Source organism: Ammospiza caudacuta, chromosome 21 (assembly GCF_027887145.1).
Source record: "Ammospiza caudacuta isolate bAmmCau1 chromosome 21, bAmmCau1.pri, whole genome shotgun sequence".
Lineage (NCBI taxonomy): Eukaryota > Metazoa > Chordata > Aves > Passeriformes > Passerellidae > Ammospiza > Ammospiza caudacuta.
In genome coordinates, this window is record NC_080613.1 from 2,097,659 (window position 1) to 2,219,554 (window position 121,896).

The window sequence follows — 121,896 nt, forward strand, 5'->3', positions numbered from 1 at the left end:
TGAATATCTATTTATAGATAAATGTGAATGAGCACTTCACATGTTGCTTTATAACTTTGTACTTGCAGGAGCATCAGACTTTATGTGAATATGCTCTGATCCCCTGTCACACTGGCTGTGGGCACGTGGTGATGAGGAGGAAGCTGGCAGATCACTTGGAAAATGGATGTGTCAATAATGTGACAGTGTGTCAGCAGTGCCACTGCAGCCTGGCCAGCTCTGAGTGCCAGGTAAGAACATTTCTCTCTCAAATAAAGGCTTTTTATTGATGCTTTCAATGATCTCTGGTGCCATTTTCCCATCCTGATTTCGTTGCACTCGGGGAATATTTAATTTTCCTGAGTTTGATCATTTTCCCACAGGAGTGTTGGGGGAAAATGGATGTGATAATGTGCTGGTGATGTGACAAAGGGCCCTGGTGCTCCCCTGGTTTCAGCTCCTGCCTCAAAATTAGTCCTGGTGTGAGGCAAGAGAAAACCAGAAAAGCACAGACAGCAGCAGGAGGGGATCTTGAAAGTGGCTGAAGTTTGTTCAGACCAAAACTACCCACAGATGTGTCGGGCAGGATTCTGTCAGATATTATTTCTATTAGATCTGACCAGGTACAAATCTCCAAATTATCAACAGTGTCCACAGACCAGGAAGACTTCACCCTGAATCTGCCACAAATATCTCAGTGCCCATTCAAACATATTTGCTTTATATTTTTTTATGTTATTTGCTCAAAACAATGAATATTGTTCCCTCCAAATGATCCCAAGAGGATAATTGCCAGCCTTGCAGGTGGACACGGTGATTAAAGACCCACAGGAGAGGAGGGCTGTGAATATTTCAGAGATGTAAATAGTTCTGTGTGTCCAAAGTGTCACAAATTGGTGCCTTTCAAATACTGAGCTGAGAGATTTATAAGGAATATGAGTGCTCCTGGGGTAGGAATGGGCTGCTCTGCTAAAATCTGCTTCTTGGGCAGTCCTGGCTGCTGAGAATTTTATACTTTCTGTGCTGAAGGGCACAGACCCCCAAGAAAATTCTGTATTTGACCTGAGGCCATGGAGAAGGCTTCCAAAATGGGTTGATAGCGCTGGGATTCCAGGTGTGGAGCTGGATTAACGTGTGGGATATCTCAGGGTAGAAAACAAGTCCAACAGAGGAACAAGTGCCTTCAATCCCAACATCAACAAGGTAGAAAAAAGAAACCCAAACGTGCATTGCTCATCCCTCAGTGACGTGCAGAGAGAGGAGAACCCAGAGCAGGCTCATCCTGCCTGTGCTGAACCCAGATGTGAGAGCACCAGGAGGTGGCACCAGGAATTGCTGCCAGCCTTGCTGGGGCTGCAGGGCAGCCTGAGCCCGGCTCCTCCTCTGCCCAGAGCTCCTTTCCTCCCACTCAGCCGCCACCTCTTTGATATTTGGGTTGGGAAACCTTGGTAACCGAGCAGGGGGTTGGCCTTGAGGTGGGGCTTTTTCTCGGCCTCCTTTAGTACGTGTAGAATCCATTATCTGCTCTAATGAATTTGCACCGAGTTCACAATTGTGATTGTTTATGGGTATTCCACGTGTCCACAGCCCTCTGCGAGAAAATAGTAAATTCTGGGTGCTGCTCTTGCTCTCTTCGTTTTATTCACTCAGTTTAAGGTCTGGTGATTTTTTTGTATTGCTCTATTTTTAAATAAAATTCTCTCCTCTGAAGGAGAGTCCCACTCCCCCTCAAGAAATTGGTGAGCTGGAGGAGTAAAAGAGCAGAAATGAATACGATCGCTGACAAGATAAAAAGAGTTCAAAAATGAGTGAGAAAACCCCGTGGCTGCATTTCTGAGAACTGAAAGGGAAACCTCAGAACTGCTGTGCAGAGGAGCCTGTGAGGATGAAAACCACCCCTGTGCAGAGTGAGAGGGGAGAGCTGGCAGTTGTGTTAAATACAGATATTACAGAGCCAGGGGCAGGGATCATTTCACCCTTCCTGCAGGCAGAAAAGGCAGGAAGCTCCTGGGAGTGTGGTGCATTTTCTGCAGCACATCATGAGGGAGAATTTGGATTCCAGCCTCCAAAGTGTTCATGGCAGGATGCAAGAAGGGTCTGCACATTGAGCAAAGTGCATGGAGTCAATGCAGGAAGAGTTTATATTTTAATTTGAATTTATATTGGAGTTTCCTGTGCTGTAACCTGTTTATCTTCATATATATTTATATATATATATATATATCTGTATATATTTGAATTTCCTGTTCTGCTGGTCATTGTTGCTTCCTGCTCTGTAACCTCCTGCTTGTCACTGCATGTATGTGAGGGCACATTTTTGTGTGTGTGCACATGACTTGAACCTGGCAACACCTGCACATTGCCAATCTTGTACCCAATATCCCAGGGTGACCTTTATTTCAATAATTAAATAAGGTACTGAATTTTTTCCTTGTTTTAATGACAGGAGCATTCATGTGAAGGCAGTTTATGCAAGGAACAAAAACCTGTGCAAACAGAAACAGCATCAAGGGAAAAGGTGGGTGAAAGATGAGGGAGTGCAATGCAGCTTTATTTCAGTTAATAAAATTATCACTTGTTCATTCAGATTAAATAAACACCTGAGAGCATCTTCAGATCCAGCAGTTGTTTCTGGCTGCTCTTTACATCCCAGCAAACCCTGCTCACTGCTTCCCCTCCCCTGCTCCCACAATTACCTTCAATAATTATCCTCCCAATTAACCTTGTAAAATGGGCAAATATTTGTCTCCTCTCATAGCTTCAGTGAGAGCCACCTGACCAGGAGGTGCTGTAGAGCATTTCCAGCATCTTTGTGAGCAATTGGGTGATCCCTGTGCTCATTAAATTGTGTTTTGTCATTCTGGGGTGAGATGGACACCTCCCTGCCAGGCTGTGTGCAGGACACTTGCTCTCACCACACTCTGAATTGTTTTACCATCCATTTCCAAAGCTGATTGGGCACTGGAAGCTGTGGAATTACCTTGATTTGAATTAATCTGATTTATAGCTGCTGGATTTGTGGTTTAGGTGTTTGTAGGGAAATAAAATAATTCCCTTCAATTGGTTTTGATTATTTCCTCTGCTTCTTTTCTCAACAGAGCCACTCTACATCCTCAGCCAGCAAGGATGGCTGCTGTTTTTCTGAAGTTGGCTGTGCATTTAGGGTGAGTGAAACAGGTCCCTTCAGGATGTTCCACACCCTGGTTTGGACATTCCCTTCAGGGAAACGTCTCCCAAAACAGAACCAGCATTTCTGCTGCCAGGTGATGGAGCTGCAGCTGCACCCTGCAGCTTTCCATCTCCCAGGGGCTGAAGGGTGGCTGGGATGGCATGGAGGGGGCAGTGACAGCTTTGTCTCTTCCAGGGAAGCAAAGAGAAGATCCAGGAGCACGAAAAATCCGCAGTGGGAGCGCACATGCTGCTCCTGCTGCAGCACATGAGGCACCTGCAGGGATCCCTGTGCCCCAAGGGCTTCTCCCCACAGCCAGAGCTGAGCCTGAGGAGTGCAGGGAAAAGCATCTGTGAGCTGCAGATGCCAGCAGAGCCAGAGCTGGACTGTTTCCCTGCTTCTTCTGTCCCCGGGGATGAGTCTGTCCTGCAGCAGCTCATGAGGGAGAAGGTGATTTCTGAGCTGGAAAATAAGCTGCAGGTGTTTGAGAACATTGTGGCAGTGCTCAATAAGGAGGTGGAGAGCTCCCATCTGGAAATCCTGGCCTTCAGGAGGCAGAGTGAGCTGGACCAGAACATAATACGGGGCCTTGAGCTGAAGGTAAAGATGACAGCAGGGATTGTCTGGGTGCTTGTTCTGTACACAGTAAATGCTGACACACATCAGGGGTAGGGACCAGAACAGGAGTCTGAGCTGTGGAGGGCTCAGTTGTGGACACATATTCAGGATCTTTTTGTTGTTTGATACATTTTCAAACGTGGATCTCTAATATTTGTTCTCTAAATCCACGTTTAGGTAGTGAGATACTCCTGAGAGCTCTGGGTGTTAGTTTGCCATGATCAGACTGTGAGCAGGCAGCAGAGCTGTTTAATTGCCTGATCCTCTCACAGCAACATTTTGCCTGGAGGCCCAAACAACATCTCTGGGTATGTTTTGACATATTGCTGTCACTTAGGAAGGAATCAAAGCAGAGCTCCCAGAACATGAGGGCTCCAGAAGGATGCAGCCACCCCTACAGCAAAGCCTGCAGCAGGGACAGGCTGAGGACTGTTTTTTTCCTCTCAGATTGCAGAGCTGCACCAGTGCCTGATGCAGAAGGATGCAGGGCTGAGCAGCCTGCACAAGAGCCTGCTGTTCTCTGAGCAAGCCTCCTACGATGGCATCTTCCTCTGGAAAATCACTGAGGTGGGCAGGAAGCTGCAGGACTCTGTGACTGGCAGGACAGTCAGTTTGTACTCCCCAGGTAAAGCACAGGATGGAGATGTGTGTTCACAAACCCCAGCCCTTCAGAATCCCTCCATTTCTCCAGAACTCTGCTCCTTTCTGCAGCAGGAGCATCTTTGAGCAGCTCCTTAAGCCGGGCTGCTGTTTGTGCAGAGATCTGTAATGCAGGGCATGGATGTGCATTTCCAGAGGGCTGTGCTCTGGTTTGGGCTCTCACCCTGCCCTTGGCCCCCAGCACAGCTCCTGCAGTGGATCCATCCCTGCCAGCCCTCAGCTGGTGCCTGCAGCTCCTTCCCAGGGGGGCAGTAACTGGATTAGGTAAATTACCCTTGTGTAATTTATAATTTATAATAACAGGTCATTTTCACCAAGGTTTGAGGCACTAAAAGGATTCCAACCACTAGGTTTTCATTGCTTGTAATCTCCAGGGGGTGTTGATTTGTCTGCTCTCCTTTCTGTGAGAGCAAACCACGTCACACATTGCCTTTTCCCATATGCCAGAACACACATTATGCCTTATTTCCCCCCAAAAAACCATCCTTACTAATGAAGAGTTCTGATTTTCAGCTTTCTACACTGCAAAGTATGGCTACAAGGTGTGTCTGAGGGTGTACCTGAACGGGGATGGGACAGGGAAGGGAACCCACATGTCCCTGTTCTTCGTTGTCATGAAGGGAGATTACGACGCTTTGCTCCCGTGGCCCTTCAGGCACAAGGTAAGAAGGGAAACCTTTCCCATCTGATCCCAGCCAAAAGCCAGCACAAGGTGACTCTTTGCCTGGAGTTTTGTGGGAGCTGAGTGCTTTTCCACATCCCTTTCCAAAGGTGAGGAGCTGCCCTGCAGCCCTGGGTAGTGATTTGTGTCCTACTGGAGTCCCTTGCAGGGAAAGCTGCTCCTGCTGACATTCCAGATTTGCCAGGCAGGGTTTTCACCACCAGAACGTGGTGTTTGGAATATTCCAACCTGTGTCCACCTGGGCTAAAGCCAGACACATGCCTTGCTAAACACAGGTAATATCAGTTTAGGAGGGAATTATGGCTTGGTGCCTGAAGGCATCACAAGGGTGAGGTGAGAGATCCACTTACAGAGGTGCCACAGATGTCTGAGGTGATCCTGGGCTGGTTTTTCCCCAAAGTGAAATCTGATAATGGCAACAATGGTTAGGAAGGCAGTGAAACCATGGCAGGGCCTGACCTGTGCTCTGGCACTTGCCTTTGTGAGGTAATAATTCTGTAAACCTTTCCTATAAATAGTTTTACTGCCAGTTAACAGCCAAAAAATAGAAATCAAAGTTCCCAATACTCACTGTATTAAAAGATTGTTACAGATCTTTCGTATTTCAAGGTATAGAACAGTGAGTAAATAAAAGGAGTAACGAGGTGGGGATATATAAGTTTTGTCTTTTACATATTTGTGCATGGGCAGTTGAGCTGTTTCTTCTGATTCCAAAGCACAAAAACAGAATAAATGCAATCACTGTAACCAAACCCAGGGGCTTTTTAAGTTGTCAGGAGAGACTTTGGACTGTGCAGTTCTCTACCAAGGAATAATTCCTTACTTGATTTAATTTAATTTCACTTTATGGGTAGCAAAGTTTTAAAAACTTCATCTGGGAGTTCACATGAGCAGACCTTGCAGGCTGGAAACCTTTGTTACAGCTTGTATTTAATTATCAATGGAGCACCAGCTGCTTTTGCAGCACTTCTGCCCCTGCTTGGTTTGTTTTGCACCCCAGTAACTCCCCACTGCCACGTTCTGTTTTCCAGGTGACGTTCATGTTGCTTGACCAAAACAACAGGGAGCACATCATCGATGCCTTTCGCCCAGACCTGACTTCTGCCTCCTTCCAGAGGCCCGTGAATGAGATGAACGTGGCCAGTGGCTGCCCCCTGTTCCTGCCCCTGGCCAAGCTGCAGTCCCCCAAACACGCCTACGTCAGGGAGGACACGCTTTTCCTCAAGTGCATCATAGAGACAAATTAGCAGCTCCTCAAGTGTGGCTGGCCTGTAAAATAATCAGTTGTGATAAAGCATCACATTTCAAAAACACCCACCCCGTAAACAAATATTTATCAAAGTTTGTTTGGGAAGGAACTGGATATTCTGTGTGTTTTCCTCTGTTCCACCTTTCAAATGTTCTTCCAGGGACAGAGTACTGGAGTAATTTACCTAAACAGATCATGCTTCTCCTCTCTGTATCACTTTGACAAGTGCTGTATTTATTACAATCATTCATATTTTCTTATGATTTTATTTATTTCCTAAATAAAACTCACTAACTTAAGAAAGGCTTGGTGGTTTTTTCACTGTCAGATAGGGAATTGAGCAGCTTGGAGAGGTTACAGAAACAGCTGAGCTGTGCTACACTTTCCTTCCTTTTTGTTTCCTTTCCTTCTTTCTGGGGAAAGGAAGATCCTGTTGGAAATGCCCAGAACATCTCTGTGTATTGTGTATTTCCCTGAAAGCTGCCTGGCTGGGAGAGCACTTCCAGGCTCTTCAACAGAGCCCATGGAGAGAGCTCAGTTAGAAAAAGGGTGGATATGGATCAAATCCATGCTAAATAAACAAACAGACATGAAACCCGATGCCCAGGGCTCCTCCTTTCAAAGGCACAGCTGGCAGAGAGCAGCCGGATCCCAGCCTGATCCCAGCCAGATCTCAGCCAGATCCCAGCCAGATCTCAGCCAGATCTCAGCCAGATCTCAGCCTGATCCCAGCCTGATCTCAGCCTGATCTCAGCCAGATCTCAGCCAGATCCCAGCCAGATCTCAGCCAGATCCCAGCCAGATCTCAGCCTGATCTCAGCCAGATCTCAGCCAGATCCCAGCCAGATCTCAGCCTGATCTCAGCCAGATCTCAGCCTGATCTCAGCCTGATCTCAGCCAGATCCCAGCCAGATCCCAGCCAGATCTCAGCCTGATCTCAGCCAGATCTCAGCCTGATCTCAGCCTGATCTCAGCCAGATCTCAGCCAGATCCCAGCCAGATCCCAGCCTGATCCCAGCCTGATCACAGCCAGATCCCAGCCAGATCTCAGCCAGATCCCAGCCAGATCCCAGCCAGATCTCAGCCAGATCTCAGCCTGATCCCAGCCAGATCCCAGCCAGATCCCAGCCAGATCTCAGCCAGATCTCAGCCTTATCTGCTGTGACTGAGGGTGCAGGCAGCCGTCGGACCCAGCCCCTCTCCCGAGGGCATTTCCATCCCTGGAGGGGCTCCAGGAGCCCTGCGAGGCTCGTTCGGAGCCGGAGCAATCCCCGGATCCCCTTTCCAGCCTCGGGGCTCCGCTCCCAGCCCGGCCCTTCCCCATTTTCCTCTCCCACCCTCAGCACCAAAGCGCCTCGCTGAGGAAGTGGCCGGCACTGAAAGGAGCTGGAATCGGGGGATTATCACGAGTTCTCTGCTCCAGTAAATCATTCCTGTGTGATTCTGTCTGGATCAAACCAAACGAGGCAGAAAAATCACGGAGACTTTGAGGGAGTCAAATCAGCAGCGTTTGCTCCGTGTTTAATGGCCAGGTTGGCAAAGAGTCAAAATGCTCCTGCAGCTAAGACGGTCTGAAATGGTCAAGGACAAGGTTTGGAGGGAACTTTTTTTTTTTTTTTAATGGACTAATAAAGATGAAAAAAGTTAAAAAAAAAAAAACAGGCAAATTTTTGGTTTATAAGCCCTTGCTCAGGATAGGTAAAGGACTTTAACCTTGCACATGATGGCTTGAACTGGTTGTGTTGGTCACTCAGGTGGCTCCAGTGGGGTTGGGACCCTGGGAGCAGAGAGAAGAGAGGGAATGACCAACTTATGGGAGCTCCTCCTGTTGTAAGGATGTGTCCCATGGAACGGGCTGTTCCTCCAGCTGGAATGGCCCCTGGGAGCGGCTCTGGGCCGCCCATCCACGGCAGCCCCCGGGGCCAGCGAGAGCTGCAGCAGCTCCGATCCCCGCGCCAGGCCTGCAGCTCCCGGCAGCTCCGTGTTTGGGTTTCCATTCAATATTCCTCGGCTTCGGTCTCCAAGGCTACACGCCAACATCCAACCCCTCCTCCCACTCCTGTTTTCAAAGAAAGAAAAACACTGTGAAAAGAGGCTGCAGCGATTTCTGGGCAGTTTTCAAAGCAGAGGCAGCGCTGGGAGCTGCTCTGCCCGCGGGCTCTGCTCCGACATTCCCGGGTGCTCCATCCCCGTGCAAGGGGGAAGGCACCTCCCCACGGCAAGCGAGGGGTGTAGGGGAGCAGTTTAAAGGTTTTAAGGAAAAAATGGGAGTTTGGAGTAGTTATCTACACAGGGCTTCGTTCAAATCCTTCTGCAAAAGCTGAGCTTTTTGGGAATTCCATGGCCGGGAGCCCTGCCCTAGAGCTGTGCTGGCCCCACTCCCTGGCCGAGGAGGGTGTGGGGCTGCTCCCCTCGGCTTTGGCCGCTTTTGGGGTTCATTTCTATTCCCGTGCTCACAGAACAATCTGCTTTTGACAGCCGGGTACCCCTGCCCTGCCCCAGCACGGACAGTGGGACAGCCTTGGGTGCCGAACCAGTGTCCAGAATCCGCCGGGGACCGCCATCCCACAGAAAGGGGACATCAGGGGACAGCCAGGTGGGTGTGCAGAGGAGGAAGAGGAGGATGAAGAGAAGGAAAGAGAGGAGAAAGGAAGATGAGGAGGAGGATGAGGAGAAGAGCAGCACCCAGTAGCTCACTGCGGTGCGATCTGATACCAGGCTTGCTGGATGCTGTGACAGAAGCACCTGCAGAGAAACCAGAGTTAAATCTGCTTTATGTTGCTGTAATTATGTTACTAGAAAATACAGGACACATCTCAAATTCTGTTTTTTTGGTTTTTTTTTTTGTTTTTTTGTTTTTTTTTTTTTTTTTTTTGTTTGTTTTTTTTTTCACTTTTGTTGGAGACTTTTGTCCCAAGGCGATGTTCCCGTGCTCTCTGTCCGTGCGGAAGGGTTTCAGTCAGGTTCTCCCTGCGTACAGCCCCGGTGAACTCGCTCCAGCTCTGATTTCCGTGTCGCTCCATCCGCATTCCTGCGGCATCAGCGCGGGGCCGGGAGGGGGAGCGGCTCCCGGTGCCCCCGGGACAGGCCGGGACAGGAGCGCTGTCCCGGAGCGCAGCAATCCCGGGTATTTCGGGCACAGCAGCAGCCCCGGGGCACGGAGCGGGGCTGCTCCAGGGTTCTGGGTTATTTTAGTGCCGAGGTGACTCACGCTGATCCCGGTATGACTCAGGGGGAGCTGCCCAGGGGCTCGGCACGGCTCGGCTCGGCTCGGCGTGGCACACTTGGCTCACACGGGGTTTTGCTCACGCAGCCCCGCACAGGGAGAGGCGGGGCGGCCGTGCCGGACCCGCGGCTCCGGGAATCGCCTTTCCGACCCCTCCGCAGGTGCAGCACTCTGACACCACTTTAATGGGAAAGTTTGATTAAATTATTGGTTCCCGAGTGCCGGGTGCTGAAAGGGAGGCTCAGCCCGGGCCGTGCCGCTCTGCCCTGGCGCTGCTCGAGGTTTGTGACACGTCTGAGCCCCAGCTCCCGGGGCCTCATCCATCACGGGCAGGAAAGCGAACGGACTCTGCTTGGCCCAGACCCCGCACTGGGAATCAGCTCTACTATGGCCCAAGCAGCCTGGAAAACATTGCTTTTCCAGCACCGCTTTCCAACAAACACCAAATCCTACAGATTTCTTCTTGGCAGCGATCGAAGCATTTTTACAGCGACTGATTTTTCTCTGTGAGATTCAGAGAAAGGCTGAAAGGCTGCTCCCGCTTCCAGGAATCGCGGCGAGCACAGGTCGTTCCCTCTCGGGACAGGGCTGCGCAGGCACTGCCCGCATCCCACCCCTGCCCGCCCCCGCCCCGGGGCACCGGGGGAAGCTTTTCCCCGGCTCGAGGGGACAGCGGGGACGTCCCGCGTGTGGCAGAGGGTGACGGTGCCTCTCCACGGGCGGTGGGCGCGTGGCCGACCCTGGGTGCCCCGTCCCGGCCCCGGGGATGCCGCCTGCGCTCTCCGGAGCACCGGGATGTGCCGAGCCGGGATGCGCCCTGCCGGTCCGGTCCGCTCGGTTCCTATCGATGCCAATCCACGCCGATCGGTCGCTGCCGGTCCGTGTCACGCCAGTGGGTCGGTGCCAGTCCGGTCCGGTTCGGTCCGTGCCGGTCGGTGCCGCTCTGTGCCGTGCCGGTCCGTGCCGTGCGGTGCCGGTGGGTGCCGCGGGGATGCGCTGCGCTGCGGTGGGACCGGACCCGTGGGAGGCGGCGGGGGCGGCCCCGCTAATTGCATAACCGGGACGTCAATGCCGGCGGGAGCGCGGGGGAAGCGCGGGAAGATGGCGCCCCGCGCCCGGCCCCCGCCGCGCCCCGCAGCCCCCCGGGCCCGCGCCCCGAGCGCCCCCTGAGCGCCGGGGGCTCCGCGGTAAGGGCGGCAGCGGCGCCGCCGCGGGCACCGCGCGGGACGGGCGGGACGGGCGGGACGGGCGGGCGGAGGCGCCGCGGCCGCCTTTGAATGAGCCAATGGCGGCGGGGCCGCGGCCGCCGCTCGGGGCTGCCCGCGGCCACCCCCGGCAGGTGCCACCGGGGCGCGGGGGACGCGGTCCCGCTGCTGCCCGGCCCCGAGCGGCGTGGGGCTCCCGCACGTGTCCGCGGGGCCGGGGCAGAGCGGGGAGCCCCGGGAGGGAGCGGCGGGGCGGAGGGGAGCGCGGGGCTCTGCGGGAGCCCCGGGGCGCGGAGCGGAGCCGCCGCCGCGCTCGGACGCGCTCCCACGCGGGGACCCGGCGGTGTCGCGGCTGGGGAGCGCCGGGCTCTGCCGGGAGCGGGATCGCTCTGCCCGTCCCGGGGCTCCCGGGGAGCGGGAGAGTCCTCACGGATGGCAGGGCCGGGCAGAGCGGGTTCGTGTCGCGATCCGGACACGCGTGGTGCCGTGAGGCCACACGTGTGGCCGTGACGGGAGCCCCAAGGGGAGAAAAGTCCCTTTCGAGCCGTTTCCGTGGCGTCCTTGGGGATCGCGGCTCTGCTGTGGGTGCTTTCTCTGCCTCCTGCACCCCAAACCTCGTGGCGGTGACATTTGGCCGCCTGGGTTCGCTCGCTGTGGGTGGTGCTGGCACATCGCTGCTCCTGCAGCAGTCCCGCAAAACTGCGCGGAAATCGCGATTTTCAAACCACAGCACATTTAAAGCTTTTATTCCTTATGTGCCCCTTCCCAAAAGGGAACCACGCGGACCTGTGGCGTGTCCCGCTGCTGCGGGAGCCTCTCGGGGGTTAAATCCCTCTTGTTCGCCAGCAGCAAAGATTTTGGCTGCTCCCTGGATTTCGTGGAAAGGAACCGTCCCAGCGGCTCTGCTTTGCAGCGTGCTGAGCCCCTGCTGGCGGGGCTGAGCCGCCTCCAGCCTCGGTCCTGCCGGGCAGAGCGCTCAGGGATGCTGTGCCGTGCCGTGCCGTGCCGTGCCGAGGGCGGGTGACAGCGCGTGTGTCCCCTGCAGGCGGTGCCGATGGAGGGCGCGGAGCTGAGCCCGCTGATCCGCGATGTGTACGCGGCCGCGGGCCGGGTCCCGCCGGCGGCGCGGAGGGGCAGCGGCTGCCGGGAGCTGATGGTCCGGCTGAGCGAGGGGCAGTACGTGCTGTGCCGCTGGACAGACGGGCTCTACTACCTCGGCAAGATCAAGAGGGTAACGTGGGCACCCCCGGGAACGGGAGAAGCCGAAGTGGCGCCGGTGCCAGCGGAGCCGTTCCCTGGCTCGGTCCCCGGCTCAGTGCGTCCTTGGGCGTTTCGGGTTTCCATCCTGCCCCGGGGTGTCACACCCCAAACCCGAGTGCCCGCAGCCCCGAGGGACGGGATCAGGCACCAGGGAAAGCAGGGAAGTGCTGGGAATGGGAGCTGACCCACAACCGTTCTGCTCTCGTGCGGCAGGTGAGCGGCTCCAAGCAGAGCTGCCTCGTCACCTTTGAGGACAACTCCAAGTACTGGGTGCTCTGGAAGGACATCCAGCATGGTGAGTGTTGCCCCATTCCCCCTTTCCCGCTGTGGGACGGCTCCCGGCAGCCCGGGGACGTGGCTGTGCCACCGCTGTCACCCTGCTCCCACAGCCGGTGTCCCCGGGGAGGAGCCCAAGTGCAGCATCTGCCTGGGGAAGAAGTCGGGGCCCAGGAACGAGATCCTCATCTGCGGCAAGTGCGGGCTGGGTGAGTTGGGTGTCCCCCCCGGGCCCTGCCGAGCCTGGCCCGGCCCCGCCGCTGATACCGAGCCCTCCGCAGGTTATCACCAGCAGTGCCACATCCCGGTGGCCACCGGCGCCGAGGGCCCGCTGGGGACGCCGTGGTTCTGCCGCCGCTGCATTTTCGCGCTGGCCGTGCGGGTGAGTGCGGCTGCCCCGGCTCCGTGCGCTGCCCGTGCCCGGCACTGCGGGCAGGACGGCCCCGGGCGGCCCTGCTGACCCCGGCCCTGCCTCTCCCGCAGAAAGGGGGGGCCCTGAAGAAAGGAGCCATTGCCAGGACGCTGCAAGCCGTGAAGATGGTGCTGTCCTACAACCCCGAGCTGCTGGAGTGGGACTCCCCACACCGAACCAACCAGCAGCAGTGCTACTGCTACTGCGGGGGGCCCGGAGAGTAAGGGCAGCCTGAGTGCCACCAATGGCTTGTGGGGACAGTAAGGGCAGCCTGAGTGCCACCAATGGCTTGTGGGGACAGTAAGGGCAGCCTGAGTGTCACCATTGCCTTTGTGGGGACAGTAAGGGCAGCCTAAGCATTACCAATGGCTTTGTGGGGAAAGGAAGATGGGATCAGGGTGGGGATGTTTGATCCCAGGCTTGCAGGGCACTGTCCCGGGGCCAGCAGCTTTGCCATCTGTGTCTCTGTTTGCACAGAATCACCAGTTAGGGACACACTTTTTCCCCCCACCTGGGGTCTGTGTCTGGGAGGGGACTGGGGCACTGCTGCCACACGCTGCCCTCACTGTCACCGCTCTGTCCCTGCCCAGGTGGTACCTGAAGATGCTGCAGTGCCACCGCTGCCGGCAGTGGTTCCACGAAGCCTGCACCCAGTGCCTCAGCGACCCCATGATGTTTGGGGACAGGTATGGCCCTGCTGGGCATGGCTGGGGTGGCTCCATGGGCACACCCCAGCTCTGTGTCCCTGGCCCATCTGACACTGCCATGGATCAGGTGGCCCCTGTCCCACAGAGCCCCTCTGCCCCTGGCCTTGCTGCCACCATTGTCCCTGTCCCAGCTGTCCCATGCCCAGGCCCTGCACGGGGGTGGATGTTCCTGACCCCCAGCCTGTCCCTGGTGTTTTGCAGGTTCTATGTGTTCTTCTGCTCTGTGTGCAACCAGGGACCAGAGTACATCAAGCGCCTGCCCCTGAGATGGTGAGGAATGGGCTCTGCCTCCTCTGGTGCCTCTGGGACACCGGGATGTGCCCAGGTGCCTCTGGGACACGGGGCTGGATGACCCCTGCAAGGGCTCAGCTGCAGGCAGTGTCCCACCTCTCCCCAAAGCCCAAGGGGTGCTGTCCTGGCTGTGGCATCCACTGGGATTCACCTCTGGGCTGGGCTGCTTCCCCTGTGAGGTGTGGGGAGGTTCCAGAGGTGGTTTGGGAGGCTCTGGGAGCTGTAGTGGCACTGGCAGAACGGGGCATGGGGGTGGTGGCACCATCCTGCCAGGGCTGCTGACCCTGTGCCCCTCTTTGCTGCAGGGTGGACATCGTCCACCTCGCCCTCTACAACCTGGGTGTGCAGAGCAAGAAGAAATACTTTGACTTCGAGGAGATCTTGGCCTTTGTGAACCACCACTGGGACCCTCTGCAGCTGGGGAAGGTACAAACACACCTTGGGTTGAGCAGCCATGGGAGTGAGAAATGTCACCCCAGCTTGAGCAGCACTCAGCACGGCAGCTCCTGCTCCAGAGGGGTTTAATAATAAATAAGAGTTTCCCTTCCTCTGCACTGGATTTTCCTTGGAGTGTCAGAGCTGACCCCTTTCCCAGCACTCACACCACCAAACCTGTCCCGGGGCAGGACGGGCACTCCCGAGGGTGGCACTGCCAGGCCCGGGTGCCTCTGGCCGGGCCTTGGCTCCCTCCGTCCCTCCCTCCCTCCCTCCCCGGCCCCGGGCAGGAGCCGAAATGCGGAGTTCGGGTTCCCCCGTCTGTTGGGATTGGGCATAAGCAGGGCGGGCACTGAGCCCTGTGCGCCCCTTTCCGCAGCTCACGGGCACCCCGGTGTCGGAGCGCGGCCCCCACCTCCTGAACGCCCTCAACAGCTACAAGAGCCGGTGAGAGCCGGGGGAATGGGCAGGGAGATGCGGGATGGCATTGGAGGATGCGGGATGGCACAGGGAGAATGCGGGATGGCACTGGAGGATGTAGGATGGGCACAGGGGGGACGCGGGATGGCACAGGGGAGATGCGGGATGGCATTGGAGGATGCGGGATGGCACAGGGGGGATGCGGGATGGGCAGGGATGATGCAGGATGGGCACAAGGAGGATGCGGGATGGGCACAAGGAGGATGCGGGATGGGGCTCAGGGTGGATGCGGGATGGCACAGGGTGGATGCGGGATGGGCACAAGGAGGATGCGGGATGGGGCTCAGGGTGGATGCGGGATGCTCCGTGCCAGCCCTACTGAGGGCTCTGCTCCCTGCCCTCCCCTCCGCGCCCAGGTTCCTGTGCGGGAAGGAGATCAAAAAGAAGAAATGCATCTTCCGCCTGCGGATCCGCGTCCCCCCGAACCCCCCCAGCAAGGTGCTGCCGGAGAAAGCCCCCGGCGAGGGCGAGAGCGGCTCCTGCGAGCTGAAGAAGAGGGGGAAAAGCAAATACGCCCATAAGGACAGGTGAGCGGCCCCGCTGGCCCCGCGGCAGCAGCAGCAGCAGCAGCATCCCCCTGCCCTTTCCCCGGCCCCTGCCCGAGCCCCCTCACTCACTCCTGCCCTGTTTGCAGCCCCCTGCCCCTGCCCGAGCCCCCTCACTCACTCGTGCCCTGTTTGCAGCCTCCTCCCGCGGCAGCTCCAGCAGCAGAAGCGAGCGCGGCGCAAGAGGGCCAAGTTCCTGCTGGAGGATGCCATTCCCAGCGTGAGTGCCTTGTCCTCTCCTCCCTGCCCGGCCCTGGGCTGCCCGCAGGTTTGAGAGCTCCTGTCGGTCCCGGGGTGTGGGCAGCACCCCTGCGCCAGGCAGTGAGGAGTGAGCTCTCTGTTTTTGTGACAGAGCGACTTCACCTCGGCCTGGAGCACCAACCACCACCTGGCCAGCATCTTCGACTTCACGCTGGACGAGATCCAGAGCCTGAAAAGGTCTGTGCAGCCAGGGCAGGGCTGTGGGGCACAGGGGTGCTGCTTGTGCCAGGCGGGGGCAATGCTGCATCCCAGCCTGTCCCATCCCACCCCACCCACAGTGCCAGCTCAGGACAGACGTTCCTGTCGGACGTGGACTCCACAGACGCCACCAGCACCTCAGGCTCGGCCACCACGAGCCTCTCCTACGAGTCCAGGTGAGGACTGAGCCCCTCGCCCCCTTCCGGAGGGGTCCCAGTGGCACGGCCGGGGGGGCGAGCACCTGTGTGTGCCCTCTCCATGTCCCGCCCTGGGGAGCTTTCCCTGCCTGTACCCCAAAACGGGCTGGGGGTCCCAGAGTGGCACCTGCAGGGGGTGCAGGATCGGAGACATCAGTCCTTGCTGGGCTCCCCAAATGGGATGGAACCTTCCTGGCTCCCTCCAGAAGCCACCCGGGGGGGGGCACATTTTGCGTGCCACCCTCACTCGTGCCCTGTGCCCTCCCCGCAGCCGCAGGACCGTGGGCAGCCGCAAGCGCAAGCTGGCGGTGCCCGCCTACGCCTCGGGGGCCAAGAGGCGAGGAGGGGCAGAGCCGGGCGGGCACCGCCCCGAGGGCAGCGAGAACCCGGCCGGCCCCGAGCGCCCCGACGGCGGCATCGACAGCCACACCTTCGAGAGCATCAGCGAGGACGACTCCTCGCTGTCCCACCTCAAGTCCTCCATCAGCAGCTACTTCGGGGCCGCGGGCCGGCTGGTGTGCGGGGAGAAGTACCAGGTGCTGGCACGGCGGGTGACGCTGGAGGGCAAGGTGCAGTACCTGGTGGAGTGGGAAGGCACCACCCCGTACTGACCCCGCCGCCCCCGAACCTCTCCCGGAGCCAGGGCGGAGCAGATCGGGCCGCTGGGGCAGCCCGAGGCACAGGAGAGGTGCTGGTCCCTCCCGCGGGTGGAGGCAGCGCCCAGGCGGGCAGGGCTGCCCAGCGGTGAAACCTGGAGCCCTGACGCTCTGTTTTATCAATGTTAACGATTTTTAGTTCCTTGGCTGTGTTTGTGCAGAGCGTGGCCCAGCCGTGCCCTGCTGATGGAGCCGGTGGTGCTCAGAGCACTGAGGGGGTCTGGCCCCTCCAGAAGGGTCCCCCTGGCACAGCTGGAGCAGCTGCTTGGGGGGCACCCCACACCCTCGGCCTGTGCCTGGCACAGCCTGGCTCACCCCATTGTCCCAGCCTGACCGAGCAGCCTCGAGGGGCTCCTGCTGCCCAAACACCACCCCCTCCCCATCCCTGGGCTCCCAGAGCTCATCCCTGTGCCCTCGGGAAACTGGGCTTTCCCACCTCATCCTGAACCACTCATTGAAGGAATGTGGTTTGCTTGATACAGGAGGAAATGCCCCAGACCCAGCCCAGGTGTGGCTGCTGCAGCCATGGGGCACATGGGCTCTCACCCCACAGCCTGGGCTGAGTGTGCTGCTGCACCAGCTCCATCTCCCTGCTCTGACAATCATGATCTTGGAAGAGATCGTCCAAAAAATCCTCCTTTGCCTTAAAACCACCATGGGCACTGCACAGAGTGCAGCCCAAGGCCTTTGTTCCTACAGGAATCTTCATCCCAAATGTGCCAAACCAGCAGACAAACCAAAAAAGGCTGAGGAGGACAGGGGGGCAGGGGCTGTACTGTGTCCACGCCTGTGGCCATCCCTGTGGCCTCCTAGCTGTGCCTCTCTTGTAGTGCTGATGTTTGTGAGCACTGGGCTTGATTTGTCTGCAGGAGAGAAGGAGCAGCCCCTCCTTTAGCAAAGCAATACTGCCAGCTTGGGCAGGAGCACAGCAGTTGGCTTTTTAAAAAAGATTCCAGTATCAGATAGATGTGTTAGGTTTTTATCGTTTAGAGAGACAGAGAGATATTTTTGATGTCCTCATCATCTCTCCCCATCCCACCATGGCTGTCCCAGGGGATGGAGGGAGGGCCGTGCTGGGCTCTGGGGTCCTGTCCTACCTGTGCTTGTGGGATCTCACTCATCCAGAGCAGAGTGTCCCTGTCCCTTTGGGAGAGGGGCTGCCAGGTCCCCCCATCCCTGGCAGGGAGGGTCCAGCAGCTGGAGAACTGCCTGTCCTGCCTTAGCTTTGTCCTTGAAGGATCACTTCAAACATTTCCCTTTCGGAGTGCCTATGGAGCCCTTCCAAGGGCTGTGCCAGGGCTGAGCAGGGTTGTGCCAGTGGGAGCACCCACAGGATCTGGCTCTGGCCCCTCTCTGCTCCCTCTCTGTTCCCTCTCCTCCTCTCCTGGCTTCTTGCAGAGAATTGAATGTGGAGCCTTTAAAAGTATTTTTGTTGCAGAGTATATTTTGCATTCGCTGTAATAGAAATTATAACAACTCTGTGCACCTTCTGATTTCAGGTTGCTGCTTGTAAGCACCTCTCATTATACCCGAGTTGTAATTAATATGTCTGATGTACAATTAAAAAGTGGGGTTTTTTTCAAAGTCACTGTTTTTCTGTAGTGTGAGGATTATTGGGTTGGGGTGCCCAGTGCCCAGCACGGGTTGTGCTGCTGGGCTGTGCTCTGTGCCAGGTGAGCTGTGCAAGCCCAGGACAGGCCTTTCCTCCTGCCCAGGTAAGAAACTCCTGTTTATTCCCTTCCCAGTCACATAAATACCCCAAAAATGTCCCCTAAGTTATGTCCCAGAAACCATGAACACGAGGATCCTTCTACAAAGCTCAGCTCAGGTGGGGTAGGGGCACAGTGCCAGCAGGACCACAAACTGTGCAATGGGGAAGAAGGTAAGGAAGTAGAAGTCTATTTTTAGGCTGATGGGGATTTTGAAGTTTATAATGAATTTTCATTCTCAGAAGGAGGTGAGGCTTTCTGTTCTGGGGTGGATGTAGATCGCTATGGGGATTAGGCTGATTAAGAAGGAGGTTTTGGCTGTGTTTGTAATTGTGTTGGGGGTGTTCTTGAGGTTGTTGGAAAGAAGTGCAAATAGGATGGGGGTGGAGAGGGTTGCCAGGGTTGAGAGTATGAATGTGTTTAGGACTAGTGAGGGGTCCATTACTTTCACTTGGACTTGCACCAAGGTGAGTGGCTCCCAAGACCATTGCATTACTATTATCCTTTATACCACTATCCGTGGTCCTGTTGGCACCTGGGCTCCCCGACCTGGCCCACCCAGCTCATCCCAGCTCCCTGTGACAGGGAGGGCTGAATCCTGCTGGGGTTTGCTGGGTGTTGCTGAGGTTTGCTGGGGTTTGCTGAGGTTTGCTGAGGTTTGCTGGGCTTTGCTGGGTTTTCTGGGCTTTGCTGAGGCTTGCTGGGTGTTGCTGGGCTTTGCTGGGGTTTGCCAAGCAGGGTCAGGGCTGGCTGTGGGGACACACGGCACCGCCAGGCCACGGCTCCCGGCTGGAATTCGCTGCTGACAGCCCCGAGTGTCCGGACAGGGGCATCTCTGCATCCTCATGCACAGCTCTGGGTGCAGGCAGCTCTTCCCAGCTCATCCTGCACCAGCTCCGGGCTGCCCAGCGCTCAGGGGCAGGCAGAGGAGTGGAGCTTTCCCAATCCCGAGCTCCTGTGTCACAGCAAACCCCAGAAGATAAAAGCTGCCTTATTGCTCCCCAAAAATGAGCGGTACTTTGTGCCCTTCAGTGCCGTGGGACGTTCTCCTCCATCCACCGGAGGTAGGCAGGGTTCCCCTGCTCGATGGGCAGGCTGATGATGTCGGGGATTTCAAAGGGATGGATGGATCTAAAGTGGAAACAGGCGCGGAGCAGCAGCGCAGTCAGGAAGCCGCCCCAGCCCTGCCCGGCCCTCCCGCACTTCAAAACACCCACAGCTCCTTTGTGCCACGTGGGAATTCTGCTCTCGTTTGGGTTCACCGCAGACTGCCGGGGCTGGCCCCAAGCTGAGAGAGCCTCCCTGCCCCGGGAGCAGCAGGAAATCCTGTCAGGGAATGATAACTGGCGTGGGGAGCAGAATCCCTCCTCGAACCCAGCAGTTGGTATTTCTGCCGCCTTTTCCTTTTTGCTGGTGCCATCTCTGGGTTTTTATGGCTTGTAAGATACAGCAGGATCACTTAACCCCCTCTGGGTGGGATGGGACTCAGGGAACCCCCAAAGCTGGAGCAGGAGGTGACAGCCTACCTTGGATGGGACACCCAGTGCTCCTGTGGAGCCAGAGCCTCACCTGACGTAGTTGGACAATTCTCCTATTTTGGACGTCCTTGTTTTCACCAACTGTGGAGAGTAAAAAGCCAGAACAGACCTCAAGGGGAGATGTGAAGGGACATGTGGAGGGATCCTGGTGTGCAGCTTGGCCAGGGTGTGACAGGAGCTCTCCCAAGGCTCCACTCCGGGGATGGTCCCAAACCCAGCAGGTTGGTGACACCCTCCCCAGTCCTCCCTGCAGCCCCTTTCAGATGGGGCCGTTTCCAGCAGGATTTTTGTTATGTAGGGAATGATCACTTACTAGCAGTATTTCAGTGGATTCTTCCAGCTCCCCTTTCCAGAAATACCTGGATTTAAAAGAAAAGCAGCATCAGCAAATCCAGCTCTGCTGCAGCCATGCCAACCCTCAGGATCCTTTCCCTTCTTGGTGCTTTTTGCACGTGGCCATTTCCTTACAAAGCGGCTCAAGAAGCATTGCTGGCCCCAAAACTGCTGAGCACACGGGTGAGCACCCCAGATTTATGGACAGGAGCCCCCTCCAGAGGATTTGCCCAGGGGGGCAGATTTGTCAGGGCAGACTGGCTGGGCTGGGGTGGCTCTGAGCATGGCTGGGGGACAGTGCCTGCAGGGACAGTGCCTGCAGGCTGAGCTTTCCTCCTCTCTTTCCCTGCAGGAGAGGAGCTGCACCTCTCATGAGTCAGATGTGACCTTTGAAAACATTTCCGCTGCCAGGAGCTGTCCTGATCTCATCTGCCTGCAGGGGAGGGCTCGGGCAGGGCAGGGTCCTGGAGCAGGATCCAGCTGGAGCTGCAGGAGCAGCTCTGCTCTGCCCCTCTGCGCTTGTAGGACATGAGGGATTAGAGGAAGAAGTTACTGGGTTTGTAGGAAAGGATGGATTAGGGGAAGAAGGGAGTTACTGGGTTTGTCCTCTGGGTTTGTAGGAAATGACGGATTAGAGGAAAAAGGGAGTTGTGGGGTTTGCCCTCTGGGCTTCTAGGACATGATGGATAAGGGGAAGAAGGGAGTTACTTGGTTTGCCCCTCTGGGTTTGTAGGAAAGGATGGATTAGGGGAAGAAGGGCATTGCTGGGTTTGCTCTCTGGGTTTGTAGGAAATGATGGACAAAGGGAAGCAGGGAGTTACTGGGTTTGCCCCTCTGGGTTTGTAGAACATGATGGATTAGGGGAAGAAGGGCATTGCTGGGTTTGCTCTTAGGTGGGATATGGGTTTGCACTGTGGGATCCCCTCCTGAGGGAAGCTGGAGTGGGATCTGCTCCTCACTTCTGCCAGGGGGTTTCTGTGAGGAAAAGCTGTTTTGGGGCTTTGCTGTTGAATCTCTCAGCAAGTGCAGTCCCTTTGCATGGACAGCTGAGGACCCCTGCAGAGCAGGGCTGGGCCTGTTCCAAGGTCAAACCCGCTGTTCTTCCTGCCTGAAAAAGCTGCTTCATTTTGCAAAAGCCTTTTCTGGTCCCTATTTGGCTGCTTTTTAGAGTCTCTAACAACAGGCACCACGTCCTCAGGACCATAAACCCTAAATTGCTGGATGTCTGTGTAACCAAGTACCCAATAAATGAACGGGCAGTGAGAGCATCTGCCCTCCTCAGTGAGCACAGAGAGGCTCATCCCCACCATCTGCAACAACAAACACACCCAGCAGCCTCTGGAACCCAGGCCTGTGTCCATCCCCTCCTTCCCTCCCTGCAGAGCCCAGGTTTGCTCCTCCTGGGGGAATGCCCAGCACTACTCACAGGGCCGAGCTCTTGGGCAGGATGTTCACACAGGCAGCCAGCCTCCTGTCCATGATGGCCCTGGGGACACAGGGGGACACTCAGTGCCAGCCCACAGCTCACCCCAGCCCTGGGACATTCCCTTGTCAGCTTTGGCATTGGAGACACTGAATTTTGGGTTACTTATTACCCTGAGAAAACAAAGGTGAACTTTGGCTGGGGATATTTCAGATGAGGGCTCTGGGACCCTCCCTGTGCTCAGGAGGGACTTTGGGGGTTGCTCCTGGCCTGGAGGACCCTGCTCAGTGCCAGCCCCGTGCCCCTCTGGCTGTGGGGTCACCAGGGCAGGGACTGAAATGTGGGACCACAAAAACCCAGCCTGGCTTTGTCTGCCCCTGTCCAGCTGTCCCTTCCTCCCAGAGCAGCCTGAATGTGCATCCTAAATTAAAAACATCAAGGTTTTCCAACCCAAAATATCCTAGAAAGCTGAAGCCCAGATAGATTCCTTCCCTCCATGAGTTGAGGGCTGTTTGTTATTGCAGAGCTGCTCGGGAGGAAGGGACACCTCAGAGATTACAGAGCACTGAAGCAACCTCAGGGAGGAGTTTTAGAAGAAAGGAAGAAGGATTTAGAAGAAGGATTTTTGGAAGATTTTTAGAAGAAATGCTGTGTTTGGTGAGCAGAGCAGTGTCTGGCCCCTCTCACAGAGGTGGCAGCTGTCCCTCAGGCCGGGCACCAGTGCCCCCACCTTGGTTCAGCACTGGTTTGGGGGACCATGGATGGAGAGAAGGAGGCCCCCAGGATGCTCAGGGCTGTTTGGGCTGTTTGCTCCCACCATGTGCAGGCAGCTCCAGGCACTCAGTGCTCCTGGAGCATCTTGAATTAATCTTCAGAGCAACGAAGTGCAGCAGCACGAGCAGAGCCACCCCTGCTGTGCCTGTCGTGTCACACATGGCACAAATCAGTCTGGATCTGCTGCCTGCAACTTGCAGCTCCTTCAGCACAGGAACCTTTTGGTTTCGGTGCTCTGTCCCCATAAATTGAGATCCTGAGATCCTGAACTTGGTCCCAGCAAGCTGAGCAGCAACAAGAGGCCACCAGGGGAGCAGAGGACATTGTGAGAAGCTGAATGTGATCTGTGGAAAATGCCTGCATAATACATGATAGCTTTGGGTTGGGTGCTTAACTGTGTGTTTCTTTGCCCTGAAGTGAGACAAATGAAATATTAATAAGCAGAAAAGCAAAGAAAATGATAAACACAGATCTAAGGCAGCAGTGGGGGCTGGGGGGTGCTGGGCAATTGGGTGAGGTGCAGTGGCCACACCACCCATCCAAGGGGGTCAGCTCCCCCCAGGACAGGCAAGAAGGTCTTGAGATGCTGAATTCCACCTGCAGCTCTTCTGCTTTCCCAAAGCTTGAACCCCTTTTTTGTGGGGTGGAAAATTTCCTTGCAGACTGATCCATGTGAGTGAGGGCTCCACTGAGCAGTGCAAAGGAAGAACAAACACAGGAAAAGGAGTGGGGGAAAATGAGTGCAGAAGCCCTGTGTCATCCCCTGCAATCAGGGCTCACTGCTCCCAGCTCCAGAACAAAGGAATAATTACTCCACCAGTAAAACCACAACCAAAGTACACATATCTCAGCAAGGGGAAGTGATTTATCTCCTCTCCCTTCCCTGCAAGATGAGCAACAAAGAGTGGAAAGCATTTGCAAAGCTGCTAAGATGAGGCATTTTCAGGAACTGAGGCTCTTTTCACCAGGTACAGTTGCTCCTTTTTTTATAGGAGACATGGAGCAGAGCAGACATAATTCTATTTGAATTCCTCAACACAGTTGCAGTATTTAAGGTGACACAAACTCCCTTTCAGTAGCCTGTCAGTTCCTGGGCATGTCTGGGAGCCCTTTGCTGGGATGGAGGGGTTTTGGCAGCAGGAAAACAGCACAGGAGGTGTTGCAGGAAACTCCACGGTCCATCATAAACACTTCCCCAGGCAACACGGGTTCAGTTCTTTGAACAGACCATCCATTGAGGCAGGGCTGACAGATGTGTGAAAAGAACTCTGCATGCAAAATATCACCCTAAGTGCCTCACATATTAAAACAGAAGGAGAAAATCAAGGGAAAGCCCTCATTTGCCTGGTGAGCAGAGACCTCAGAAGTGTTTGTTGTGGACCCTTTTCCCTTTATTTTCATGTGAGAGCAGTGTGCCTTGTCTCTCTCTGTAAATATCCCTCGCGACATTTTGTTGTCTGGAGAGGAATAAAGACTGTGGCAATCAGAGAACATCAGCTTGGAGACTAATCCACCTGAGAACCCAGAAATTCAGGGTTCTTGGAAAATGCAAGGCAGTGAAATGCATGGAGAATTGCTTGCTGTTTCCATGGCATTGGCTCCAGAGGCAAATGTCAGCTTTCCTTGGGACAGAGCAGCTCTGGGCAAGGGCTTGTGGTGCACTCAGTGGAAAGGAGCATGGATGGGGTAAATCCCAGAATGGTTTGGGTCGGAGGGACCCTAAATTTGATGTCACTGCCATGGCAGGGACACCTTTCTCTATCCCAATGTCCAACCTGGCCTCAAGCCCTGCCAGGGATGGGGCAGCCCCAGCTGCCCTGGGCACCCAGAATTGCCAAGGATAAACTCAGCTTTGCTGCAGCCCCTGCGGGGGTGGTGCGGCCGTACCTGGCGATGTCCCTGGCGATGTGCTCGTTGAGGCAGGTGACAAACACCACCGAGTGTGTCCCTGGCACGTAGCTGCCCGTGAGAGCCGAGTGCAGCTGCAGAGCCAGGCCCCGGAGCAGGGGGTGCAGGAGCAGCAGCAGCGCCAGCACCTCGGAGAGAACAGCAGGGGTGGTGGGAGGTGAGATATCGCACCAGATATTGCACTTGGGAAAAAACACCGGCATTGGCTGGGGCTGGAGGGACATTTCTCAGCATTGCAGGAACAGGTCAAATTGGATTAAATAATTAATTAATTGAATTAATTCAGTTTAACCAGTTCAATTGGATTAAGGTGAGGATGCTCAGGTGAGTGCATCAAGGTGAGTGCTCAGGTGAGTGAATTAAAGTGAGAACCTGCTCCTAGAGGGATTCGTTCCCCCCCTAAAGGGCCAATCTCGTGCTCAGGGCAGGACAGGGGCACTTTTGAGGCTGTATCAGCCCAGGCCCCAACGGTGGGAGGTCACCCCCAGACTAATGGGGGTCCCAGGCCCCATCCCAGCAGCCAGGACTGGCTTTGTGCAGGAGAATGAGGAGGTAAGACATGGAATGGGGAGGTAAATCTGGAGGGCTGAGGAGCAGCTGAAGGATGGTGCCACTCTGGCTGCAGTGCCTTCCCTTTGTCTTTTGTTTTGTTTCTGACATAAACAGCATCTGGCCCTGGTTCAGCTGCAGTGATTTTAAAAATACTAAGAATATATTCCTTTTCCCCCCTTATTTTCACCCTCCTTTTTCCTCTGAAAAACCTGCCATTACAGCACTAATCTAGAAATGTATCTTTTTTTTTTTCTTTCTTTTTTTTTTCTTTTTTTTTCTTTTTTTTTTTTAAATTGAATTAAAAATCTCTCTTGTCACCACAAAGGAGCTCCTTTCCATTTGGAAAATGACTGATGTGCTGTATTGCTCGTCTTCTCTTTCCCAATCCATTTGAGGAAATATTCTTTATTACCACAAGACTTCTCATCATAATTTTTAGAGCTCCTTCTGCGCTCCTTTTTTTCCCACTAAGCCATTTAAGAAATATTATACAACAAATCCCAGAAGCTCCTCGCTTGAAGCTCCTCGCTCCAAGCCAAACAGAGATGTGCTGCTGTACCTATTTTTCCAGATTAAAATGTAATCATGCTCCTTGCTCAGGGAAAAAACAAACATCCAACCTGTTCAGCCTGATGATCATTAATCTTCTTGTAAAATCTTCCTCTTCATGTGATGAGGAAATCCCCAGCATCATTTGTGATTGAATATTAGCACAAACATGAGCACTACTTTGTTTTTTTTCTGGTGTTTCCCCCCCTTTTTTTTTATGAAAAGGAAGATTTTCCACCCCTTTTTTTCCAGAATATTTGTATTTGCTAAGGGATGGTGCAAAAAAGGGAGTGAAACATCAGGATTCCTGCCTGATAAACCAATTAAACTCATGATTGCCAAAATACTGAAGTGGAAAAACTGAAAACACCCCTGTGAGGATTTAAGAACTTCACTGAACAGCACAAAATTCCAGTTTAGTGCAGAGAGACTCAGATTTCTGCAACACTTCTCCTGGCTTTGGTGAGCTATAAACAGCTTTAGGTTTAGACCTTGCCAGGATTTTTGCCTGGTTTTGATGAGATTCTGTTAAAAAACCCCAACTGAACAACCCCACCTGAGCACAACTTGTGGCAATGCTGAGTGTAAAAAAACCTGAAAATTTGCCTTTCTCCCAGCAGATAGAGGGAGTCCCCCCCTCCTGCACGATGGCTTTGGGGAGAGCTTTGCTAACAGAGGCACACACAGATATTTCCATGGTTGCTTGGCGTGGGTTGGGGTCTGTTGTGCTCCCCAGGGATTGTCCCAGGTCCTGGACCCCCATCCCATCCATGTGTCCATCCCTGTGTCCATCCCAGCCCCATGTCCGTCTGTCCTCATATCCATCCCAGCTCTGTGTCCATCCCAGCCCTGTGTCCATCCCAGCCCTGTGTGCATCCTCAACCCACCCCCGTGTCCATCCCCATGTCCACCCCATCCCTGTGTCCATCCCAGCGTCCATCCCATCCCCATGTCCATCTATCCCCATCCCATCCATGTGTCCATCTCTGCATCCACCCCATCCCTGTGTCCATCCATCCCTGTGTCCATCCATCCCTGTGTCCATCCCAGCGTCCATCCCATCCCCATGTCCATCTATCCCCATCCCATCCATGCGTCCATCTCTGCATCCACCCCATCCCTGTGTCCATCTGTCCCCATGTCCATCCCCATCCCAGCCCCATGTCCATCCAGCCCTGTGTCCATTCTCATCCCATCCCCGTGTGCGTCCATCCATCCATCCATCCATCCATCCATCCATCCATCCATCCATCCATCCCATCCCCGTGTCCATCCCATCCCCGTGTCCATCCATCTCATCCCCATGTCCATCCATCCCATCCCCATGTCCATCCATCCCCGTCCCCGTGTCCCTCCCCGTGTCCGTGTGTCCATCCCCGCACTCACCAGCAGCGCGGTGCCGCGGCCGGCCCGGGCCCAGCCCTGTGCACCGGGGGCCATCGGGCAGCGCTGCCTGGGCCCCTCCATGCCCGGCGTTCCCTCCCCCTGCCGTGCCCGAGCCGGGAGCGCCGCCGGGCACAGCGCTGGCTCCTCCTCCTCCTCCTCCTCCTCCTCCTCCTCCTCCTCCTCCTCCTGCCGGCCTTCCTCCCTGCGGGGCTGCGGGACCGGACCGGACGGCGCGGTGTCCCCTGCTGCCACCGCCGCCTGTGCCCCCGCCGGGCCGGGGGACAAATACCGGCCTGGGCAGCCCAGAGTGGGCTCCGACTCCCGAGCTGGTGCCCAAGTTTCCAGGTGGTCCCTCAGTGCCAGCCCCGGAGCCCGTCCCAGTGCTCTGAGACACGCTGACCTCATTTATCCCTTTCGCTTCCATTTCCCTGTCTATAAAATTGTAATTTCCTCAGATTTCGTCTGTTTGGGGGTCTCTGGGTAGAAATTGCCGGGCAGCGGCTGAGTCCCGGCGGTGTTGGTACCCAAAATCTTCCGGGAGGGGCGCGAGGCAGAGCCGAGCGCTGTTTGTCCCACGTTGGAACTTTATTGTCCCCCGTGTGACTTTGTTGTCCCCCGTGTGACTTTTCACTGTCCCCCTGTCTGTCCCCACGATCTCTCGCAATTCCCTCTTTGCCAGCCCGCAGGACTCGCCCGTTTGCCACAGGTTTGAGGGAATCCTGCGCGGAGCTGGAGGCACAAAGTTACAGGAGTTATCTGACAGCACGGATCTGTTCGCAAAATGAGAGAAAATGAGGGGGTGGCACGTTCTCCGCACCGGGAGCTGCCCCGGGCACACACCGGGATGGGACCGGCTGTTCCTGCGCTCTCGGGATCGGCGCTTTCCCTTCCCGAACCGGATAAACGCCGTTTATCGCAGTTTTGCCAAAAAACGGCGACACCATGCACCGACCTCCGGCCCCGCTCCGGGGATGGAGACCGGCCATGCCGACGGGACCCCGCCCCCTCCTCATTACCGGGGACCCCGCCCCCTCCTCATTACCGGGGACCCCGCCCCCTCCTCATTAGCGGGGACCCCGCCCCCTCCTCATTACCGGGGACCCCGCCCCCTCCTCATTACCGGGGACCCCGCCCCCTCCTCATTACCGGGGACCCCGCCCCCTCCTCATTACCGGGGACCCCGCCCCCTCCTCATTACCGGGGACCCCGCCCCCTCCTCATTACGGGGACCCCGCCCCCTCCTCATTACCGGGGACCCCGCCCCCTCCTCATTACCGGGACCGCACCCCCCTCATTACTGGGACCACGCCCCTTCATTAGCGGGACCACGCCCCTTCCGCGCACAGCCAATAGGAAAGAGCCAGGGGGGCGTGACGCGCGGACATTTTGTTTACATTTTGCCAGACGCCAAAGGCGCCCTTAGCAACGGCGCGGCGGTTGCTAAGGGCGACGCGAGTTCTCGCGATATCCCCGCCCGGCGGTCGCTACGGGCGACGCGAGTTCTCGCGAGACTGCCGGGAGGTGGCGGAGGCGGCGAAGATGGCGGAGGCGGCGGCGGAGCTGCTGGAGCGGGCGGCGCGGCGGGACGCGGCCCTGGAGGAGCTGCGGGCCCTGCGGGTCGCCGTGCAGGCCGTGCCGCTCGCCGCCCTCCGCTCCCGCCTCGCCGAGCATCACCTGAGGGCGCTCTTCGGCCTCCTCGCCGTCAATGACCGGTGAGCTCCGGTGGGCCTGCCCGGCCCCGCTGCCGTGCTCCCGGAGCGGGCCGGTCCCGCCGCCTCCCCGGCTCATTCCCTGCCCTCTTTCGGGCCGGGAGGTGGCACAGTGATGTTCCTCTCCTCAAGGGCTCGCTTTTCTCTCCGTCCCGCGCAGGGAACAGGTGTCCGCGTGTGTTTCCATCCTGGAGAGGCTCCTGCAGGCCCTGGACCCGCTTTACGTGATCCAGAGCCTCAGGGAGGAGCTGCACAAGGGCCTGTTCCACCCCGAGGACTCCGTGAAGATCCTCGCCATGTCCCAGGTACAGGCTTTCCTGCGTTTGTCCCCCTCTGCTCTTTCCTGCCTTTGTGATAAAAGCAGGAATTGTGCCCTACACTTGTGCCATTTGGGATAATTTCTGTGCACTGTGTATAATGCTTTGTGATATGTCAATAATAATGTCCAAAACTATGTCCTGTCAAAAGCAAGTTGTGAATAAAACTTCAGCCACGTGCCCTGGTTAAAGCTTTCCAGGCCAGCAGGTGATGGAAGAACTAAAAGCAGCAAAAATTTGATATTCAGGATAGTTTACACTATTGTGGAAACCCCAAACAGGCTGTGGGAGCTCGACACTTGCTGCATTGATTTCAAAGAAGAGGAGTGTGGGATGTTGTGGTTTGGGATGGATTTATAGAAATTCAGCTGAGAGCAGCTGCTCAGGTGTTGTCCAGCTGAGTTTTGATCCAAAAACCTCAAAAAATTGTGACTCTGGTTTCTGTTGAGCTGCTCCAGTGCTTGAGGATCCTTGCAGTGGAAAATAATTTGTTCTCATGTTATTTTCTGTGTCTCTTTGATCAGATTGGGAGGATTGTTGAGGACTCAGCTGCTGTCCCAGAGATTCTGCACAGCCCTGAGCTGTTACAGCAAATCATAAACTGCATTGGAGAGGAGAAAATAGCAGTGGCCAAAGAGGTAAAGGTGCCTTTGTTGTCCCATTCCTCTGCCAGCTGACATCGTTGGTGGCAGTAATAATGAGCTGTCATCAGTGAAAAGTGAATTAGAATTAAATTAAGTGTATAGCTGTAGTTAAGTAGTTAATAAAGAGCTAAAACCTGATAGTCTTGGATTTTCTTCTCTGGGTGATTTGTTCCTTTTTAAAAACGTGAAAAACGTCAATCACTTGTTTTTTAAAATTTTAAAAGTTTAATAGCAATAAAATGGTGATAAAAATAGTAATACAATTAGAGTAATAATCATTTGGGCAAATTAAATTAGGACAATAAAAGACAGTAGAGACAAAGAGTTACTGACAGCAGCACAAGCCTGAAAAAGAACCCACTTTAACAGAGGATTAACCCTTACAAACAATAACCTGTTGCATATTCATACACCTCAGACATGATGCATAAATTCCATTCAAACACAGGATTCTGTCTGGTCAGTGTCAGCTTCTTCCTCTGAATCCTAATGGGAAGAAGTTCATTTCTCCTGATAATGGAGCAATAAATTCTCTTGCTCTGAAAGATTCAGGTGTCCTGTGGCTGCTATCTCAGTGTGAGTCCTTTCTTTAAAAAAAAGCATCCTACATAGCATCGTTTCTATTTTAACATTTTGTTATAACCTAAAACTATATTTAACACACTACTTAAGAGAATTAACACAGCATTACTTTCTAACATAGCACGTATAACATTCGTTTTAATATTTGCCAAAAGCCAATCACAAAACATGCATTTTTCACACTAACAAGCTCCTGTTTTTGCTTGCAGGCCATCAAATCTCTGTCCAGGATAGCCCAGAGCCAGGAGGGGCTGGAGGCCCTGTTTGGGAGCAGCTTGCTGGGGGACCTGAGGAGGGTCATGGCCACCAGTGACATCGTTCGCTACCGGGTCTATGAGGTGGGCACACCTTCTCTGCTGCTCCTGCTCCCAGCCTGCCCTTTATTGCTGTTACATCATTGTTTCTCACTGATTCACCCCCTTTGCTTCATGTCTGTGTTGCACCGAAACTGGGAAGGAGTGGGAGATGACATCATGAGAGCCCCCATGCTGCAGTAACTTCTCTTTCTCATTACACTGGTGTAAAAGTGTACCTTGCTGTTAATTTTCTGACTTGTGGTGCCTAAGGCATTGGAAGTGCTACACAGAATCACTAAAGGCACCAGAAAGTGTTTGTTTCACTGAAAATAAAAGTTAGATAGTTAACTGTTGCCTTTTGACTTTTGGATGTGAAGTGCTGCTAAGAGTTTTGGAGAGATGCCAGCTGTCAGTCTAGAGATGTTTGGCAAAGGGGGAATAACACAATTTAATCATTCTAGAGCTTAATGGGGATAGCACAGGAAGAGCTGATTGTGAATAGAGATCAAATGCAAGTGCTGGAAACTTGGAACTCCTTATGAAGTTGCTTCAGGCAGACATTTGGGTTAATAATAAAAATGTTATTAAATGTGATTCCATATTTAATATATGTAAGGTTAACTAGCACAGAAGATTTATTTGGCTGTTGCAGGGAATTATTATAATGTTTTTATAAACTGTCCTTTTTGCTTTTATTTAGCTAATTGTGGAGATTTCATCAGTGTCAGCAGAGTCTCTGAATTACTGTGCCAGCAGTGGGTTAATCTCGGAGTTAATTGGGGAGCTGACTGGAGAGGATGTGCTGGTCAGGTATGTTGGTGAGTGTGCCAAGGACATTTCCACCACTGTTAAAACTCTAACAAATGTATTTGTGTGTGTTTCTTGTAAAAAGAAAAACGCTGTACCTGCCTCTCCTTAAACAGTCTTGGGTGTCAAATACTTCATACATTAACGGAGTGACAATTACCGTGTGTGGCTGCAGCAGAAACATTTTCAAGCTCTTTCCCAAATCTAAAGAGCTGAATGAGCTGAACAGTTGGGATCATTTGAGTTTCTTTGCTAGGATTGTGTCTTATGGGTGTGGTTTCTTTTTGTTAATCACTGAGTGCTTCAAGCCCCACTGAAACAAACCCAAATCTGTTTTTTTGGCGTTGCAGGGCCACGTGCATCGAGATGGTGACAGCGCTGGCCCACAGCCCGCAGGGCCGGCAGTACCTGGCCCAGCAGGGAGTGATCGACAGGATCTCCAACATCATCCTGGGGGCACAGTCTGACCCCTTCTCCAGCTTCTACCTGCCAGGTGCCCCTGAATTCCTCCTTGCCAGCCTTTGCTGCTTGCTTTGGTTAAATGCACAGCACTGCCAAGCCTCTCTGCTGAAAGCTCAGGGGAAATTTTGAATATCAGATTGTCCCTCAGCGTTTTTAAATATCCAATATTGTACATATCCAGTCTGAAGGATGCTCCTCAGTAAGATCTGGGCAGGCCGTGCTGTAGCTTTAAAGTTTGTGTTATTGTAGCCTTTTTTAGGAGTACAAACATCATGAATTAAGCAACAGTCAAAATATTTGGCTTGTTGCTTAGTTCTGTCTTTATTTTGAGCTCTTTACCAACCAACACTGTTCAGCCTTAAGAACACATGTTTAGGAACAAATCAGTCTCATGTTAATGTACATTTAATTTTGCCGTTGCTGAAGTTGCTGTTCTTCCACTCAATGCTTTTTTTGGTTTTGTTTTCTCAGGATTTGTTAAATTTTTTGGCAATCTGGCTGTTGTGGACAGTCCCCAGCAGATCTGTGAGCGCTACCCTGTCTTTATGGAAAAAGTCTTTGAAATGGCAGAAAGTCAGGACCCAACCATGATTGGGGTGGCTGTGGACACACTGGGAATCCTGGGATCAAATGTGGAAGGCAAACAGGTTTTACAGAAAACCAGTTAGTATCTTCTTTATTTAATAATACTTTATAATATAAGAGTGAATTGGTTTGGGGTGATACAGAAAGGAATGGAAAAAATATTCACTTATCTAATGAATAAATTTATAATGTAACTGGTGGGTAACTATATTCCTGTAGAGATCTGGCTGAATTAATTAAGAGCACTTTGTTTTTGTTTTGAAAGGAAGTAGATTTCAAAATCTCTTAAGCAAAATGGGGCACCAGGCCAAGAATGCCCCCACCGAGTTACGGCTCCGCTGCTTGGATGCCATTTCATCCCTGCTTTACTTGCCTGTAAGTTGGGCTTTTTGTCTTTGGTTTTTCTTTAAATCTCCAAGAATGAAATCATCACACACCTGAGTAACTGTGGGAGACATTTTGCAGCCTCTAGGTTGGGTGGCAGTGGTGCTTTCAGTGTTCTGAGTCATGGATTTACTGGTTTGAAATTCCCTGGTTGGTTTGCTAAAGGTTGGGTTTGTTTGTAGGGTGCCAGGTGTTCTGAAATGTTAATAAAAGATGAAGTCAAGACTTCATTGATGAGGGAGTTGAGAGGAAGCAGGTTCACATCCTTGTGCTCAGAGGGATGGGAGCAAACTGCTCCAGTCCCTGTGGTCTTTGGATCCAGGGCTCTGGGTTAACAGTGTAGCTCTAAAGGGGTGATTAAACCATTTGAACACATCCCAAAAACCTGAAAGCTTTTCATAATCCTAATCAAATTCTCATTTTTATGATTTATGCAGCCAGACCAGCAGACAGAAGACCTTTTAAGAATGACTGAATCCTGGTTCACATCCTTGTCCAGCCAGCCCCTGGAGCTGTTCAGGAGCATCAGCACTCAGCCATTCCCTGATCTCCACTGTGGGGCTCTACGGGTGTTTACTGTGAGTGCTTTTGCTCTGAAACATCAGGGAGGGACTTGTGGTGCCCTTCAGTCTCAGATTTAGTTATTTCTTCAAAGTGAAGGATTTCAGCTTCTAGTTGAAGTGGTCAGTAAAAGGCCTTGTTCCTCAGGCCCCACTTGGCTTCCCCATTTAAATGATGCAGCAGACACATCATGTCTGTAATGCTAATTTTCTAATAAATTGGAGAGGGGGATAAAAAAGGCAAGAGCTGTGCTCCAAGGTGCTGCTTCTCTAGCAGAGACACCGCTGTGATAATTCCCTCAAAACTCTGAGCTCTACTTGTTCTCCAGTGTTAAACCCTGCTGCTTGATTTGAGTGGTGGTTTCTTATATAATTTAATTTTTCCTGTTTCTTGTCACTGTACTAAAACCCTACTGTGTAGCTGCTTTTTTTAAAAATGTTCCCCCCACCTCTCACATCTTTTGTTTCCTGTTCAGGCCATTGCAAACCAGCCATGGGCCCAGAAGCTGATGCTGAGCAGCCCAGGGTTTGTGGAGTACGTTGTGGACAGATCTGTGGAGCCTGACAAAGCTTCAAAGGATGCAAAATACGAACTGGTGAAGGCCCTGGTGAACTCCAAAACCATTGCAGAGATCTTTGGCAATCAGTACTACCTGAGGCTCAGGGCTTACCTGCTTGAGGGCCCCTATTATGTTCAAGCAGCTTCTACTACAGCTGTGGAAGGAGCAGAATAATGTCCTTGGTGTCTGGGGTGCCCCTCTTGCAGAACACAGCCCAGGTGTTGAGGTACAAGGTGTAAAAACTCTCCACACCGGAGGTGTCTCTTTAAAGGAGTGTGAAGATATTTTGACTCTATTTGAAATGAGTCAGGAGAGCAAATTAAAGCTTGTTTGGTATTTCCCCCTAAAATGTCATGGCAGAAGTTCCCTGTGTGCTTCATGAGGCAGGTAACCCAGGTGAGCACTTAGCAGCTGCTGGCTGTTTTATTTGGCAGAATTTATCAGTGTTTGTTTCAATTGGTCTTGGGTTTGGAGTTTCTGTTTTGTTTTATCGGTAGTTACAGTTCAGTTAAGAAAAACCACCAAAACACCTCAAGGTTTGTAACCTCAGATGCTGCCATAATTTATATTCTTTTTTAATTCCTTTTTTTACCTGCCAGAGTTGGCACTTGCATGGAACACTCTGTTCTGTCAGAATCCTGTTGCTGAGTAAGTGATAGTGCCCACATGAGGGAGTATGGACTGGATTATCTTATTTTCAACCTGCTGGATGTGAGTCTTGCTGGAATAAATAATCCTAAATATTGTTTACATTTTCTGCTGAGGATTTAAAAAGAAAAAAAGGTTTTTAGCCCTTTTAAAAACAAATCATTGCACTCTGTAGGGATCAAACCCACCAGGGAGCTCTGTGTCCCTGGCTGGCTGTGCTGTGGGGTGGCAGCTCAGTTTAGTGGCTGGAGAACTACAAGGCTATTCAGAACCAAATCTTGAATTGTTTACACTATTTTTTAACAGAGATGCAATTTTTTAAAGTGTTATTTAAAGAAATGTGGTATTTTAGTTACCTGAGTTAGATCATTAAAAGGGATGAGAACATGGAGCTCTTGCGTGCAGGGAGTGAATGAAGTGGGAGTATGGAAATGTGGCATCTTAGGAAGTTGGAATCTTCTTTTGAAGATGCCAGAGCTGTGGCAGAGAATCAGGAGTGGCTGGGCACTCCATGGTGTGTGTCTTTGCCCATAAACAGACCGCAGGGTATTTCTGTCAAAGCCTTGTATTATTTTTGTTGAGGAGGAGCAGAATAAAACAAGAAATTACTGCTTTGGGGCTTTTTTAGTTAAGTGTGGCTGTGGAGAGTCCTGCCCCGTGTCCCTGTGCTGCCAGGGGAAGCAGGGGGATCTGTCCTGCAGGAACTCTGGCTTTGCCTGAGGTAGGTGGAGGTGCAGCTGGCATTGCCTGCCAAAAATTGCTGCCAGGAGAGCTCAGAGGAGCTGGGGGAGATCCCTTAATGTTTGCTAAGCTGTCTAAATGCAGATGAGGTGCCTTGTTCCCCAAGATGTCCCTGAGTTGTCATCCTGCATGCCAGTGCTGCGGCTTTTACCCTCAATGTGCCCAATAAAGATCTGCCAGTGAGAAATGCACTGCAGTGTCTCATGTCTGGAGAGAGCTCAGGAGCTCCATGGATCCTGCATCCAGCAAACACTTTAAAGCACTAAAAAGGAAATAAAAGAGTGTACAAGTCCTTAGCTTGCACTTGTTCTGGGCAGTTCAGCTCTGTTATTGTAGGTGGCTTTGTGTGCTGGTGGCTCTGTGCAGCCATATGCTGAAATGTCAGTAAAAGAAATCAATATATAAACCTGTTCTGCAATTCATGAGCCTCTTCCATGTGTGTTTTCAGCTGGTGCTTTTGAAGGCTACTCTGTGTGCTGAGTATTTAGCATCTGCTTTGCATGGTACATTTGCCAAAGACAATATTTTAGAATGTGCAGAGATGCCAAACAAGGGGATTTTTTTATGTATACACATATGCTTTATTTTGTTGAGCTTTGAGCTCAGAGTTGATTGATTAATTGATCACTTTCCCCTTATTACTCAGAGGCAGTTCCCTGCCCATGCTGTACATTGCCATATGGATTACATGCTGCTGCTGTAGCTGATATAAATGACAATTTTGAAATGTGTTGTTTTTGTCACCCCCCCCCTTAAAGTAACAGGTGGAAATAATAATGAAAACCACAAAATGGAATGCTGGAGAACTGAGGGAACATGCTGAGGTAACATTTGGTTTAAAAAACCCAAAAATCCCAAACCAAACCTTGTCATTTGATGGATGTTAACAAACAGCTTTACTTGAGGAATTTCCATGATGGCTCAGTGTCTGTTCCTGCTGGAGCTGCTCTGTTTCTCTCTGAACCAGCCTGCTCAGAAGCACCTCCTTTTGTGGATGGAAAGCTGCCCCTTTGTTCCAGAATTCTTTGGAAGGAGGTGATGCCTCACTCACATAAAAAAGTTTTGAAGACTGAAAAGTGTGAAAAGCCATGGGTATAGACAAGTCTGCTGGAATATCCTTTTTTACTTCCATGCATGCACTTGTAGGTACTTAGAGGCAGAGGACATCCAGTTCTGCTCTGTCACACTGTAACAGTGAGAATCCATTTGCTGCTGAAGGGAAAAGAGCAAACTTTGGGAGGGCATCCTTTGTACAGGATAACACAGCTGATGAAAGAAAATCCAGCCTCTTCAAGCAGGAGCTAAGCATTAATTGACAAAATGAAGGAGCTCATTTTTTATCCTGTCCAAGCTGAACTGTTTGAAGTTATCAATGTAGGTCAGAACCTTGCAGGACACCAGGCTGTAGTAGGTTTCCAGTAGGGAGCAATCCTCCCCATCGCTCGTTTCCTTCCAGTCCGTAAATAGCTCGTCCTCCCTCATGGCAGAAGAGGTGAAAATGAATTTATAGCAGCAGGGGTTGTAGCTGATGTGCTTGTCCCCAGCGAAGCGGGAGCTGTGCCTGGCACTGATGCCAGCTCTCTTGGCACAGACCCCTACAAAGGCAGCGGGGGGCAGTGCCAGGGGCACCTCCCTGGCAGCCACGAAAACCTTGCGGGCCACGTCCTGGGACAGGAGGAAAGCGCTGCCGTGGCAGAAATCCGGGTAGAACTGCTGGGGGTACAGATGGAGGGGGACAAAGCCGGGGCTCTGGGGGTCCCTGTCGGGCACTGCGTGGTGAACCACCCTGCCCAGGTAGATGTCCTCCTGCTGGGCTAAGCTCAGCAGGTAGCCAGCCAGGCTGGGAACACCCACAAACACGTCCTGGGCTGTGTGAAGGATGAACCTGGCACGGGGACAGAAAATCACCGTCCACTCCACGCTCATCAGCATCTTCTGTGTCTGTGTCTGGGGGGAGTCGATGAAACTGCCTTCAATGATGTCTCTGTGCCTTTGAGCCTCCTCCTGGATCTCCAGCTGGGTGCTTGCTGAGGCTGCCTTCCCTACAGCAAACACAGTGAGCACACTGTAAGCCCTGGAGGCCGTGGCGTTGCCCCAGGTCTGCCTGATGGCATCACGTCTTGTCCTGTTCTCCGGGCTGCTGCACACAACAATGAGCAGGAATATCTCCTGGTTGGAGCAAGTCACTGCACTGCTGCTGCTGGAAGAGAGGTTGGCCTCCAGAGGATCCAGATCCAGCTTCCTGGCCCTGTCCCTGATCTCCAGAGCCTTTGCATCAGTGTAGGAGAGAGGCAGGGACTGCAGGAAGTATTGCTCCAGTAAATCTGCCCCAAAGAGCAGCAGGTGGAAGAGCAGCACATTGCAGAGGATGAAGCACCACTGGTGTGTGCGGAGCCTGCAGAGCGTCAGCTGGAACAGCAACAGGGACACTGAGCTCTCCTGCCTCTCAACCCAAAGGTTTTCCCTCATTTTACAATATAAGCTTGCAAAGCAATCACTTCTAGACTGGTCTTTGTATTATTAGTGTGAGGTTTTTTCCTCCTAGAAACTAAGAAATCTACTTGAGGCACAGTGAGATCCCAAACTCAGAAGGGCGTTAACGTGTTGAAACTCTCTGTGCATCCATGTGTGGAAATACTGAAGTATGACTTGCTATGAATAATATGAAGAATTTTTGACTATTTTCAACCTTTTACTGAAGGCTTGAGGTGCCCCTTAATCTGTCCTTGAAGGACAACTTGTGTTATTTGGCCTGACCCTGCCCTATGAAAGCTGTCAGGGTTAGAATCCAGAGGGAAAGGCAGGGTTGGATGGGGCTTGGAGCAGCATGGGAAAGTGGAAGGTTGGAAGGGAGTGGAATGAGATGATCTTTAAGGTCCCTTCTACCCCCATCCTGTGAAAGCTGTAAGGGGCTGCAGCACTTACCTGCATGGTGCTGGGAGCTGTCCCTGCAGCAGGGGCTCTCTGGGCAGTGTCTCCTGGCTCTGGCTGGATCTGGGTCTGCAGGATCCAGTTACTGCCCAGTACCTGCAGCCTGTGCCTTCCACCTCACCTGCCTGGGCACAGGAAAGATGATCCCTGGGGCTGATCATGTTGCAGGCACATAAAACACAAAGCTAACAAAACCCTGGCCTTTCCCTTCTTTAATTTCTGGCACTTGGAGGAATAAGTGAAGCAAATGCTGGGGCTTGCTTGGTCAGAGGAACCCCTGGCACTGCCGAGTCTGTCCTTGACCTGCTGGCCCTGGGGGTTGTGTTTGTCACAGCTGTGCCATTGTGGTGTTGGTCCCCCAGTCTGGGGCAGTTGCTGGGCTCTGCATCTCCTGAGCTGGAGCTCTGGGGTGGGAGCTTGTGGGGTTGCCTCGTGTGGGGTGGGAGCTTGTGGGGTTGCCTCGTGAGGGGTGGTGGAGGCCCCCCGAGGCCGTGGGTGCTGCTGGGCCGGGCTGGCTGCAGCCCTGGGGCTCTCCTGGCCAGGCTGTGCCTCGGCTGCTCCTCAGGCTCCGTGTGTTGCTGTTGGCTCAGCCCTGGCTGTGCTGGAGCCACGGGGGCTGGGGAGCCACAGGGGCCTGGAAGTGCTTCAGGGGGAAGTGCCAAAGACACCACAAACAGGATGGAGCTGTCAGCAGGGGACAGTTGGCTTTGGCACTGGGGCTGGGGAGCACTGAGGGGAGAGGGGCTTTGGGATCCCAGCAGGGCAGGGAGGGTTGGGGGTGGCAATGCTGCTGTTTGAGGGGTGGGTTGGGGTGCTCAGCCTTGGCGGGGCTCCAACCTCCTTGGGAGAGCAGGGAGATCGTGGTTTCTGTTTAATTCTGAGATTTCTCAGAGGTCAGGGTGCGTTTCTGTTCTGCATCCTTGGGTGAAAGGAGAGCGCAGCACTGCTCTGGTTTGTCTTGGCTGGACCCTTGCAAGGCTCCCTGCAGCATCCTCAGGGCAGCCTGGATTAGCACAATGTCCCAGGGACATGGAGGAGAGCTTTGATTTCTGCCTTGAGGGCTCCAGGGTTAATCCCCAGCCCTGGCTGAGCTGCTCAGCTCTCCCAGCTGTGTTGATAAAGGGAACAGAGGAATTACAGAAGGAGCCAGGTTCCCAAAATCTGCTCACAGCTTGGAAGTGCATCTTACCCCACTGAAAAACCCCAAAACACTCACACTGTGCAAGTCCCAGTGTGGATTTCTGCTTCAGGCTCTCCAAAAAGAGGGAAAACTTCCCCAGGGCTTGTGTGTCAGCTGGGCCACAGCTTCATCCAGCCCAGCCTCACACTACGATCCTCACAGAAGTTGTGCTTTGAAGCTGGGTGAGCTGTCAGCACGGGAAGTGTCAGTTAAATGTGTGCCCTGAAATAAAAGGCTAATAAGGAAATTTTTTTCATGTACAATAATACAGCCCTGCAACTCCAGATACCCATTCTGGGGGAAAAAAATTTCCTTCTTTGAAGATATTCTGTCTCCAGCTGAATCATTTAATTAGCAAATAAATACCAGCGTTTGAAACCTCTCACATTAAAAATGGAATATCTTTAGAATAATAAAATAATAGTAATAATCAGCCCCACGTGTGTATCATCCCTGGTGCAATTAGGCCCAGCGTGGTGCTGGCAGCCCTGCTGAAGCCATTCCTTTAGCACTGCTCTGTGGTGGCAGCAGCACCTTTGATACCAAACATATAAAATTAACACTCCCCAGCCCCAGTCAGGGCACAGGCAGCTCTTCCATGTGGGGTTTTCTTTATCCACAGAACCTGGTGGAGTCCCACTGGGAGAAAGCTGAGGAGCAGCAAGGCAAGGAATGCTGGAGGGGAAAATAAGTGAGTCCCTGAGCTCCAGGAGGTTTGCCTGGGGGTGATCCCTCCATCACCTGTAGCCCCAGGATTCAGCAAACACAGCACCAGCAGCTCATTGTGACCTTATCTCCCTTTTCAGGAGGGTGAAATGAAGCTCTTTGGGGAAATCTTCACTCCCAGGGAGATCCAGGAGTTTCCTGGACAGGAGTGAGTTCAGGATCCTGGAATGGCTGCAGTCAGGTCAGTGGGGATGGGAACACTGTTCCTACAGCTGCACTGAGACCCTGCACAGTGCTGGGGGTGTAAATTAGGCAGTCAACCAGGAGAGCAGATTTTCCTGAGCCACAGGGCTGGAATTTGCTGTCTGTGAGATGTTTTCATATTTTCATTAAATTTTATGTCCATGAAAAACCTCATTGCAGGAGCAGGGATGTAACACTGTGAGCAGCTTGCGCTGTCCTAAAGCTGTGAGTGCTCAGACTGGAGGGTGTTTGGGTTTGATTTTTTGGAGAGTGTTTATTTTGTGATACCCAAAGGTCAGAGCAGAGCTGCCAGGAGGGTGGTGGGAGATGCTGTTGAGCAGGAGGAACCCAACCTGCAGCTCCTTAAAACATCTCCTAAAGGCTCCTGGCTTCCCTCCCAGTGCTGGGAACATTTGGAAGGGGGAGCAGAGCCTGGCTTCCCTCAGCTCTGCTCCACTTCACTCTGTGGAAATGCGAAGGCTTTGGATGACGCAGCGTTCTCAGGAGATGGAGCAGCAGAGGGGGATGGATGGGACTGGTGGATGGGGAAAATCCAGTGAAAATCAGGTTTCCCAATATGAATTTGTTCAAATGTGAAGGCTTGAGCTCAGCCTGCCCTAGATGTCCTTCTGGGCAGGGTGGGCACCCCTCTCTGTGCCCACCATGGTGCCCTTGATGCTCTCAGGCTCTTCCCAAAGCCAGCTTGATTCCCACAGGCAGGTTTGCAAATTTTCTCTTGCTGCCTCCTGCTCCAGGGATGGCTCAGAACCCCTCTTGGAGCCCTCCTGCCACAACATCCCTTTCGTCCAGGCATTCCCTGTGCTCTGATGGATTCACTTGTCTGATTCTCAGGCTCAGAGATGCCCCTTGTCACCCCAGCAGTCCCCAGCCAGGATGCTCTGGGAACACCAAGCACTCCCAGGTTTCCAGAGTGTTTTGGATGCTACACAAAGCATCCCTTTTATTCCAACCTGCCTTTTGCAGCTTCACCAGCACACACAGACCTGAGAGCACGAGGGGCTGCAGAGGGACCTGTCTGGTTTTTAATAACAGCATCAGTTGCAATAAATAGAGATGGCTGTTTAGTCTTAGTCACCTAATAGCAATGTTTGTGCTTGAAGACATGATTCAGCTCTTGCAGGCAGTTCTTCACCTCACATTCTCCATGGGGTTTGGGAAATGATGGAAGAAGAGGCTTTGTAAGAGTTCTACAGTGTGTTTCACTTGTTATTTGATATTTAATGTCCCTTTGGGCATTAAATAAAAGTAGGAAGCTGAAAAGCAAGCCAGCAAACCTGAGCACTGTCAGAGCAGACAAACATCTCTGTGGCTCCCAAAGTGCAGATGAAGGTGTCTTTGCTTCTGATTTAATGGCCTGGTTGATGAGACTAAACCCAAGTCTTTATAGCCAAGCTTCCTGCATTCTTCTTTTTGTTTTGCATACATCAGTCTAGGAGTTACAGAGCTCTCTCCTTTTTTATGGTAAGTTTGATTATTCCTTCTTGAGATTACTGACAGCTTTGACAATTCCCTACCTCTGCATTCCTGGGTAAGACAGCCTCAGCCCCCTGTGTGTTCTGCAAGTGCTGCATTGAGCCTCAGAGCCCCGAGTTTAACAAGAGCTGAGTGGAAAGAGCAAAACTCGTGTGAAATGCTGAGTTGTGAGGCCACAGGGCCGAGCAGGTTCCCCAAGTGCTCTCCCTGCCAAGATGTCAACTTGACACTAAAGTTGCTTATTTTGCAGCGGGCCTGAAGTTTCCTTGTTGTTGCTAATTCTCAGACTGTGCCATGTGAGTTGCTTTTCTGATGCTTTCTTGGTGCTTTTTGCCTTGTCCTTTCATTGCCTGCAGGCTGTATCTGTGCCTGGCAAATGGAGATTCACTGAAATTCATTTGACACGCACAACATCCGCAGCGCCGGAGTCTGGGCTCGGGCTCTGCTCTGATTAAATTCACTGCACACTCTGACAACGTTTCCAGCTGGGAGCAGATCTGCTGTTGCTGTTCCCGACGCCTGTGGCTGCTCTGCCCTGCGCTGGGCATTTCTCCTGGGAGAAATGGGAGAAGTTCCAGCGGGAGCATTTGTCATGGGCACCTCCGTGCCCCGGGGTGATGCACCCAAAAAGGCAAAGCTTGCCCGAGGTCGTGGGGGAAACAGGAGCTGGATGCAGCTCCTGGGGCTTAAGTGATGCCCCAGCCCACCCTCTCCAGCTGTTGGATGGATCCAGCTGTGCTCCTGCTGGTCCCCAGGGCTTGGAGGGTCTGCAGCCCCCAGGCATGGCCAAGGCTCCCGCTGGTGGGGCTGTGCCCATTGCCCCCCTGGCAGGGGGTTATTGGGGGCTGGAGCAGCACAGGGACCCCCTGACACGAACCCCTGGAGCCCTGTGGGTCGCTGGACAGGGGTGATGTGCTCTGTGCATGACGACTTTCTCTCGCTCTCGCCTCTGACTCATCCCACTGGTGCCTCCCACAGGTTTATTTATTGTTCTCCCAGACGCAGGAACAGCAGAGTTGAGTCTCCCTGCCGTGTGCCAGGCCCCTCCTCGGGCAGCTGGGCTGGGATGTGTCAGAGCAGCCTTCAGCAGGGCCTGTCCCTGCTCCCAGCCCTGGGGGTTCTCAGACAGAGGGTTTGCCTTGCCTGGGAGCCCCCTGTGCTGCCCCCCGAGCCTGGAGAGCAGAGAGCTCTGTGTTCACACACAGCACCCGGCTGTGGAAACAGCACTTGGGGTGTGCTGCTCATCCCCTGCCCGGGCAGGGAGCAGCTCCTTGCTGAGAGTGTGCTGTCCTGTCCAGAATTTGGTAGGAATGTTGGGGTGCAGCCCCTTGCAGTGTGTGCTGTCCTGTCCAGAATCCAGCAGGAATGTCGGGGTGCAGCCCCTTGCTGAGAGTGTGTGCTCTCCTGCTCAGGGAATGTTGGGGTGCTGAGGGGCTCCCCAGCTGAGCTGTCACGACTGAGGGAATCAGGAGAACAGCCCTGTAGTAGGAGGTACATGAAATCTTTATTAATTGTGTTTTGTGACAATGTCTGCTGGGAAATGAGCACTTGTAGCACCGATAGCATTTCGGGGAGTGCTGCAGCTGGAGGCAGGAAGAACTATCTCATCCCCCAAAATTCTGAATGACACCTTTGCTGAGGGCACTGCCCTGCCTTTCCCTCATGGTTTCAGGGATGCAGGGAATTGCCCTGTGCCGGAGTTGGGAGCAAAGCCAGGCCCAGAGCTCTTTCCTCAGGCAGGATGCCACCAGATTGCTCTGCTTGTCCCAGTGGTGGCCTGAGCTCACTGGCATGGCACCAGTGTCAGGCAGAACCATCCCCACTCTGCCATTCACACTCTAGCATTTGGATGGGGATGTCCTCTTCTTCTGGCTCTTTCTCTTTCATTTTTCATTTCTCTCGGCATCTGACTGTTTTAAATAATTCCTCCCCCACGCCTGTGTTATCACCCAGCATGTCAATACGCTGCTGTGCCACCCACCCCTCTCCTCGCCGAGCTGCACGTTGACACTTCGCACCAGATAATGTGAGGCAATTAGTGAATGGAGAATAACCTTCCCTCTTCAAAGCGGGCTGGGCTGGGCAGCATCGCACGGGTGGATTGCACGGGGAGCATTAATTGCTTTTCTCTCCGGTGACTCCTGGTGTAGGAGAGTCCATATGGAGAGAGAGGAGGAGGAGGAAGAGATGCTGCGGGAGAAACAAAGTCCGCGGTGCTGGAGAGAAGCGCAGAGCGCAGCGCATCGAGCGGGGGCACTTCCCTCTGGCTCCGGGGGCCGGGGCACGGCGGGGGCTGCGGATCCGCCGGGTGCCCGTGGATCACACCCGTGCGAGGGTGGGGGGACCCGTGTCAGCGGGACTGGGAGCTCCGGAGGGAGAAACCAAAGCTCCAGGAGCAGTGGGACCGCAGCGTGGGTGGTGTCACCTGCCCTGGGTGGCACTGAAGGGCTGGGGTGACTGAGGTGGCTCTTGGCACAGAACACAAGGGGCTGTGTGGCCGCTGTGGGAGCAGTTCTTTAACGGGGTATCTGCTCACCAGCCCGGCTCCGGGATCCCAAAAATGACACCACAGCGAGCTGCCCAGCGCCCCCAAAACGGCCTAGGCTCGGAGAGAGGAGAACGGAGAAGGAAGCACAAAGGAGAGGAGTGGGGCAGAACTCCCTGCCTGTGCCGGGGGCGCTGCCTTTGCAGCCGCTCACATCTGCCAGGGGACACAATTTTGGGGCGCTTCATATTCGGCCACACCATCACTGGTGGCACCTCCTGGCACACGGGGCTGAGCTTGCAGGGGACGCACCTTGGAGCCCATCCCGTTAACCCTTTCCTGGCGGATGGCGGCTCCTTTCCAGGCTGCCCACGCTGTTCCTGGCCCGGGGCCATTCCCCAGCGGGGCCGTGTTTTTGCAGCAGGGCCCCCCCGGGAGGATGAACGCTGCCGGCCCGGCCGCGCAGCACGGCGCAGGAATTGCCGGGGCTTGGCCGCGCTGTTTGCTTTCGGCACAACCCCGAGGCGCAGCAGCGCTCAACACAAATATTTGTGTGGGTAGTGGAAAAAAAATCCAACCAAATAATAAAGAAAAAGAAATAAAAAAGAAAAGGAAAAAAATTAGAAAAGGAAAGGAAGAAAGGAAAGGAAAAAGGGAAAGAGAGGAGAAAGGAAAGGGGAAATGATAGGGAAAAGACAGGGAAAAAGGAGAGGGGAAAGGAAAATAAAGGAAGCCACCCAAAGGTCGTGCTGAGAGGGACGCGGACCGGGGGATCACGGGGTTGCTGTCCCAGCCCGGGGGTTCCGGGGGCCGGGGCGCGGCCGGCGGGGGCAGCTCCGGGGGAGGAGGCGAGCGCGGCCGCCGGTGCGCGTGGGGCGGAGCCCGGCCCCGCCCGGTGCGCCCCGCCCTTCCCCGCCCATCCCCGCTCATCCCGCACCTGTTGCCGCCCGCTCCCCGCCGCGCTCCCCGCGGAGCCGCCCGGCCCCGGCATGCGGAGCTCCCGAGCGGCCCGCGGGCTGCCGCGGCGGCGGCACCGGGGCGCGCCGTGATGGGCGGCGGGCAGCGGCCCCGGCAGCGGCCCCGGCACCGGGACGGCGGCGCTGGCTCTGCCCCTGCCCGCGGCCGGCAGCCCCCGGCCCGCGCCCCCGGCTCTGCCCCGCCTCGGCGCTCCGATGCCGTTCTCGGGCGAGGAGCGGAGCCTGCAGGGGATCTACAAACCGGCCGAGGGGCGGCCCGTGTGCTCCGAGTGCTACACCAACCGCTCCTTCGTCTACGACGATGGCAGCGCCCACAGGTACCGGGGCTGGGGAGGGTCCCCGGGGCTGCCGTGGTGGGGAGCGGCGGGGCCGCTGCAGCGCGGAGCTCCCGGGGCGGCCGGAGCGGCCCCTTCCCCTCCCGGGGCGGCCGGAGCGGCCCCTTCCCCTCCCGGGGCAGGCAGGACCCCCGTGCCCCGTCCCCGCCGCTCTCCCGGTGCCTCGAGGCTGCAGGAAAGTTTCTGCGGCGCTCGCAGGCCCGGCCGGGTCCCTGTGGGTGCAGCAGCTCGGGAAGCTGCCTGGGGATGGGGAAGGGGCGTTTGGAGCCCCCCGAGCAGTCCCATCCTTCACGGGAAGAGAGTCTGTGCTGATCCCTCTGGGGGTGTGAGGGTGAGGCAGGGCTCGGGTGAGCCCCGGAGCCGCCGCAAAGCCGAGGGGCACCCAGGAAAAGGCCGCATGCCTGTAGGGGCTGCCCAGCCCCTGCTCCGTCCCTGGGCTGGGTTTGTGCCGAAGTTGCCGTGTCCGGTGTGAGGGAGGGGCTGCTTGAGACCAGCGGGACTCAGTGCCACCATCCCCTCGTGCCAGGCAGCAGCACCTGCTCCTCACAAGTGGTCCTTGCCAAAATAGCCCAGTTTTTCCTGAAAAATGCTGTGTATTCTCATTGTTCTGGTTAAATTTACTTCTGACTGTCACACTCACCCAGTGCCAGCTGAAGTGTGCAGATGAGTCGTGTGTATCAATTCGTGCTTGGCAGATAAGGACCTTGGCTGGGTTTGTGCCCTGGGCTGCCCAGCTGGGATTTTTTTATGTCTTCATCTGCTCGCCATGATTTAGGGAAATGATCTTTTATTACAAAAAACCTAAATGAAAAAAGAAGGAACACTCTGTTCTTTAGCTCTCAGTACCTTGCCACTGAGGTGGGTAATTAATGAAATCCTTGAATGTTGTTTTTTTAGGGTTAAGACCCTCATTATTACCTTCTCTCTGTCAGGGACACAATGTCCAAGGCTCCGTGGTGCCCCAGAACCCCCATTCTGGGTGGCACTCTTTGGTTATTTTGGGCACAGCAGGGTGGCTGCAGAACACAGTGCTTTCCCCAGCCCTAAAACCGCCTCATTTTGCAGCTGTGCTTGATGTGTCTGCAGAAATGACACCCTTGAGGGGCTTCTTGTGTCTGTGAAGATCAGGGATGGGTTGGAGACAGCAGCTCCTGGCGATTTCCAACCTCAGCATTAGGGGAAGATGAGGAGTTGCTCCTCATTACTGACACTACAGCCCTGCCTGGGTGATTTATCCTCACCTAATGCCCTACAAAATCCTTGCCCAGAGATCCTCCTGCCTGTCTCTCTCAATCTGGACTGAGGAACTTTGTTTCCTAATTACTGCTCTGCAGCTCGATGTGTTCCTAACCCCTCAGGCTCCGGAGAGGTTGAAATGCCATTGCTTGTCTTGCCTGCCCTTGTGCTCAGCCCTTTGCTGCCCTTCTGGAGACATTAAACAATCTGCCTGCAGCTCTCAGGACTCTGCATTTTCCCCAGCTCGGAGCAGGCTGGTGTCTAATGCACTTTTCCAGAGCTGGTCAGCTGCAGAAGCAGAGGAGGATTGTTAGAGATAGGCTAAAGAGAGAGGGCAGAGCAGGCAATGAGCACCACCAGACCATCCCAGGGGGCTGATCTGCTCTTTGCTTTCCTCCTCTGCAGCTTGGGCTGGGGGCACAAATCCTGCCACAAATGGTCACCCACATTTAACCACCTGCTGCCTCTCAGCCCTGCCTGCCACAAGGGTTTGTCCCTCACTCCCCAAGGGTTTCCCCTCCTCTCCAGGTGGGGTTTGTGCACAGCCCCAGGGCACAGCAGGGCCCAACACCACCTCCCTGTGTTCTCCCTGTGCTTGCAGGTGTGAGGGCAGACAAGCAATGTCACCAGAGATGTGTGTGAGGGATGTGGGAGCCAGGGTGGAGCAGCAAAGATGCAGAACACACTCACTGAGCCTTGTGCTGAGTGCTCGGGGGACCTCAGCTGGGCTGACCCCGCTGAAATAAGGGGAAACTCAATTATCCCTTCACTTAGCAAATCTAGAGCTGGCTTAAAAGCTGTTAAAGAGAAATTCTGTCTGCTCGGTTTCCTGAGAGTGGAGATGTGTGTGGAAATGTCTGTGAGCTTCCTCCTGGCCCTCTCCATAAAGGGATAATGTTCCTTAAAGTCCCTCCCAGCTGGAAAGCAAAGGGTTAATTGTAAAAGCACTTGAGAGTTTGTTTGGAGAATAAATACACATTTCTGGCACCCAGAGAGGGTACAAAGAGCCTGAATTTCGCTGTCCTGCCTCGTGGGAAATGTGGGTGAGTGTTTTCGCAAGGATCCAGGCTGTCACTTCGGGGAACTCAGGATTTCCCCTGCCTGCCCATGTACAGGCACGGTGATGGATGGGCAGCCAGATGGAAGGACTCACACAAAAATATCCTGCCCGAGTCCGAGCGGGAGAGGCAGGGCTGGGTGGGAGCAGGTTCAGATTTCCGTGCTTGGCTGAGGAGGAGCGGCTGGAGGGAGCACTGGAGCTGCTGCTGGGGGCCCATGGCTCTGCCCTAGACGTACGTGCCTTTTGTCCTGTCTGCTCTTTGGGGATCTGTGTGGCTGCTGAGGTTTTAGGCTGTGGGAGCAGGATCTGGGGGCTGTGCCAGGGGTTTGGGAGCTGGGTGTGCAAGGGAGGCGAGTCCAGTGCAGAGAGGCTGAGCTTGGGGCTGGACAGCAGCAAATGCCAGCCTCGGGGTGTTCCTGTGGGATGGCAGCTCCAGGGAGCTCTGCTCAGTCCCACCTGGCTGGGACAGGGCTTTTAACCCTAAAATTCACAGCAGGATTTGGAGCAGCCAGGTTAAAAATGCCCATAGGCACCTTCTGCCACTCTGGTTGAAGTCTCTGCCTGAGTCCAAGGGCAGGAGAAAATTAAAAAACCACTGATTAAAGGGGATTCTTGCTAAGTGTGAGCACTCATCCAGGTCCAGGATGGCTCTACCATGGTTCTCCTGCTAATCTCTTGATAAACCCAAGGAACTGTCTCAGTTTAGCACAAGGATGGTCCCTGCAGCTGACAGCCTGTTGTTGTCTCTTAAGTTTTCAATTTTCTGCAAATGGATGAGGAGATGCTTCTTTGGCAGAGCTTGCACTGACCCAGGCTCTGTAGCTAATTAGTAATCAGTTCCTCCAGGAGTGATTACCAGCTTGGACATTTGTCAGCTTCCAGAAAGTCAGCCTTGTGCATTGCAACAACAACTGTTGCTTTGGCTGCCCGTGGGCATCCGGGCCTTGCTGTTCCTGGAGAAATTGCAATGGGGAGCCATAAAACACAGGGCCAAACATCCTGTGTTTTCAGGGTGTTTATGTGGCAGAGATGAGATAGAAATTCTGCTCTTGTTCTCCTCAGATGGTTAGGAAAGGGAAGTGAGGGCACCCACCAGCACACCTGGCTCAGTGGGAAGAGGTTTTGGGACCCTTCCTGGGTCAGTGAGAAGAGGATTTGGGACCCTTGCTCGCTCAGTGGGAAGAGGTTTTAGGACCCTTCCTGAGTCAGCGGGAAGAGATTTTGGGACCCTTCCCCACCATTCTGTCCATAAAAGGAGCCCCAATGTGCTCGATGTCCTCTTCAGGAGCTGCCCTTGGGCTCTGGCATGGCCGTGTCACCCTTCACTGGAGAGCAGCAAAGTAGGTCACTGCCTGTGCTCAGGGCTCTTTCTGCTCTGCAAAAATATTTACAGCATCTCTGGATCCTGCCCGTCCTGCAGCGGCCTCTCCCTGACCCCACGCAATTTGTTTTGGAGCCCTGAGCATTTCTCTTGCGTCCCTGCCAGGCTGGGCTGGGGTGGGAACATCTCATTCATCCTTCTCATGAATCAGCCAGGCCAGGAGAGCTCTGGCTCAGGTGCCCCTGTCCTGCTGTCCCTGGCACTGCCTGGTGACACAAACTGCAGGAGAGGAGTTTCAGAGGGAGCTGGAGAGGGAATTGTTCCCTGTGAGTGAGGTGCCCAGAGCAGCTGTGGGTGCCCCAAGGCTGGGCTGGATGGGGTTGGAGCAGCCTGGGACAATGGGAGGTGTCCCTGCCCTATGGAATGAGATGGGATTTAGGCTCTTTCCAACCCAAACCATCCCTGCCCTTGGGAATGAGATGGGATTTAGGCTCTTTCCAACCCAAACCATCCCTGCCCTATGGAATGAGATGGGATTTAGGCTCCTTCCAACCCAAACCATTGTGGGGTTCTGTGGCAGGGACAGAGGGCAGCAGGGAGCAGCCCTTCCCAGTGGCTGTGCCAGCCTGGTGGATTCCCTGGGCATTCCTGCTCCCTCCTGGAGCCATTGGCACTTTGTGCTTCCACAAGGGGATGGATGGGAGCCCTGTGGTGTGACAGAACATGCTGCTGCTCCTTTGAGCTGCTGCCTGTGATTTCCCTGAGCTCCCGCAGCTCCTGTGATGTTCCTGCTCCCTGGTTGTCCTCTCTGGTTTTATCTGCTTTTCATCATGTCTCTCTCCAGGCTGGAGACTCCTCCTGGTCTATTTGGCCTTGCCTTGCACAAATCACTTTAAAACCCACAGTTACCTCTGGAATTAGTTGAATAATCTATTTCTCTGTGCTGTTTCAGCTCTGAGGAGGGGAGCCAGAAGTGTGTGTGACTCCATGGTGGGCTTGTCTGGAATAAAAAACCTTCCCTGAAATTTGGGGTTTTGATCACCTCTGAGAGCTGTTGGCTCTGTGGCATGTCTGCTGTGAGTGCTGATTTGCAGAGCTCTCTGTGTGCAGAAAGATGATTGCCCTCCTCTCCCTTTGGATCAGTTGGAATTTATTGATGCTAATTTTTGTCTGACATTTTATCACGAGGTCGGTCAGTGCCCCAAGATCTTCCTGTTTGCAGTCTGGTTTTGGTTGGACTCCAGTGGATAATTTGCAGTCATCCCCATCCCCTCTGAGGCCCTGCAGGCCTGGAGAGCCTGGTGGGACCCCTCTGATGTTTGCTTCAGTGCTCCCCTTCTGTTTGTCTCCCTTCATCCCATCACATCCTGGCCCGGCAGGTGTGGTGACAAACCTGCCTCTGTGGTTCATTTCTGCGAGACTTTGTGGTTTTCAACACTGTGAGGAGACTCTTCCTCCTCCCACATCCATCTATTATTTTCTGCTTCCATAGCAGGGGCTGTTCTGCAGGAGTCTGGAGCACAAAGAAGTTTTTTGTCTCCATGCTCCAACCCTTGCTGTTTGTAGCAGCTTGGGGCTGGGCAGAGGGGAGGATTTTCCCAGCAGTTTATTAGCAGGAATTAGCACTTTCCCCATCTTGCACGCTTTAATTTATTTTCACATCAGCCTGAAAGCTGCTGGGCACTGACAAACGTGGCTGAGGATGTCATGGCTTGGGGTGAGGGGAGTGAGACAGGATTGTGTCCCTTGGGATGACTCAGGGAACAGGGGAGGGGTGGCCACTGGCTCTCAGGAACAGCTCTGGAGGCCATACCAAGAGAATTGTTCTCTTTTTAGGTGAATTATCTGTTTAGGTTTAAATCTGTGGTGGTTTGTTGGTGTGAATGGTGAGCTGGTGTTGTTCCTGAAGGCTGGGTGGTTTTCCTGGGGAATCTGGTGTGCACAGAATCCTCCAGAATTCCCACTGGGACTGGCAGGGCCTCCCTGAGGGATTGTTTCTCCAGCAGTGACTCCTGGTTCCTGCTTTTCTTGAGCACTGGGGTTGACTGAACTTTTAGAAGGGTTTGTTTTGGCTCCCAGGCCACCCTACAAGCCCAGGAGGAGAAAGGGGGGATGTCCTTGCTGGGAAGGGATGGAAATCTGCTCCCACAGCAGAGAGGGGCCTGATGCAATCCACAAATAGCCTGGAGAGGGCTGAGTCAGGAATTTCCGGCAGGGCTGGTGACCTTGGCTCTGCAGGCCGAGTGCTCCGGGTCTGCCCCTTCTCCTGATGCTGGGAATGAGCCCTGGGAGCCCAAGGACAGGGATGGGGGCAGAGCTGTGTCCTCAGGCCAGCACGCTTGGGATGTTGTGCTGCAAGTGCTCAGCTGAGCTGATTTGCGTTTTATTTGCACATTGACACTATAGAATGGGCTGGTTGCAAATCACAGAATCACAGAAGGATTTGGGCTGAGGGAACCTTACAGACCCTGCAGTTCCAACCCCCTGCCATGGAAAGGGAACCTTACACAGCCCATGTTGCTCAGATTGGTTCCACCAGGCCTTGCACTGGTCCAGGCTGGTTTTTCTTGTTAAAGAGATGAGGAGGCCCCAGGCCAGGCCTGATGATGAGAGCTGCTCCCCTCACCTGCCAGGAGCTCAGGATGTGCAGGATGAGCTTTCCCTCCCTGTTTTCCCCAGGGTTATTTGGGCTTTGCAGCCCCCAGGGACACCAGCATGGCCTGTTTGCCTTTGTGCCTGCTGGAACCAGCTCTGCCAGCCCTTCCATACCCCATGACACAGGGAATGCCTGGGGCTCATTCCCACTGATTTCTGCCCCTCTGGGAGGACCAACACTGGGAAATTTCGCTGGAGCTGGGGATGCTGAACTGCCTCTGCCCCTCATGGGCTGCTATGGGACCAAAGAAGAGGGAAAAGGTTTCTCTGTGGGGCTGTGCCTCCTGTAAGCCTGTCACACAAAACATTCATGTGCTGGCCAGAAGGGATGGGGAGGTGTGGGGCTCCATTGCTGAGGCAGGGCTGTCCAATGAGCAAAGTGGCTCTGGACCTGGAAGGTACAATTTCTACTTTTATCTTCTAGAAAATAGCATTTGCCAGCGGGGGAAAGGCTGGTGGAGCTTTGTACTGACTCACTCTTCCTGTTCATTTTCCACGTGAAACACACAAAATGCTAATTTCTCCGTGAGGCCTGTGGTGCTAAATTGCCTGTGCTTGTTGGATGGATGGATTTGTCACAGGGCTCAGCTGCTCCGCACAAGTTCTGAGCAGCAGCAGCTCCTGACGTGGACAGTCCAGCTGTCTGTGGGGATGGGAGCTGGGATGCAGGAATTTAATCTGGGAGAATTCACACATTGTGAGAGTGTGTGTGGAGAGATGGGTGAGGGTGTGTTCTGTGTTCTGCAGGTCTGTACCCAAACCAGGATTGAAAAGCTGCTCAGGCTGCATGGGAGTGATGAGTGGGGTTGGGATGGGTCTGTTCATATCCTCAGAGCTCTTCAAACTCTGAATCAGAAGATCTCAAACCCACACCCATCACAGGGTGTCTCAATGAGCAGTGACTGTGACACCTCTGAGGAGGGACAGGGGATGAGGGCCTGGGGCTCCTCCTCAACAAGGCAGGACAGGGCCAGCAGTGACCTGGATGCTGCTCACTGAGAGAGGAGGTGTTGGCAGAGAAATCAGCTCTGAAATGAGCACCCAGACCCTGCCATGGGCTGTCCCTGCAGGGCTGGGAGGGAGGATGTGCTCATCCTGGCTCCAGGGACCCAATCTGTGTCCCCACACATTCCAGCCATTAGGACACCCCACAGGGATGTCACTCAGAGGGAATAAACCCCCAAACCACAAAGAGAGGGGAGAACAACTGTAACCTGGTAACCAGCAGAGCTGTGGGAGGAGAAACAAACACGAGATGATTGTATATATTTAAATAACTATAGGGAAAGAAAGGGCAGCGTTTCCTGCATGCCTTGGCTCCCTGGAGGAGCTCAGGGAGCCTGGTGGTGGTTGAGGGTGGACCAGGATGGACCAGGGTGCAGGACAGGCTCTGCAGCCGTGGCTGGGTCAGGGGGGACAGGACATGGCAGCCCTTGCTGTGCCCAAGGAGCCTCTGGGGAGGTGTCCCAGCCCTTGGGAGCCATCCAGACACTCACCCTACCATGGTCTGGGCCAGCAAAGAGCAGCTGGAGGCTCCTGCCCAGCCAGTGCCCGTTTGCTGCCCAGAGTTGGGCAGTGCCAGCAGCTTGTGTCCTGTGTCGGTGCCAGCAGCCAAAGGTCAGAGCCTGTGTGTGACTCTGCTCCCCTGTCTCAGCCAGGGATTGTCCTCTCAGAGGTGGCAGCAGGCACAGCAGCAGCTCTGGGGGCTGCAGGGACTGTCCCAAGCTGCGAGGTGGCTTTGCCTGAGGAGGGGACGCTGGGTTGGACACGGGGTGCTCGCTGTGCTGGCGGCACATCCCGACTCCCATCCTGGCCTCCTCCTTTCCTGGCCGTGCTCCTGGGGAAGGATGGGCTTGGAACAGATCCTGCCAGCAGGGCCTGTGCCTCTGGCTCCTTCTGCAGCCTGGAGTGGGAGAGGAGAGCTTCAGGCTGCAGGTTATGCAAGAACCTGCCCCAAATGTAGGTGCACCCGTTCCATTTGGACAGAAGGAGAAGATATCTCCATAAATTCTGGTGCTGACAGAGCAGAGGGGTCCCTGAGGGCTCTGGGGCTCCTGGCAGGTGTGGGCAGGTCCATCCCACAGCAGTGAGGGGTCTGTGGTGACCCTGCTGGTTTGTGGTGGGAAGCAGGAGGTGCCCTGTGGTTTTTGGGGTGTGCAGTGTGGGAGGAAGCAGAGCAGGAACTCGGGCTGTGTCCTTCCTCTTTTTGACAGACGTAGCTACAAACAATAATGGAAATCCTAACACCCATTGCAAGGAGCTCCCTGGCTGTGCATTTTGCTGTGAGGCAGAGCTGCCTGTTGGATCTGGGGAGCTCTGAGGATCTCCAGGAGCACAGGGCACTGCAGAGCCACACCGAGCTCCTCTCTGGTTCTGTGCTGGCATTCCCAGCCCATGTTGCCAATTGTAGGATGGACCATGATACGAGCAGTGCAATGGGGAAGAAGGTAAGGAAGTAGGAGTCTGGTTTTAGGCTGGTGGGGATTTTGAAGTTTATGATGAACTTTCATTCCCAGAAGGAGGTGAGGCTTTCTGTCCCGGGGTGGATGTAGATTGCTGTGGGGATTAGGCTGATTAGAAAGGTGCTGGCAGCAGTGAGGCTCCGTGGCCTGGTGGCACCAGCAAGGGCAGGGGGAGGCTGAGCCAGCCCAGGCTCAGGGAGGGATGGAGGGAACTGAGGCAGGCGTGGCTCTGGGGCTCCTGTGTGAGCTGAACCGGGCAGGGATGGCTCTATAGCAGCAGCAGAGGGGTCTGGCTGGGTCACCAGGGCTCAGCCCAGCTCCAGGAGGCTGAGCAGGGCCCTGTCCCCTCCCCAGGAGCTGCCCAGGCTGGGACAGAGACGCTGCTGTAGCTGAGAGTGAGGAGTGTGGAGGTTTCCATATGCTGATGGCAGCACGCTGCTTTAGTGGTACAGGGTTCTGGAGGAAGGAAGGAAAGGGATGATAAAAATAAAGCCGCAGATCTGTATTTAGCTATAAACCACTCCAGGATTATTTTTTTTTTTTTGGTAGTATTTGAAGACTATGCAATAAATGAGCTTGTTCATGAATTTTTTATTTTATACCACTACAGCTTTGAAGAAGTAGCCAGGTTGCTGTGGCATTTGCATAGCTCAGGATCCCTGTGTTTGGGAGGAGAGGTTGTAAATCCTCTGTGCCAGTGTCAGGGGATTTGTGTGCTGTGCAGGAGCACTTTTGTCTAAGACATCAATGTGCGATATCTCAAAGTCACTGCGCAGTTGATAAAGACATCATGACAAACAAGCAAATGCAGTATTTTGTGTAGTGAAGCTTCATCCAGAATAAACAAGTGTGCCAAAATTTTAAAATTCTGAATGATTTTGTATGCAAGAGTAAGAGGAAAATGCATTCAAAGTGTAGCTGCTACTGCCAATGGGAGATGAAGCTCAGATGCAAATAGCAGAAATTGTGTTTCCAGAGCTATTGATATAATTGGATTTTACTACACATTCTAAGTGCTGTTAAAGGACAGTGGTGAATATTTGCTTTGTTTCATGATCTGACACACGATCTGAGGCCAGGAGAGATGGATTAATTTAGTTGGAAATTATATTGTGGAAATAAAAAAGCCAAACAGCACCCAAACCCCAAAAGGTGTGTTTGATACCCAGGAGAAGGGCTGGGAATAGCTGTGAGCATCCACAGCTCCCAGAGTGGGCTGGCTGGGGATGGTCCTGCCTGTCCTGCCTGCCCAGGAGCTGTGGGGTGTCAGTTATGGGTAAAGATGCCCTGTGCACATGGCAGGCAGTGTGTCCAGGGCTCTGCAGCCCAGCACTCCTTTAAACAAGGTGCTCCTTTGAACAGGCATGGATAAACCCTGGAGAGCTCTGGGTGTGACATTCTCCTTCAAGCACAATCACAGCCACCCCCATTTGGAGCCAGGCACCTGGCTCCCTGCTTTAAACCATGGCTATCATAAGAGGGTGGATAATTTTTAAAAATTGCATTTTCTCACGCTGAAATTTGCGTTTCAGGGTGCTGTCCTGATGGCCTAGAAACAGCCTGCTTTTGGCCTCATTTATCATAGTTAAGCTCCAAGCAGAAAGACTTAATTGTGGCTTTCTTTTTCTTTTTTTTTTTTGTGCTTAATGTTAGATCCTCCTTTGCAACACGAGCTGGAGGTGGTCAGCAAACCTCAGTGTTTCTATCAGTGGGTCCAGAGGGAGTGCTTGAGTTGACAGGAGCTTGGTTTGATTTATCCTGAAGACCAAGTTTTGGATCAATGAGTAGCACAGAATAACCTCCCCAGTGCCCAAGGCCCTGCACAGATGCATCAGTCAGAGCAGAGCCCTGGCTGCTCTGTGCACGTGGCAGCTGAGAGGAGCTGAGCAGCTCTGGGGGGGACAGGATTGAGTGGCAAATAACAGCAGTGAGATGCATCTGAAGCGCTGAGGGCGGGCTGGGCCGTCTGCTGGGGCTGTGCTCAGCAGAAATTCTGAAATCCTGCATGCTGACTGCTCTTCTGGAAACTCAGGAGCAGCAGCTGAGCAGGGCTTTGGGATCTGCTCGGCTGGGAGATGATTTGCAGGGCTGTGAGGTGGTGGAGAGAGAAGAGGATCTGAGGAGCCTCAGCTCCCATCCCTGCAGCAAATCCCTGATCTGTGCTCCGTGCTGGTTCAGCTGCTGGAGGCTCTTCTGCCTTTGCTTGTGCAGGGTGTTCTGGAGGCAAAGCTGTGGGAAGATGCTGGGAATGGGTTGGAGAGGCTTTGGAGGAGACTCTTGGAAGAGCATCAGGCAGGAGCTGGAGCCTTTCAGCTCTTTGCTGCCTCACACTCCAGTTCCATGTGAGGGACCAAGAATCAGCTCAGAGGCACCACGTGTCCTCTTCCAAGCCCTGTCCTCCTCTCTTCCCACCAACAGTCTGTGAAATTGGTGCTCCTGTCATGGCAGGGATGAACTTCACTGATGGAGCCCAACCGGACAGGATCAGGGTGCTGCCTTTGGGGTCTCTGCAATGAATGGCTTTGCTGCTTTGTGTGGTTTCAGTTCAGCCCCAATCTGCTGTGGTGGGCAGCGGGGGTGTACCCACATTCTGGTTGGTGAATGTGCTTTGAGAAAAGAGACCAGAGACAGCCTTTAACTTTCTGAAAGAGCTTTCTGAGGACTGGCTGGGTTTCATCTGCTCCCTGTGTGTGGTGGCCACACGCAGCTGTCTGTGAGCCACCACCTTGGGTGTCTGCCAGGCACTGCCCATCCCTGATGGAGCCATGGGCATGCCAAGGGATGGGTGATGTGTCCTCCTGTCCAGGGGCATGCCAAGGGATGGGCAGTATGGGTGATGTATCCTCCTGGCCACAGGCATGCCAGGGTTGGGTGATGTGTCCTCCTGGCCATGGCCATGCCAAGGGTTGGGTGATGTGTCCTCCTGGCCACAGGCATGCCAAGGGTTGGGTGATGTGTCCTCCTGGCCATGGGCATGCCAAGGGGTGGGTGATGTATCCTCCTGGCCATGGCCATGCCAAGGGTTGGGTGATGTGTCCTCCTGGCCATGGCCATGCCAAGGGGTGGGTGATGTATCCTCCTGGCCATGGCCATGCCAAGGGGTGGGTGATGTATCCTCCTGGCCACGGCACTTGGCAGCTGGACAGGCGACTGACTCATCGGCCTCGGCGGTTTCCCATTTAATCCCGGGGCTGTTGGGATGATTTAAGTGCCAGCAGCCCGGAGAGGAGGTTGTGCTTGTGCTTCCAGCACGGCAGTGGAGCCATCGCCTCGCTGCCTCCCATCCCTACTTTTGGCGGCGGGGGGAGCCTGCGGGTGGATCTGGGCTCGGCTCTCGCTTATCTTGCGGGCAGTTTGGTTTCCTCCCGGCGCTCGGGCTCTTCCATTGGCTCCTCTTGCTCTCCGTCGCTCCGCCGCTCGCAGCCCATGTCCTGAGCCCGGCGCCGCTGTGCGGGGCGCTCCGGGGGACCCTGCCGGGCCCGGTGCCGAGCGGCGGAGCCCCGAGCCACCCATGCCCCCGGGAGGAGCGCTCTGCCGGGGGGGCGCCGCCTGCCCCGCAATGTAACCGGGGGTGCGGGGGGGCGCGGAGGAGGCGCCGGGGCGGGCGGGGGCGGGCAGGGCAGGGCAGGGCCCCCGCGCCCCCCCATTGTCGCCGTCCCCTCTGTGTGTCTCTCCCGCAGGCTCTCGTCGCCCGGCGGCTGCGGCGGCGGGGACGGCGGCGGGAGCCGCAAGAGCGGGGTCATCCTGGACATCGCCTCCCTGAAGATGACGGAGCTGGAGTCCGAGGTGCTGCCGCTGCCGCCCCGGTACCGCTTCCGCGATCTGCTGCTGGGGGACCAGTCCTTCCAGAGCGACGACAGGTTCGGGGCACGGCGCGGGGACAGCGAGCCGCCGGCGGGGACACACGGAGCTGGGGCTCTGCTGGGGAGGGGGGGCACACACGGGGTGGGGGACGCACACCTGGGATGGGGGGACACACCGGGGACAGCCGCGGGACACCGGAGGGGACGCACCGAGGACGCGGGCGCGGAGCTGTCCGCGGTGCTGCTCCCGCCCGCTGCGGAGCTCTCCGCGGTGCTGAGGGCAGCAGAGGCCGGGGATGGCCGGGGCTGCTCGGAGCTGCGGGCTCTGGGGTGTGCTGGAGCATCCAGCGGTGTGTGACACCGCCGGGTGTGCGGCTGGAGGCCGAGGCTCCGCGGGAACATCGGGGTGCCCCGGGGCTGGATGTGCTGGGAGCGCTGTGGGTGCACCGGGGGTGCTGTGGATGCCCTGGGAGTGTTGGAGATGCCCTGTAAGTTGTTGTGGATGCGATGGGCCAGCAGAGCTCTGTGGGCACCTTGCTCCATCCTGGAGCCCCACCAGGGGCTGGCAAGCAGGAGAAGGGACCGGTGTCTGGGGGAGGTGTGGGATAGTGAGGGGCTGCTGGAACTCCCTGTGGATTTATGTGGAATTTGGGCTGACGAGCATTTACTGAGGAGGGACGGCTCCTCCAGGCTGCCCTCGGAGGCTGTTTTGGCAGCAGGGTGACTCTGGAGAGCTGCTGGGGTTGTGGTGCTGCTCTCCCTTCCCTGGGATGACCACAGGAATGGCTTTTTGTGCTGAGCTCCTGCCTGGCTGGGATTGATCCCCAGGCTGAGTGAGCAACAGAGGGAATGCCGTGAGTGGCACGAGGATTCCACGGGCAGAGCAGTTCAATCGAGAGGAACAGGCACCTTCCCTTCAACTCTGCTCATACCATAAATACCGGTGCTAATGGGGAGCCAGAGTTTTATCTTTCCCCACCAATTAATTGCATGATGCAAACAAAGAGAGATGTAATTCTTGTTGGAGAAAACCTTTCAATTACTGGTTAGTCCTTGACTAGCTGCTGTGTGCCTGGTACACCTGCATCAAGGTTTTTTGTGCATTTCTCTTAAGAGATAATTTCTTTTTTTTATATGTACAAGTATCATAAAAAAAAGGAGTGAATTTGGCTTTGAGACTGTGAATGTGGGTTTTACAAATGTTCTCTATATGTGTTCCTAACTTTTATCGCTGCATAAAATTGGTCTGGCTCGAAAAGGAATCTGTGATCCTGGAGGTTTTAAAGCCCAGACTTCCTTAACAGACACTTAAACATTAATATAGTTTTATGACACGGAGTGAGAAGTTAACAGGAAATTCCTGCTGCAGAAAATGTCTGGCTTTCAGAATGGCTGTGATATGGCTCATTTGATCAAGTCTGAAGATTTAATAGTTTTCATATTTAAGTATTTGGAAGCATCTGAAGTATGAAGATGGCAATAGCAGATTGTGTTCTTTATGTATTTTTCTGGTTACACCCCTTAACCTTCATTTTCCTCTAAATTTGAGTCTTTCTGATTCAGCATCTCTCTTTAATTTTAATGTGGAGATGCTCTGGGTTGCTTTGTTAATTCATTAGCCCCATTTCTCCAGAATTCATTAGCATTGTTTCTCAAGATATCTGTTTCACTGGCTCTGTGCTGTTTCCTTGAGTTATTTGATTTCCCCTTCATCTGGAAAACACTGATAATTTCATTGTGTGGGGGCACGCAGATCTCTGAGCCCACATTTGCTGTTCACTGGAGTCCACTTGGCTTCCCTGGGAGCTGAGATGAGCTGTGGGCTTTGGGAAATGTTGCTGTCAGGCCTAAATTCCAGTCCAAGTCATTAATAACAGTGGGACCTTGCGGCTGAACCGAGCTTGCTGGAGTAATTATGACTAGTTCATTAGCCTGCTCCAAACCCACTGAATCAGGAGCTGATTTAGGAAGAAATAAAACGAGAAGCAGAAAGACTTTTTGGCTTTGATGTGCTGGTGGATGATAAGCACTCAGAGCTGTGCTTTGAAGGATTTTGTTGCAGCCCTGGCAGGGATGTGCTGAGGAAAATCCCCCCACAAACTCTGCAGGGGTAAAACAGAGCTCGTTGGGCTTGGAGATGTAACACTGAAGGAAAGCACCCATAATGCTGAATATCTCATTTATTTGTCAAAGGAGTGCTTAAAAATCAATGTCTGAAATATCTGATTGTGAACGTTACCCTGGGATGAGTGTGCTCCTGGAAGTGAGGAGGTTTCTGGGGTCAGCAAAGACTTGAAAGGATGAGAGGCCAAAGGGGAGCCTGGGTTTTGCTGCTTCTGGAGAGTTAAAACTGCTCCTGCAGGAGATGAATTAGTGCATCCTCATCACAGGGGATGCTGAAGAGACACCAGCCCTGGAATGAGGTAATGCTGGAGCTTGAGGAGATGAGAGCTCGTTGGAACAAGGAGATAATTAGAGAGCTGTGGTACAGCAGGGGGAGAGAGTGGGTCCAGATAACCTCTGAAACAGAAGGAACTAATCAGTGAGTTGATGTGGAATAGGTAAATTAGGCTGCTCCTAATTTACTTTTGTTTTTGGGATGTGAAAGCTGATCACAGTCGATCTGAGCAGGGCTTGCTCTTTGGCAGGTGGACTGATTGACAGGAGAATGAAATAACACTCTGAACAACCTGTGGTGGTGCAATAAATTGGCCAGGAAGCAAATAGGAAACGGCTGGCTGGGAAGGGAATGTGGGAGGAAAATGGATTTGTGAGGCAGAGAGAGAAGAGCCTAATGACAAGCAAATCTAGAGTTGTCAAGTCCAAGTGCTCCTTCCAGGATCATCTTACTATCTTCAGAGCTCACTGCCACGAAGGGTGGAAGGCTCTGGGCTCGGCTGTGTTTGAATTCTGGCCTTGACATTTCTGCCAGGCAGGGTTAGGTGTCATTCAGCATTCAGCTCTGAGTTCCCAGAGGCTACAAACAGCTCCCAGGGCAGGAATCCGACTGCTGGGGCCTGGGGGTGATTTCTGCCTTGGGCAGGGAAGGTTCTCTTTGGAGCCTTGCAGTTGCCTCTGTTGTCTGGCATTAGTCCTGCCCAGCTCACAATTCCCTTCCCGTTTGGAAGGTGCTGTCAATGCCAGCACTGGGAGAAAAATGGATTTGTTCTGCTGGCTCCTGGCAGTGCTGCCTTTCTTACCTCACTGATGTTTCGTGGCCACGAAAGCACCCGGAGCCTCTGCAAAGGCAGAGTTTGAGATGCTGAGCCTGTGACAAAGGGAAGGTGAGGAACTGGGGGCACAGAGGCCTGGCTGCCTTTTCACCTTCCTGGAGTGGGAATCCTCTGGGCATGGGAATGCTCTGTGCCAGGGAGATGTGAGAGCAAGGCCAGGGATGCTGGGGAAGGGAGCAGGAGCTGAGCACAACATCCCAGAGCCTGGGAGCTGTGGAAGAAGGGCCAGGGATGCTGGGGAAGGGAGCAGGAGCTGAGCACAACATCCCAGAGCCAGGCAGAGATGCTGAGGAGGGGATCAGGAGCCCAGCCCAGCATCCCCAGGGCCAGGGAGGTGTGAGAATAGGACCAGGGATGCTGGGGAATGGAGCAGGAACCCAGCCCAGCATCCCCAGGGCTGGGGCTGCCCAGGCTCCTGTTCTGAAGGGATGCTGCAAGTGCTGATTAAAGGCAGCTGAGAAAGCACATCTGCTGGGTGGGTAAATATTGTTTCACACCCCAAGCTGTGGCATCCCTTTGATGTTCGCTGTCCTGGCTGTGGCAGTTTTTGATCCTCCTGCTTTTCTCTTTTCTTGGACAGTGCTGACAGCTGGGTTGGGGCATGTGTAAAAAAAGCCCGTAAGTAAAATTAAACTGTGTCTCAGAAAAGTGTTCATTAGGAGCTTATTTGTTGCCTAATTTGAATAGTCTGAACACTTTCCAGAAAATCATCGTCAGAAGCCACAGTCCTATTTACAGGAGCGAGAAGTAATGGATGTCACTTTGATTAAGTGCATTTTTCTGAGGCTAATTATCAGCAAAAAAATCATTTTGATGGAGGAGAATGTTTGGAAAAGCTGCTTGTGCAGAAGAATTCAGCAACTTCTCTATAAAATTTTAACATCTCCTATTTCAAATCAAAGATATTTTGGATGTTGCATAACCAAGAAAAGAGGATTTTGACAATTCTTTTAAGTTTCTGCTTTCAGTTTTTTTTTTTAGAGCCTTACAACTTCTTTGTCTGTGATCTGACATCTGGTCTTTGTCTCTAATTTGTCACTAAGTGGTGGCTCTGACTCTTAGGTCAGATGATGCTTGCCATGAGCAAAGTGAAGTGCTGCAGTATCAGCCCTGGAGGATCTCATCCCTGCAGTTTTCATGCTAACATGCCCCAAGTGAGTTCCTCATCCAAATGCATCATTACATTAATGGAGCTGGGGAGTTTTGTGTTCCCCAGGCAGGTTCTGTGGCTGAGTCCTCACTTCATTGCTATTTGATTTAATGGGCAATTTTCCCCATTTTATTTGGAAGATGCAGATGCCAATTTGAAAATTCCAATTTGTATCCAGAAATTAGAGACATTTATTTCTCTGCTGGTGAGGTAATGGCCAATATTTTAAATCAGTGCACAGTCTGCTCAGGCTGTAGCCTCTGTGCCAGGGAAGGTTTGTACCTGGCATTAGGAAATTCAGCTCTGGTGCCTGTGTGCCCCAAAATTCCCCTGGGGGAGGCTCTTCATCCCCAGCAGTGTCACCCCTTGCTGGTAAAGCAGGATGGATATCACTGCTAATATCCCTTCCCTCAAAAATGGTGTTTAGAGCTATTCCCACATCCCTGGGTGCAGAATCTCTCAAGGGACAGCTCAGTGATGATGAGGTGCTGGGATCCCAGCTGTGAGTCCAGCAGAATTAAATTGCTTCTCCTTTGCTCCTTCCACCTGGCAAAGCAAATCCAAAGCAGTTACTAATTCGATTAGGCTGTTTAATTAATTAATTAATTAGATTAGCCTGTTTTCCTGAGTCAAGGCTTTGTCAGGGAAGTTTCTGTGTGACAGCACAAGCAGGAATTTCCCCCTGCCAGCCCTGCATGGTGTGGGCACCTCCTCACTTTTAAAAGGGGCAAAACCAACAGATGCTGCCAGTGGATCCCTGAGCCCAGCCCTAGGTGGGACACACCAGGATGAGGAGCACTGGAAGCCTGAGGCAGATTTATAAAATTGATTTGGGTTTTTATAAAATTGATTTGGGTTTTCTCGTGTTTGCAGATTTGTTTTTAATGGTAGCATTCTTAATTGAGGTTTGTTTCTCCAGTTGTTCTGAAAGGCTGCAGGGATGATTCCCAATGCTGTGTCTTAATTGCAGTGCTGCTTGGAGTTTTTAAATTGATGTTTCCTTGCAGCTATTGGTGTGCTCTTGTCTCTTCATCTTGAGGCAGGTACCTCTGGACATTGGCAGGAGTATTAGGAAAATTATGAAAGTAATCGAGCAAAGAAGAAACGCAGTTCTCTTGTAATTGTAACTATTATTTGATTTTATTTTAAGTAATGGCCATTGCTTTTTTTCCAGGGATATTGTTTTCACTGTCAGCAGTGGGCCCTGGCTTGCAATAAAAGCAAGTGCACGTAGCAGGCTGGTGGAATGAGCAGAGGTGTCCCTGGAGTGCTGCTGTGTATGGCTGTGCCCTGAGGAAAAGGAAGAACAACATTGATTTTCAGTTATTTAGTGCAATTTAACACTGTGGGCTCAAATTTCCGTCCCTCCCTGGGGTGGTTTTCTCTTCCCACTTATTTACTTTCCCTTTGGTTTCTTTTCTGTTTGTTGGGGGGATGGGTTTGAAAGAGAAAACAGCATTTCAAGGTACCTGAGTGAAGGGAGGAGCACGGGCAAGGGCTTGGTGGGGTGGGCATGTTCCTGGTGCTGAGCTCACTCATTTGGGCAAAATGAATTGTTTCACTCCCCTCAAGCAATTGTACAGACACACTGAAAGTCCTAACTGAGAGATTTCCTGGCAGGCAGAGTGCAGAGGGTGTGAGAGATGCTGGAGTCCTGGCTCCTGCTGTGGTAAATGGAGCAAAGCTCCTTCCATGGGGTATTGCCATGGCTCTGGAGCCTGATGGGGCATCTCTGGGGGCTGCTGGGGTGGCTTTGGGACATCTCCATGCCAGGGGAGCTCCTGTGCCCCCTCAGCCTGCAGGGAAAGTGAAAGTGTGACCGTGCTCACAGGGGTTTTCGGATTGGGGAAGAGACGAGGGTCTGACTCCATGTTTCAGAAGACTTGATTTATTATTTTATGATATATATTACATTTAAACTATACTAAAAGAATAGAAGAAAGGATTTCATCAGAAGGCTAGCAAGGAATAGAAAAAGAGAATGATAACAAAGGCTTGTGGCTTGGGCAGAGAGCCCAAGCCAGCTGGGCTGTGATTGACCATTAATTAGAAACAACCACACAAGGCCAATCACAGATGCACCTGTTGCATTCCACAGCAGCAGATAACCATTGTTTACATTTTGTTCCTGAGGCCTCTCAGCTTCTCAGGAGGAAAAATCCTAAAGAAAGGATTTTTCATAAAAGATGTCTGTGACAGGGAAGGGCAGGGTGTGAAACCTGGGCAGGGATCTCCCATGGTCTCCAGCACAGGGATGTGCACACACCAGGCTGCTGTTTGCCAGCACAGCCAGGCCCTGTGCCTGCAGGAATCCCCAGGAGGGCTCTGCAGCTTCAGGTGAGGCTGGGAGGTCGGGCTGAGCCCAAAGCTGTCACTGCTGCTGTAGCGACAGCACAACTTGGCAGCTGTAGCTGTAATTGCAGAGAATGCATTAAATTTTACTGCTGTGTTTTCCCACCACCTTCTCTCATCGCAGTTGCATCTTTGTTCCCAAGGGGAATAATTTATTGCTGCTCTGAAGGTGTTGCTCACTGCTTCTCCTGTGCACAGCCTGTTCAGTGCCTGGCAGCTCAGGCATTCCCCTCTTGGGCGACACAGAAGTTCCTGTCCCTCTGTCCCAGCCCTGTCCCCAGCCCTGCTCAGGTGTGAACTGCTGTCCCTCAGACCCTTGTGTGGCTGTGAGATCACCAGCAGAGTGAATAACTTGGTTGATAAATGCTGCTGTGCATGCTCCTGTGAGGCATCTCACTCATTTTACTGTGGTCTGTGCAGCAGAGGGGCTCAGACAGGAATCAAAGGCTGGAATTTGAATCCAAACCTCTCTGCTGGTGAGAAGTGCCACCAACAGACAGGAGCAGTCCTTTCCTATTCCAGCCCTGCTTGCTGAGAGGTGAGAGCAGGCTGCCCGTGGAGCCCTGCAGCGAGCACAGCTTTCCCTGCCATGCTGCATTTGCCTCTGCTCCGCTGGCACCAGCCTGAGCCAGAGCAGAGGTGGAGGTGTTCATGTGCAAATTAAACCCCTCCTCCTGCTCCTGGCTCCAAGCTCAGCGTGGCTCACACGGGCTCTGTGCAGGGCTCTGCCAGCTGCTCTCAGCTTCCCACCAAGGCTTGGCAGTGCAGCCTCCCAGCCCCCAAATCTGGAGATTGCCTCTATTATCAGTCCATTAATTTGCTGCATTGCTGCAATTAAAAAAAAAATTATCTTTCAGAGAGTTCAGAGTTTAGATTCTGCTGCTCCATCACGCTTTGTATCAATTAACAGCATTGAATTTCATCGGCTCCGTGACCTCATTTCCTCTCTTTGTGGAGCTTTTTGTTGCCATTTTAGCAAATTTCTGGCTGCTGTTTTCCTGCAGGGAGAGGATCAAAGTGCAGCCTGCTGGAGCAGGCAGGTCCCTGTGGTGCCAGCCTGACTCTGCTCTCTGTTCTGTCCCCACAACCTCATTGATGTTTTGAGATCTCCCCTGCACAGCCAGAGGGCTGGAAGGAGGATTTCAGGGTTGCAGATCCCCTGGCAGGTCCAGCATTTCCCCTTTAATTATTCTAGGTGATAAATAATTGATAATGAAGAAGTTTGTGGTGATAGAGTTGGGATGCAAGGCCTTGGTGAGACAGGAATGCCATGGGTGTCAGCACACTGCCAGCAGATTAGAGGGATGTTTTCCAATGTTCAATGTTTTCCAATGTTCAACGTTTTCCAAACTTCTCAAACTCAGAAAACTTGTCCTTTAAAGCAAGTAGTGGGTGAAGCAGTGCTTGGAAGCATTTTCAGAGTTATTTTCTGTCCTAAAGCTCCCCCAGCCATGTGGTGCAGGGGCAGACGTGCCCTGCCAGGGCCATCCGTGTTCCTGGAGGAGCTCCAGGAGCTCAGAGCTGCCTTTGCCTCCTTGGGCTGCACTGGGGCCACAATTGCTTGGTCTTGCTTCTGCCTTGCTCCAGACACACCATCTGCTCCTGTCCCTTCAGGAGACAGCCTGGAGCTGTTTGCTGGCCAAAGAAATGGTGATTTGTGAGAGGAAGGTGGGAGCAGAGTTTGTGGATGGGCGCAACACCTCGGGGTTGGGACACCTCCAGAACCATCCCTCTGTGGTCAGTGCCAGCGTGCTGGGTGCCAGCCCTCAGTGTGGGGATGAAGGTTTCTGCAGGCAGATGTGTTTTCTGCTCTGGTGTTTCCCCTGTGCCTTTCCTGTGATGTTTTCTCCCATGGAACACACGATGGTTTTTGCCGTTTCTCTGCCGTCTCACTGCGCAGGGGCCCTCTGGAGGCCAGCGCTCACATCACTGCCATCCAACTCCGCAAACCCAGGGAAAATGGCATTTTCTTGTTCTCTCCAGGATTCTCTGTCATCACCTGTCTTTGAGCTTTTGGTTGTAGCTTTACATCAAGCTGGCTGCTGTGGGGTGTTTGTCCCTGAGGTGCTGGGTACGCTGTCTGTGGGGTCTAGGGGAGTGAGCAGTGGGTCTGTCCTTGTCTCCCATCTGTGCAGCCACTCACAGCCACTCTGCCAGGGCTGGAAATTGGAATCCTTCACCCAGGGAGGGTCCTAAGGGATGTGCTGCCATCCTCCTCCCTGCACATCCCAAACACTCGGAGTTAAACATGGATCTGCAGGTTCCATGGTTCCCTCAGACCTGGTCCTGCTCTGCAGAGGGCTGTGGCGAGTTCCTCTCTCCAGGATGGGCTTTGTCCCTCTCCTGCACTGCTGGGGATGGGCACAGCTGCTGTGTGCCCTCAGCCTCTGCTTCAAAACAGCAAGATTCTCAAAAAAGCTTCACTTTGAGGTGAAGCCAACCCAAGCCCACCCTCTGTGAGTGCGTGACCATGACTGGGATCTGCAGGGGTTTGTGTGTGGATTTCTTTGGGTGGTGATCCCCTACTCTGCACTCTGCTGCCTGTGGCTCCCAGGGGAGATTCCCCACTCACTCCCATTCCCATCAGGCAGATGTTTTCCCATCTCATTCCCATTCCTGTTGGGCTGGTGTTTCCCCAGCTTGTTCCCATTCCCATTCCTGGACTGTCAGGCTGGTGTTTCCCCAGCTCATTCCCGTTCTTGTTCCCATTCCCAGACCTGTTGGGTTGGTGTTTCTCCAGCTCACTCCCATTCCCGTCAGGCTGGTATTTCCCCATTCCCATTCCCAGGCCATTGGGTTGGTGTTTCCCCAGCTCATTCCCATTCCTGTTCCTGGACTGTTGGGCTGTTTTTTCCCCAGCTCATTCCAATTCCTATTCCCGTTCCCATCAGGCTGGTGTTTCTCCAGCTCATTCCCATTCTCGTTTCCATTCCCATTCCTGTCAGGTTGGTGTTTCCCCAGCTCATTCCCAGACCATCATGCTGGTGTTCCCCCAGCTCATTCCCATTCCTGTTCCCCAGCTCGTTCATGTTCCCATTTCCATTCCCATTCCTGGACCGTTGGGCTGGTGTTTCCCTGTTCCCATTCCCGTCAGGCTGGTGTTTTCCCATTCCTGTTCCCATTCCCATTCCCATCAGGCTGGTGTCTCCCCATTCCCGTTCCCATTCCTGTTCCCATCAGGCTGGTGTTTCCCCATTCCCATTCCCGTTTCCATTCCCATTCCCGTTCCCATCAGGCTGGTGTTTCCCCATTCCCATTCCCGTTCCCATCAGGCTGGTGTTTCCCCATTCCCGTTCCCATCAGGCTGGTGTTTCCCCATTCCCGTTCCCATTCCTGTTCTCATCGGGCTGGTGTTTCCCCATTCCCGTTCCCATTTCCATTCCTGTTCCCATCAGGCTGGTGTTTCCCCATTCCTGTTCCCATTCCCGTTCCCATCAGGCTGGTGTTTCCCATTCCTGTTCCCATTTCCATTCCCATTCCTGTTCCCAACGGCTGGTGTTTCCCCATTCCCGTTCCCATTCCCATTCCTGTTCCCATCAGGCTGGTGTTTCCCCATTCCTGTTCCCATTCCCGTTCCCATCAGGCTGGTGTTTCCCATTCCTGTTCCCATTTCCATTCCCATTCCTGTTCCCAACAGGCTGGTGTTTCCCCATTCCCGTTCCCATTCCCATTCCTGTTCCCAACAGGCTGGTGTTTCCCCATTCCTGTTCCCATTCCTGTTCCCATCAGGCTGGTGTTTCCCCATCCCGGAGCAGCGGGGAAGCTGCGGGAGCCCCGGGGAGGCTGCGGGAATCTGCGGCTGTGTTTGGATCCGGCGGCTCTGCCGCGCTTCCTGCAGCCCACGCAGCCTCCAGAGCAGCCGAGCGCGGCTCTGCAAATTTAGCATCTCCCTCCAGGCGGGGAGCTCTCCTCTCTGGGTTGTGGGCAGAGCCACGGAGCTGCTGTGCGTGCCTCATTCCCCGTGTGTCACTGTCAGCAAAGTCATCTCTTTCCTGGAGCTTTGCTGCAAAGAGTTTCTGGCTGCAGAAATGGACTTTGCAAAAGCCCCACAAGCTGCTCCAGCCCTGTGGCTCCAGGAGTTCAGGAGCAGCTGCAGCTTGGTGGCTCCATGCAGGTCCGTGTGTCACCTCCCTGGTGGCTCCATGTGTCACCTCCCCGGTGGCTTCATGCAGGTACGTGTGTCACCTCCCTGGTGGCAGCAGCTGTCAGGGAAAAGGTCTCCTCTGTCTAGGAGAGAGCAATGTTTCTGGGGAGCAGGTGGTGAAGATGTTCAGCAAATGTCAGCTTGAGACCTTGCCATCCTGTGGGCAGGAGTGACACTGCTGAGAAGTGTGTTATCCTGTCAGAAAGCAGCAAAAAAAAAAAAAAAAAAAAAAAAAAAAAAAAAAAAATTCCCCCGCGGAAATGTTTACGAGCGAGGCAGGGCTTTGCCAAAAGTGGGCGTTTTTCCAGCACGGAGCCTCGGGAGCGTGAGCTCCTGGAGCAGTGGGAATCCTGCTCCAGCTCACACCACTCTGTGTGCCTGAGCCACTGTGCCCTGGTCTGAACCCTCAATCACTGCCCTGAGCTGTTTAATTTGACACTGCCCTTTTCATTGATGCACCTTGTTGGTTTGTAGCTGAGCAAAAAGCAGTTTAAACAGGAAAGGGTGTTGCAGATGGGTACTAAATACAGCTTTTCAGAGCTAAACACTGCCCCAAACTCCTTTCAGACAAACCTGCTGGTGGTGGCATTGCAGAGACCCAGACAAACTCATTTGCCCCATGTCCAGCACCAGTGTAGGAAGTGCATAATTGCATCTGGGCTGAGCTGAGCGCTCCATATGGGAGTATTGTTTGAAAATTTTCTCATTTAATGAAATGGGTGGTAATTGGCTCTTAGAAGAGAGTTTAATTGGAATAATTGGCATGGACACTCGTGTTAATTTAGTTTGGTGTTTCTAATGTGCAGTCACGGTGTTTGCTCAAGAACAGAAGTGGGGATTAGGTGCTGCCCATATTTCTCAGCAAGAAGTTGCAGCTGGGCTCTGGGAAGGCATTTACTGGAGGGAGCTGTTCAGTTACTGTTCCTGAAGTTGGATTTTGGAGATGGATTTGCTTCATTACAGTCTGATGCAATCACACCCACGCTGCTGAGAGTCGAGGCCTCCTCTGACGCTCAGTTCCCACTTCTGATGATTTGGGATTGGACTTTCTGCTCTCCTGGAGCAGCTCCAGCTCCTTGGCACAGGGATGCTCCTGTCCTGAGGTGCTCACACACACACACACGTGTGCAGGAATGTGCTCACTCATGAGCCAGCACACCAGGAAGGGGAAATTCATGTTCCCTACCCAGCCTGTCATCCCTGCTTCTCTCAAGCCTCTCAAGAGCCATCAGTTCCAGGTCAGTAAATCAGCACCATGAGGTTTTACTGTGAGGAAGAAGATTTTAGTCTCTTTCCAGCGTGGAGATGTCTCAAGCTGTCATCTCATGGCTGCTGTTCAGGGACTGCCATGAGCTGGAGGCTCTGCTGCAGGAGCTGCTGCTCCATGGGGTCACTCAGAGTGTGAGATGGTGACACAAAAGCCATTACAGCTCCTCAGCCTCTTCCAGAGCTGTAGTTTAACAGTTTTTTTCCTTTTCATCTTCCTCCAAAATGCTTTTAAAGCTCGGCTTTGTCACTTTGTTTGGACTCTTCCCACACAGTAACTGCACTTAGAACTGCCCAGTGCTGATGGAGAGATTTATTGCCAGCAGCTATTGTGTGAAAATTGAGAGGAAAAACAATTTTCTGGGCAGCTCTTGTTAGGCCTCTAATGGGAAATATTTCTTTGGCGCTAAGAACTTGTAAATGGTTTTAGTGGTGGATGCTGTGCTCCGTGCCTCAGCAATGTTCTGCCTTCCAGGGTTCAGCAGCACAAATGTCTCTGCTTGCAGACCTGTGCCAACCTCACTGCGCATGCACGAGGGATGAACTCCTTCCCAAAGGGGAGGATTAAAAAAAAAAAAAAACCCAAAAAACTCTGACAAACAGCAAAGCTTGGACCTCAGAGCCCAGGGAGTGAGTGAGGGTTGGATGCCAGCAGGAGGCAGAGAGGGGATGTTCCTGTCTGCAACAGGGATTGTGAGGCTGAGATCAGGGGCTGGGTGAGTCTGTGCCCTTTCCCAGTGCTGTGTCTGGGTGTGCTGCTGGAATTTCTGTTCCCTTCCAAAGGAGGAGGATTTACAGCGAGTGCTGCTGTTCCAGCACAGGTTAGTGCTCCCCTGTGCTCACCTCAGGATCCTCTTTGGGGCCTCATGGCTGCTTTTCCTGAGAAACTTTGCAGAGCTGGAACAATTACCCAAACTTTTAAGGCCTTTTTTCCCCTCTGAGCTTTTTATGCTCCATTTCCCACAGGCAGATTTTAGGGAGAGAAAGGAGTACAGCTTGAACATGCTGGTGAAGATATTAATCATGATATAATTCAATTTTAATTCCATTAGACACTTTTAGTGATCAGGGAGTTTCTCACTTGCTTTAATCGACTCTTTTCCAGATGATGAAGCTGCAAGCTCTGGCACTTGTTATAAATGTCTGTTTATTAAACCATCTTTCCTCCTAAACCCCTCTGCCTGGCCAGGATGGATACAAATGGAGAGGATGATGTTTGCAGTTCAGTCTTTAAGGAGATACTGTGTCAAAAATTGCAGCTTTCTCTCTTTCATTTTTGTGTCTTTATGTGAGAGATGAGAGCAGGCCAAGGCTTTTTTTTTTTTTGCTGTTCTTTTTACTGTAAATGTTGGAGGCAGCCAAGATCTGTGAAACAGCATTTGCTGTCACACCAGCTCCTGGAGTGGATGTTCCCTTTCCAACAGAGGATTTGGTGTCATGGCACTTGGACCAAAAGCTGATGGACAGATAAGGGCAGTGCTGGTGGATAATTTAAAATTATCCACCACCTTTTGTGGCTTTAGTTCACCTTTGGCTCCTGCCCAAGGCAGCTCTGACATGTGTGAGGCAGCTCTGGGGGCAATTTCAGGGCTTTTTGTGCAAAACTTCAAAACAGGGACACAGTTCACACATCCTTGCCTTTTCCTTTTTATGCCTTGGGGCTGACTCCTGCTTTTGGCTGGATGTGGAAAGAGAGATGGTTTTTGTCACCTCCAGGACAGCACCTGTGTGACTTGGGCATTGCACTCACCTGGCTGCAGGTGAGACTCTGAGCATTTCACCTGGCTGCAGGTGACTTTTGGAGCCCATCCCCTGGCTGCAGGGGCTCCTGGCTCACAGCAGAACCCCCAGCTACAGCAGGATGTTGATGGGTAAGCAAATCTTTCCTCATTGAAGTTAAAATAAGAAATGTTCTTGGAGATCAATGGTCTGGCACAGCCCCCTGTTCTCGTGCTGCCCACACAGCCTGATGAGGCTGTCACAGACTCCATGGAGTTCATGCCTCATTTCTGCAGCACACTGTGAATTCCTCTTTAGGGGGACTTGCCATTTTCTCTGTCTTATATAATGCATCACAAAAAGAATGCTGAGAGAAATGAAAAAGTGTCTGGGAAATGGTACCTGGCATCATCCAGCGACCCCGGGGAGGGAAGAAAATGTCATTATCATGAGACATAATTGGCAGTGCTGATGGAGAGCCCCAAAGCCAAAATTTCTTCTTTGAATGCCAATCAATTTTTCTTGGATTTTTTTAGAAGCTTTATGGAAGTTTTTAGATGCCAGAATTCTCCACGTTTTTCATCAGAAAACCTCAGCACCATTTAATAGGCACACACTGCTCTGCATCGTGGTGCAATTCCAATACTTTGAAAGTATTTGGGTGCTGCTCTGCACCTTCTGAGCTCCTCCTGGAGGGGTTTGGGTGCTGCCCTGAACCTCCCCAGCTCCTGAGCTCCTCCCTGCCAGGTTTGGGTGCTGCCCTGCATCTCCCCAGCAACTCCCAGTGAGGTTTGGGTGCTGCTCTACATCTCCTGAGCTCCTCCCAGCTGGGGTTTGGGTGCTGTCCTGCCGCCTCTGCTCCTCCCAGTGAGGTTTGGGTGCTGCCCTGTCACCTCCTCAGCTCCTCCCAGCTCACCCAATCCTCACTTCACTCACTCCCTGGGCTCTAAGGTCCAAGCTTTGCTCTTTGTCTGGGTTTGGGTGCTGCCCTGCTCCTCCTGAGCTCCTCCTGGCTGAGTTTGGTTGCTGCCCAGCTCCTCCCAGAGTGGCTTGGGTGCTGCCCTGCATCTCCCCATCTCATCCTGGCTGGGTTTGGGTGCTGCCCTGCATGTCCCCATCTCCTCCCAGCCACGTTTGGGTGCTGCCCTGCTCCTCCCCAGCCCATCGCTGCCTCCCTCCCCGCCCTGCTCCTCTCGGGGCTCACTCAGCGCTGCCCAGCCCTGCCTGGAGCTCCCGGTGCTGCTCCCTCTGAAGCTCGGGAACAGAGAGTGACCCCGTTCTGTACTCACCTGGAAAAGTGGCTTGGCCGTGCCTCATTACTGTGCTCTGCCTGCAGACGTCTCATGCTTCCCTTGCAGATGTATATTTAGATTTTACCCGAGGGCTTTTGATTTCCTCGCTGGCTTGAGCAGCTGCGACAGGTACCCACTCACCTTCCCTTATTTCCTCCGGCCATTTTAACGTGCCACCGGCTTTGGGAAGGAGCAGGAGGGGATTGGGAGTCACTGAAACGCTTCAGGGTCTCACTGCTCTGCTTGTGAGCCTGCCAAATGCACCCAGGAGGGGCAGCAGTGGCTTTGTGGGGAGGTTTGCTCAGCAGCTGCTCGGGCGTGCTCCATTTCCCCTTCTCCCTGCCGAGCATCCTGAGCTGCCACGCTGGGTTTGCAGCTCTCCTGTGTCGCTGATGAGCCACACTCAGAGAGGTAAAAACGGCTTTGCAAAGGCTGCAGTGATGACAGTTCTGGGATTCAGCAGTTACATAAGGGATGCTCCAGCTCAGGGCAAGGGGAGCTGCCCTCTCTGCTCCCCCAGCCAAAAAGGGGCTCAGTTTGGGGATCCCCCCCATCCAGCCAAAAAGAGGGGCTCACTTTGGGAATCCCTCCAGCCAAAAAGAGGGGCTCAGTTTGGGAATCCCCTCCAGCCAAGAAGTGGGACTCACTTTGGGAATACCCCCCATCCAGCCCAAAAAGGAGCTCAGTTTGGGAATCTCCTCCAGCCAAAAAGAGGGGCTCACTTTGTGAATGCTCCCCATCCATCTGCAGCCAGCAGGGCACAGCTGAGCAGCCTCTTGGCTCTGAGATTTTGGGGCACTGCTCCTGTTACTGGGCACTTTCTGGAGCCCTGGGTGCTCTCCTCTAAACCCTAACATTTGGATGTTGTTAATATTTGGGATGTTAATGCAGAGTACACTGGCAAGAGGAGAGAAATCAAAGGCTCTTCTGGTACCAGCCCGTCCCCCTCTGGGCTCACAGCCTGCTGCAAGCTCTGGATGTGTTTTCTTACTTTACATAATTTTTCCATCTCTCTCCATCAGCCCAGCTCTTCAAAGGCTTCCTTCTGTTTCCAGCTCTCTTGCAGCTGCTAAATGCACTCTCATCAATGCTTTCCAAGCTGTTCCTCCTTCCTCAAAATCCATTGCTCCAGTTTATTGCAGAACTCTCCCAAACTCTGCTGAGGAGCTGCTGGGTGATGCAGGAGCTGCTGGTTCAGCTGCCAGGGCTAAATGGGGAAAGTGAGGGAATAAAACACAGGCAATGAATTCTGCCTGAGCCATGCAAATCCTTCTGGGGTCCTGTGACCATGTTCACAGGGGTCTGAGGATGAGGGAGAGATGAGGATCTGACTCCATCTTTCAGAAGGCTGATTTATTATTTTATGATAATATATTATATTATATTAAAACTATACTAAAAGAATAGAAGAAAGGACTTTATCAGAAGGCTAGCTAGGAATAGAAAAAGAAGGAATGATAACAAAGGCTTGTGGCTCAGACAGAGAGTCCAAGCTAACTGGGTTGTGATTGGCCATTAATTAGAAACAAGCACATGAGACCAATCCCAGATGCACCTGTTGCATTCCACAGCAGCAGATAACCATTGTTTACATTTTGTTCCTGAAGCTTCTCAGGAGAAAAAATCCTAAAGAAAGGATTTTTCATAAAAGATGTCTGCGACAGTGGCCCCACTTGGCCAAAGGTTTCTGTGAGTGTGCGATGCTGTCAGTGAATATCGATGTTCCCCCACTCCAGGCTGGGTTTGTTTGCTTTGCCAGGATGCCAAGGACCCCAGAGGTGCAGAGGGGATGGAGCAGCCCCCCAGACCCACCGTGGTGGGAGCTGATCCCACAGAGATGCCTGGAGGTGAGTCCCTCCAAAGGCTGGGCTGGCACTCCGGAATGCAGAGAGGGAATTTGGGGTTTTGGCAGCAGCACTCAGCCCAAGCGCTGCCCCAGCCAGAGGCTGTGATGACAGAAATCCCTGCAGTTTGTCAACTTCTCCTGAAATGCTTTTAATGACAGTTTAATAATAACACTCAGTGCTGGGTACAGAGCTCCTCACCCCTGGAGGTGCAGGGCTGTGTGAGAAGGGTAAGGACCATTATCCCCCCTGTGAGCAGGGGGAATAGCTGCTTTTATTTGTCAGCCTCATTAGAACAAGTGCAATTAATCAACTTTTCATATGAATGGCGTTGCTTTTTAAGGACAAATGTCGGAAAGGAGTCCTGGAGGGCTCCAAGTGGTGCAGATCCATCTGACGGCTTCTCAGGGAACTCTCAGAGCCTGTGGTGAGAGGCATTAACCCTGCCAAGGCGCAGGGAGGAGGGGACAGAAAGGCAAAGCGGGTCACAGGGTGGGTTTGCTGTGCCCTGGCTCCTGATGGGTGGGTGTTTCTGACCCTGGTGGGTGTTATTCCCCCTGCCCTTCCCCTCTCCAGATGCTCAAAGCCCCATTGTTTGGGAATATTGTCCCAGCTCCTGAGTGTCCTCTGATCCTTGGTGCTCTCTGTGTAGTGCATGGAAAAATTCCATTGAAATTACTACTTTAATCATGGATTAGTTTTTTAGTGGGAGGACTCAAAGAAGCCATAACCCCTTCCTGTGAAGTCACTGAATTTTGGGCATTTTTCAACTCTGCTCTTCATTTCCCTGGTGCCTCCTGGCCCTCTGCAGCCTGCAGGGAACCCAGGCAGGTGAAGGTTTGTTTTGGCTGTGACAGTAATGGGCAGTGAGTGACCAAGGCCTGTGAGTGCAGCTGGGAGAGTCCCTGAGATGCTTTCAGTGCTGCCCTGCTGCTCACAGCCCATTACTGCATGGATTCACCTCAGAGAAAGCCAAAATCCCGGGAAATCCTCCCATTGCCTTTGGCACTGAGCTGCAGGGAGTGGGGAAGGCAGGAACCATCACCCTGGGCACAGGAGATCAAGACAGGATTTGTGTGCAAGTGCTTTGAATTGCAAAGTGTGGCTGGCCCTGCGCTGCTCCAGCAGCACCTGCCCCACAGATCCATGTTTCTCCCATGGGATCAGCCCCAGCTCACCTGGATGCCCCACAGATCCGTGTCTGTCCCATGGGATCAGCCCCAGCTCACCTGGATCACCACAGATCCATGTTTCTCCCATGGGATCAGCCCCAGCTCACCTGGATCACCACAGATCCGTGTCTGTCCCATGGGATCAGCCCCAGCTCACCTGGATGCCCCACAGATCCATGTTTCTCCCATGGGATCAGCCCCAGCTCACCTGGATCACCACAGATCCATGTTTCTCCCATGGGATCAGCCCCAGCTCACCTGGATGCCCCTCCTGGCACTGGCAGGTAGGATTCCCCCTCCACCCCGGCTTTCTGCAGCCTCTCAGGAGGGATTTGATCCTCTTTGAATTTTAAATTTCATCTTTGGCAGAGCCCTGCTGGCTCTCCCAGCTGTGCTGAGCTCTGCTCCCATGGCAGGGCCCTTCCTCTCCAGGCTAATGGAAAGAAAATGGAGAGAAGTTTTGATAATTGACTCGGGATCAATAGGTAAAAGTGGTAAAAGTATTTCCTAAAAGCACTTTTATTAATAAATACCTACATAAATCCCTTCCCAGGCATCTGCTGTACATTGTAATATCTCCAATCTGAGTTAATCAATGTACTGGAATTTTATGTTTGACTGTGAAAGGAGCTGGATCTCTTTGGGTTCAACTGTAATTCCAGGAGCTGATGGAAGTTAAAAATCCTGGCAGAAGGATTTGTTTTGTGGCGAAAAGAGTTCCTTGGGGCACTCTTGAGCAGGGTGTGCTGTTGGGGGGATCCTGGCTGGCCCAGAGGGCTCTGAGGGTGTCCAGGCACCCCATGTGTGTGTGGGAGCAGCTCTGGCACTGCACAGGCATGGGAAGGCCAAGTTCTGCACAGAGAAAAAGCATGAAGCACCAACATTTTTTATTTTATTTTTCTTTTTTTCTTTTGGCAAATTTATTATTTTCACTGAGACAAATGTCAAGAGGAAAAAAACATTCTGGTGAGGAAGCAGAAGCTCCTTTTTCTTTGATTTTAACTTCCCATAGGGATAAAGGACAATTACTGAATAGAGAAAAAAATCAACTCTTTGGATTTCCTCAGAAGTGTGGACATTTCCAGGCAGTTCTGCTGCACAGGGATGTTTCAGCTGCTGTTTTCTGTGCCTTGCAGTTCTGCTGCACAGGGATATTTCAGCTGCTGTTTTCTGTGCCTTGGCTGCAGGATCCTCAATGGGATGAGGGGTGGTTTTTGCAGGGCTCTGCCTGAGCCTTGGCACCCTCCAGACCTTGGCAGCTTTTGCAAAGCAATTTTGCAGAGTGCCTGGTGACAATGTAGGGCAGTCCCTGGGGCTCAGGGGCTGAGCTGGTGCGTGTGCTCTTTGTGAAAAACACCCAGCAAGAGGCTGTGCCAGGCAGCTTTGTGCATTTATCTGAGCATTAGTGGCCTCTGAAGTTTATTGAGCTGATAATGTCATGCTGTGACATTTGTTGGGGTCCTGAAATGCAGGAGGTGTTTGTGGCAGCCATAAATTACGTGGGATCTTGTTTTTCCTCGATGTTATTAAATAAAGGCAGGTCAGGGTTGCTCTGCAAAACACAGAGGGGCCATGCAGGGAAAGGTGATTTTCCTAGAACTGCTTGCCAAGGGTGTCCAGGGGTTCCTGGAGGGATAATAATGAGCATTAATGACTTTTCAGCTCGGGGTCCCTGCATTTAACATTTTTATTTGTATGAACACAGCCTCTCCTTAGAGCAGCAGCTCTGGCAATGTCTCCTGTGAGGTTCTGGCTGCTCGTGAGCACAAGCTCTTCTTCCAAAGTGTGTTTTCCCACCCAGGTTACTCCTTGTGAATTTGGAATGATTTTTGCATTGATGATGATTCCTTTCCAGATTTTAAAATGAGCTGATTCCTTTCACGATTTTAAAATACATTAACCTGGCTGTCCTTGCAGAGGTCCCGCAAGCTAACACCCTTGGGCTGTGTCTGAGCAGAGCAGGTTTGTTTGCCAGAAAATGGGAAAAACTCAACCCCTTCCTGTATCATCAACTCCTTCTAATGGACAGGGTGATGCTTTACTATTAATAAGCTGGATATGTGAGTAAAGGGAGTTTTGGCAGCCAGGACAGAAAGAGGCCTGCATAAAAGGGAGAATATTTAACAGTGCAGTTGCTGTGGATTCAATTAAGAGCAATGAAGAATCTGCTTCTTTCTTAATCTTATTTTCTGAAATATTATTACCCCTGCAACTGCTGCTCAGCAATTCCCAGCCATGTCTCCAGCCCCCGGCACAGCAGTGGTCTCTGCATCACGGAGATGCTGAAATGAGACATCAGCACTTTGTAATGGGCTCTCAAACTAAAATTAAACATCCATTTCCTGGCTTGCAGTCAGATGGTTGGCATTCAGCTGGCCCGGGAGGTGCTGCTGGACATGAGGACTCCTGATTTGGGCTTTGATGTTCCCGAGGTTGTGTTGGGTTGGTTTTGCCCCCTCCCTGGGAGGAGGTGCTGCTCAAACAAGGAGCTCCATTGGAGCTTGCTGCTGTGTCCCTGGGCAGAGGCACAGGGGATGTGTCCCTGCAGGGCTGGCTCAGGTGACAGCATGGCTCTTTCTAGGAACAGGCTGTTCCCTGCCGGGGGGAGAGCTCTGGCTGTGCTGCGTGCACGGGGCTGCCTTGGCTCAGCTCCTGCTGCTCCCCCTGCTCTGCTGGGCTGGGGGTCAGGAGGGGAGAGGCTGCTGGGCTCTGGGTCTGTAGGGGAGAGGGGATCACCCTGCACTGCTGGGAGAGGAGTGTTTGCTGGTGGAAGCACAGCACAGGGGCTGCTCTGGCTGCTCAGGCAGGGCTGGTGCCCCAGGTTGCCCTGGAGGATCATTCAGGCTCTCAGAGACTCAGCATTGGCCACCTCTCCTCTCCCCAGAAAGGGAATATTTGCTCTGACCCACAGCCCTGGTTGCAGTTTCTAGTGACCTGTGGTCATTCCCCTCTTGGTTTGTGTTTAAGTGCTTGACAGAAAAGGTGATTTCATGCAGAGGCTTCTGTGGGCAGGATCTGAGCTCCTCACGGGGCTCTTTGTGCTTTTTGTCACCTTCTGCACAGCACAAGCATGACAGGAGAGTTTAGATGTTCTGTTAAAATTCCCCAGGTATTTCCCTAATCCCTCCCCTGTTCCTGCTGCTGTGTGAGGGCATTAGTGCGGAGATGAATAACTTAAGCCTAAGCCCCTTTTCACATCTAATCTCAAGCCTAAAATTAACGTTCTTCTGCAACTAGGGATACAATAGAATGTAGAATTCATCCAAAAAGAGACACCTGATTGCCCCACCCCAGTGGCTCTGTGGTGCAGGAGGATTTATCAGGGCACACACCAACCCAGAGGGCTGATAGATTATATTTGGTCATGACAGGTTATATTTGGTGTTTGAGGACAGCACCCCCAAGGAAAGAGATGTGGAGCAATAAGTTGAAGAGTCTGAATCAAACCATGAATCAGAAAGGAATGACTTGGGTGGAAAATTAATATATTGAGCTAATGAATCATTTCGAGGCAAAACAAGAAATTAAATGTGTGCTGAAAGCTGGCACATTAAGAAAAGGGCTGCGGGTTTTTATCCATTTTCCATTTCAAAATGCAGAAACAAAGTATGGACGGTGAAATCCCATTAAGAAATAACTCTGTGAGCAGGGAAACCAGGATTTGGTTAACAGGAAATGGGGACTTTGGGGACTGCCTTTGTGCTATGGGGCAAATGATGGCTGGGGGAAGTGCAGAGGGCAGAGCAGCTCCTGGCACAGGGAGGAAGCAAAGGATTGCCCTTTTGGCCTTTTCTTCCCAGCATTTGGCACAGGACAGTGAATTCTGGGTGCTCTGACAGCCTGGCAGGGGGTGGGAGGTGTGGTTAGGGCATGGAGCTGTGCCAAGGGGAATTGTCAGCTTTTCATTCTGAAAGGAAAGGATTGGATCCCTGAATTGCCACCCAGGGCAGCTCCTGCCCTGCTCTCCCAGCCCTCTCCCAGCCGCAGGTCCCAGGCTCTGGCAAGACCCTTTTAGTCCATGCACTGACTTTTGGTACAAAAACATTTAAAGAAGTCCTGTGCTGGAGCCTGACTATTCACATTGATTTAGGCCGTGGTGCGGTGATCATCAGTGAATTTATTCTTTATTTGCAGCCTGCAGAGGGGCAGCACTGCCCTGCAGTGGGGCTGGGCCGTGAGGCAGCCCTGGTGTGATGGGTTGGCATCACCTGGGGTGGGGTTGGCACGTTGGGGTGCCATGGCAGGAGCCGGGTGACATTGATGGTGCTGTGGTGACATGGTGCTGTGGTGACACTGATGGTGCTGTGGTGACACTGCTGTCCGTGGTGCTGAGCCCTGGGCCCCACCCAGGCTGGGGCACCTTCAGGATGTTTTTTGTCCCTGGCTGCCAGCAAACACAGCAGGAGCAGCTCTGGGCTGGTGGCATTCCCAAAAGAGGGAAGCACACAGGGCCCTTTCCCTGCCCCACCTGTGCCCTCAGGTGTTCTCTCCAGCTCAGCTCTCCCCTGGCCACCGTGAATTCCCTTTTCTGTTGGATATCTTGAGAAATGGATGCCAGGAGCGCTGAAGGAGCAGCAGCTTTTGCTGTCAGCTGCAGAGGGAAAGGTGAATCACTGTGGGCCAGGTGACATGCACCTGCCTGGCCAGGTGAGCAGGAGCTGAGCCCTGCTGGCCCCTCTGAGGGAACAGCAGGAGCTCCTCTCTGCTGGCTCCCAGCATTTAGGAGGGGACAGAGCTTTGCTGCTGCTGCGTGCCTGAGGGAGCCAAAGCTGCTGAGTGTGTTCCCTGGCACGCAGCGAGCACGCTGCTCTGTACACAGAGGAACAAGATAAAATAGCTTCCTCCTCCTCATGCTGCTACCAAAAAACAGCAATGGGGAGAAAAATAATCCTCCAGCCCCTGCCCTGCCCGTGGTGATAAGAGCAGTGCAATCCTTCTTTTGACAGAGTAAGGCAAAGCAATTTCATTATTCAGCAAACAAAGCCTTTTCGGATATTTCTGCATCGTGGACGTTTTCTCGGCGGTTTTGCGCCAAATTTGTTGCGGCATCAAGGCCAGAGAGTTTGCCTTGACTCCCCTCACTACCAAAATAAATGCACAGGGCAGGATTGTTCCACTGAGCAGCCGTGACTGGGGAGAGAGGAGAAGGAAGGAGATGGTACGTGCCGACAGCTCGAAAGTGATTGCGGGGAGGATTGCTATGTATGAGAGAGTTCAGGGGGGAAACGGGAGCAACTCACACAGGCAGCCAGGGCTGCCAGGATGGCGAGAGCCAAGCTGAAGAATTCCCCTTCAGAGAGCAATGCCCACGTCAAAACCATCCCGGCAGGCACGACAGAAGATGTGCACGGGGTGAGCCCCTTGTTACCGTCTCGGAGGATGGGATCCATGGGGAGTGATGTCGGACAAAGGTATTGCAGGGCTGCTGGGGGGAGCAGCACCTTTTCTCTTTGAAATGAGAGGGAAGGGATTAGTGCCTGCACGGGCTGGAGGGGTGGTGGATCAAATCTATGTTAAACAGCCACGGCAGCTCTAAAGTTGGGTTATGAAATAGGGAGCTGGAGCAGAAGGAAACCAGTTCCTTTAATTTTTTTATAGGCGCTTCTTGATTTTTGTTTTTTTTTTTATATGTCTGAATGGCAGCCTGAGACCGCGGGGCTGCCACAGACCACTGTTAACTTGCACTGCACCTTCCCTGTGCAGCAGAAACCCCGAGCTTATTTACACTGCTAAAGCCACAGTACCCACTGTGCATTAGCACCATGTTTGTGTGGCAGGAGAGATGCTCAGTCCCCCATCTGAGCAATAATTCATTTGTTACTGCAATAAAAAAAAAAAAAAAGCTGCCATAGGAAATGCTGCAGCCTTCCTGCAAGCCCAGAGCTGAGTGTGGAGCGAGGAAGGAGCTGTTTTTCAGGAGGAGGAGGAGGATGCTCTGTGCTGCACTGGGATTTCAGTGATTCACAAGGAGCCAGGTCCCCTAGTTACGATGAGGATGCAAATGTCACTAATTCAGCTCTCGTTCTGTTAGTTCCATTTTCTGTTCCATTCTTTCCCCTCCATCTCCCCAGCCTTCCAGCCCATCCATGCTGCTCACCTGTGACTGTGTACTGTATGTCTTCCAGGATGTCATTTGCTGCAGACAGGCACGGCAGGGAGGCTCCTGCTCAGGGGAGGGGGAATTTTACTTGTTTGAGGCTTTAGGCTGGAAGGAATCAATGCCTCAGCTCGTGCCTCCTGGCATGTCTGGGGGCAGGGAGGCAGGAGCAGCAGCTGGGGAAGCCGGGCAGGGAGGTGTGTGCTGGGGAGCGCCGGCGTGGCCGCGGCCGGGCCGGGCACACGATTCGGTCTGCGGGGCTGGGAGGCAGAGCCCAGGCACACTGAGCACCTGGGAGTGTCCCTGGAGAGGTGTGACAGCCCTCCAGATGGCTCCAGTGCCGGGGCTCTGGTGGGCAAACACTGGGAGCTGGCGGGGCTGACTCTGCCAGGCTCACATGTGTGAAGGCTGAAATGGGCATTGTGGGGTGCAGTGGGACTAAATCCCCGGAGCTGGTGTGGTCTCAGAATGTTTTGGCAGTCTGGGTGAGCTCCCAGCACTGGTCAGGCTGTTTGTGGTCTGGTTTTGTGCCTTGGTTTCATTGCTGTAAGGAGGCACCAGAGCTGGGGCTGTCCTGGGGTACCTGAATCTCTGAGGGCACATCCTGGGCAAAGCCTTTGGGGCAGGACTGATTCCTCTCTGTGCTCTCCCAAGTTCTGGTGGTGTTCCCCTCAGGACAGGGTCAGTGGTCAAACCAGATGTGTAGTGGCCAGGAAAATCCAAACTGGGAGACCTCATCCCGCTGATCAGCACTGATTAAACATCCAAGAGAGGCTTCTCCTCCCTGGGACCCAGGGGTTTGGTGGATTCCTGCCCAAGTCCAGGGGCCAAACCTTCATCCCAGGACTGATCCTTGTTGTCTTCTGTGGGAGCACAGCATAAATTAGGGATGCTGCAAGGCGCTATAGGATCTGGAGGGCAGCAATTCCAAAAATCACCTCACTATGGTGTTTTGGTGGACCCTCCAGAGAAGGTGCCCCAGGGGCTGCATAAAGACCCAATTCCCTGGGTTTCACTGGAATTTTGAGTGATTTGCTGCAGTCTTGTTGTAAGAGGTGCTGAGAGGTGCAGAAGTTGGTGGAACACTTTGGCATCCCTGGCAGAGCTCTGGGGTTGGATTCCCCAGCCCAGGATCTCCTCCTTCCCTGGGCACTGCTGCTGACAGTTAAAGCTGAGGTTTCTGCACTTCTCTTCCCCTGCTGCAGCAAAGGCAGGAAGATGTGTTTAGAAGGGATGAGCAGTGAGTTTGAGGTGCTCTGTGTCTCCCAAAGCAGGAAGATGTGTTTAGAAGGGATGAGCGGTGAGTTTGAGGTGCTCTGTGTCTCCCAAAGCAGGAAGATGTGTTTAGAAGGGATGAGCAGTGAGTTTGAGGTGCTCTGTGTCTCCCAAAGCCAGACTCCAGCAGCATTACCGATTGTCCCTGGAAGCTGGGAATGAATTCCCAGGTGCAGGTGGAAGGAGATGTGTGTTACAGGGTGTTCTCAGCATGCAAATGATCCCTCCTGATGATTGAAGCCAGGGAAATCTATTCTCACCTACTTGATTTACCTCCTTACTCTGTCTCTGAGTCACTGCAGCATCTCAAAGCTTTTAGGGGTTCCCAGTCAAAACAGGAGGAAAGGATTTGAATTCATCTGAGGGAAAATCCACTCCACAGCTTGGGAGCAAAAAGGTGAATTCAGGACTGTCCTGGGCACCAAGCACAGGGATATTTTCCTGTGTCTGGTGATCTGCAGATGGGATGGGTCCAGCAAAGAGGCTCGGAGCTCTTCCTCTGTGCCAGGGGTTGCTGTGAGGTGGGGATGGAACCGGGAGCCTCCTGGCCATGAAGAGCAGCTCCCCAGGCACTGAGCCTCCCCTGGCACCAGGTGACAGAGACTGGAACCAGCCAGGAGAGGCTGAGTCTCCTCAAGCCAGGCTTTTCCTGAGGCAGGTTTGTCCCTTGTGCTGGGGGATTGATGGGGAAAGGTGTGAGGGGAGGCAGAGCTGCACAGAACACTCTGTGCTTGGGAAGGAGCTGCTGGCAGGGGCAGGACAGGCAAACATCATCTTGGATCCCATCTCATGGGCAGTGATCTCCCTGCAGAACCAGAGGCGTGGGTTTAAAAACACAAACAAAGGTTTTTACAGATAACCATGTCCTGTTTGTGCAGCTCTGCTGGAGCAGGGGAAGCTCTGACCACTGCCTGTCCCAGGGCACACTGAGGGGCTCCAAACATTCCTGTTTGTGTCTGGTTGGGATGCTCTGCCCCAGCCCTTGGCAGGGCTCTGGGCCCCCCTCAGCCCTCTCAGCTGTGTTTGTTGAGCTGCTGGGAACAGAGCTGTGACTGCTGAGCTTTGGGAGGAGGATTAGCATTGCAAAGGAGCTGGGCTTGGACAGCACCTGGAGCTGGCCTGGCTTTAAAGCTGTCCCAGCTGGCTCAGGACCAGTCCTGCTGAGTTTTAAACATCTCACTGGACACTTCTCATCTTCTTTGGGTACTGGGTTTGCTCGTTCTCAGGTGAATAATTGTTCCCCTGCTGATCCTGTACCTGTTCCCTGCTGTCCCTCTGCTGTGTGTCCCACAGGAGCCTGGCTGCTCCTGTCCCCTGGGGCAGCCCAGGGCAGCAGCTGGATCTGGATCCTTCCCTCCCTTTCCTTCTCCTTCAGGCTGCACACTCCCACCCCCCAGCCCTGCCCTGTCTCTCAGTTTGAGATATTTTTGGCAGGAATAAATGGGACTCTGCCTCAGCCCTGGTACAGCCAACAAGATGCTGGAGTCTCCTCTGTGGAAGGAGCAGGTCTTTGCTAGGCTGAGTTTGATGTGAGGTTCTTGGAGGTAAAGCACTCCAGAGAGGGAGGAATTCACCCAAATGTGTCTGAAAATAGAATTTCTGACTGATGGATGCTTGTTCCCTCTCAGGGGCAGCCTGGAATTAACAACCAAGACTTGCTAAATGTGATTTTTTTTGCACACAAAAGAACCCCAGAGAGGTCCAGTCTGGCCCCTGCAGCCACTCAGAGCTTGCAGGAGCTCTCCAGGTGAGGCTCTCCACAGGACACAATTCCCTGCTGAACCATTGCTGTGCTGCAGAATTCCCTCCTGCAGGGACAAAAAGTCAATTTATTTATTTCTAACCTTTCTTTAACAAAAGCTTCTTCCAGCAAAGGCCTTTCAGAGCCCTCTCTGTGTCCTCAGCAAATGCCACGTGCTGGTTTGCAGCCTCTGCTCTGGGTGAGGGGGTTTTGTGCAGGAGAAAAGCTGTGCCAGGGTCACAAATGCCGTGTGGGGTTTGCCCAGCTCCAACCTGGGCTCTTGTGCTGCTTCTCTGGTGCCTCTCTGCTGGCTGGGGATGGGGTTTGTGCCAGGAACCCCAGCAGGCTGAGCTGGAGGTGTCAGGATGGGCTGTGCCATGGTCTCTGAGCTGGGGCCACCAGGGTCACTTTGTGAGGGAGGGCAGGGCCTGCATGGCTGGGGACCCTTTGTGGAGATCTGAAACAGAATCTGGGGGATCTGACAGGTTTTGCTCCTGGAGCTCTTTGCCTTTGATGTGCTGTGTTGCGCGACCCTGGCTGGGAGGTGTTTTTGGGGTGTTTTTGGGGCACTGGGTTTGCTGTGTGCTGGCAGCGTGTTGCTCTGTGCCCACCCTGGAGCATCTCCCAGCCTTGGGCTCCATCTCCCAGCCCTCCCCTGGCTCTGCTGTCCCCAGGCAGGGCTGAGCCCCAGCTCTCCTGCCAGCCTGGGCTCCTCTGCCAGGCCAGGGAGGTGGCACTGCTGGCACTTCCAGGCCAGGGAGGGGGTACTGCTGGGCATTTCTCTGGGGGCGTTTTCAGGGCAGGAATTGGGCAGGGGGCTCAGCTGGGCTCAGCTATGGGAGCAATGGGCAAATGCAGGATCCTGGTGATCAGGACACGATCTCAGACCCTGGTGACAGCGCAGGGAGTGACAGCCACCATCCGTCAGAGTGCGCAGAGCTGCTCATCAGCACGGCTCATTCCTGTCAGGGCTCAGGCCTGGCTGCTGCTTTTCCTGCCCTGGAGCTGCCCCAAAGTGCTGGAAGGGCCCCGAGCTCTGCTCACCCTCTGGCCTTGTGGCCTCTCCTCTGCAGGGACAGCATGGCCGTGTCCCAGCCAGGCTCAGCCCTGAGCTCCCTCCAGCTTTTGCAAGTGTTGTGGCTGCTCCTGTGTGTGGTGCCCACCTCCCAAAGCCCAGGCCTGCAGAAAGGGGACAAACCCAGAAAGGGTTTGCTCTGTGGGCATAGGGCAGTGCCAGCCCCGAGCTGGGTGCTGAGGGGAGCAGGCCGAGCTTGGGAGGGCTGAGTTGGTCCTGGGGGAGCAGGCTGAGCCTTGGGAGGGCTGAGCTGGGTTTTAGGGGAGCAGGCTGAGCTCTGGGAGGGCTGAGCTGGGTTTTAGGGGAGCAGGCTGAGCTCTGGGAGGGCTGAGCTGGGTTTTAGGGGAGCAGGCTGAGCTTTGGGAGGGCTGAGCTCCCCTCCCACGGCCCTGGGGAGCTGCCAGGATCTCGGTGCCCTACATAGCCCTGACAGGCAGCCACGATCTCACCCAAGGATGCCACGCTCAGCACTCGCACTTGGGCTTCTGCTCTGGTTATTTTGGGATCCTCATCCCCATCAGGTCCCATCAGGGCACGGGGATTGGCATGTTCCTCCTCAGGGGAGCCTTTCCTGCCTCCTGTAAGGGTGACACCTCTCTGGGTAGGCCATGGGGGTCTGTGGCACACCAGAGTCTCACATCCCACCTCTAAACTTGCCCACAGTCCTTCCTCCATGAGGATCAGCCACAGCAGGGACTCATTTAGCTCATTAGCAAGGGCAGGGAGCTGTGTCAGGGCAGCCTGAGCATCTACAGGGCCTCTTTGCCCGCCAGTGCCTGCCCTCTCCATCTACCTTCAGCCAGGTGGGATCGGTCCCTTATTGCAAGGAACAATCACTGGGATCAGAGGAAATGGCCTCAAGTTGTGCCAGGGGAGATTTAGGTTGGATTTGGGGCAACATTTCTTTACCAAAAGGGTTGCCCAGCCCTGGCACAGGTGGAGCCCCCGTGCCTGGAGGGATCTGAATGGTGTGTGGTTGTGGCTGTGGGGTCGTGGCTCAGTGCTGGGCTTGGCACTGCTGGGGTGAGGTTTGATGGTGAATTTGATGACCTTAGAGGTGCTTTCCAACCTCAGTGAATGTGTGGCTTTTCTGGGAGAGGCCCAGCTCTCTGGAAGGTGCCCACAGGCCAGGCTGGCCCCTGGGCTGGGATCAGCCTGTCCAGCTGCAGTGAGGCTGCTGCAGCTCTGGCACCCCTCCCGCTGCTTCCCAAACTTTGTGTGTGTGAGCTGTGAGCTGTGAGCTTCCTTTTGCAGAGGAATGCCAGGGAAAAGTGCTCCTGTGACTGAAGCAGCAGCACCCTGGGAGGCAGCTGAGCCCTCTCCTGCTGCTCTCTCTGCCTCTGGGGCTGCTCTGGTGGCACTGCCAGTCCCTGTGGCACTGCCTGTCGCTGTGGCACCTCTGCAGCTCCTGGTGGGTTTTCCAGGTGCTGGATGAATTCTTCCACACCAGGAATGCTCAATCCCTTTCCCTGGGGCCACCCCTGCTCATCCCACAGCAGGCAGGGGAGCTGCCCTTCCCTCCCCTCTCTCACAGCTTTGTGAGCAGACCTGTGCCTCTTCCTCTCGCCTTCCCCTTCCTCCTGCTCGTTTCTTCTCTCCCCCTCTTTACTTTCTTTTTTCATCTCCTCCCATCTGTCCCTCTCACATCAGGCTATTTTGGGCTGAGTTTCTCACTGTCAGTATGGCAGGAGCTGTGGTGCAGGATGAGCTCTGCTCTAGGGAGCCTCCCCAGGCACTCACCTTGCTTGGCTCATCCTCACCCCTCTGCCTTGACCCTGCCTCCAAGGCATCTCCAGATCAGGGTGAAAAGGCATTAAATCCTTCCCAAAGCCAGGGCAGAAAGCCATCACATTTAATACCTTTCCACCCCGCTCTGGAAATGCCTCTGAGCCTTGCAAGTGGTTATTAAATCAGCCTGAAGGCAGCAGCAGTGCTGGCAGGTCATTACTTGTGTCTGTAACTTGCAGAGGCTTCAAGTCAAGGCATGAATGTTTTTGTTTGTTTGCTTGGAAAGGATGGCTGTAAATTGAATAGGAAATGCACCACCAGAAGTGAATTTTTAATGCTGTTCATTTACCAAAGATTCAGGAGACAGCAGTGGAAGGAGCAGAGTTTGCTGGGAGAGAGCAGTGTGTGAGCAGTGTGTCCCTGTGTGAGCTGGGCTGTGCTGCTCTGTCCCTCTGTCCCACTTGGAGCACAGGGACAGCATTTAGCCCCCCAATTACCTGCATGAGGCACAGGAGATCAGTGCCACCAGACCCTGCAGGAGAGCTGTGGCTTGGGGCTGGCTGCCTCCCCCTGGAGAGAAGGGAGCTGGTTCTGCTGGCCCGGATCTTGGGGTGCTGTGCACATCCCTGCCCAGCTCAGGGGTCCCTGCCTTTGCTGGAGCCAGAGCTGAGGAGGCAGGATGAGGTGGAAGGTGCTGCTCAGCCTCCAGCATGGGTGGGCAGGTGATTGCTCTCTCTCTTTTACATAAGCCAGCTTTATTCTGGCTTTGTTCTAATAATAAATGTGCCTTTGTCTCCTCACCTTCTAACAGAGCCTTCCCCTTTTGTCAGGGGCTGGAGTTTGAAAGGTGGGGGCAGGTCTGAAGCTGCCAAGGAGTTCCTTCCCCCTCTGCTCCTCTCCTTTCTGCCACCCTTCCCTGCTCTGCTCTGGTGCTTGGGAGGTGCAGTTTGTGCCAGCCTGGCATGGTGGGGATGCTTGGCATCCTCAGCTTGCCCTGTGTGGGGACAGCTCTGCTCTCCCAGCCCCTGGACCCTGCAGAACAGCCAAGGTCCTTTGGCTGCCTGTGCTGTTGCTCTTTTCCATGGGAATGAGGTGATCTGAGCTCTGTCTGCTCTCACTGAGCCAGATCTGGACGAAATACAAAGGTCAATTTGAAGTAGATTATCTAAAACACATTAAAAGCCAGAGTAACCTTTCTGACTCCATTAAGTGGCTTAGGTTATGTATGTCATAAATCACTGTTAAAGTGGTTTTGGGATCTGGAAAATGGCTGTTTTCCAGACGAGATTTGGAATGATTTTTTGTTTTCTTGGAGAAATCTCCATGTTTTCGCAGCAGTTGGTGAGAATTTGGGTGCCTGGTGGGGAGAGGGAGAGGTTTCAGGGGACACCTCCAATCACTTCTTCGCTCTGTGACCAGCACAACAAAGTTCACTCATTTGGGAGCCAAAAGCACCTTTTTGTAACCAAAAAAAGAGGTTATTTCATTGCATGTGTTTTAACCATGGCACAGAGTGACCAAAGCCACCCTTGGGGAAGTTTATTTCTGTCCATGATTTCGGAATCCCTTTTGTTGGTGATGCCTCCACGTGAGTGAGGTGTTTATTGTGGCTGATTCTGGGGGAGGCACAGAGCCCCTGGATTTGGGGGAAGACCCCAATTCTCCAGAACCCTCCTGTCCTGCAGGACCCCACTGATCTGTGTGGGTTTTTTTTTTGCTGTTTGGCTTTCAGGAGTGCTGCTCTGCAGCTGGAATTAGCTCCTGTTCCCCCACCTTTCCCGGCTACCAGCTGGCACCACATGAGGAGAAAACCAAATCATTTGCTGATTTTTTCCCCATAAAGATCCCTGTGAGGCAGGAAAGGCCCCTGCTCCAAACCAGGGGCAGGAGGGGCCCGAGCAGCCCCTGTTCTAACAGGGATAATCCAATTGAGCTGCAGGGACAGTGCCAGCCCAGGCTCCTTCCCCAGCTGCACAAACCCAAGGTGCTGGGCAGGAATAAATGCCAGGGCTGCTCTGAGGCACAGCTCAGCTGCAGAGCCACCCCAGGGCTCGTTCCTACTGTGAGAGGTGGCACAAGAGAGAGCTTTGGTGGGAATTAATGCTCCAGGAGAAAGCTGGAAATGAGCGGGGAAGAGGGGAAATGGCAGGAGCTGAGCCCAGAGAAGAAAAGGCTCTGGGGAGATCCTACGGCAGCCTCCAGTAAAAGGGGCTCCAAAAGAGCTGGAGAAGGACTTTGGATAAGGACCAGGAGTGACAGGACAGGGGGAATGGCTTCACACTGACAGAAAGCAGGGCTAGATGAAATATTGGGCAGAAATCCTTCCCTGTGAGGGTGGCACAGGGTGCTCCATCCCTGGGAATGTCTATGGCCAGGTTGGACAGGGCTTGGAGCAACCTGGGATGGAGGAAGGAGCAATGAGCTCCTGCACAGAGCAGAGCCCAGCAGTGGGAGCAAAATAAATCCTGTCCCAGGGACGCTGCTCCTTGTAGCTGAGGGATGGATCAGCTTCCTCCTGGCTTGCATTCCTGCTGAAATGTGAATTTATTGCTTTTATTTAGTTTGAACTGTGCCGGAGCGCTGCAGACTTGTAAAGCAAAAGCAAAATGCAAGAAAATCTTTATGGACTGCAGTGGCCCCTTGGCTGTGATGATATTTCTCGGTGTCCCTGGCTCACAGTAAATCAGGGAAGGAGGGAGGGCCCTGCTGGAGCAGGGCAGGGCTCAGGCTCAGTTAAAGATGGGGACCCAGGGCCATCCCTGGGTGTTGTGGTGGCAGCATCATTTTCACAAGGAGATTTTTTGCTTTGCAGCTGGAATTGCTGTGTTGGACGGCCCTGTGCTGTCAGTCTGTCTGTCAGTCTATCTGTGGGATGTACAGTACATGAGCACAGGCCCTTTGCCTCCCACCCACTCTTGTTTTTCTCTATGTTCTTCCTCTCCTTGCCTTGACCCCCTCATCCCCCTCATCGTTCCTCTGTTATTTAATTTGATTTTTGGTTTATTTTTTGCTCTATTTTCTTTCCCTTTCTCTGCTCATCGCTGGTGTCTGTAGAGCAGCCCAGCAGAGGCACAGTGCTGATTCCTGAAGGCACCAAACCTGCAAATCCCAATTTCTGTGCACAGGAGTGGCCCCATCAGAGGCAGAGCAGTGAGGCCATTTGTGAAAATCCCTTAAAAAACAAAAGGCATAAAACAGGCCCAGAACCTGGGATTATCCACAGAGCCCTTGAGGGGCTGTGACTGGCAGAGCAGCACTGGGAGCTAAGCAGGGACGTGTCCCAAGCACGGTGTGACCTCAGCTGAGAACTTGGTGGGCGCTGGTCCCAGTGTTGCTGGAGCTGCTGGTGGGGACAGCCCCAGTGTGGGACATTGCCACTGGGACATCCCCAGTGTCACAGCCCTGCTGGGGACATTGCCAGTGTCACATCCCCCGTGTCACAGCGCCGTTGGGGCAGGTTGGGGCCGGGTTCCCTCACGCTGTGTGTGCTGCTCTCGCTCGTAGGCCTCACGCCGAGGATTTCAGCGTGGATTCCTCCTTCTCACAGTAAGTTCTCTGCCTGCATTGCCCGGTGCCACGGGGAGGGACAGGGGACCCTGGCCTGCCCTGGGGTGAAGCTGATCCTGCTCTCCACAGGGCACCAACCCCCCTGGAATTTGGGGTGTTTGGAGCTGGGTGTTGGGCAGTGCCTGCTGCTGGGAGCAGTGGTTAACCTTGGCTCTAATTAATGTGGATTAAAGTGTATGGTCCATCCATGGAAATGTTCCAGGCCACGAGGGATGGGGTTTGGTTTCTGCTCTTGTGGAATTGGGTTTTGGTCCAGTGGAATTGTCCCTGCCCATGGCTGGGACCAGGTGATTTTTAAAGGTCCCTTCCAACCCCACCCAGCCTGTGGTTCCACCATGATCCTGCTTTTAAGGGAGCTGATAAACACAAGATTTGTCCTTTACTGCTCTGGGCATCCAGGAATTGTGTGTGGGAGCAGCAAATCCTTCAGCAATTCCCACCCTGGGGAGGATTCCCAGTTGTGGTGGGTCTGGAGCTGGTCCAACACCAGTGCAACCCCTGGAATTTATTGACTCATTTCCTGCTGTGAGATGGGATTGGGAGTATGGCAAAGCAGGCTCAAAACTTTAAAAGGTATAAAGAAAACTTCATTAACGGTAACTAAAAAAAAAGATAATAAGAATAAGTTTATTGAGGAGGAATTGAGAGCAGCAAATCAGCAATTATCCATTAACGATGAGCTCCATGCACAGCCCTAATTAAACAATGCAGATTCATCAGCACAAGCAATTACAGGAGCAGACTCATGAGTGTCGCTCTCCAATGTTGCAGAACAAACAGGCCAGTGGGAGCACAGCCTGCCATCCCATTGCTGCTTCCTTTTGGGGTTTTAACCTTTAGTAGAAGTGCAATTATCTTATTTTGGAGCAAGTGGTGCCCCTGCCCAGCCGTGAGCACCATCCAAACCTTGGATGGAAGATGCTGCCCCGTCCTGGCAGTGCCCAAGGCCAGGTTGGACAGGGTTTGGAGCACCCTGGGATAGTGGAAGGTGTCCCTGCACAAGGCAGGGGGTGGAACAGGATGAACTTTAAGGTCCCTCCAGCCCAAAGTATTTTATTATCTACAGCTTGAAGCCCTGAGTGTGCCCCTGTTTCCTCCAGTGTTTGGTTTGGTGCCTGGAAATGAGCTCTGCAGCTGCTGGGAGGGATTACAGCTGCCTTCAGGGAACGAGGAATCGATAAAAATCCCATTTCCATTGCAATGTCCTCCCTAATAAAAATTATATATATGTATAAAAGAACTAAATTCAAGCAGGAGATTTCTGTTACATTTCCTCAGGCCCATGGAGCCCTTTGCAGTCCGTGCCAGCCCTTGTCCCCCTGGCACACCAGGATGAGTTTAGGGCATGGTGAGAGATAAATGGCCCTGGAGGCCAAACCTACTCTTGGGCAGGGTTTTTCCCTGTAGTGACTGCTTGGAATTTGCTTTTCATCCCCCAGAAACACAACTGCAGCATTACTGCTGGAGCCAGCATGACATTACCTGCACCCAGCTGGGTTTAATTTGCTGCGGAGTGCTTGGCAATATCAATTCTTTCTTTGGGCAAAAAAATCACAGTCCATAATAAAACAGGAGGGTTTTTTCTCATTGATTCCCATGGTAAATGCATGAAACCTTGAAGAAACGAGTCCCTGGGCTTGAGAGGCAAGGTGTGCCACAGCATCCTGGCTCCATGGGCAGTGTTGGTTGATGTGGGAGTGGATCCTGCTGGTCTGGGATGAGCCTCAGCAGGGAAATCGTTCCTGGGGCTGCAGGGGCCAGGAGGGGCAGCTGCCTTTCCTGGCAGGGTTGTGACAGTGCCACGGTGGCTGTGATGGTGACAGATTGTGGTGGCATTATGGTGACTCTGACAGTGCCATGGTGGCTGTGATAGTGACATGGTGGTGGCTGTGATGGTGCCACGGTGGCTGTGACAGTGCCACAATGACTGTGGTGGCACCCTAGTGACTCTGACAGTGCCACGGTGGCTGTGATGGTGCCACGGTGGCTGTGATGGTGCCACGGTGGCTGTGACAATGCCACAATGACTGTGGTAATACCACAGTGATTCTGACAGTGCCACGGTGGCTGTGACAGTGTGACAGTGCTGTGGTGACTCTGACAGCGCCACAGTGGCTGTGATGGTGGCATAGTTGTGGCTGTGATGGTGGTGCCATGGTGGATGTGACACTGCCTGTCCCAGGCTGGTGTGGGACCTGCTGATCTCCTTGGGGCTGGGTGCTGCTGTGATCCCTGAGGGTCACCTGGGATTCTGGATGAGGGAGAGAGCAGCTTCAGTGCTGCACCTGCTGAGGGATGTGGGATGAGAAACTTCACTGAAAGTGGGCAGATGTGGCCTGTTTGCACTGCTTGGCCTGTTGGACCATGCTGGCCCTGCCCGTGGTGTCCCCAGTGCTGTCCTGTCCCTCCCCCAGCCCCAGAAATCCCTGGGAGAGATCCCCCCTCTCCCCTTCATGGCTCAGCAGCATTGGCAGAGGGGCTCAGCCCCAAAGCAGGCACAGCCAGCCCCAGCTCCATCCCTCCCAGGCTGTTTTGAGCTGTTTTGTTTCAAACGTGCCCCAGATTCCCGGAGGAGCTGCCGCAGTGGGAGCGCTCAGGGTGCTCCGTGGTCCCTGAGAATCCTGAGAATCTGACACATCCCCAACTGCAGAGTCCTGGGGAGGGCTCCATCCTGCCAGGAGGGGGTGAGCCCAAGCATCCCCCAGCCCAGGAAGGACTTGGTGTGGCAGGAGAAGCCCCTGGAGCCATCCCTGCCCGGGTTTGAAGCCGTTCCTCCTCCTTTGAGTAATTGTTCAATTACAGCGGGGGCAGCGCTGCGCTGCCGGTGCTGCCTTTGGCAGGCGCCCAGGCTGTCTGTGAGCACACAGCTGCTCAGCAATTCCCATTCCTGTCCCCAAACCCTGCTCTGGGAGCTCTCCTGGGCAGGGCTGGAGCTGTCCCATCCCGGGCTCACTGGGGATGGATGGAGGATGGCAAACACAGAGCACACAGCTCGCCCGTGGCGCCCGTCTGGTGAAGCCTCTGTGTCCAAACACCATCACAGAAATGGAGGGGGGGAAAAGGAAAAACACCCCAAAGGGAATCAGGAGGGCTGGAGCTGCCTGGGAATTTCATCAGCAGGTACCTGAGCCCCAGCCTGGCAGGTTCTGTGCTTATTTGGGAAGGATTCTGGCTCTGCTCAGGTTCCAGCTGGCACCGGCTGCTCCGGGCGCTGAGGCAGCCTGGCCATGGCACGGTGCCCTCAGAGCATCCTGCACAGCCTCCCGGGGCTGCTGGGAGAGGAAATGCTGCAGACCTGCACCGCCAGCCCTGCTCCTCTCCTTCCTCCGAGCCGTGTCTGGTACCCAGAGCCTGCCCCAGGGAGCCCAGCTGGGCCAGCAGCACATTTCTGTAATCCCAGCGTGGTGCAGCCACATTTTCTGTGGGTTTGATCCCTGTGGGTTTGCATGGAGGGTGCAGAGCTGTCAGCTGAGCTGAGCTGGACTGGAAGGGTGAAGTGGGGTCTGCTGGCACCCACCAGATTGGAGATTTCTGGGGTTTTGCTGGTTTGTTAGGTACTTCTCCCCCCCCCCCCCCCCAAAAAAAAAAAAAAAAAGAAAAATTCAGAAGAGTCTTCTTTGCATCCTGCTACATGATGGGAGAAATTCCTTGAGAAGCTTCCTGGGCCAAGAAACCCCTGTATGGGTTAATATTTTTTGTGTTTTCCTACTTTTTGAGAGAGCTGCCCCAGCTCTGGGGAAATGGAAAGGCTGGAGCAGGGGCTGTGCCCCTCAGTGTCTATTTTAATGCTGGTGGGCTGTGATGTGCTCCTCCTGCCCTTTCATCCTGCACTTTTCTGAACAAACTATTGTGTCTTTTTTTGGGAACTCATCATCTTACAACAAATTGCCTCTAATCTTGGATTAATAAAGTACAATAAATAACCGAGCGAAGAAAACGAAGTCGCTCAGGCATTATGAAGAGCATAATAGCAGTAATTACACTTCCAAGAGAGGGCTGAAACTAAACTTGTACCAGCATTGTTGTTTGCATGGCCTGGGGGGGGTTCAGTGGGGGAACTGTGGAGGTGGGGACCCTTGGAGTGGTCTGGGATGGGCTGGCACCAGGATGGGAAGGATGCTCCAGGTGGGAAAAGAATGCTCCAGGTGGGAAGGATGCCCAGCCATGGCAGCAGGGAGGGGACACTCTGAGCACCCCATCCTGGCTGAGCTGCTGCGAAGGCAGAGCTGTCACGGTGTGTTTTGGGGTGGTGATGATGCAGTCAGAGTTTTGCTTGATTCTCACTCCCAGTTAACTTCCTGACAATGAAATTAAAGGGTATGTTTTACATGAGATCATCTCCTTCCCTCAGCTGGAAATGGAGTAGGAGCTTTGATACTTTGGGATGGTGCTGCTGCCTGGGAAGAGGCACCCCTCATTCAGTGTTGGGGTGTTGGATTCACCTGCAGAGTGGGGCCCCCCACAAAGATCTGGGGCTCAGCCTTGGCAGGTTGCCTGCACAGGAACGTGTTCCCTCCACGTTCTTTTATTTCCTCATCTCTCTGCAGTGTTAAACACCCTGTTCCCCCCAGTCAAGACGTGGCTTTTTGTTGCTTTGTTGTTTTCCCAGTGTTCCTTCCTCCTGCAGCCATGGGATGGATGAATACGTGGGCCACTTTATCACAGGGAGTTAGATCTCATCATTTAGTGCTTTTATCCACCAGCAATTACAGCCATTGTCTCGAGGTGGGCCACAGCTCCACAGATCAGTGAACCATCTGTCTGATGGCAGAGATTTATTCAGCTGTTTGTTGCTCTGATCCCAGACAAGTGTCTGGCAGAGGAATCGTGCTCCTGGAGTCTGCAGCTCCTCAAGGCTCTCAATCCTCGGGGGCTCTGATGAATGGGGTGCTCAGGGAGCTGGAAGCCAGCTCCCAGCACTTCCTGGCCATTTTTAATAAGGAGAAGGAGCAATTATCTCGTGTGCAGCATTGTGAGCTGTTGTGACAGCTGATTTATGCCCTGGCACAGAAAAATGATTTGTGGCGTCTGGCTCTGGGGAGGATTAATTTGAGCAGGTGTAAAGGCTGGGCTCTGAGGCTCTGCATTGAGGCTCATTGCTCCTCAGGCATTGTGCTTGTCAATTCTCCTGTTCTCTCCTGCAGCGGGGTCTGGGGCTGTCCCTTCTCGCGGTGACATGAACCAGGTGTGGTGCAGAGCCCCTCTGGCCACCTCCCCTCCCCTTAGCCCAGCTGGGATGGAGCTTGGGATGGAGATCTTGTAAAACCCCTTCCCAATTTGCTGCCTGATCAGCTGGGTGTGGATGTTTGGTAAATACTCATCCCTCCATCCCCAGGAAATCAGGATGTGGTCGGAGCTGGCACCTGCATCCCAGAGCCTGCAGGAGCCCCCATGCAGCCCCGGGGAGTTTTGTCCCATCCCTGCGATGTGGGGCTGGCCGAGGGGAGGCAGGAGAAGCCAGGGAAGGCGGGATGGAATTTCCAGCCCCACCTGCAGCTCCTCCCTGCCGGATGCTGTCAGTGCCCTGCCAGGAGCCACCACCAGTGGCCCTGGGTGGAGTTTGGAGCTGGTGTCAGCCCCTGGGTTTTTCTGGAATGACCAAGAGTGGTATCTTAGCAACAAAGGGAAATTTTCTCCGTTTACAGCGGAATTGTTTTTTTTACAGTTTCCATGCCGGGTGTTTCTCCTCCCCAGGCAGAGCAGGGCATGGACAGAGCCAGGACACACTGGGGACATTGGGGACATTGTCCTGGCCAGCTCGTGCTCTGCTGGAGCTGGTTAACAGGGAGAGGCAGCTCCAGAGCTGCTCTCGGGGAGGTTTTGGACCTTGTGAAGTTGTGTGAAGGGAGAAGTTTGTGGCTCTGCTCTCTGGGTGTGTGTGTGAACCACAGCCAAGCCTGGGTGCCCAGCAGAGCTGGCTCTGGGGTCACATTGGCTGCTCTGGGGGTCGCTGGGGCTCCTGGCTGGTGATGGGACTGCGGGGACAGCCGGGAGCCCACCCCGAGCCTGGGTCACTGTGGGGTGTCAGCGGGGTCACCCAGCGGGGATGGGGCTCCGGGGGGCTCTGGGGGTCCTGCCCGCGTCCTGCCGCCACTGACGGCCCCGCTGGGGGCTCTCCCCGCAGGGTGCAGGTCGAGTTCTACGTGAATGAGAACACCTTCAAGGAGCGGCTGAAGCTCTTCTTCATCAAAAACCAGCGATCGAGTGAGTGCTGCGGGCACGGGGAGCGAGAGCCGAGCCCGGCCCGGGCCGGGACAGCCGCGCTCCTCCTGGCCATGAGGAGCCATTGCCACCTGCTGGTGGCCCTGTCCCCGCGTGTCCCCTGCCCGGGGATGCTGCTGCCTCCTGCCCCTTTGCTGGGTGCTGGCAGCTCGGTTTGGGGATGCTTTCCATGGGGAGGAGAGGATGCCTCTCCCTGTGTTCCCTGGGGTCCGAGGGTGAGGGAAGAGACGAGGATCTGACTCCATGTTTCAGAAGGCTTGATTTATTATATTTAATATATTATATTATATTATATTTATATAATATATTTATATAATATATTTATATAATATATTTATTTTATATAAGTTAATATATTATATATCATATATTTATAATATATGATATATATTATATTAAAACTATACAAAAACAATAGAAGAAAGTATTTTATCAGAGGGCTAGCTAAGAATAGGAAAAGAAAGAGTGATAACAAAGGCTCATGTCTCGGACAGAGAGTCTGAGCCAGCTGACTGTGATTGGCCATTAATTAGAAACAACCACATGAGACCAATCACAGATTTATTTGTTGCATTCCACAGCAGCAGATAACCATTGTTTACGTTTTGCTTTTGAGGCCTCTCAGCTTCTCAGGAGGAAAAATCTTCAGGAAAGGATTTTTCATAAAAGATGTCTGTGACATCCCATCACCTCTGCTCGCTGGGGACAGCCACAGTGTGACAAACAGCTGGCTGGGAGCAGGGAGCCAGTGTCCCCATGGGGAAGCTGGCTGTGCCTCCCTGGGGCTCTGGGGACAGCCAGGGCAGGCTGTGAGTTACCCTCTCCTGCTCCAGCCATGGGGATTAGTCTCCACTTGACTAATGGTGTTTTTATTTTCTTCCTCCGAGCTGTCATTAGCTGTCTGGAGGGGGCCTGCTGGTTCATTTATAAATTTGCCTTTTCTTCTCCCGCCTGCATCCTGTTGTCTTGCTAAAAAGCTGTACAACAGGGTGCCCACGGGGAAGTTTTTAATGAAAATGTGATGGATTTCTCACTTGTAATCTGAGTAATAACCCCATGAACTGGCTGGGGAGGCAGAGTGGATGAAGCAGCAGCTTTTCCTCACCACCCCTGCTCTCCTGCAAGGTGACGTGGTCAGTGCTGCTCTGCTGCTGTTAGATGGTGCCTGCTAATGAGGGGGATAACTCCAGCAGCTCCTGTGTCTTTCTCACATCTTTGGGGTCAGCAAGGAGCTGACTCATCGTTATTTATCTCTGTGTTGCCTCCCGTGTCTGTGGCACTGCTGGGCAAACCTGGGCAGAGCTGCTGCAGCTCCCCTTAGGGATCAGGGGGCTCCTGTGCTGTGGGGCTGTGCTGGGGGGCTGCTGGGCTGTGTGGGGTCCCTGGGGATGCCCAGGAACGCTGCCCCATCCCTGCTGCCCTCCCACAGGCCTGCGGATCCGGCTCTTCAACTTCTCCCTGAAGCTGCTGACGTGCCTGCTGTACATTGTGCGCGTGCTGCTGGACAACCCCGAGGAGGGCATCGGCTGGTGAGAGACAGAGAGAGCCCCCAGCCCCAGCTGCCCCCAGCCCCAGCTGCCCCAGGGCTCACTGAGGGTGTGCCAGGGTTCAGGATGGGTTTGTCACCCCCCCACAGCTGTTTGAATTGGGGCTTTAACAAAATTTCCCAGGCTGGAGGCCCCTGCTCACGCCCTGTGGATGGGTGTGGGGGCATCTACTGGCCCTGAGCAGAGCATGGTGGGAAAATGTTCATTTCCAAGTTCTGCCTGACTCTGTCAGGAGCTCAGCCGCTCCAGGGCAGCACCATGCAAATGTTTTGTGAAGGCTGAAGTGCTTGAAGACATTAACACTAAATCCCATTGAAGCACTTGAGAGGGAAATACGGTGTGCTGTGTGGATCCTTGAGGTGATGGATGATTCCACACATCAGCTTTGTACTGGCTTTCCGTATAAGCCTATTTTTAATGTGTCCTTGCTTCGTTTAGCTCGTGTACAATGTGATTTTTTTCCCCCAAGAGCTTGGATAATTGGTGATTTGATTTCCCCCTTGCAGAGGCTGCAGACTGCCAAGCACATCTGCACGTTCTGGGAGTGCTTCCAGACCTGTGAGAACAAAGCAGGACATGGATGCTCATCCCTGAGAGCTTTAGCACAGCTGCAGCTCAGGGAATCCCATTTTCCAGGGGGAGTGTGGCAGCAGCAAGGCTGGCCAGAGGGAGCAGAGCCCTCCCAGCAGGGCAGGCAGAGCTCAGCTGGGGCTGCAGCTCAGCACATTGTGCTGATTGTGACCTGGTAATTCCCAGTTCCCTGCAGCTCTGTGCCAGGGAGAATCAGCATTCCACAGCATCTCTGGTAGGGCTGAAGCACCTGAGGTGTTTTGTCCTCCAGTACTAAGATGCCCAAGGCTTCCTGGGTGAGGCTTTTCCTGTGCAAAGCCCTGGCTACAGGAATCAGGGTGTCTGGATCCATGGAAATGCTGCTGGTCAATCCCAGCATCCCTGTTCCCCCCTGACTGCTTTTCCCTGCTCTTTCTCCCCAGCTGGGAATGTGAGAAGCAGAATTACACAGCCTTCAACCAGTCCACCAACATCAACTGGTGAGTGGGAGCTGCTCGGGGCCCTGGGCCAGCTCTGCCAGCCTGGGGGAGCACAGGGATGGAGGTGGCTGCTGCTGGCATTTCCCTGAGGCCATTTCTTGGTCCTGGGGCTGCTCAGGGGATGTGGAGCAGCATCCCAGAACCAAATCCTTTGGGTGCACCCTTGGGAATGGCTGAATTCCAGTGCAGGGGCTGCTTGAGCAAACTGTGCAGGAGGGAGCAGCAGCTCCTGAGTCAGGGGTTGTGACCGTGTTCACAGGGGTTTCCAGATTGGGGAAGAGATGAGGATCTGACTCTATGTTTCATAAGGCTTGATTTATTATTTTATAATATATATAATTACATTCAAACTATACTAAAAGAATAGAAGGAAAGGTGTCATCAGAAGGCTAGCTAAGAATAGAATAGGAAATCAAAGAATGATAACAAAAGCTTCTGTCTCGGACAGAGAGTTTAGCCTAGCTGACTGTGACTGGCTATTAATTACAAACAAACATGAGCTAATCACAGATCCACCTGTTGCATTCCACAGCAGCAGATAACCATTGTTTACATTTTGTTTTTGAGGCTTCTCAGCTTCTCAGGAGGAAAAATCTTAAGGAAAGAATTTTTCATAAAAGTTGTCTGCGACAAGGATGGCCTCGGGTTTGCATTTGTGGAGGTGAAAACCCTGACAGCTGAGCTCAGATCCCATCTGGGTTTCTTTCCAGGTCCCACATCTTCTGGGTGGACAGGAAAACCCCCCTGTGGGCCGTGCAGGTGAGCAGCCCCTGCTGGGTGTGCAGGAGCCCAGAGGAGCTGGGCTGGGGCTCTGCTCCACCTGTGGCATCCCTGGGGGCTTGGGGGGCTCCCATCGCCTGGAGAGAGCCCTGGAGCCCCCCTGTGTGTGTCCCTGCAGGTCAGCATCGCCCTCATCAGCTTCCTGGAGACCATGCTGCTCACCTATCTCAGCTACAAGGTGAGAGCCTGGGCCGGGAGGGCTCAGCCTCCTCTGCAGGAATGGATTTCACATCCCGGCAGGATGTGTTTGTTTGTCTGCCACCTCTGGATGTTTTCCTTTCTCATTCCCCCTCGGGCTGCTGGGTGTGCAGAGCAGAATCTCTGCTTTTTGTGCTTTCTCAGAGATTCAGGGCTGTTCAATGCAGGCTGGCTGTTCCTGGTGTCAGGCTGACACATCCCAGATTCCCCGAGCTCAGCAGGGTCACTCCTGCTCATCCCTCTGGAGGGAATGGCACTGCTCCAAGGAGAGGCACAGGCTGGCTCCTTTGGACCAAAGCCACCTGAAATGGCCAGAAAAAGTGACCTTGACAAATGGCATCTTCTCAGGGACCAGGGGAGGGTTGGCAGCAGAGGCTCAGACCCTGCATCACCCCCTGTTCTGAGTGCCAGCCATCTGTCAGTGTCACTGTCACTCTCCATCCCTGCACGAAGTGTTGTTGTCCCCCAGCTCTGGGTGGCAGCAGTGACAGACAGACAGACGCAGTGTCTGTGGAGAGGACTTTGGGAGGAGTTTGGGAATGTTTCCTGCTCCCAGAGTGCCTGGCACCACCACTGCACCTCTCCTGCACCGTATTTCCCTCATCCAGCAGGGTGGGATCACTTTAATTTTCCTCTGGGAAGTTTTTATGGTTATCTAATTCTTCTTCGGTTTTAATTCCTCAGGGGAACATCTGGGAGCAGATTTTTCGCATTTCCTTCATCCTGGAGATGATCAACACAGTGCCATTCATCATCACGGTGAGTGTGTCCTGGTGGCATTTAAAGCAGCTCTAAGTGCAGTAATTGCTGTATTTTGGTGATAAAATAAAGACAAATGGGTGTCTGGCCTAGTGGTTTTTAAGGCTGGCAGGAAATTTTCCCTTCAATATTTGACAATATAATGATTTTCTCTGGAGTGTTATCCCAAACCCCTCCTCCCTTTCCAGCTGCTCTGCTGCAGTCAGGGAAGCAGGGCCCTGTTTGGTGGCAGCTTCTGCTCAGCTTGGGTTTGGATCCTTCCACACGGGGAGGATTGGCTGCTTATGGCTCTATTTTTTAAAAGAATGTGGATTATTTCTGCAAATAACCCTTGTTTTTGTAGATATTCTGGCCTCCTCTGCGGAATTTGTTCATTCCTGTGTTTTTGAACTGCTGGCTGGCCAAGTACGCCCTGGAGAACATGATTGTGAGTGATCCCTTTTGTCTCCTTGGGGATGTGGAGGGCAGCAGGGCTGGGAGGGGACCCTTGGCTGCCCCAGCTCTGGGGCAGGATTTGGAGCTTGGTGTGTGTCAGGGAATGCCAGGCTGGGGGTGCCAGGCTGTGACCAGGAACCCCTCAGAATCCAAACCACAGTGGCAGGGGTGGTTGGGGTGAGGAGTTCCAGCCATTCCCCTGCTCCCACTGGAGCTCTCAGATCCCAGCCCTGCTGATGGGAATGCACATCCCTTCCCAAGGGCTGAATCCAGGCTTGCCCTTCCCTGGGGAGGGCACTGTGGGAGCCAGCAAGGCAGAAATTGGTGCCCCCAGGCTGTGTGAGCTGCTGGGAGCCCTCCCCTGTCTCCCCAGAACGACCTGCACCGAGCCATCCAAAGGACACAGTCAGCAATGTTCAACCAGGTGCTCATCCTCATCTGCACCCTCCTGTGTCTCGTTTTCACGGGGTGAGTGCTGCTTTCCATTTCCCTAAAACCCCCTCCTGACCCTGGGAATCCAGCTGTGCTCACCCGCCAGGAATCCAGCCGTGCCCACCCGCCAGGAATCCAGCTGTGCCCATCTGGAGCAGCTGGCAAAGCTGGGCTCTTGCAGGGCTCACACCTTCCCCTGCTTTGCTCCATCTCCAGCACTCTGAGGGGGTTTTTAAGCCAAACTTCTGATCCTGCCTTGTTCTAGGGTTTGATCAGGGAGCTTTTGGTGAGGGTGCAGCCAGAGGCAGCTGGGGGATGTGGACACAGGACAGGGGCAGCAGCTTCCCCCAGGGACAGGTGAGGGATGGCTCATGCTCCAGGGGTGGTTCATTCACCAGAACCCATCTCACTCCAAGGCTCCAGCTCTTCCTCCCCCACACCTCACAGCTCCTCAGGTCATTTGTGTAATTGGCCACTGGGGCTCCTGCTAATTAACTGGGCCCTTTCCCTGCCATTGCCAGCATCCAGGGTGTTCCTCTGGGCAGGGGAGCAGAGCTCATCATGGGCTATTTAGCTCTGAATTAGGCTTTGAATTCTCCTCTGGCTGCCTTGCTCTGGGTTGGAGGCATATTAAACCATTAAGTTGCTGAATGGAGGGGAAATGAGGCTTTTAGGCTCATGAGCTTTTGGCAATAAAGGCGATGCTCTGATGTGGGTGACTAATGCTATTTCAGAGCTCAGTGGTGCTCCCAGCCCTGCTGCTGGATGAGTTTGAGGGAAGGGGGGGTACAATTTGGGCCCAGCAAGGTTTGGGTGACACTTGTGTCCAGCAGGATGGCTTTGAGCTGCAGGTGTGTGGGGATCTCCCTGCCGTGACCGGGCTTTTCCCTTCCAGGACCTGCGGCATCCAGCACTTGGAAAGAGCAGGTGAGAAGCTCTCCCTCTTCAAGTCCTTCTATTTCTGCATCGTCACCTTTTCCACCGTGGGCTACGGAGACGTGACACCAAAGATTTGGCCTTCCCAGCTGCTCGTGGTGATCATGATCTGCGTGGCCCTGGTGGTGCTGCCTCTCCAGGTGAGACCTGCACAGCCTGGGGGCGCGGAGGGGCTGCCAGCCCTGCCCTGGGGACACCAGCTCCGTGCCCCCTGCAGTTCGAGGAGCTGGTGTACCTGTGGATGGAGCGGCAGAAGTCGGGGGGCAACTACAGCCGGCACCGCGCGCAGACCGAGAAGCACGTGGTGCTGTGCGTCAGCTCCCTCAAGATCGACCTCCTCATGGACTTCCTCAACGAGTTCTACGCCCACCCTCGCCTGCAGGTGAGCCCCAGGCTGGGCTCACACTCTCCCTGTAGGATCTCTGCTGGTCAGAGTGACCCCAAGGTGTTAGAAAGTCTCTTTTCCCAGCCTGGTGGTCAAAGAATGAGTCAGGGCTCTTAATTTCTTCGTCTCAAGGTTGTTTATTGTATCTTATCTATAAAATTATTTCTCTTGGCCTGCCAAGGTCCGCTCAGCAGGACAGTCAGAGGCACTCTGCCTGCTCCCAGGGCAGTGTTATCTTTTTATACTAAAAACTACGTGTACAATGTTTACAATTACTTTCCAATACCTTTCACCTGTTAGACAGAGAGCTTCTACTCTAAACCAATCTAAAACTATGTGTACAATATTTACAATTACTTTCCAACGCCTATCACCTGTGTTAGACAGTGAGCTTCTACTCTAAACCAATCTAAAAGTGCCAACATCACAGCAGAAGATGGAGGCCAAGAAGAAGAAGGAGAAAGGCCTGACATGCCCAGATTCCTTGTCCTCTGAACCCCCTGAGCTCTGTTTTTGTAAAGTGTTTTGCCAGGAGCAAGAACGTCCAGCACTTGGCTTGGTTTCGCTGTTTGTTACTTTGCCTTTTATTAAACCTTTTTGTTTCTAACGCTGCAACAGAAGCCATCCTGCTGATTTTTATGCTTCCAAAGGTAGCTGAGCTGTCCTGAGTGTGTTACAGACCTCCGAGAGCTGATTAGAGGTGGCTGGAGGAGGTTCCTGTAGCAGTGGCCTCTCTCCTGCAGGATTACTACGTGGTGATCCTGTGCCCCACGGAGATGGACATCCAGGTGCGGCGTGTGCTGCAGATCCCCCTGTGGTCCCAGAGGGTCATCTACCTCCAGGGCTCTGCACTCAAGGACCAGGACCTGATGAGAGCCAAGTGAGCAGAGGGACACTGTTGTAGCCATGATATTTCCTGAAAAATCCCTTTGCCAGGATTTTTCCTCCTGAGAAGCTGAGAGGCCTCAGGAACAAAATGTAAACAATGGTTATCTGCTGCTGTGGAATGCAATGGGTGCATCTAATTAATTGTGGTTGTTTCTAATTAATGGCCAATCACAGCCCAGCTGGCTCAGACCCTCTGAGAGTCACAAGCTTTTGTTATCATTCGATTCCTTCCTTTCCTTTCAAGCCTTCTGATGAAACCCTTTCTTCTTCTCTTTAACTATAGTTTTAATATAATATATATCATAAAATAACAAATCAGCCTTCTGAAACATGGAGTCAAGATTCTCATCTTTTGCCATGTCAGGGCTGCCTGTAAACTTCCACAGGACACCCTGCACAGCCCAGTGACCCCAGTGTCACCCCAGCCTGTGCTGGGTCTGGGGGCTGGCAGGGAGTGGTGGTGCTCACAGGGGTCCCAGGATGAGGGAAGAGAGGAGAATCTTGATTTTATGTTTCAGAAGACTGATTTATTATTTTATGATATATATTGTATTAAAAGAAAATGATATATTAAAACTATACTAAAGAATAAAGAAGAAAGGATTTCATCAGAAGGCTAGCAAAGGAAAGGGATGGAATGATAATAAAATCTTGTGGCTGCTCACAGCCTTGACACAGGTGGTTGTCATTGGTCACCAAGTAAAAACAATTTCACATGCTGGGTAAACAATTCTCCAAATCACATTCCAAAGCAGCAAAACATGGAGAAGCTGAAGCTTCCCAGCTTCTCAGGAGGATTTTTCATCAAATATTTTTGTGCCAGCAGGGGCCTGGTGGGGTGGGCAGTGCCCAGCCCTGTGGGCCCTGCAGCTCATGGGGTCTCTGCTCTCTCCTGGCAGGATGGACAATGGAGAAGCTTGCTTCATCCTCAGCAGCCGGAATGAGGTGGACAGAACAGCAGCTGTGAGTCCAGCCAGGGCTGGGCATGGGGCATTTTTTGGGCAGAAGGGACTGGGGTGGTGTTGGTGTCACCTGTGCCTGGCAACGGAGGGTGCTGGGAAGGGCTGAGTGCCAAGGGGAACCTTGGGGATGGCACAGAGACATGCACAGCACACTGAGCCCTGTGGACTCACCTTCCTCCTGCTGGGTGCTGGGTTCAGGGAGCACCAGGGGCAGGAGGAGCCCTTGCTGTACATCTCCAGGGTGGCTGGGTGCGTTGCAGCTCATCCCAGGGGTAGAAGCCTTGGGGAAAAGAAACCATCAACCAAGAAACCATCCACCAAGAAACCATCAACCAGGCAGCTCATGTTGCTCTTGTCCCTGTCCAGGACCACCAGACCATCCTGAGGGCCTGGGCTGTCAAAGACTTTGCTCCAAACTGTCCTCTCTACGTTCAGATCTTAAAGCCAGAAAATAAATTCCATGTCAAGTTTGCAGGTGAGTCGGAGCAGCTGCACAGCAGCTCTTGGTCAGCTGGGAGCCCTCCTGGACTGGCAGGAGGAGGGAACACCCAGCGCCCAGCACCACCCCAAAATGACCCCATTCCCAGGCCCTGTCCCCCTCCCCTCCTGATGGTCCCCTCTGCCTTTCAGATCACGTTGTGTGTGAGGAGGAGTGCAAATACGCCATGCTGGCCCTGAACTGTGTCTGCCCTGCCACCTCCACCCTCATCACACTGCTGGTGCACACCTCCCGTGGCCAGTGAGTGCTGTCCCCTGCTGTCCCCTGCTATCCCTGTCCCCCCCTACCCCTGCCTGAGCCTGGAGGGTGCAGAACTGAGGCCTCTGAGCTCAGGGGAGAGGGGTCTGGGATGGTTCTGGGGAGCACAATGGGGTCTGGGGCCCCCATCCAGGCCAAAAACAAAATCCCACTTTGTAAGGGGACCACACCAGTGCAGCTGGGCTGGGCAATGCCAACTTTGCAGAGGCTGGAGGTAAAAATATCTTTGTATTGGCACGGTGCTGCTGGCAGGAAGGTGAATTCACAGCACAAGCAGCCCCAGAGCCTGCAGGGTTTTTTGGTGGGTTTATATCCAGCATGGCTGCAAGGAGCTCTGCCAGCACAGGAGAGCAGGGGTGTGTGCCCTGCACTCCTTGGCCATCAGAAATGTCTGAATTTTTGGTAAAGTGCCATGAAATCAGTTATGAAACATCCCTGCCAGATGCCTCTGGCCCGTGCTCGGGGCTGTTTGCCAGCACGGGCTCTGCACCTCCCCCTGCACTCTGCAGGAGCCCTGTTAAATAAAAAGGCACTTAGAGCCCAAAGTGAGAATGAGCTCATCCTGGGAGAGCACCAGCAGCCCGTGGCCGTGTGTCACTGTCACCTCCCTGCTGCCGGGCTCGGGGGCAGCTCCAGGGATTGTTATGGAATCCAACAGAATCTGGCTGGGGTTTGGGGACCTGTGTCAGCTCCAGAGGTCCATCCCAGCCCCAGGGGTCTATCACAGCTCCAGGGGTTGCATTGAAGCCCCTGGGGTCCCACCCCAAGTCCAGGGTGTCCCATCCCAACCTTGGGGGTCCTATCCCACCCCTGGGAATCCCATCCCAGCTCCAGGGGTCCATCCCAGATCCAGGGGGCTATCACAGAACCAGGGGGTCCATTTCCACTCCTGTGGGTCCCATCCCAGCTCCAGGGATCCCATCCCAGCCCCAGGGTCCCATCCCAGCCCTGGGGGTCCCCGCTGATGCTGGTGCTGCCCTTGCAGGGAGGGCCAGGAGTCTCCGGAGCAGTGGCAGCGCATGTACGGGCGCTGCTCGGGCAATGAGGTCTATCACATCCGCATGGGGGACAGCAAGTTCTTCATGGAGTACGAGGGCAAGAGCTTCACCTACGCCGCCTTCCACGCGCACAAGAAGTGAGGGCAGGGGGCTCTGGGCAGGGGGATCTGTCTGTCTGCACACCCTGGGGACAGGGCTGGGGCTGCTGTGAGGTTCTTTGAGGGGATTTTCCCCAGCTGGGAATGCCCAGCCCCTGCAGGAGGGTGTGACCATGTTCACAGGGGTGTGAGGATGAGGGAAGAGACGAGGATCTGACTCCATGTTTCAGAAGGCTTGATTTATTATTTTATAATATATATTATATTAAAAATGATATATATTATATTAACATATTTTATTAAAATATAAAACATATTCTATTAAAACAAAATTTTAATATATATATAAATTAACTATATATTATATATTATGCTATATAATAAAATATATTTTAATATATTTTATATTAAAATATATTTTATTATACATTATATTAGTTTAATATAATATATATAATAAAATAATAAATAGAACAATAGAAGAAAGGATTTCATCAGAAGGCTGGCTAAGAATAGAAAAGAAGGAATGATAACAAAGGCTTGTGTGTCGGAGAAAGATTCCAAGCCAGCTGTGATTGGCCATTAATTAGAAACAACTCTATGACACCAGTCAAAGAACCACCTGTTGCATTCCACAGCAGCAGATAACCATTGTTTACATTTTGTTCCTGAGGCCTCTCAGCTTCTCAGGAGCAAAAATCCTAAGGAAAGGATTTTTCATAAAATGTGTCTGTCACAGGAGGGGATTTTCCCCAGCTGGGAATGCCCAGCCACTGCTCCCCCTGGGCTGGGGCTGCTGCCAGGTCCTGTGTGCAGGGACAGTGTCCCAGAGGGGATTTTCCCAGCTGGGAATGCCCAGCCCCTGCTCCTTCCCCCCCAGGTACGGTGTCTGCCTGATCGGGATCCGCAGGGAGGAGAACAAGAGCATCCTGCTGAACCCCGGCCCCAGGCACATCATGGCAGCCTCGGACACCTGCTTCTACATCAACATCACCAAGGAGGAGAACTCTGCCTTCATCTTCAAGCAGGAGGAGAAGCAGAAGAAGAAGGGCTTTGCAGGCAGCTACGACGGCCCCTCCCGGCTGCCCGTGCACAGCATCATTGCCAGCATGGGTGAGTCGGGGGGCAGCAGGGGCTGGCACACCCCCCTCCATCACCTCCCCCACCTTTGGGTTCCTTTGGGTTCGGTTTCCTCCCCACATTTGGGTTTATTCTCTGTTTTGCACTCTCCTTGCCACCCTCCTCCCTCCCCAAAAACCCTTTCCGTGCTCTCTTCCAGAAATCTCACCAGTAAAATACATATTCCCTTGCACTCTGCGTGCTCTCAGCAAGCTCAAATATCATTATTAAACCTCGTGATGTCCATTATCATTAAGGGTATTTGCATAAATGCCCCAAGCCTGGATTTAGCCCCCAATTATTTCCAAGGCTGGAGGAAGAAATGCCGTGGGGCACATCCTAAATCACGTTTATGCTTCCCAAGCCGTTGGTCTCACTGCAGCCAGCGGTGCATTTGTGCAAGTGAAAAATACCATGAGTCATTACTTCCCTCTTGTATCCGGGGAGAACAAGTTTTGGAGGAGCTGAGCCACACGAGCACATTATATTTCAAGCAAATAATTTATGTGTTTGTACTCCTGAGCAGCAATTTGCATAGATTATCCCCCAGCAGGCCTCGGAGCGCTTTGCTGAGCGCTGTTTGTCACACAGCTCCACTCAGAGGGACCTTTGGCAGGGTCATGAGAGGGACAGACAGACATGACGTGAGTGCCAGCAGGGCAGGGTGTTTGGCAAGGCCAATGTCTGGGCTCTGCTTCTTGGGACACTCCATCAATGTGTTTGGTTTTTGGAAGCTGCTGGAGGACAGGATGAGGAAGTCTGTCTTGTTGGATATTAGGAAGAATTCCTTCACAGAAAGGGCTGTGAAGCTTTGTCACAGGGCAGTGGTGGAGTCACCATCCCTGGAGGGATTTAAATTACCTGTAGATGTGGCATTTGGGAACATGATTTAGTGGCAGATTGAGAGTGCTGGGGGAATGGCTGGATTCAATCTCAGAGGACTTTTCTATCCTTAAGGATTCTGATATTCTAGGGCCGGAAGCTGATCGGGAGGGATGTGGGAGGTGGGTGAGGGCATTGCTGCCTGCCTGCCTCTCCCTGGGGCAAAGGGACATCCACAGGGAGGGCACTGCCAGGGCAGATGTGGCTCCTGACCTGACTCGTGTCTGCCAGAGCCCACGAGGAGTTGTGGGCAGGGGTTGGGCTGCAGGGCTGTCACCTCAGAGACACATCAGCACGGCAAAAACTCCTGCAGAGCCTGGTTTGGCAGTTCAGGGAGCAGCAGGTTCAGCTGGCCATGGAGCTGTGAGGGGAATAGAGAGAGAGACAGCCCCTGGGGAGATGCTGCACACAGGTGGAGACCACCAGTGGGGGCTTCACCTGCACCCCCCGTGCCCACCAACAGCTGAGCATCATCCGGGCTGCCTCATCCCCGTGCAGGGCCTGGGGACAGGAGGCTGCTGTGACGTTTCCCCCCCTTAGAGCGTGTTTGCCGTGCTGCCTCCCCCGTGTGTGTCCAGGTACAGTGGCCATGGACCTGCAGAACACCGAGTGCCGCCCTGCCAACAGCAGCAAGCTGGCCCTGCCCGCCGAGAACGGCTCGGGCACGCGGCGGCCCAGCATCGCCCCGGTGCTGGAGCTGGCTGACACCTCCTCCCTGCTGCCCTGCGACCTCCTCAGCGACCAGTCCGAGGACGAGATGACGCAGTCGGACGAGGAGGGGTCAGCAGTGCTCGAGTGAGTCGCTCTCTCTTTGGCTGGTTCGTTCCACTGGGACCTGGTGGGATTCAGGCGCCTCTGGCTCACTGTGGCTGTGTGCTCACCAGTCCTTGTGGTGGTGTTGGGGTCACCAGGAGGATGTGAGAGATGAGAATTGACTCAGAGTTCTCAGAAGGTTGATATATGATATATGATATAATATGATATTCTACTATATTACATTATACTATACTCTACCATATTCTACAATACTATATTACACTATACTGTATTATATTATATTACACTATATTATATTATATTATATTATATTATATTATATTATATTATATTATATTATATTATATTATATATCAACTATATATAAAAATTTATATTACATTATATTACATTATATTACATTACATTGTATTATATTATATTATAATTATACCATATGATATAATACTATATCATATAATATAATATTATATCATATTGTATTATATTATATGAAAATTATATACTAAAACTATACTAAAGAAAAGAGAAAGGATACATCAGAAAGCTAGAAAGGAATGAATAGTAAAAACTTGTGACTAACCCCTCCCGACACAGCTAGACTGGAATTGGTCCTTAAGTTGAAACAATTCACATGCTGGGCAAACAATTCTCCAAATCCCATTCCAAAGCAGCAAAACATGGAGAAGCTGATGCTTCTCATCTCGCCAGGAGAAGAACATGTTGCTGTTGAATGTTTTCCCCAGCAGCTGAGTGCTGGATAAATGGCAAGCTCTCCCTGTCCTCACACAGATTTCTCCCTGCTGCAGGTACGTGAAGGGCTACCCCCCAAACTCGCCCTACATCGGGAGCTCCCCGACCCTGTGCCACCTGCTGCCCGAGAAAGCCCCATTCTGCTGCCTGAGGCTGGACAAGGTGAGCCGGGGCTGTGGGGGCTGCCTGGGGCTGAGCCCCCCCAGGACGTGCCCGCTGAGTGCTGGGCTGTCCCACCCCCACAGGGCTGCAAACACAACAGCTTTGAGGATGCCAAAGCCTACGGCTTCAAGAACAAGCTGATCATCGTTTCTGCAGAGACAGCGGGGAACGGCCTCTACAACTTCATCGTCCCGCTGCGCGCCTACTACCGCTCCCGCAAGGAGCTCAACCCCATCGTGCTGCTGCTGGACAACAAGCAAGTACTTCTCCAGGGGTGTTCTCCCTCCCACAGAGCCTCCCTGCATTGCCTGGGCAGTTTGTGCTGTGGGGTGGGAGGGTGAGGGAGCAGTGGTGCCATTGTGGGGTACCTGGGCTGGCTGGCGCTGGGGTTTTGTGTCTGTCTCTGCTGCATGGACATGCTGAACCACCTCGCTCTCTGTGGCTCTCCCCCCAGGCCTGAGCACCACTTTCTGGAGGCCATCTGCTGTTTCCCCATGGTGTACTACATGGAGGGCACCATTGACAAGTAGGTGTTCCCACGGATGGCTGTCGTGCCTGAATTGTTGCATTTAGCCCAGCCCAGACTTTTCAGTCACCCCGTGAGAAGCCCCAGGGTTGGTAGCGTAGAGCTGAGCCCACCTCGGGCTTCTCGGGTTGTCAACCCCTCCCTGGGAGATGGGAGCAGGTGAAGAGCAGGTTGGGAGCAGCCTGGGCTCGCCGTGGAACCCCTGTGCTGCTTCCCTGTGTCGTTTCCAAGGGCTGACCCTGCGCTCTTCTCTTTGGGATCTGCCCAGCTTGGACAGTTTGCTGCAGTGTGGCATCATCTACGCTGACAACTTGGTGGTGGTGGACAAGGAGAGCACCATGAGTGCTGAGGAGGACTACATGGCAGATGCCAAGACCATTGTCAACGTCCAGACCATGTTCAGGTGAGGGTGACCACTGCTGGGGACAGGACCAGGACAGGTGCCAGTGCCTGGGGTGGTGGCTATGGACAGTGGGACACATCTGGCACTGGGTTTGCGGCAGGAAGCAGCATGTAACCAGCCATTTCTGACCTCAGCACAGGGATGACTGTGGTCTTCCTCAGGCTTTAAATCCTCAGAGACAGCTGCAGGACAACAGATCTCTTTCCGTTGCAGGCTCTTCCCCAGCCTCAGCATTATCACGGAGCTGACCCACCCCTCCAACATGAGGTTCATGCAGTTCAGAGCAAAGGACAGTTACTCTCTGGCCCTTTCTAAGCTAGAAAAGGTAAGAGGAGATTGTTCTTTGCACAGGGGCCTGGGAAGTCAACACTGACAGTGACTGACTACATTTGAGCTCCTGTGCTTTTCCCATGTCCAGAAAACCCAATCATGTCTCGCACATTTCCATGGAGAAAAAAATATCTTCTTTTTCTGCAGCGCAAAGATGCTGCCCTGGTTTCCTCCTGCCACACTCACCAGAAACATTACACCTGTGCCCTCCCATTGCCATGAGCCCTCTAATTTTCTGTGCAATCTGAGCTCAAATTTCCCTTTCTTCTTGCAGAGAGAGCGAGAGAACGGCTCCAACCTGGCCTTCATGTTCCGGCTGCCCTTCGCCGCCGGGAGAGTCTTCAGCATCAGCATGCTGGACACGCTGCTCTACCAGGTGAGACACAGCCCTGCAGCTGGGGCATCCCCCAGGGAGCAGCTGAGCCAACCTTTCCCTGGTTTTCCTGCCCAAATGTCTCCACAGTCGTTCGTGAAGGATTACATGATCACCATCACTCGGCTGCTGCTGGGCCTCGACACCACGCCGGGCTCCGGGTACCTCTGTGCGGTACGTGCTGAGTCCCTTGGGGTGAAACCATCAGCCAAGGGGGCCTGGATCTGCTGGCATCTGTCACCCTGTGCATGGGCTTGGGGGCTCCCCTCTTCTGCAGATCTGGGGGGGAGCAGTGTGGGATTCTGGGGTCCCTAGGAGGGAGCAGTGTGGGGTTATGGGGTCCCCAGGACGAGGTGAGAGATGAGGATTTGACTCCAAGTTCTCAGAAGGCTGATTTATTATGATCTATTCTTAAACTATTACTAAAGAATAGAGAAAGGATACAGACAAAAGGCTAGAAAAGAATGAATAATAAAAACCCGTGACTCCTCAGAGAGTCTGACACAGCTGGGCTGTGACTGGCCATTAATTAAAAAAAATTCATATGCTGGGTAAACAGTTCTCCAAATCACATTCTAAAGTAGCAAAACATGGAGAAGCTGAGGCTTCTCATCTTGCCAGGAGAAGAAATCCTGGCGAAACGATTTTTCAGAAAATATCACAGTGACAGAGCAGCATTGCCAGGTCATTGTTCCCCTCCATTTTGGGGAACCTCAGTGCTGCCAAAAGCCCAAGAGCTGCCAAGGACCAAACTCTCTGTTTTGAAGGCTGAGGTCAGAAATTGCCCCTGATTTTCTTGTGGAAATCACTTTTGGCACGGTCATGGATGGGCTGGGGTGGAGCTCAGGAGCAGCCTGAGGTGCAGTGGGGATCCATGCTGGCCCTGCGTTGGTCCATGTGACCCTGTGTCGGTCCATGCTGGCCCTGTGTCGGTCCATGCTGGCCCTGTGTCGGTCCATGCTGGCCCTGTGTTGGTCCATGTGACCCTGTGTTGGTCCATGCTGGCCCTGTGTTGGTCCATGTGACCCTGCATTGGTCCATGTGACCCTGTGTCAGTCCATGCTGGCCCTGTGTTGGTCCATGTGATCCTGTGTCAGTCCATGCTGGCCCTGTGTTGGTCCATGTGACCCTGTGTCAGTCCATGCTGGCCCTGTGTTGGTCCATGCTGGCCCTGTGTCGGTCCATGTGACCCTGCATTGGTCCATGTGACCCTGTGTCAGTCCATGCTGGCCCTGTGTTGGTCCATGTGACCCTGTGTTGGTCCATGTGACCCTGTGTCAGTCCACGCTGGCCCTGTGTTGCTCAGATGAAGATCACTGAGGATGACCTGTGGATCCGGACGTACGGACGCCTCTTCCAGAAGCTCTGCTCCTCCAGTGCCGAGATCCCCATCGGCATCTACAGGACGGAGTCGCACATGTTCGCCACCTCCGAGGTAGGGCACGGGCTGGGAAGGGCCTGTGGTGCCAGCCAAGCTGGGATCCAGGAGGGTGCTGGAGCGCCTCAGAGCTGGGTGCAGCAGAGTGGGGAGGGGAGAGCAGGGGAAGGGGAATTTTTGTGTTTATTTCGTTCGAGTGGCCGCGCTGGGTGGTGCTGTCCTGGTTCTCCAGCTGGGTCTCCAGGCAGTGCTGGATGTTCTCGGCTCTGCCACACCCTGGGCAACTTGGGGAGCAGGGTGGGCACAGCAGGGCTGCCCTTTGCTGCACTGACTCATGGTTTTCCCTTCTCCTCCCCTGCTGCAGCCCCACGACATCCGAGCGCAGGTGAGTGCCGCTCGCGCCCGGCCGTGCCCCCTGTCCCCACCCTGGCTGAGCCCTGGGCTGGCCCTGGCCACAAGAGCCACCCCCTGCTTTGTGCCAGCTCCCAGCCCCAGTGCCAGCACAGCCTGCCTGTCCCCATGGACGGGAGATACTGGCTGAGCCTCAGTGCCCTGATGTAATTAACCGGGATCAGGAGCAAGGGAGGCAGCCAGGATCCCTTTAAATACCTTCAGCGTTCAGCTTTGTAAGGAGGCAGTGACAGGGAGCTGAAAGTTGACATTTAATTAAATGCAACCCAGCTCCTTGAGAGGCTTTAAAAGGCTTCGTTAATAAATTCCTGCTCACCAGCGGGCATTGCTGGGTCAGACATGTGGCAGCACAGATGCAGTAAGAAGGAAGAGAGGGAGATGAGGGCATGGCTGCTCCTTGGGCAGATATCCCAGAAGTGATCCTGTGTGAGATGCCCACAAGACTCCCCTCAGCTTATCCAAGGGAAGCTGTGGCTGCCCCTTCCTGGGAAGTTCAAGGCCAGGTTCGACAGGACTTGGAGCAGCCTGGTGTGGTGGACCATGGCAAGGAGTGGGCAAGGAGTGAGTGCCTTCCAATCCAAACCACTCTGGGATTCGGTGAACTGTGCCAGCCTGGCGGTTCTTGCAGTGCAGAGAGAAAATGCTGGGAGAGCCCATTGGGGTCAGAGGAAGGAACCCAAAAAAACCCAAAATAATCTCTCCCCGTGGGAGAGATCCCACCCTGTGGGAGAGATCCCACCGTGCCAGGCCCAGGCCAAAGCCCCCTTGGCCACCCCCCATCCCGCGTGACCTGCTGGGCTTCTAGTCACAGATCTCAATCAATGTTGAGGACTGCGAGGACACCAAGGACGTCAAGGAGCACTGGGGCATCAAGACGGGCCACCACCGCAACTCGTGCTCCAGCGACCAGTCGGAGCACCCGCTGCTGCGGCGCAAGAGCATGCAGTGGGCGCGGCGGCTCAGCCGGAAGGGCAACAAGCACTCCAGCAAGACGGCCGAGTGGATCAGCCAGCAGCGCCTCAGCCTGTACCGCCGCTCCGAGCGCCAGGAGCTCTCCGAGCTCGTCAAGAACCGCATGAAGCACCTGGGCCTGCCCACCACCGGGTACGGTAAGTGCCGCCGCCGGAGCGCCCGCGGGCTCCTCAGGTAACCCCGGCCCGGCCTAACCCGACCCCTGAGCCAGCCTAACCCCACGCCAGCCTAACCCCATGCCCGGCTTAGCGCCGAGCCCGTCCCAGCCGGGCTGCGCCTCATCCCCGGCTTGCTTGTGCTTGTGCAGCCCCAGGCTGGGGTCCCCCCACGCAGCCCCCCTCCCTCCCCTGGCACCCCCGGCCAGCTGCAGGCAGCCCCCCCATCTCTGGGCTCTGGGATGGCTCCAGGCAGGCGTTGGCAGTGGCAGAGTGGCCCCTGTGCCTGCAGCAGGGCCCGGTGTCCCCACACGGCCCCGTTTGTGCCCCACTTTCTGGCCATGCAGAGATGGTGGTTCAGGACAGCCCGACCCCAGGTCAGCACAAACCTTGTGCCCAAGAGCCCCCGTAGTTTGGCAGGGAGAGGCCCAACCCCGTCAGCTGGCGCAGCCCCTTTCTTTATGGACTTTAATCTGTCATAAACTCTCTGTGGAAAAGCTCTCGGTAGCTGCAGGGCTGAGTTGCTTCATTGCGTGTGACACGGGTGTGTGGCTGTGTGTGACAGCCACGGCGCTCAGGGTCCCTCTGTGCAGCCACATCTCTCGTCAAGCTTGACCTGCCCGTCGGTGCTGGCATCTGTGTCACCCTGGACAGCTCCCAGCCCTCAGTTATGACAAAGTCTGTAGCCCACAGCTCCTTTTGTTTGGTTGGTTTGGTTTTCTTTTTATTTTCTTTCTTTCTTTGAAGCCATCCTGTGCTGCTGCTTGTCTGCTCCATCCTCCAGGAGTGTCTGTCCACCCCCTGCCCACACTCAGGCTGGCAGTGAGCCCCAGCTGGGATGGGAGCTGATTTTGGGGTGGGATTCCTCCTTTCCCCTCTTGGCTCTAGGCACGGGAAGGAAGAGGAGCAAATGTCCAGGAGTGCAGTGCAGGAGGGTTTTGGAGTGGTTTGGAGTGGGGGCCCAGGGTGGTTGTGGCACTGCCAGCATCCCCAGGGATGGGGGCAGGAGAGCTGGAGTGTGGTGGGACGGGGCAAGGACAGGGACTGCAGGCAAGGCCTTGCAGGGGTGTACCCCCCTCTCCTGCTTTCCCTTCATTCCCAGTCCCAGCAGTTTCTGTGGCAGTTCCAGGGGGGCTGTCTGGCCTTGGTCAGGCTTGAGGCACATCTTGGGGTCAGGTCAAGGCTGGCAAATTTTGGTTGAAGCAAACTGGGGGAGCTCTGGCAGGAGAGGGGACAGTGAGGGGGTCCAGGACAGGGACACTGGGCACAGCTGGGGACCAGCAGCTCCTTGGGCACCCAGCAGTGCAGGGACTGTGTGTTGTCACCCTGTGTCACTGTCAGTGTCTGGACACCCATGCAAAACGTTGCTCTGCCTTCTGCCCCTTTCCTTTTTCTTTTGCTCACGTTTTGGCTGCAGCGCAGGAGCTCGTCTCTGATATTTGCCAAACCATGGCTTGCTGACCTCTCTCTCTCTCTCTGTTTATGTCTGTGCCTTTCCCTGTATGTTCTGTAGAGGATGTAGCAAATTTAACAGCCAGTGATGTGATGAATCGGGTAAACCTGGGATATTTGCAAGGTAATTCCCTTTCCCTGGGAGTCCCGCGTGACTCATGGCGTGCAGCGTACAACAAGATCATGCCAGCTAAGCCCAAACCTCACCCTTGCCAGTTTTCACCTTAGATCCCCGAGCTTTCAGCACTAATTTGTTGGGTGGCGTTGGAAAACCAATCAGTGTCCCGTGGTGGTGGTGCAAACGCAGGGCTCTGCCTGGTCAGGGAGATAGAAACCTCAGGGACCCTTTTGTAGCTGAATTCCTACAGGGAAATCACAGCCCTTGGCTTTCATTGACAAAACCCTCCCTCCATGGCTCTGTGAGGGGGTTTTGGGCTGGACAGCCAGTGGCAGCTTGAGGAGGGGACAGGAGGGGGACAAGAGCTGCCTGTGCATGCTGTGATGAGATGCTGGAGCTCCTGCTGGGGCAGCCACACTCCAAGGCAAGGCAGAGCTTTAAAAATCCATTTGCACCCCTTGGTTTGCCTTCCTGGACCCCTCTCCAGCATCAGGAGACCCCATTTTGTGACCAGGGGTGCTGGGCTCAGCATGAGGGAGCAACAGCAGCCACAGGGGCCACTGGTGCTGCAGCCACCCCGGGCACCTCGTGGGGCTCTGTGGGACCTACCAGGTTTTCCCATCTTTATTTTCACCTTTACACCAGGGTGCAACATGCCCTGGAAAGGCTCCTTTTTACTGCAGCAGCCCCAAGATCAGCAACAGCCCATCCCAGCTTCATTTTTGGCTTCACTAGCCCAGGCTTAAGGTGAAACGTTGGCATTTCTTCACAAAGTGTGTCCTCCATGAGCCAGGCAGAGTATATTGCCTGGGGCAGTGGAGGGGCAGCAATATACTCGTGTGCCCAGCAGGGCCTGGCTTGGCTGCATGGGCTCAGGGAACTTCCATGGGGCAGGGAGAGCTGCCCAGAGCCAGAGCCCGGCCCCACGTCCCTGTCATGTCACCCCCGTGTGTCCCGTGGGTCCCAGGGTCTGTGTGCCACCCCTGCCCTGGCATTGCCACCCCACCCCTGTCTCCCTGTAAGGCTGAGCACTGGGATGGCCAAAACCCAAACCTGGTGGCCCCAGGACAGGACAGGACCCCTGGCACAGGTAGGGGTCCCAGGCAGCACCTCCCGAGGGTTCCCCCTGCTGCAGCACCTTCTGTGGCCTCAGAGGGGACAGGGATGGGTGTGAGCAGCCACACAAAGGTCTGGGTGCCCCTGCAAGCACTGCTGGACGTGGCACAGCCCTGGGGATGCCCTGGGGTGTGCCTTGGCGAGGACACCTCGGGAGGAAGCTGTATTCCTGTGCTGGGTGCCTGTGGTGGCTGGAGCTGCATCTGAGGGCTGGAGCAAAGCAGTGCCAGGGTGATCTGTCACCCGTTGGCATTGCTGGGACAGGAGACCCTAGCTGGGGGGTCCCCCATGCCAGGCAGGGGTCGGGAGGTGGGGGCAGCAGGACAGGCCACAGGAGCAGCCCCAGCCTGGAGTTAATGCCCATCCCAGGGCTGGGTGCCCCCAGAGCAGCTCCATCTGCTCCATTTGCACCATCTGCACCTCAGAGGGGCCTTTCCCAAAGCCTGGAGAGGAGTCCCAGTGAGAAGCCTTGCAGCGAGCTGGTGTCCCCCCGTGCTCCTCATGCTGCCCCCGCGTCCGTCTGTCCGTCCCCTCCCCACCCTGTCCATCCACACCCCATCACCCTGTCTGGAGATGGTGTCACCTGTTGCAGCTTCACCCCCCCCCCCCCCGGCACCCGCAGCCTCGCACCCCCATCCATTTCACCATGATCTTGTTCTTGGCTATTTCGGGGAGCACAGGGGCCCCCCATCACTGACACCCCCTGTCTGCCCCCGTGGGTGCTGCTCTTGGTGGCCCTGAGCCCCCCTGGGAGGGCACTTGGTTCAGAGCCATCCCCAAAACGGCATCGATGGCTCTGGAGCTCCATGGAGGTGATTCCCCCTGGGCAGGGGAAAGGAGCAATCCCTGCACTGATCCTGGGCCTGGATGGAGCTAAACTGAGAAACTGAGAGGGGGAGAGGTGGGCAGAGCTCTGGGGCGGCCCCGGGGGGGTTCAGCTGCCCTGAGCCATGGTTGGACTCGTGCTGTACCTGACACAGCAGGACTAACCTGTTCCCTCTTTTGCACTGCACCAAGGTAAGACTCTCACTTTATTTCTGGGGGGAGTGGGGACTTTGAAGAGTTACCCAGTCCCCTGGGCCGTGCTGTGGTGGGGAGAGCCTGGGGAGGTGAGGAGGGAGGCGGCAGTGACATTCTTGGTGCCCTCCTGGTGGCAGTGACATTGCCCACGGCTTCTCCTGGTGAAGGGACCCGTTTGCCAGGATGGGATCTGTCACCTGGCCTGTTGGGGTGTCTCGGGGGTTGTCCCTGCCTCACCAGCCCTGTCCCTGCTCTTGCAGATGAGATGAACGACCACCAGAACACCTTGTCCTATGTCCTGATCAATCCCCCCCCGGACACGCGGCTGGAGCTCAACGACATCGTGTAAGTGTCAATGACATTGTGTAAGTGTCACCTCACCCTGTCACCCTGTCCCCACACTGCCCCCAGTGCCATGAGCTGCCCCCATCCAGTTATTCCCTAGGACTTCTCATAAATACCCATAAAAGAGGGTTTTGCCTCTTTCCCAGCTCATTCCAACTCCCTGTGCTCCTGAGCCCAAACCACCCCAGCCCCATCTTAGCTCCCATGGGCACTGGGGGATTCTCCTTTGGTTTTTGCCACTGAGGAATAAGTCCTGATCATTTGTTCTATTATTTTATGGCATTTACGCGAACACCTCTTACCAATATATTCAGGAGTTATTCCTGAGGAATAATTACCATGCTCTGAGGAATAACTCCTGATCATTTATTCTATTATTTTATGGCATTTACATGAACACCTCTTATCATTTAACACCTTTCATTCAAACGACTGCCATGCTCTGCAAGCATCACAGCTCCATGGGGCCATCCCTGTGCATCCTGGCCCAAATTCCAGGGGAGCTGTGGTGTCCAGCGGTGTGACCGGGCTGTGTCCCACAGGTACCTGATCCGCTCCGACCCTCTGGCCCACGTGGCCAACGACGGCCACAGCCGCAAGAGCAGCTGCAGCAACAAGCTGGGCTCGGGCAACCCCGAGACGCGCGACGAGACCCAGCTGTGAGCGCTGCCAGGGCGGGCAAGGACGGCCCGGCCCGGCCCCATGGAGGCGCTGCCCAGCCCGGCGGGGATGCCCAGCCCGGCCGTGCCCACGGGACGATGCCCAGCCCGGCGGGGATGCCCAGCCCGGCCGTGCCCACGGGACGATGCCCAGCCCGGCGGGGATGCCCAGCCCGGCCGTGCCCACGGGACGATGCCCGGAGCCCTGGCACGGCCGGACGCAGCCGGTGGCCGTGTGTGCCCCCGGGGATTTTAACTTTTCTACTGATACCGCAACTAGTGAGACAGCGTTCGCTGGTGCTGGTGGGACGGGGCTGAGCCCAGATGCCAATGGGAGCAGGGCTGGGGTTGCTGGAGGGTGCAGGTTGGTAAAGACAAGAGGAAAACTGCACCGAGACCCTGCTCCTCTTCCTCCTCCTCCTCTTCCTTCACCAGGTGTCCCCCAGGGGTGCCCAAACTCCTGCTCTGTCGCTCACGGTCTTCATCCTCGGCTGGGTTTCTGTTCTGGGCACTGGGTGAGGACTCTGGTGGCCGTGGCACAGCCGGGATGGAGGGGACAGGGCACGGCAGGGCCCCCACGCCTTGGGGCACCTCACAAACCAGAGCACGCCAAGCCCAGGGCACCGAGAGGGGGGCCAGATCTGTGACAGAGCCTTGGGGCACCTCACAAACCAGGACACCCCAAGCCCAGGGCACCAAAAGCAGGGCCAGCTCTGTGGCAGTGCCCTGGAGCCCCTGGGTTTGTGTCCTGCTGGGGCTGAGCTGCTGATGCTGGGCTGGCTGGGCTGTGGACGTTTGGTGGCTCCATTCACCCTTTCCAGCCAGGGCAGTCTGGAGTGCAACCCCCCTGTGTGTCCCGGCCGTGTCCTGCTGTCCTTCCCCTCCCCGCGGTCACAGCTGGTGGCACCGTTATGGCAGCGGGTTCTGCCTGTCCCCACAGCCACCCCGGCAGCTCCAGCCCCCCCTGCCCGGCTCTGTCCCCCCTGTCCCCGTGGCTTCCCCTGCAGCAGAGGTGCATGAACG

The 121,896-nt window shown here is 53.8% G+C and overlaps 6 protein-coding genes across 9 annotated transcripts in view; 4 read left to right on the top strand and 2 right to left on the bottom strand.

The window, feature by feature from the left end:
• Window positions 1-6,554, top strand: part of TRAF1 (TNF receptor associated factor 1) — an 11,233-nt gene extending 4,679 nt beyond the window's left edge. The window contains exons 5-11 of the mRNA XM_058818417.1: window positions 69-230; window positions 2,426-2,497; window positions 3,078-3,143; window positions 3,344-3,748; window positions 4,214-4,391; window positions 4,940-5,088; window positions 6,140-6,554. Of these exons, the coding sequence (XP_058674400.1) occupies window positions 69-230; window positions 2,426-2,497; window positions 3,078-3,143; window positions 3,344-3,748; window positions 4,214-4,391; window positions 4,940-5,088; window positions 6,140-6,355 (1,248 nt within the window). The 3' untranslated portion in view covers window positions 6,356-6,554. The remainder of the gene's footprint in view (window positions 1-68; window positions 231-2,425; window positions 2,498-3,077; window positions 3,144-3,343; window positions 3,749-4,213; window positions 4,392-4,939; window positions 5,089-6,139) is intronic.
• Window positions 6,555-12,462: 5,908 nt separating this feature from the next.
• On the top strand, window positions 12,463-18,032 carry PHF19 (PHD finger protein 19). The gene is made up of 12 exons (XM_058818247.1): window positions 12,463-12,522; window positions 12,606-12,706; window positions 12,808-12,956; window positions 13,327-13,422; window positions 13,645-13,713; window positions 14,040-14,160; window positions 14,549-14,616; window positions 15,006-15,176; window positions 15,333-15,414; window positions 15,547-15,632; window positions 15,734-15,829; window positions 16,122-18,032. The coding sequence occupies exons 3-12, from the start codon at window positions 12,862-12,864 to the stop codon at window positions 16,459-16,461; spliced, it is 1,224 nt and encodes a 407-aa protein (XP_058674230.1). The 5' UTR covers window positions 12,463-12,522; window positions 12,606-12,706; window positions 12,808-12,861; the 3' UTR covers window positions 16,462-18,032.
• Window positions 18,033-19,229: 1,197 nt separating this feature from the next.
• Window positions 19,230-26,759, bottom strand: CUTA (cutA divalent cation tolerance homolog). Its single transcript, XM_058818464.1, has 6 exons — window positions 26,679-26,759; window positions 24,171-24,319; window positions 21,513-21,572; window positions 20,067-20,112; window positions 19,785-19,834; window positions 19,230-19,346 (listed from the first exon to the last, which is right to left on the bottom strand). The coding sequence occupies exons 1-6, from the start codon at window positions 26,757-26,759 to the stop codon at window positions 19,244-19,246; spliced, it is 489 nt and encodes a 162-aa protein (XP_058674447.1). The 3' UTR covers window positions 19,230-19,243.
• Window positions 26,760-28,198: 1,439 nt separating this feature from the next.
• Window positions 28,199-37,369, top strand: PSMD5 (proteasome 26S subunit, non-ATPase 5). Its single transcript, XM_058818192.1, has 10 exons — window positions 28,199-28,390; window positions 28,548-28,692; window positions 29,229-29,342; window positions 30,140-30,268; window positions 30,927-31,036; window positions 31,384-31,526; window positions 31,967-32,158; window positions 32,346-32,455; window positions 32,902-33,042; window positions 33,501-37,369. Exons 1-10 carry the CDS (start codon window positions 28,218-28,220, stop codon window positions 33,756-33,758), a joined length of 1,515 nt encoding a protein of 504 aa, XP_058674175.1. The 5' UTR covers window positions 28,199-28,217; the 3' UTR covers window positions 33,759-37,369.
• Window positions 36,282-37,442, bottom strand: B3GALT9 (beta-1,3-galactosyltransferase 9). The gene has a single exon (XM_058818193.1). The coding sequence runs from the start codon at window positions 37,440-37,442 to the stop codon at window positions 36,282-36,284; it is 1,161 nt and encodes a 386-aa protein (XP_058674176.1).
• A 20,341-nt stretch (window positions 37,443-57,783) lies between these two features.
• On the top strand, window positions 57,784-121,471 carry KCNT1 (potassium sodium-activated channel subfamily T member 1). Of its 4 annotated transcripts, XM_058818188.1 has the most exons (34): window positions 81,256-81,404; window positions 91,414-91,455; window positions 97,601-97,680; window positions 99,128-99,227; window positions 100,238-100,294; window positions 101,005-101,053; window positions 101,193-101,252; window positions 101,957-102,031; window positions 102,375-102,458; window positions 102,840-102,934; window positions 103,124-103,126; window positions 103,744-103,749; window positions 103,794-103,974; window positions 104,052-104,216; window positions 104,963-105,099; window positions 106,007-106,070; window positions 106,436-106,544; window positions 106,700-106,808; window positions 107,812-107,961; window positions 108,803-109,035; window positions 110,502-110,718; window positions 111,510-111,615; window positions 111,699-111,871; window positions 112,070-112,141; window positions 112,410-112,544; window positions 112,758-112,869; window positions 113,149-113,250; window positions 113,338-113,421; window positions 114,554-114,682; window positions 114,990-115,010; window positions 115,842-116,145; window positions 117,677-117,739; window positions 120,130-120,214; window positions 120,757-121,471. In XM_058818188.1, the coding sequence occupies exons 1-34, from the start codon at window positions 81,256-81,258 to the stop codon at window positions 120,875-120,877; spliced, it is 3,672 nt and encodes a 1,223-aa protein (XP_058674171.1). In that variant the 3' UTR covers window positions 120,878-121,471. The 4 variants fall into 4 exon arrangements, with proteins under 4 accessions (XP_058674172.1, XP_058674173.1, XP_058674174.1 ...); XM_058818189.1 differs by lacking the exons at window positions 81,256-81,404; window positions 91,414-91,455; window positions 103,124-103,126; window positions 103,744-103,749; window positions 117,677-117,739 and adding an exon at window positions 57,784-57,878; XM_058818190.1 differs by lacking the exons at window positions 81,256-81,404; window positions 91,414-91,455; window positions 100,238-100,294; ... (2 more) ...; window positions 114,990-115,010; window positions 117,677-117,739 and adding an exon at window positions 57,784-57,878.
• The last annotated feature ends 425 nt before the right edge of the window (window positions 121,472-121,896 follow it).

Coding starts and splice junctions, on each gene's coding strand:
- B3GALT9 (XM_058818193.1), bottom strand. CDS start 37,442: ATGAGGGAAAACCTTTGGGTTGAGAGGCAGGAGAGCTCAGTGTCCCTG.
- PSMD5 (XM_058818192.1), top strand. CDS start 28,218: ATGGCGGAGGCGGCGGCGGAGCTGCTGGAGCGGGCGGCGCGGCGGGAC. Junction 28,693..29,228: donor AGATCCTCGCCATGTCCCAG/GTACAGGCTTTC, acceptor CTCTTTGATCAG/ATTGGGAGGATTGTTGAGGA. Junction 29,343..30,139: donor AAATAGCAGTGGCCAAAGAG/GTAAAGGTGCCT, acceptor TTTTGCTTGCAG/GCCATCAAATCTCTGTCCAG.
- PHF19 (XM_058818247.1), top strand. CDS start 12,862: ATGGTGCTGTCCTACAACCCCGAGCTGCTGGAGTGGGACTCCCCACAC. Junction 13,423..13,644: donor CCCATGATGTTTGGGGACAG/GTATGGCCCTGC, acceptor GGTGTTTTGCAG/GTTCTATGTGTTCTTCTGCT. Junction 14,617..15,005: donor CTCAACAGCTACAAGAGCCG/GTGAGAGCCGGG, acceptor CTCCGCGCCCAG/GTTCCTGTGCGGGAAGGAGA.
- KCNT1 (XM_058818188.1), top strand. CDS start 81,256: ATGGCGAGAGCCAAGCTGAAGAATTCCCCTTCAGAGAGCAATGCCCAC. Junction 100,295..101,004: donor CAGTCCACCAACATCAACTG/GTGAGTGGGAGC, acceptor GTTTCTTTCCAG/GTCCCACATCTTCTGGGTGG. Junction 106,071..106,435: donor AGGTGGACAGAACAGCAGCT/GTGAGTCCAGCC, acceptor GTCCCTGTCCAG/GACCACCAGACCATCCTGAG.
- CUTA (XM_058818464.1), bottom strand. CDS start 26,759: ATGGAGGGGCCCAGGCAGCGCTGCCCGATGGCCCCCGGTGCACAGGGC. Junction 20,113..21,512: donor CTGCCCAAGAGCTCGGCCCT/GTGAGTAGTGCT, acceptor TTTTAAATCCAG/GTATTTCTGGAAAGGGGAGC. Junction 19,347..19,784: donor GAATTGTCCAACTACGTCAG/GTGAGGCTCTGG, acceptor TTTCCACTTTAG/ATCCATCCATCCCTTTGAAA.